This window comes from Stegodyphus dumicola, chromosome 10, assembly GCF_044657685.1.
Source record: "Stegodyphus dumicola isolate Sdum_Otavi_A_Nest chromosome 10, ASM4465768v1".
Lineage (NCBI taxonomy): Eukaryota > Metazoa > Arthropoda > Arachnida > Araneae > Eresidae > Stegodyphus > Stegodyphus dumicola.
Genome location: NC_140777.1, coordinates 117,153,150 through 117,297,328, shown reverse-complemented (window position 1 = coordinate 117,297,328; position 144,179 = coordinate 117,153,150). Strand labels below are relative to the sequence as shown.

At 32.8% G+C, this 144,179-nt stretch overlaps 3 protein-coding genes, 1 non-coding gene and 1 pseudogene across 8 annotated transcripts in view; 3 read left to right on the top strand and 2 right to left on the bottom strand.

Moving 5' to 3' along the window:
• Positions 1–3,278: 3,278 nt before the first annotated feature.
• On the top strand, positions 3,279–3,488 carry LOC146995079 (small nucleolar RNA U3). The gene has a single exon (XR_015043734.1). It is a non-coding gene; the product is annotated as a small nucleolar RNA U3 (small nucleolar RNA).
• Positions 3,489–10,308: 6,820 nt separating this feature from the next.
• On the top strand, positions 10,309–10,426 carry LOC146995078 (U6 spliceosomal RNA; annotated as a pseudogene).
• A 23,822-nt stretch (positions 10,427–34,248) lies between these two features.
• LOC146995077 (peroxynitrite isomerase THAP4-like) lies at positions 34,249–36,328 on the bottom strand. The gene is made up of 2 exons (XM_085825431.1): positions 36,075–36,328; positions 34,249–34,486 (listed from the first exon to the last, which is right to left on the bottom strand). The coding sequence occupies exons 1-2, from the start codon at positions 36,225–36,227 to the stop codon at positions 34,271–34,273; spliced, it is 369 nt and encodes a 122-aa protein (XP_085681557.1). The 5' UTR covers positions 36,228–36,328; the 3' UTR covers positions 34,249–34,270.
• A 130-nt stretch (positions 36,329–36,458) lies between these two features.
• On the top strand, positions 36,459–102,506 carry LOC118191871 (nudC domain-containing protein 1). Of its 3 annotated transcripts, none has more exons than XM_085825428.1 (9): positions 36,459–36,643; positions 45,418–45,572; positions 63,062–63,232; positions 66,119–66,314; positions 72,837–73,013; positions 78,302–78,512; positions 78,649–78,793; positions 89,471–89,587; positions 101,957–102,506. In XM_085825428.1, exons 1-9 carry the CDS (start codon positions 36,535–36,537, stop codon positions 102,425–102,427), a joined length of 1,752 nt encoding a protein of 583 aa, XP_085681554.1. In that variant the 5' UTR covers positions 36,459–36,534; the 3' UTR covers positions 102,428–102,506. The 3 variants fall into 3 exon arrangements, with proteins under 3 accessions (XP_085681554.1, XP_085681556.1, XP_085681555.1); XM_085825429.1 differs by lacking the exon at positions 36,459–36,643 and adding an exon at positions 44,901–45,021; XM_085825430.1 differs by lacking the exon at positions 45,418–45,572 and having other exon boundaries at positions 36,499–36,643.
• A 37,467-nt stretch (positions 102,507–139,973) lies between these two features.
• The window catches only part of PNPase (polyribonucleotide nucleotidyltransferase 1), a 136,641-nt gene continuing 132,435 nt past the window's right edge, over positions 139,974–144,179 (bottom strand). The window contains exons 21-23 of one of the 3 annotated variants that reach the window (XM_085825425.1): positions 142,246–142,301; positions 142,076–142,154; positions 139,974–140,458 (exon numbers count right to left, since the gene is read on the bottom strand). In XM_085825425.1, coding sequence (XP_085681551.1) covers positions 140,273–140,458; positions 142,076–142,154; positions 142,246–142,301 — 321 coding nt within the window. In that variant the 3' untranslated portion in view covers positions 139,974–140,272. Of the gene's footprint in view, positions 140,459–142,075; positions 142,155–142,245; positions 142,326–144,179 lie in introns of those variants that run through there. The other 2 variants (XM_085825426.1, XM_085825427.1) reach the window with 2 other exon arrangements.

Here is a 144,179-nt window from a genome sequence, read left to right as displayed (position 1 = left end):
TACGCTACAAAAATCTAATTCTCTCAGTAATTATCTACATTAATTTCAAGTTAAATCTTAATTTGGAATACAAGTTTAAATGCAAGAATTATTTCAATTCGTATGAATAGCTAACTGAGAAATTATGTAAAACCGCAATGTTGTACTTCGCTAGTGCATTCTCATTAGAATTGATGAATTTAACCCTTGACTGTGCCTTTTCTATATTTTCGCCTTCGGATGAGCGGTGTTATTGCATTCTAATTGACTTAATTACCGCGAATGGCCTTAGGGCCTGGTAAAAATTCTATGTAATTGTTATGCCAGTATTGAAAGAAACAATCAATCTGATAAGAAATGGCTGCAACTTGTTTCGAAGATGAGGCGCAAAAGGTTACCAGCGAGGATATTCCGGTTCGTATCAGTTGTACCATTACTGGCGACTTTATGGCCTGCTCCGGCAAAACTGAAAAGTGCCAAAAAATTCAACAAAAGAAATTTTGTTGCATATAATCCTGTTAAAATTTAATGGACGGAACTTTTAACGGTAGACGTTAAGTATACGGTAATATTATATAATGCGATGCTGCTGAAAAATCAATGCTTTTTTCTTAACAAATACCATTTACTTGGCATTAAGACACTCTATTCCAAAACCATTTTTATCAAAAATGTGAATCATTGAAGACGAAATTTATTAAAAAGGAGTTCTAAAAATTCTGTATATTACCGGCAGCGTATGAAACTCCGGCATTGTATAGAATACCTAGGTATTTTACAATATACCTGGCGTTTTTAGGCAAACTATGAAACATGATAATTATTGCATACTTTACTTAGGCAATGTATAGAACGACTCGGCATTCTGTAGAATGACAAATGCCTTTTAGGCAAAGGATGGAAAAAGTCTTTCGGTGGTCTCTGTGATATTCTACCTGACTGCAAGTTGGCGTTACTCTTCTGCTACACTTTGCGATGTTTACAATGAGCGTACAAATGTATCAAAAACGAATTATGTCTTGTTATATGCAGAGTTTAAAAATGATTAATCCGTAGTAGTCAGAAACTGTTGATTTCATTTTAATAAAAATATTTTTAATTAGAAGGAAAGCATGAAATTTTAAGCTATAGAAACTTTTTTTTTTTGGTCCCCATATATAAATACAAGTTTTTTTATCTCGATTTTAATTCCTGCTTGCATCCACTGCACTATTCTGAATTGTTTGCATAACAGCTATTTATTCTAATTTAAAGGTAATTTAGAGCATATATCTTATTTTTCAATGATTTATATAGTAAGAAGTCAGTAGATATGCTATTTCAGTTCAGAACATGTACTATTTCAGTGTAAAATTTTCAAAATATTTCTCTCGGTTGTCCTGGGCCGAAAAATAATTCCCTATTGTAATCAATAGGGCTACTAAATTCATCTATATATAATCAGCATATTAATACAAAATGATCTAAAATTTGTATATCTGGTTTCCACGACATAGGAATAAAAATATTACTTAAAGAGATTAAATTTTACGTACTGAAGAAGTTTTTTAAAATTATTATCAAATAACTGTTTTAGAACATCCTACACAATAAAAGTTTAAATAATGCAGATTTAGATCTCTGTGCAGTATTTGCAACATTGCAGATATTCAAAGCAAGAATAAAATTGTTAGGCCAAAAAAAAATAGCTATCTTACTTTGGCATAGATTTTGAATGAAACTCAAAGTTGCTTTTTGACTAATTTCAATACTACACAAGTGTGTTTCTCTTTCCAGTTTCATTTGCATTTTAGATTTCATTGATGTTAACATTCAAAAGTTAGAAATTGAATTAAGTGTATTGCAACAATTTACATTTTCAGTCGTAGAGAATATTGAATTTTTCCAATGAAAATAATGAAATTTTTGATAAAGCTATTGATCAAATCAATCTCAGTTTGTTATAAAGAAAAGAGACACAGACATTATAAAATATATTTTAACAGCACAACAAAGCAAGATAATAACTCTCATGATCACAATATATACTTAAAAAAACATTTAGTAATGTATATCATAAAAATTTGAAAACTTTGATAATACAAGGGGCACCCTTCAATCTACTCTAACCGAGAGCTGATATCCGAAAATAATGCGGGCGTGGTTACAAAAGCTAATTCCATTTGGACGACGTTAAAGTCGGCAGAAAATGCTATCAGTGACGTGCAGTTGTTTCTTCTAAAACGATATGACACATCAAACAGAATCAATATTTATTGGGAACATGTTTAGTGCCACTTTACATTATATTGGTGTGGGCGTGGCCATTCTCACCAATAACGCACGCAGTGCGATTTTGATATTTCACATTATTTACTAATCTGTGGATACAATGTCTATTTACAAATGCACATATTTACATATTATCCGCTGCATATTACTTCATCGTGTGTTGACATCTGTTCTCTGTCGGACCACGGTGATATGTTCTTTGTAAATGTCCCTTGAAAATCTGATGAAAATTAATCTCCACGTGACTGCGGCATATTTCCTTGAGCATAGGCGGCGGCTGATGCGGTCATTCATGGGATCGCCCCAACGATGACGGCTTCCACTCGTACATCACTGAAACGAGTCTTTAACTTGTGAGGTAGTTCCCCAAGAAAACGCAAAGCTAATATATTTCAGCGTAGTTAAAGCCCTATTTCTTTGATAATGCAGTTTTCCAAGCCTTCAGTGGCGTCAGAAATGGAGGCCGATATGGGCATGTAAAAATGATGCACCTCCATTTACATGGAATTTGGAATTATTTGAAAGTAGTAAAATTTGAAATGGCTGGTTTGTTGGTGTGAGTTATCTCTATCTTTTCTAACCTTCTTAATGTTTTCATTAATCATCGGTAGCCGATATTTCGAATAGTAGGAATATGTGTTCTTGTTAGATTCTGTAAATCTTAAATAATAATAAAATTTTGAATATTTACAGCTGGTTACAATAATTCTCCTATAAGTAAAACTTCATTTGGTTCGCTTGAATGCAACTATCGACTTAACGGCAGGCTTTAGATAGAATCATAAATTCTCCTCAATTATAAAAATCTCCACCGAAATCATATTTTACACTAACATCAATAAGTTTTAATATTTACAATTTTCCGTCTATGTTTAACTTACTCATATACTGTTGTATAAAAGTCTTTCATATAGTGTCCTTTAATAATATGAATTCCTACACATGAAAAATTGTTAATAATGATATTTAGTCACCACTTTTGTGATGAAATAAATGTGAACATGAATTTTAAGACGGCTTTTTAGAGCAAGATCATACTTCATAGGATCATTTCTGTAGTATGATTAGCGAGTTCACTCCCCGAACTTCGCAAAAATACCAGTCTCGATGATGTAAGAAGGGGTTTTTCCCTGAGCGTGAAGCGGATTGGATTTAGAGCTTCGGCTCTTATCGAGTCATTGATGATCGCACCTCTCGCCATTGCGGCGACGGGAAGGAAGGAACTCGTTCTGAGTGGTTTTTTTTACTAAGGCTAGATTAAGGTCTAGTGAGTTTTTAATCTTTTATTGTACGAAGTTCAATTTATAGTCAAAGAATGTCTAGCAGGACGAAGGTGCATTGGCAGTCAAGGATGTTAGAATACATGGAGATGGTTTCTCTACTATTACAGTACGAAGAAAGTGAACCACGTGAGGGCAAGAAAACGATTACCTTACCGAGCGAAGTGAGTTAGTTTCAAGTTCTCAGTGTGTTTTCTGATTTTGTATGCGTAGATTTGAAAGGCACTGAATTGTTACAGCGAAATAATGTCTACATTTCCGACTTCATATTTGAAGCTTGCTTTGAACGAAAGTTGTTTCCAATTCAGTTAATATCAGAATTCGATGAGATATTTATGTTTTGAGCTTGTTCTTTTCAGTTCATTGTTACGATTTTTTCTGAAGAATTTGATCAAGAATAATCAGAATTCGATTTTTGAAAAAGTTTATTTGACTGATTAATTACCTTCGGGTAGAAAATGTCCTTTTATAGGACACCACTCGATAGTTCTGATGAAGAGGACTACCGAAGCGAGCGTTCGTCCAAATCCAACAAGACCTATCCATTGAAGAAAGAGGATTTCATACTTATGGCCAAAGAAAAGAAAAGTAAAGCAAAAAAGGCGAAAACTATGTCAGATACGGAAAGCGAACAACCAAGTACGAAGAAAGATGTTAAACCTGGTAAGGAAAAAAGAGACATTCAAACACCGAATGGAGAAGCTACTGATGAACAGACACCAGAAGATTTATCAATGGGAAATGATGAGGACATCCCAAAATTCAAGTTATGTTCTGAAGAAGAAATCCGGGACCAGATTGCTAAATTTGGATTTGACGTAATTTACAATTACTTTCATAAAAGAACTAAGGGTGAGATGGATGTAGAGACATTCACGAAAAAATTTTATCCAGGGCAGATAACTGAAAGAGGAACAGACAGCAGGGAACAAGAATGGATTTCTCCTAAGAAAACCGCGAAAGTTTCAGAAAACGAAGCTCCAATGGAAGTTACGATGGAAAATCGATTTGAGCAGCTAAGTGAAGTAGAAGGTATGGAAGAAGAAGGAGGAGCCGAAAAAGAGGAAACTCCACCCCCAATAGTTTTCCAACAAAGCGAAGTGGATTGGCCTAAAATTCATGAAATCCTTATCAATACCTGCAGTGAACAATTCAAAGCCGATATGAAAATGAAACTACTACGAGTATATGTTAATTTAAAGTCAGTAGTCGATTACAGAAAAGCAACTCTGGTTTTGCAGAAAAGAAATATACCATTTCATACTTTCCAGTTACTCAGCGAAAAACCTATTAAGGTTGTTTGTTCTTAAGGGCCTCCCATCAACGATGAAGGAAGAAATAATCCAGGCAGATCTGGAGAGAAGGAAATTCCCGATAAGTAAAGTCAAGCAGTTTTCCAGACGAAGAGGAGACGCTATCGAGAAACTTCCGATTTTCCTGTTGGAACTGAAGAAAACGAAGGAAGGACGTGCAATTCATGAACTCAACAATATGTTAAGTGTTAATGTCAAGATCGAGAAGTTTGCCCCGAAAAAACGCGTAATTCAATGCTATAGATGTCAAGAATATGGACATTCGCAACATCTTTGCTCAAATCCTGAGCGATGCTGCAAGTGTGGACAGCACCATAGAAGTAAAGAATGCCCTCTAAAGCCAGAAGAAAAACCTAAGTGCATCTTCTGCTCACTACCGCATGTAAGTTCATACAGGGGTTGCCCCGTGTACAAGAAGCGATATGAAGCAAAGAAGCAGCAGGCGAAGCCAGCAGCTAACATCCCTACGCCGGCAGATTTTCCGAAATTCATCGAAACAGAGGAAGACAGCAGTAAAACCCAGATGAAACCTCTCTACAGTGATAGAGTAAAGAAAAAATTGGAAAACCCACCCACAGAGTACAAGGATATCATAAACTGGATCCAAGATCCTAAAATCAAAAAATTTCTGAACAGTATGGTTGAGCACGTTGAGAAGATCCGCGTTGCAAAAACCACGGCTGAGAAGTTTACTGCCGGGTTCAAAGCAGCCATGACACTGATGAGATTTGCTGAAAGTGAAGAGTAATCACCAGCTTAGAAGCATTTGAGGGAATTTCACTATGTTTACGATTTCTTTCACTTTTTCAACGATGTTGCAGTTAATATTAAATCCGCTAAATCCAGTACAGAAAAACTTTCTATCGCTTGCTTAGCAGTGAAGATTGCTCTTGATTTCGCAGAAGAGGAAAACTAAGTTCAAAATTTTATTTCTTGTTACTTCCTGATGTTCCAATAGATGGCGACACCCATGCGACGATGTTTTCACCAGAAACTTTCCACTTTAAATAAAGTGGATTTACTTCTCACTAAGACGTACCCCGCAGGGTTAATAATTTCTGAGTAAAAGTCCCCAGGACTATATACTCATAGATACCTCAATTCATACCAATTCACTTTTTCAACACACAGGTTCCACTGTTTACAGCAGCAGAGCTCGGGGTCAGTACTTGGGTGGGTGACCACCCACGTGACTGGCCTCGAAGTATCATCTTTCTTCAACTAGTGAAGATACATCACAGCTTGTACGGCGGCCAGATGCTCCTTCTCCAAAGTCTACTTGACCAACTCACGTGCATTAGCACATGTCCCTGCTTCACCTTTGTCGGTGCGGTGTAAATCACCTTAATTTTTAATTCTTCCCAACGCCTTAGGGCATATCTCCAACAGAGACGGTTAAAGTAGCAGAGGCTACTAAATGCCGCCTAACCATTCACTCGATTTCGATTTCCGACTTCATGTCCATGTAAAAGAATGTTTTAAAACGTTTGTTTAAATGACCTTCAAGCAAGAGTTTGATTATTTTCTTTGTGTACAGTACACGAAGAAACATATATAGTTCTCAGATTTACCTTTTCATAATAACAATAAGAGTGATATTCGTAATTAACTTATATGTGATGGCAAAACGATAAGTAAACAAGGGGAGTGGCAAGCTCTCTATGGAAAAGAAAACAGTTTACTTTAATGTCTGATCATAATTACATTACAGTTGCGTTACCTTTTATATGTTTAAGTACATTTTATTTTGTGCTATAAATATATAATAACTGGATTTGATGTTTAGTCACATTTGTTGTGTGAGTTTTAAAATAACAACGTAAAATTTACATATTTCTATCATTGTTTATTCAAATTAAGTGTTTTCGAAACATAAGTAATATTTATCACGTGAAAAATTTGAGAATTATATATATATTTAGAATAAATAAAGTATAATTAAATTATAGTTTGAGTACATAGTTACTGTTTTGTGTTCACAATACTTTTAACACAATACATTCATTAATTACAGGATGCAATTATATAATGTAGAAATTATTGCAATTACATAATGTAGAAATAAAATTAAATGGCGAGAAAAGTAAAGGAAAAGGGGCGTGAAGAATCTGCGATCCTTTACGACTACCAGGAACAAAATTGGGTGTGGTTAGAGCACGTCAATCTTTCTAAGCCACGACTACTAAGGGCATGCTTCGCTTCTTTTTTGGCTTCCCTTTGACTGCGTGGAGGGCATCTCCATGAGTTCTAACCTCCTTGTTGGCAATGCTTTTCGTGAATTTCATCACTGGGTGGCGATCGCAAACCGCAATGCTTAAGCTATACATTCAACATTTGTAAAATAGCTCCTTAATAACAAGATGTGTATTTCATTTAAAAATTATCGCTCTTTACTAATAGCAATACCGGATGGTATATTGTAGCATGCCATACTGTAAAGTTTTCTTCCTTTTAACAAATTTTTTATGGTTTCATTTAAATAATTTGTCGCAACATATAACTGATGTTACATGTAATACAGATTTAATATAAATATATAATACAGAATTTCTTTAACAAAACCCATCATCACGCAAGGTTTTAAACCTTTAAAATTGTTGAAATGTTCTTTTGTATATAAACAAGCTTCTTAATATGTGTATGTATGTGTGTTCGGCTCAATACTTCTCGTCTTACCGTTATTTGAATGTGCTGTAAAAAATCTCTTTGTCAACTCCAAATTTGTTTGATAGCCAATTCATATTTAGAATTATTTTTTAATTTAGTTCATTTCATGCAAGTTACTGCTCCCTATTTCTTGTGTACCCTCACAATCCTCATGGAATAAATGAATCTGTCAGTAACACCTTCTAAATCTCTGTAAACCTAGCTCGTGTAAATTAAATGTAATTTTTTTTCTCAAAGAATAGAAATATTTGTGTAAATTTTTATTCTGATCCGCACTGTAAACTTCTGTGATGTGTATTTAGTTTACATTCAGATACTGCGTGTTAAGTGTACATTCAGTGTGTTGAAATCTCAGAAAATGTGCATGCCTATAGTATATGAGCACTGATTATTGATTATATTGCACTATTTATTATATTCTTACATTACATATTTCTTCATCTTCATGTCATAAAAATGTTCTATCATACTGGACATAATCTCTGTTTTGTACATAAATGATATTTTAACCTACTATATATATATATATATACTGTTTGAGGCATATTTATTTATTTATTTATTTATTTTTTCCAATTGCTTTGCAATCCACTCTGAGAAGTGAATTCAATGCAATTAAAATTTAAGGATGCATATAATTTATAAGAAATGTTAATTGCATTACCTTTTTTATGGAATTTATTACTTTTTAGCTCTACTATCTTTTAACTTTGAGTCAGGTCATTTGAATACTCTCTGTCCTATCTTCAAAATTCTCTAGTGCGTAGCTCATTTTAATCAGTGTCATGTATGAGTGTGTTGAACATGAATTTGGGGTTACCTTGTTGAGTGTTTTGCGATTGTACTTGATGTAATGGAAATTCATGAGGTAATGTATGTAAATTAATAGAGAGAATATATTTTTATTTTCTCAAATAAGGCTTTATATTTTATTATATGCTGTCAATGATATTGAAGTACTTAGTATTCAAATATTATATTTTATTTACTGCGGTTAATGCCATGTATGTCATTATTATATGCTGGTGATATTGAAGTACTTGGTATTCAGCACTAGTAGAAGTAAAATTTATATTCCTTCTGTCCCAAACTAGTTGCTACATTTAAGTCGAAAATTTTGTCCTAAAATAAAATAGTTGTTACATTTCAAGTAGGTGGAGTTATAAATAACTTTCGATGCAATTTAGTAGATAAATCGTCATCAGTAAAATTATACAATGTACTACAACGAATGTAACTCTGTATACTAAATTTCCATCCTTTTAGTTTTTACTTTCCACAAATGTAGCATTTATTTGGGGACAATTTTACTGAGGCAAATTTAGAGGGTTCGCACGGTTTTAAGCCACGCCTCATTTTGTAAGTAAGTACACTTCGGCCAGCAAATCGGAACGATCACGTTTATGTGATTAAAGCAAATCTTCGACGGATGTCTGCCTGAGAAATGCCTTCATGGAGGACTTTCTAAGTGGAACTGGCTCGTATAGACGGGACACATCAATGAATTCACAATTCCTCAGCTTGAAGACAGTTTTTTGCGAATACTGAAGAGGAGTCTTTACAAAATGGGGCGTGTCTTAAAGATGTGGCAACTCTAGATTCTTTAAACCAATATGGTACTGATATGAGGAGATTAATAATCAGTGCAAAAGTATTCAAATATAGCAACTAATTTGGGTCAGACGCACTATATGATTCATTGTGGTTAATGTCATTATTATATGCTGCCGCTGATATTGGAATACTTGGTATTCAGGGTTACTTTGTGATATTGGAATACTTGGTACTATTTTGAATATCTGTAATGTTGCATTACTCTTCAGAGCTCTAAATCTGCATTATTTAAACATTTATCATTTAATCCAATCCCCCAAAAATTATTTAATAATAATTAGGAAGGGAAAAATTCTTCAGCACTTAAAATCAAATCGCTTTTAGTAATATTTTTCTCTTATGTATTAGAAAAAGATATACAATTTTAAATCATAATTTATTAATTATATATTTAATATAGGGTAGTAAATTATTTTGTTGCCCAGGACAATTGATAGGAATATGATGAAACTTTCGCGGTGAAATAGTTTATGTTCTGAAGCTTGCTAACTTCGTTCTGTATAAATAACTCAAAAATAAAACAAATGCTCTAAATTTACCTTTAAATTAGAATAAGTAGCTCTAATAAGTACAATTCAAAATAGCATATATCTAGATGCAAGCAGGAATTAAAATCAAGTGGAATAACTTGAAATTTCATGCTTTCTTTCTAAATAAAAATATTTTCATTTAGAAGAAATGTATAATTTCTGACTACTAGAGATTAATCGTTATTAAATTTTGCATATAACAAGAGCATACTTGTTTGTGGTATACTTCTGCTCATTGTAAACGTCGCAAACTGTAGCAGAAGAGTAGCGCCATCTCGCTGTCAGTAGAAATTTCACGGAGGCCAGCGAAAACACAAAAGAATATTTTCACACTAGCACAGTCCTTGAGTATAATTTGGCCTTGACAAAACAAAATGCGCATGAATTTTCTACCGAAAGAAACGTATGAAAAAAATTGGTAATCTGCGTTTCTAATTTTATAAAGCTGAGGAGAAAATGTAAAATATTAACTTCTATTGAAAATATAATCTCCGCGTAAGAAGTGTCAAAAACTGTTCGCGTATGAATAACTACATTATGATAAAACTACAAATTATAACGTTTTGCTGTGTTGTTTTACACAAAGTAACCACCAGTTTAGTTATTCCATCATTAAATGTTCCCATATATATGTGTGAGATGCATGTGCAGTTCGTACTCGCTTCGGCAGTCCATATACTAAAATTGGAACAATACAGAGAAGATTGGCCAGTTCGACTGCGGAGCCCGATCCACTGGGCAAGATTGACACGCAAAGTCGTTCCACGTTTTTTTTCTCTCGCTGATAATCGGTTCGATCCTTCGAATCTCCGTTGTTTATATACATTTAAGGTGCGTTCAGACGTGGGCGTAAAGCACATAGAGGCATAGTCATAAGGGCATAAAATACGGGAGACCCGTTCACACCTGCGAAAACGAGGTGTAAGCCACGGCCAATGAGAGAAGCTAAATTTGCGTGTGCGTGGAATGTCTACAACTTTCCCGCGCTGTTCTCACGCTCGATTGATTTCCCGCGTTCGCTCTGCTTGTCTTTTTCGTTGTGTCATGGCTTTTTCAGCTCGCCACACAGTTTTACCGGCTCAACAGAATGATCTTTTATCTGCCCTTCTCATTAGCCAAGAGGCAACGGAAGAAGGTAAAAAAAAGAAAAATAACAAAATGGTCTAGAGATATTTTTTTTGAAAGACCAATACTTGGTTGGAACATATCTTTCTGTACAAAGCAGTATGGAATATTTCTGCATTGTACTGTAGTACTCTCTGTACTATAAACATGCACATGCCTATTTATATACTACATAAAACCTTCTTCAATTTTTATATATAATTTCTCTTAGGAGAAGTACGATATTCTAAATATGCCTAATTTAAAAAAAAATCTTGAGGATAACTAACAGATAGCCTGTATATAATATTTTTCTATTTTGCAGGTGTGAAAGCAGTTAAGCTAAAAACAGTACTTACCATACATTATTATTATTATTATTATTATTATTATTATTTTCAATCAAAAGGAACATGTTTCTGTGACAGTGAAACATATGTGCTTAGCACTCCTCATTCACTGTCCCTGTCAATCACTATAGTAGTTTGCTGCACTACCAGTATCAATTATCACTAGTACTAGTATCCCACAACTGGTCACAATGACCAGCAAACACAACTAGTACAATACTAGGAAACGTTCACCCAACAATTGTTTATATACATTTACGGTTTGTTGAGAAATTCAGCCGGGGCCCCACTAAAGTCTCAAATAATATGAACTCCCATATTTTATTTTTTGACGATCTGTCATTAACTTAATTTACGACTTCAACGTGATGACGCTCACAGTTATCATAAAATCTTAAAAGTAAGCTCAAAATGTTATTATTGATGGAAGTAATTTTTAAATCATTGTGCATAACCTGAGGAGCAAAACATCATTAGTGAAAACTCTGAGAGCCATAGTCTGAAGAATTTGCTTCTGATTTGTGTGACATCATTAAATAATGAAGAATCTACGTGTATATGTATGCTTGAATGTTCCTCGCTGAGTTTTATTTATTTTATATTTTGTGCGAATTTAAGGAACTTTTCATTATCTTTCAGATTTAATCAGAAAACTCAGTGAAATAAAAGAAGTGTGTTGCCAATCAGCGAAACGCAATATTTCCAGTTTAATCGTATTGCAGAACAACTTTTGGAACCAAATTTTAAACACGCTATACTCCTCTACCCAAAGGTGTGCAATTCAAAACCCGAATTTTAAATTTCGGTTTTGATTTATTTCATATTTGTGGGAATTTAAGGAATTTGTGGTATAAAATTCAGAGATTTAAAAGCCGTTCATAAGCCGTTCATAAGCGTAATCATATTCAGAGATTTAAAAGCCGTTTAAAATCATGAGATATTTATCATTCAAATTTAATCAGAAAACTTGGCGATATAAAAAGAGTGTATTGCCACTCGGCCAAACCAAAAGATAATTTGTCTCTCAAATTAAAGAAAAAAAAACATAGCATTTTAAAGCAAATGGGTTGCCACTGCCCAGATTAAAATATTTTAATTTTTAAGCGCTGCGTGGCGAAATGTAAGGTATTTAATTTTTCTTTCAAATTTATTCTGTTATCAATTAACAATCTAAGAGATTTAAAAGCAAAAAAACGCAGATTCATTTAAAGTATGTTACTCTTTTGTTATCAGGACCGGGTATCCATAAATGCATGTATAGATATATGTGTTCATGTGTGCATGTACTTATTTAGCTGTGTGTGTACACACATATATGCGCACATACATACACTCGTGCATACATATATATGCTTCTGAATCCGGCCCTGATGATAGAAGAGTACCCAAATTATTATTCATTACTAAATAGACGCGCGAAATTACATTTGTTGAATTCATTAAAATTTTTATATCAGGCTTTTAAAGAATGTTTCTCGCCACCGCAAATATCGTCTACGCAAACAGTTCGCGTTGGAGTGTTTAATAATATTTTGTAGAAGGACTTTTGGCATTTGAAACTAAGAAACTAACACGCTACCAGATTAGAACCATCATTTACTTCCAGTTCAATTGCGAAAAGTTAGCCACAGAATGTCACCAAATTATATGCACAGTTTTAGGTACTAACTAGCAGCTACGCGACTAGCCTTCGTCTGGCTTTTAAATGTAACGAAAAAATGCTTAAAGGGAACATCAAACGTTAAATTTAAAAACTGCGCGGAATTTTACTCTGCAGAACAACTTCTTTAAACAAACACCCACATTTTTTCTTTAAAAAATGTGTTACATGTAACAAAATTACAATGAAATAAGCAATATCCTTTAATACAAATTTAACTATCCTAATAAATGAATTAACAACCAACTTCCCGATGTAAAATCTTCAGAATTCAAATGGTATAAATGAAGTTATGAACTTTGTTTCCAAAAGAAATAATGCAAAACGTAATTGAATATATAACATAATTGAAATTATATGTAATTAAAACGTAATATAAAAAAATTGCAATAAAAAACAATAAATAAAATATGTAAACCTTCTTACCATTAGCTAATAAAGAGAGGGAGAAAAAAGAAAATTCTTTCTGTTGTGCCTAGCGAGACACATGCACGTCAGAATAAGAAGATTGCGATGTGCATGTTGGGTGTTGAAAAAACAAAAGAAAAAAAAAGCAGCATTTTATCTGATATTTTCAACAGCCAGCAGTCTGAAGGAAAAACGATTGCCAAAACCACGTTTCTAAAAGAGTTAATCTATTCAAAATGATACGATAAAATCGAAAATATAAAATTAAAAAAAATCTAATTCGAATTCTGAAAAAATCTCTTCGAGGTGCCCTGGCTCTTGTCTAGATGCACCTATATACCAAATTTCGTAGTTCTGGGTCTATTAGGTTACACGCAGCACGAACTAAAGACACACAGACTTCTTCTTTTATTATATGTAGAGATATTGTATCATGTGATACTGAAGGAAGAATATGAACCATTCATATGCCATATTTATAAGTTAATGTGTGCAAAAATTGTACTTCAAAAGGAATTTAAAGGTATAACGTTTTGGCGAAATTACATAACTTTGTTTATTCCATCGAAATTTAATATTTATTAGAACTCCTATTACGGTAAAGTAACAGAGTATTGCATGAAGTTACAATACGCAACTGTAAAGTTTTTATTTATTTAAAGTATTGTAGAAAATTGTAACTGTAAAAAAAAGGGCAGACAATCAATAAGAATAATAAATAATACACTTCCTAACGAAACGCCAGCTACCCTCACAAAGCAGGAGCCCGTTCATAGTAGGCGCTCATTCCCGGAACGACTGAAATTCCCTATACTCAAAATCCCTTTTCCTTTCTCCTCTTAGCTCCTCCCTTCTTTCATGTACCATACCTACAAATCTTGGACTCTTCCAGCAAACAATGGAATTCGTTCCGGGATTGAGCGCCTACTTCCAAGTTACTCTGTACACCAAGGATGTCAAACTCGCGGCCCACAACAAATATTTTTGCGGTCCGGCCAATATATCGGCAAATAATAATATATAATAATAAAATAACATATCGACGAAGAAAAAAATGAAATGTTTACTGCTAAGTAATTAACGATAATTTATTCAGTGTTGTTAGATTACTCACAGCGAGCTGACACACACACTACTTAATGATAAATGCGTGTGAGTAGCTTGCGTTCAGCTACCTTCGGCTTTTGGGGAACACGTGTACTCAGAACTTGTACGCATCCCCCGATAGCCGAATGTTGCCGAACTCATGGTCTCAGTTTTCCAATCATAGTTTTGTACGATAGATTGGTGCATGCATGTGCATGCACTTTGCTTTATTATTAATTATTACTTAATTCATATTGTTAGGGATTTCATAGTTATTTATTTATTTAGTTTTTTTATTTAGAATTGTAATTAGATTTGCTTCATGTTGCCTTAGCAACGCAGACGATTTTTGAAAACACAGCTGCGTTGGAAGGTTAAAAATAGAACAGCGCGTGCATTTAATACCTAATACATAAATATCTCGTAATTGCTGTTGCCATCCACAAAAATCCAGATATTTATAGATGTTTCCAGTATATTCGAGAAATTAATTATAAAGCTTATAAAAGCCGAGAACAAACAACTCATCTCAGTAGTAGCTGTAGTTCTAGCGAACTGTTTGTTTACTTAATGCTGTGATTGGTTTGTAGCGATTTCGCTGTGAGATAGAATTAGTTTCTCTGTTTTGAATTGATTTTTGCTAAACGTTTGACATTTTGTGATATTGTTAGAATATTTTTAAAGAAATATTTCAGCATTTTGATTTATCTCTTGTGGAAAGAATAAATTTTTGCTAACTTTTTAACGTTAACCGTGTTTATTCCAGCCCTTTGTATTCAGTATGTCTATATCATTGACCACCTGGGAACACCGCGTGCTGTTGACATTTTTAGGGAGGGCGCTGTGATCACGTACGATGGAGGCAGGATCTTGGGAGAGCTCCTGAATTTTCAAAGGTGTTTTCCGGAAAATCTTCATTTATTTCAGAAAATTTTCGCGAATATCCTTTGCGTTGTCTCTTTCTCAAAGCTGGGAGTTCTCCTGTACCTGGGGGGTCTTGTCTTCCTTGCAATCTTTTGCAGCACTAAGACGGAGCGTTCAGATAAGTAGAAATTCTTTTCTCTAAGCTAAATCAAATATCTGTCACTAAAGTACCTTTAAATTCATTCATTTATTATGATCATTATTATTATTATGCTCATTTTATTATGTTTTGGCATTAAATACTTAGTAATTGCTTTAAATCATGTGGTTTTTTTTTGGTTACCATCTCGTAGGGACGCTATCCTTATCAGTAGCCCTTATCAGTAGTGTTAGCCCTACCCATTGGGGCCCCTTTGAGGAATGTCTCGAGAGCTAAAAACACGATCTCGGGCCTCAATGAATGTACAGAGTTGTAGTTTTTGCTCCTTTAATCTATATTTCCTATCTATTTAAATTAAAAGCATATATTAATACAGTGTGCCTGAAATTGATAAAATAGTACACATATAATAAATTATGACCATTAACTTAATAAATAAATAAAATGTTTATTTTTTTAAAAAAATTAATTAATAATAATAATAAAAAAACTCCGTAATTTATTTACTTATTTATTTTTGCTGATATGTTCTCGCCTTGTTTTGGATTTGTGATTTTATCTGATGGTGTTTTCTGAATATATAAATATGTTGGAAACCGCAATAGATGATGTTACTTAGTTTAATGTATAACTTTGCATGATATTATATGTATCTTGATCTTATGTGTCTTCTGTTACTGTGTCTCAAGGTAGAGGCTAATATTGGTTTCCATGTAAAAAAATAAAAGTTTAAATTTAAAAAATTTTAAATTTTAGTTTCCTTGTTATAGCAAAAGTTAGCTTCTAAACTTGACTTATACTGTTATGTGACTGGACTCCCAAAATTTATTATTTTATTATTAATTTTCCCCATCTTTACCTCTATTCAGCTTTACAAAACACACTCATTACACACACCTGGAAGACTGTATTTAATGTAAATGATAACAACTTTGACTACACTCATGAACACAATCGTTTTTTTTTTAACAAAATTCTCTTACTTCCTTTCCTTTTCTTTCTATAGGCCCTTTTTTTTTAATTATAAATAATTTTTTTTTTCCTCTCCATTACTTTTGGGCCATTTATTTTTTACTTTATTTTGTCCCATCTTTTCTTCCTGGCCTTTCGAACTCGTATAAAATATACGAAGTTCCTTTTTACTCTCCTCTGAAATACGAAATTGCCCCCCTTTCTATATACCTTTCCTTCGCACCTATGCTTGATTTTTCGCCCATCGGTGCAGAAAGACTTAGCGGGTGCAACAAAAGACATCTGTCTACTTTGTCTGTCTGTCTGTCTGCAAGTGGTAGTAAAATTAAACGAAAAGTCGCTGACGAACATAGAATATTCCAAGTAAAATGGGAATTAGAATATTTTTGCTGTGAAATAAAAGATAAAATAATCTGCTTGATATGTAATAATACTATTAATGTATCAAAGTTATATAATATTAAACGTCATTACGAACAACACAAATCGAAATATAACAATTACAAAGGATTAATGAGAGACGAAAAGTTGAAAGAGCTCAAGTTAGGAGTGAAAAAGCAACAGTCCATGTTTAGTAAAGTATTGCACGAAAGTGAAGCGGCGGTACATGCAAGCTGCGTCTTGTCCGAGTTGATAGCTAAACATTCGAAGCCTTTTACTGACGGTGATTTCATCAAGGAATGCCTAATGAAAGCTGGAGAAATTGTTTGTCCTGGAAATGTGAAGGCTTTTCAATCAATTTCATTGTCTCGAAATACAGTTGCGGAAAGAGTTACTGATTTAGCCGCGAATTTAAGTGATCAGATCAAAGCAAAATCATCTAGTTTCGAAAGTTTCTCCATTGCCTGTGACGAGAGCACGGACATTAGTGGCAAAGCTCAATTAGCAGTGTTTCTTCGTTCTTGTGACAAGAAAACAATTTTGAGGAATTACTGGAATTAATACCGATGCCTGGTACTACTACAGGAGAAGATATATTTACTTGTGTTTTTGGACTTCTGCAGAAATACAATCTACCTTTGGCAAAATTAAATTCTGTAGCTACAGATGGCGCTCCATCAATGACCGGGAAAAACAAGGGCTTCGTAGCATTACTAAGAAAAAACTTAGTGAAATTCACGGTTCAAACATTCATCATATGCATTGTATTATACATCAAGAAGTTCTATGCACGAAAGCAATAAATGGAGAATGTTTTCTCATAGATAAAAAAAGTTATAAATTTTATAAGATCTCGAGGTTTAAATCAGCGTCAATTCACTGCTTTCTTAAGTGAGTTAGGTAGTGAATATTCGGGTTTGTCCTACTATACCGAGGTACGTTGGTTATCTTGCTCCAAGATTCTCAAACAATTCTGGGATTTGTAAGAAGAAATATGTCAGTTTTTAAAAACGAAAAATCAAGACTTAAGTTTGTTTTACGATCCAATATGGATACAAGACTTATCTTTCTTGGTTGATATAACCAAACACTTAACCGATTTAAATTTATCGTTACAAGGAAAAGATCATATCATTACGAACATGTTGGACATAATTAAAGCATTCAAATGTCAACTAGTTCTTTGGGAAAAACAACTTAAAAATGAAGATTTAACGCACTTCCCGACGTGCAGCATGAAAAAATCAAGTTTAGATGATACTTGTTCGTATCAAAAATACGCAGAAAAAATTTCAAATTTAACAGCTGAATTTGAAACGAGCTTTAATGATTTTAGTTCCCTCGAAGACAATTTTTTTTTGTTTTCTTCGATTTTCTCAGTAAGTATTGACTCAGTACCCAGCCATATGCAAATGGAGGTGATCGAGATTCGATGCAACTCAAATTTGAAAGCATGTGGTGATGGCGATAAGGAGCGCGCCTTGCGCCCTCCGATAAGTGTGGCAACCCTAGAGGAGAAGCTTCTTACGAGTAGCGAGCAGAGCGAAACAGGCAGGCTGTCGGGGAGTATGCGCGATGTTCCTAAATAAAGTTTAATTTTTATTGTGCACTATGTCTTGTTAATATTTATATTAATGCAGTAAGAACATAATCTGTGATATGGAATTTGAGGATTTGTGGTAAAAACATAACCGGAAATCACCATAATGGTAACCCGGACTGTGTTAAATCGTATGAACAGTTCTCAAGCACTTTCGGTTTTGACTACAAGCCATCACTCAAGATCTCCAAACCAGAAGTAATGGATTACATCGATTTTCGTCCTCCAGATCACAGATGAGTAGTAATTATAGATCATTTTATAATTCTGTTTTCTACTTATCATTTAATTTCATTTTCTTTAGTTAAAGTTTTCCTTTTATTTTGGCTTAAAAACCTTGCACAATGTCTGATGTTTATGCCGTCCAAATTCCGGTTTATAACCGATCAGACCCATCTTTATGGTTTATTATGTGTGAAAGTACTTTTGCTCTTGCCACCCCCAAACCTATCACAGAATCCATTACTAAATATAATTATGTAGTTTCTCATCTTCCTCCAGATATCGCATCACTAGTACGGGATTTACTTATGAAACTAGACCCTATTGATCCATATGCAAAGCTTAAAACTGAGTTAATAAATCGTTCAGGAGAATCTTCTCAGCAAGAAATTCGCCAATTATTATCTGGAGAAGAATTAGGTTCTCGAAAACCTTCCGATTTGCTTAGAAATATGAAACGTCGAGCAGAATCTTTAAATGTTCCTGATAACTTAATGTTAGAATTATTCCTTCAACGTTTGCCTTCGACTGTTCAGTCTATTTTGGCAGCGGTGTCCAATTTAACTGTAGATAAAGCTGCAGAAATTGCCGACAGAATTTTAGAAGTAAATCCAACCCCAGGGACTTGTGCCGTTTCTCGCACAGTCGATCAGTCTCTTGAGGATAAATTATTTAAACAAATAGAAAAATTAAACAAACGTATTGATCGCATTTCTCTTTCTCGTGGTCGCTCGCCAAATCGCGGAGATCGCAATAAGGAAAGAAGCAATTCCAAAAGGAGAGATTATTCTGTTTGCTGGTATCATAGACGTTTTGGGAAAAAGTGTAGAGATGACAAATGTACAAAACCTTGTTCATGGCAGGGAAACGAAACCAGCAAAGAATAGAGGCGACTTATTCTTTGCCTCAAGTTTCACGTCGCCTGTTCGTTCGTGACCGTAGAACAAACCTTTCATTCTTGGTCGATACCGGCTCTGACGTGTCATTACTTCCAGCAAATAATTCTCAAAAACGGAATTCGTCCCAACAAACACTTTTCGCTGCTAATTCTTCTACTATTCATGTTTATGGTCAAAAAACACTTTCTTTGGATTTCAAATTAAGATGACAGTTTACATGGACTTTTCTTATAGCAAATGTTAGTACACCCATTCTTGGAGCAGATTTTCTCCATTTCTTTGAATTGGTGCCTGATCTCAGAAACAAATGTCTCAAAGATTTAAAAACGCATTTTAAAACCGTCGGTTGCGTGAAAAATGCAAGCATTTATTCAGTAAAAACTGTATTTAGTGATACACCATATCACAAAATTTTAAAAGAATTTCCTTCAGTTACTAGATTACCAGATCCTAACCAACCTGTTAAACACAACACCGTTCATTATATCATAACTAAAGGTCCACCTGTGGTTGCAAAACCTCGTCGGTTAGCTCCAGATCGCTTAAAAATAGCAAAACAAGAATTTCAAACTATGATGCAATTGGGACATTTGAGACCTTCGAGCAGCAATTATGCATCCCCACTTCACATGGTTCCAAAAAAGGGAAGTCTGGAATGGAGACCTGTAGGAGATTATCGAGCATTGAACGCTCAAACAATAAAAGACAAATACCCTATTCCATGTTTAGCCGATTTTATTGCTGCATTGCACGGTACTAAAATTTTTAGTCATGTCGACCTGATTAAGGCATACCATCAAATACCAATTAACCCAGCCGACATCCACAAAACCGCCATATGCACACCATTCGGTTTATTCGAAAGTACCCGTATGCAATTCGGCTTATGCAATGCATCTGCGACTTTTCAACGTTTTATAGATGAAGTCACGCGGGATTTAGAAGGCGTTTACGCTTTTGTCGATGACTTGCTCATAGCCTCTAAAGATTCTGAGGAACATTGCAGGCATTTGAAAGCTTTATTTTCCAAACTTCAGGAATATGGACTTTGCATAAATGTTTCAAAATGCACCTTTGGTCAAACATCTATTGATTTCTTAGGTTTTCACCTTAGTGAAAACGGAATTGAACCTCTTCCTGACAAAGTCAAATGTATTTTAGATTTTCCTCAACCTACCACTCTCACTCAGCTTCGCCGATTTTTAGGCATGTTTAACTTTTATAGATGTTTCATACCTAAAGCAGCACATATTCTTTCTCCTTTAATAAAATTGTTAGAAGGCTATATTAATAAAAAGAAATCTCGTTCTCGTGTTCAGGATTCATCCCCACAATTAAATTGGAACGAGAATGCTGAACAAGCCTTTATTGCTGCCAAAAATGCCATTGCTCAGGCTACCCTTTTGAGACACCCTATTCCCGGAGCCCAGCTAAGCATCTGGGTAGATGCCTCAGGCGTCGCAATCGGCGGCACACTTATGCAGTTGTCTCAACAAACATGGGAACCTATAGCATTTTTCTCTATGAAACTCAGTAAAAGTCAACAGAAATGGTCCGCGTACGATAGGGAATTATTTTCTATTTATTCTGCAATTAAGAAATTCCGACACATGTTAGAGGGCAGAAATTTTATAATTTATACGGATCAAAAACCGTTAATATACGCTTTTAAATAGAACCCTCATAAATGTTCACCTCGACAATTGCGACATTTAGATTTTATTTCTCAGTACTCTACTGATATTAGGCATGTGCAAGGTTCAAAAAACGTCGTTGCTGACGCTCTTTCAAGAATCGAAATTGATTCCATAACAAAATCTCCATTTTTGGATTTTAAAAAATTTTCGGAAGCTCAACGGCATGATCCGGAGGTACAACACCTTCTCAAAAACAACACATCATCTTTGAAACTGGAATTTAAACCGTGCCAATATTCTGATGGTAATATTCTTTGTGACATATCAACAGACATTCCTCGTCCATTTGTTCCGAATTCCTTTCGCAGACTCATCTTTAATCATCTGCATAATCTGTCACATCCAGGAATTGCAGCTACTACGAAGCTTATTTGTTCTCGTTATGTATGGCCCGATATGAAACGTCATATCAAAAATTGGGTGAAATCCTGTGAATCTTGCCAAAAATCGAAAATTACTAGGCATACTAAAGCACCACTGGGCACATTCTCTCTTCCTGATGCACGTTTTTCAGAAATCCATATGGATATCGTCGGACCGTTACCTCCATCAGAAGGCAACGTGTACCTTTTGACTCTAATAGATAGATTCTCCAGATGGCCTGAAGCCATTCCCATCCCGGATATGAAAACGGAAACCATTTGCAGAGCCATCTTCAACTGTTGGATATCTCGTTTTGGCTGCCCATCGATCATAACAACAGACCAAGGTTCTCAAATGAGATCCGCACTTTTTGCAGAATTCACGCGCATTTTGGGTACGAACAGAATCACAACAACAGCCTATCATCCAATGTCCAACGGCATTGTTGAACGATTTCATCGACATTTAAAATCTTCTCTCAAGGCTCACGAGACCAATAACTGGACTGAAACACTACCAGTTGTTATGCTTGGTATTCGGACAGCCGTAAAGGAAGATCTACAGTCATCTTGTGCTGAACTGGTGTACGGCACAACTCTCAAGCTGCCTAGTGATATGATAACGTCATCTAAGATATCTCCGTATGACACAAATTTATCACGAATCTTAGGCATAGAATGCAACAATTGAATCCAATAGCAACATCTGCACATTGCCAAGAAAAATGTTACGTAAGTGCTACCTTAAAGTCGTGTACGCATGTATACTTACGTGTCGATCGAGTAAAGCCACCTCTGTGCCAACCATACACAGGTCCGCATAAAGTCCTTTCTAGAACGGACAAAACTTTCACAATTGATGTTAACGGTCTGAAATCTACTGTGTCTATAGACCGTGTGAAACCAGCCTATTTGCTTTCGGACTCTAATTTGCCTGAACTGAAAACAAATAAAGACTTAAAGACAGTTCAGCAGAATAAATCTGCAAACGAACTCTCTAAGACACAAACTGTCACCAGATCGGGAAGACATGTTCACTTCCCTAAGAAACTTGCTTCTTACATAACAATTTAAAACATTTTTTTAAATTCATATCTTAACATATTTCTTGTTATTTCATGTTTATTATATGTGTCAATACCTTGTTATATATTGAATTTCATTTTGATCTTTTCTAATTTTATATTCTAATTTTGTAATCATGTAAAAATACCCGACAGTACGGATACTCTTGAGATAATTTCATAACCTATGTCGTTCCTTTGAATAGCCATTAAAGGAACTGGGGGGAAACTCTGTGGTGATGGCGATAAGGAGCGCGCCTTGCGCCCTCCGATAAGTGTGGCAACCCTAGAGGAGAAGCTTCTTACGAGTAGCGAGCAGAGCGAAACAGGCAGGCTGTCGGGGAGTATGCGCGATGTTCCTAAATAAAGTTTAATTTTTATTGTGCACTATGTCTTGTTAATATTTATATTAATGCAGTAAGAACATAATCTGTGATATGGAATTTGAGGATTGGTGGTAAAAACATAACCGGAAATCACTATAAGCAAAATTCATTGAAGTGAGCGTGCCTGAATTTTACAAATATTTACCAGCCAGGTTTGAAAATACTCGAAAATTCGCATATGAAATTATTTCCATGTTTGGTAGCACTTATCGGTGCGAGCAGTTATTTTCAGTCATGAAAGGTAATAAGTCTCCTATTAGAAACCGTATTAATGATGCTCCCGTTGGGTCAGCGTTGAAAGTTATCACTGCAAACAAAATTTCTCCCGAAATAGGAAAGATAATAGCAGAGAAGAGATGTCAAGTATCAGGACGTAAACATTAAATTTTTCCTCTTTTCTATATAATATATATATGTTTATTATTGTATTATTCGAAATAAATCTACGTTTCTATGAGTATTGATTTTTTTTTTTTTTTTTTTTTTTTTTTTTTCCCGGCCCGCCTAAAGTTAAACCTTGTTTGTTTGGCCCAAGTGTACCTATGAGTTTGACATCCCTGCTATAGCAAGGCCAACTAGATATCTACAGGCCTGCTCCACCGATTTGTGACGTCACAATCGAAGGCGATCGTTCCCACGGTAGACGCAGCCGACTGTTTCATTTATGTAGTGCGCAGCGTTTTATTTCCAACACAAAAGTCAAGTCAAATTAATTTTTACAACTAATATTTCGAATTTTAGGAATAATAACGTACTATGTTACATCGTAATGATATTTAAATACTAAATACCGATTTATTAAACAGAAAATAAAAATAAGATTTGAGTGATATTGTAAATTTAGCAGAGCTGATTTAAATTAAACTGAAACATATCTGAACTTTTATACGGAAATAAAATGGACACAAAAATTATTTATAAAAATTATACGGTATGATAATAGCAATGAAAATATAACATATGTAATGAACTAAACATGAGATGTTTTCATTTTGTAATAAAAAGAAAAAATATGTTAAAGCTCTCAGATGATTTTATATTGCTTAAATTATGAAGACTGATTTATACTGCTTGAATACTAAACAAACACATATAGTATTTCATAATAAAATTAATATCAATTCATTAATTCTAATATAATATTGCTTTATAATTGTTTTTGGTGCAATGATATTGAAGCAAAATGAACTCTTTCTTTTCTTTATTCCCATAAAGACTTTTCAAGATTCAATCAGAGATCCTAAGAAGCTTTTTAATAATAAATACACATGTGGACATTAAGTGAAATACATAAATCTTATTAATACATTAATATATTAAAAGTATATCTGAAGTTTAGTCTACATATTGAAAAAAGATTCATTCTAAAGATGTTTTATAGCAAAAACATTACACAGAATATTCAAAAATATATTTCAAGTTCTCTTAAAAAAAGCAAGATCATAACTATGCAATCAATCCCAATGAGCATCATATTATGCTCCAAAAAATTCTTATGAAAGAAAATCTTATTAAAAATACACTCTTAATACATCTCATTAAAAATACACAATATTAAGCAACGAAAAATCCTGCGAGTCATTACGATAGTATAAGATACTCATTAGCCAGTTGAAATTATCATTTCACGTCTGCAATAAGTTGTCATTTGAATTTTTTAAATATTAATAATGGAACATTATTATTGCAGACTCTGATGCGAGGTCCACAAAAATAAACTTCATAAACTTGAATAAGTTTCTACGACTCACTGATATTACAATATATCATCTATATCATTCTATATACCAAAATGGATATAGTTTACAGATGCTTAGTATTCAATTAATTTAGACATTCTTTTTTTTTTTTTCTTTTAAAAAATATTTAAACTCTTTATACACCACATACTACTACATTAATTTGTATTGCTTAAATTAATTAGATTGATTTACACTGCTTAAATATTAAAAAGATATGTGATATTTCATAACAAAATTCATAAACATATTAATTTAAATAAAATTTTGATTTACATTTATGATTTTACATGCAATTGTATTGAAGCAAAAGCCATTTTTTTTTTTTTTTTTTTGTTTCTCATAAAAACATTTCAACATTTAATCCAATATCTTAAGGTACTTTTTAATTATAAACATACAAGTGAACAAGATGTTCTAAAGCATGAACATTATACGAGAAATCTTGTAGCATATCCAAAAATATATTATAAAATTCCTGAAAACAAAGTGAGATCATAACTATGCAATCTACCCCAATGAGCACCATATCATGCTATAAAAAATTCTTATGAAAGAACATCTGATTAAATATACACTGTAAATTTATTTAATAATAGACAAATAGTAAAAGATGCATGCAGTATTAAGCAATGAAAAATCCAGCATATCATTACAATGTTATAAGATATTAATTATTAAGTTAAACATCATTAATTCACATCAACAAAAAGTTTGCCATTCAAATTTTTGAAATATGAATGCCAAAACAGGCTTATCATTGTAGCCCTTGATTTAAGGTCTCTACAAAAATAAACATGATTTAGCTAGTTGATTTGGCTTACGGCAAAGGATTTCGATTAATGTGCCTTGAACTACTACTTTGTTTTGTTTTCTTTTATCCAATCTATTAATGCTTGACAGTCTGAATCTGATTTAAATCCAGGTGGTTGTTCCATATAAATTGGTTTATTCAAGTATCCATTTAAATATGCAGTTTTTACATCAAAAATCTTATTTTGTAGTTTTCGTAAACATCGTAATTTTCTTATTGATAGATCTTTCAACTAATTTCCAGACTTCATGAGCCTCCATAGAACTTAGTTCTTCTATCATTTCATACATCATACTACATAATCTTTTTTTATTGTTCTCGCTCGTCTTTTCTTCTGCTTTAGTTTTGGTAAAAATTGCTTTTAAATCATGATCTACAATTTTGTTTATCTTAAAACTTGTATAATTGAAGCTATATCTTTCTCTTATTACTTTTGATAATTTTAACAACAATCAACTTTAATGTCCCTTCTAGTATGAGGTAAATTAATTTTTTATCTCTTATTTCATCCCAACTTGAATGCTTTTACTTTTCAGAATTACAGCTGTATTCATGTAAGCATCTACAGATTCGTTTTGACTCATTTTCAGTTGAGCTAATTCTTTCTACATTTGATATGAATATCTTCTGTTTTTGCCGCCATTTCATTTTTATTTTCTCCATCATTTCTTTGTATTCTGTTCATTCACATATTTAAACGCTTATGGAGCTGTCACAGTCTAATTCATTAGATTTCTTGCTATCGCATTATCATCCCATACTTCCCAGTTTTTATTTCACTTTTAAAATTAACATCTTCCTTTTTGTTGGTTCATCAGCTTCTATCACACTTGTCAATATTTTTCAAACTTAATTAACTTTTGATTCTATTTGATCATATAAGGTAATTATCAATTCTATTTGCCCGTATAAGGTAATTATCAGCCAGCCCATTCGCCGAGATTGGAACTCCAGACCAAACTATCAGTTTTCAGCTATTTTACCCACTCAGCCACTAGTAGGCCAGCAGCAAGTTTCTATGGCTCAGTTATGCACAGTTTGCAAATACTAATTATTTAACTTTAAAATTACATAAAAAATTCACCTAAATTCCAGAATTATTTAATTTACCCATTTTTTCTTTTTTTGGTCATTGGTTTCCTTTAAATTGTTATTTTTAACCTTACAGTAAATATTCTGCAATATATTGGAAATGCATGTGACACAACTTTTCAACAAATCATGCAGTGATTTGCCACATTCACAAATACTATCATTCCAAATAATCCTGTTTTCAACTTTCTCTGTGATTAGACTTATTAATATAGAATGTTGATTTTTTGATGAATATATAAACTTCTCATACATTTCAGATATTAGGATTGAAAATATTTTAAAATTTGTTATTTAATGAAAAGCACGAATTCTGTTGGCCAAAATAAACCACCCTCGATCAATAGCAGCTAAGTACGCAAAATCTTCCCAATATTCAACTATCATTTCTTTGTCAAGAATTAATTTTTCCCTGGAGAGATTACAATTTATATGCTTCAATACAGATCTACAAACATATCCAGAAATGTAAATTAGACACATTGTATCTTTTTTCTGTAACATTAACATCGTTGGATTGATGCAAAACATCACCAATTCCTTATCAATAAGTTGATCATCATTAAAATCTTCAATATCATTACAAGAAAAAATGTTTGTAAAATAAATCAACCTTTCTCAGAAATTGCATTTTAAGCAAACTAATTAATTTTAGTTTTCTTTCCGACTCTATAATCTGCTGTAAGGATACATTATAATTACAGCCACTCATTAGTTGAAATTGACCAAAACGTCCCTCAAGGTTATCTGTCTGAAATTTTCCTGAAGGAATAAAAGGTAATTTAAATTCTTTAACAAATACTTTGAAAGTTCATTCAATGTTGCTGTTGTATGGAGAAGAGCAACTTGGGCTTCTTTTGACAGTTTTCCCAATTTGTGACTTACAATTTTTTGTTGTTGGGCAAAAATCGTTCCATGATATCAGCCACGTACAAAACTGTGATAAACATTCTAAGCTTTTATCTTCTGTTGTCCTTATAGGCTGCATAAATACATATCGAAACTGTAAGGCCTTTTTAGAGTGTTTTTAACTTTTACAATTTTTCTACCACTTTAAAATTACATCAATAAAATTGTTTAGTTCTTAAGACATCTTTTCCATACCGAGTTCTATTATTCTGCGATTCAATTTGCAGAGCAGCTAAAGTCTTTTCATCAAAAAGTTTAAATAGGCAGTACTTACATTCTGTTCCTCTATAGAAGACGGAAATAAAACTTTCCTTGATAAAGTTGGAGCCATTTTAATATTATCGTTTTTTTCTATTTTATACAATTTTTTTAAATGTAGAACACTGGAATTGTAAACAATATTTGACGAATGTTTGGTTTGAATCGTTCTGATTGAAGCAGTTGTTTCGTATAGATTTCAATAAATGAACTGGCTTTAGTGTAGAATTGGGTGCCCCTTCGATTGGCGACATTTTTAAAAAAATTTTGGCGATAAAACCTCACTTCTGGTTACCACAATAGTTTTAAATTTGTTTTAGCTTCCCGATTTTATTTAAATGAAAACAGAGTGATGTGTACATGGACATATTTAAGGCGCAATGCCTAGTTTGTGCAATTCTAGGATGTTTTTTTAAGTAAAAACAGATCGATGTGTACATGGACACAGATCTTATGCAATTCTTCGACTTCTTATTTTGGTTTTGTATAGCGGCCATCTTGAAATTGTGACTTCCTGGCGCCGATCTTGGCGTCAAGAAAGAATCGCCAATAAACGAGGGGCACCCAATTGTAAACTTTTACCAATGAACTGTATCAAATAATGTAAATATAGGAAGATTATGCATGGTAGGGTTTATAAATGAGGATTTTAATGCACCACCACAAAGCATTTTGAACATATTTCTGTTAATTCTATTATTGTCTTATATTAGAGTTATGATTCGATAGCCACAAGACTGTACATGGTTAATTACTTGTTTTGTAAATATTAATAATTGATGTGATGATAAGTTTTTTACGGGAAACATTGCTACAATATCTCTGTTTTTTGCTAATATAGCTTATCATAAATGTTTGCAGATAATTCGGATAATTCTGTTTTTCGGATAATTCACCTAAAACACGACCACTTTTATACGAAACTTGTGGTTTTATATATATCACATCAAATAATAAATCGACAATTTTTTCAGAATCATTTAAAATTTCACATTTTTTTTTTTCAAATACATCCAGTGACTTGTTTGTAATCCAGAATCTGCTCGGCCAATTTTCAGAGATAACTTCCTTAAGTATGACGGATGAGGCAATATAAAATACTTACTGTTACGTATAATATTGTAGCTGTTTGGATTACAATAAAATATATAACAAGACCAGGCAAAGAACTCTGCACTATACGAATGCTGTTTCATTTGCATTAATTGAATCTGTTCATCTCATAATGTGGATTATTTTCTGTTTCTGCACATTTCAACAGTAGTTCTGATATTTTATCTAAATTTAAATTGCAGTCATCATGAATATCAGAAGCAGAAAAACCATCCAAATGGCTAATCACTGTCTCAAGTTTAAACCATTTATCACATAGTTTTTCTTCTCCAAATATCCATTTGAACTTTTCAATGGGAATTTTATTTTCATTGAAAAAAACTCTTACATTTAAATCGTCCAATATTTTTAAAGATACAAGCACAAGCACAAGCACTTTTGAACAGTTTAAAAATTCTAATTTCGATAGCCAAAAGATCTTACCTTTGGTTATGAATATCCATGAAGAGGGAAGATCTGTTTTTCTTGCAAAACCATTACTAATGCCGTTCCATCATCACGAACAGCTTTATCTTCTCGAACGACAAATTTTTTCATCAAAATGCTTAATGCATACACTACTGTGTTTGCCAGCTACAAAATCTTTGCGATTAATATTTTTTATCCATTTCTGAGAGAGTACAGGATACGAAGGAAATTTGAAAGTCGAAACATGTTCATTACTGCTATCGTAATTTGATCGGCATTTACGTACACTACACTTTCTTGGCATTCTAAAACACACTTTTTCTTATAAATTCGAATTCACAATATAATATTTTACTTTCCGGTAAAATACAAAATTTTTCAGAAGAAAAAACACATGTAAACAATTATCTCACTAGCACTAGTCCTACGGCGAAGCAATGCCAACTTACAAAATTGTAGGACTAAGATTATGACGTCAGATCATGTGATCATCAGATTGGAGCAGGCCTGTAGATATCTAGTCAGGGGGGGGCCCAAGAGCGATGCGCAGTGCAAGGAGAAAGTTATGCCACATGCGCATGACGTCATGTGGGTGACAGCGTTAGTTCTTGGCGTTTGTTTACTTTCGTTGCATCAACAGTTTGATTTGATTTGTGTTGTTAATTTGCTATTATACCTAGGCGGAAGTGGCAAATTGTGCTATAGCGTTGTGTCAGAATTATACACGTTAATACGTTTTTTGGCGGAAAACACTCTTTACAACCAGATAAAATAACTATTTTTTTAATGAATTTATGTAATTTTCATACATAAATGTGATGTAATTTTACATTTATTTTTCATTTTACTGCTATTTTACATTTAAATTGAAAAATTTCTCATTTTAAATCATTTTTTATCATAATCTTCATTTTGTGTATGAGACTTACATCGTAGTGAGATATTTAAACTCAGTGTCATGTTTACCAATACTGAGTACCTGAATGATTAGTTAATAAATTCGCGTATCCAACTTCATTCACATGTTTTGGTTACTTTCTTTACATCCCAAACGTAATTCTATGTATTGAAGCAGCGTCTGGGTTAAGCATTGCGAACTAAGTAAACTGATACATGCCTCACCGGTGAGGAAAGAACAATTTCTCGACCACACTATGATGCAAACATCGAATGAGTGAGTGACATATTTCCTTCAGTGTTATTTAACTGATGCATACAGGTATGTGTGATGTAATTTAATTGATATAACTTACACATACTTGAACCTGAAGGAAAACAAATCTGTGTATAATGCTAGAATAAAAATAGCGAAAGAGTAAGTAAGATATTCTGTTCAGTGTTATTTAACTGCTGCATATGTTTTAATTTTGATTCCATATAACTTGTTTTTAATTATAAGAGACAGAAAAATAATTCAATATTGAACACATATTTCGAGTATAACAAAAGTATTTTAAGAAATAACCTGATAAAAATACATTAGTAATTAAAAATATTTAATTTGTGTACAGGCTGAATTGAAATTAAGATGTGGTGGTGTGTTTAATTATGGCAAAGGACACTTGGGCTATCTGCATAATAGGTGTGATGCCTTCGTGGAGGACTTTCTCAGGGAAACTGGCTCGTATACACGTTACGCATGAGGAAAACCACGAAAACACCCATGCAGCCAGCCCGTTCGCGGGATTCGGACCGAACTACCAGTGTTCAGCGACTTTACCGCTCGGCCGCTGGTGGGCCGAAACTAAGATGTAGGGCAAGTTTATTATTATTATAATTGTGTGTATATGTGTAAGAAAATGTATTTTAATTGTTCCATTTTTAATGTATGGAAGGAAGAATAGGATGCCAATATCGAAGATTATTTACTATAGCAAATAATCACGTCAGGATAAATGTTATATAGAAATCTTGTTGAGTGTAAGGGATTATAAGAGTACTTTTAGATTATACTGAAAATATACGCACTTCTGCTAAAATCTGAAGTGAATCAGTATGAAGTGACTTTTCACTTTAAAAAGAATGAGATAAGTATACTATTTAAAAGTATAATGACGGATATTAAGAAATTTGTAGAATTTTATAGTATTTAAATATGAATTTGTTAAGTCAAATCTTTTTATATATATTTTTGCTTGAGATATGAAATTTAAACTGAAAATCACGATCATATATTTCTCATGGAATGTCAAAGTTCATTTTTATTAAAAAAAGTGCATGAGCAATGAAAGTAAATAGAATAATACTTTTTGATTATGTTTTTACCATGGTCTTAGCAGTTATGCCATCATGCGTTCTGTTCAACAAGATTTATTTAGTGCAAAAAATACTACGAAAAAATATTCAAAAATACCTTGTTTTACAATATTTATTTCCCTTAATTAACTTAAATATTGTTTTTCATTCTCTAATGCTTTCCTTTACGAAAAGAATTTAATGTTTACAATTATTTTCAGCATTCGTACGAATTCTATGCATAAAATAAACATTTTCTTTAACAAAATACTTAATCGGAAAGTATATACCCGGTATTTCCGGTGTATCTACCACATATAAAATGATCATTTTGCTTTAGTTTACATTTTTTCCATTACCAAAATCATGTGGCAGACGCGTCGGCCGATGCGTCTTGTCTCCCGGGTGACGTCACTACCAGCAACCAATGGCACGCTTTTTCCGTTCCTGGCCTAACCTTAGTATATTAAAGAACCTTGACCTCTAGTCTAACCTTGACCTTAGTTAAGGCTCCTCTAAACCAGGCTGAATCACCAACTTTTCTCTCTTGGCGAGGGAGGGAACGCGCTACCAATTTTGGCGCGTTTATCGCACACACTGGCTGAATGTCTGCTGTTTTTTTAAAGATTTATTTTATAGACGCGCGGCATTCAGCGCACATAAACTTTTCGGATAATTTATTAATTCTCGAATAGTATATAGACGTTTTCACTTAAATAAAAATTTCGCGTATATTTTGTAAACATATTCAAAATAACTTATTCTTTAGATGTTTTAGTTTTGTTAGCAGACTAAAATAAATAAGATATGAATAAAAACTTTCAATAGTGTCAAATGGGGAAATAGTTAAAGCGTAGAGTGTGCAAATAAATTTATCTTAATGACATTTTAACAAAAATTTCCATAAAAAAACTGTAAATTCATACTAAAAAAATAACTTAAGAATATGTTGTCATTTTAGTCTGAGGTATATGGAAATAATTGTGCAAGACTCTGAAGAAACACTTTCTTTTAAATGTGTGAAATATTTCATAACATATATGGAAGAAGAAAGTACAGCATTCTGTGTTTTGGATGATTTTCACCAAATGTAATATAAATACGAACTAGAAACCGTAATAAAAAGTCCTTCCTCTCCAATCAGATCACCTTTGTGTTGCATTGTATTTGTAATACTTCTAAAAATGCAATTTTTACCTAAATTAAAAAACAGTTATTCCATAAAAGATAATAAATTTGAACATATATAGAATGAATTTTGTAATTTGAGTTATGTTACAAAATAAGTCATAGTTTATATATTTTATACTAATAATTTAGATAAAACCTGTCCAATTTAAGAATGTGTGTTAACCACATTCTTAAATTGTAAAAGGACGACTTAACCCCACGTAATTCATTTCAAAGCATAAAAGAAAGCTTATTTTCTATTTTACACAGCAACAGCATTTTCATGCAGTCAAGGTTTTTTAATTGCTAGTTATTATACATAATATTTAATTTTTAATTTAATAATTATTAGAAAGCATAACTAAGAAACTTCTTTTTAAAGCACCACAGTGATTGCAAAGAATGTCGTTAAATTTACAAAAGTATTGAAGATATATTTAACAGCATTATAACAAGAAACTACTGTACAAAATATGTAAATTTAGCATAATTTCTTTTTTAGTATTTGCATAGTTTCCTCCAAATGAACCTTAATGGGAAGTTATCTTGCGAAAATTTAAAAGTATTAAAATGGCCTCTATTTAAGATGTAACTGCATTTATAATTATTTTGTAATTGTGAATAGATTATATTATTGCAATTAGATTATGCACTTACATAATTGCATAAAGTAATGAAATTAAGAGTTCCCAGATACAATGTAATATAATTACAATGCAATTATCTAAATTGTAATTATAATCACTTATTTAATACCACAATATTATTACAATCACAATGTAATTTAAATTGGGTACTATATTTGTACACCCTCCACTCAAAAGGAGGTACTGATAAGCCTGGAAGTTATTATCAACTAAAAGCCTGTTCAGGACAGTTTGATGACAATTTCCACCGGGCGAAAAGTACATTCTTAAGCCCAGGCAAATCATGACAATAAAAATCATTTAGTCTCATGATTCACTATATTTCAAACCCTAAATTTGAATTCTGCACCAAATTATTTACCTATATTTTAACATACTTTATGAATTATTAGAAGCAAATATCTTCTAAAAATAACTGTAAAATATTTGTATCCATTAATTGATTCAGATACACACTTTTATTATTTAAGTATATCAAAGTAACAGTTTCATGTTCCTGAAATACAAAAATTATGAAAAAAGTTAAAAGTAATATTCTTAGAAGCATGATATTAGTCACCAGCTGCAAAATAGTTAATTTTTTGCCCTAAATACAAGTTTATTACACAGTAGTCAAACATGTAACTTAAAAACATGTTATATAAAAAATTAATGATAATAAGTTTATCAGAAATGAATTAATTCTGCAAATAAACTTTCTGCATTTGAAAATTTTCTACACCTGAGGGGAGAAAGAGATCTAGTAAAATTAGATTTATTATAACTTCAGTTGGACCAAATACCTTCTCTCTCTATATATGCATCACTAAAGAAATAAATAAAATTATCATGCTTAAAAAACAGATGTAGCATACCAGTTTTTTTCCCCTTGTTACCCTTTACATTGAGAAATAACAAACAGTACAACGCTGAAAAATACTATCCTTGAAATTTTGTTTAAATGAAGAAACACACGCACTATCTTTTTATTTAAGCATTACACTTCAAAAACATATACACATACCAATTTATTTTCACTAGCCTTTATACTGATAACATGCCATATAAAAATGAAAAGAATTATCCTTGAAATTTAGATAAAATGAAGTAACACAATGGGAAAATTTATGCACACGGACATCAGTTACAGATGGTGGTGGATTTGGAATGCTAAAGAGTGTTGGTACTGCAGTTTTTCTTAGTTTTTTTCTGTCTTTGCATAGTGACTCAAATTGAGATTCCTCAAAATGATCCTGTAAATACATAAAGTAATAAAAAAAAAGTATACAAAATAAATAAAAGTACAAAAAACAAACCACACAGTGAGGTTGTGCCAAAGGCAGCAAGCATGAACTGTAAGTAAGTATAGGCAATAAATAAATATGCAGGTAATTAAATTAGGCCCAGTATTATAAAAAACTGAAACAATAAACAAACCATGTCTAACATATCAGCAGCAGCATCTTGTAAGCTTGGACAGAATTTAATTATCCAATATTTATTTTTTGCCTATAATTTAAAGTGTTCTTTAGAACATTATCCAAAAATTAAATGAAATAGTGTTTTGCTATAACATTAAAAACAACTAAAATAAAACTTTATATTTCTTGCTATAGTGCTCTTACAATAGATAAGAAAATAAGAGTTCACTTCACCCAACTTTTAAGATACTAGGCCGATAAATACATTTATAATTACAGCAGACTATGATTCTTGTTATAATTGTAGTAATGTTTATTGCTCTAATTGAAATATTTAATTTTTAATTCTCTAATCATTCAAAACATAGCCCTAATTTCGGAGCACAGTGCCAACATGCATTTTAAAAAGCATCAAGGCCAGTTTAAACAACAATTTTTTAAATTACACCGGCACAGACATATCCAATTAAAGTTATTAAAAACTCTAGAACGTAGTTCAGTAGCTTTCTGAATTTGTAGGCAATTTTTTATTTAGAGATGACAACACAAAATAACGCTTCAGAAAATATTATTTATCATGTATAAAAATCTGTTTTGTAACACAGATCAGTAATAACTGTTTATCAATGTCATGAGGATTTAATTTGACGAGATCACATTCTTTAGAAGTATCAAATTCATGAAAGGATTTTGGCTTGGCCTTTGAAATTCATCATTACAGGCAGATTTATTTGATTGTTATGCATGCATTAAACACTACACATGCATTAAAAACACTACACATGCATTAAAAACACTACAATTATTTTTGAAAAATACACATGCAGTTTCACAAGTTTTCTGTGCTTATTTGAAAGTTCTGCATTCATTTCTAAATCTTTACTCCATTGCCAAATTGTATAATACTGGATTATAACTATATGGTACTTGCAATTATTGATTAGATTATATATATTTTGTCTCATACTATTCAATTTATTCTACTGACATCAGATGTCAATGTCAAAATTCTGGAAGTTATTTTAACCAAGAAACAGTAGTGGGCACCGTGCATAAACAACTCATCTAACTTTTTAACAACAGTGATTATAAAATAAAGAAAAAAATTATATATCATTCCAACGATATTGCAACTATAGTATAATGTTACATACATTAGTATAAATTCCACAATTAGCACAGGAAAACAAAATCTGCGCTTTATATTAGAAGAGAAATTTCTTTTCCACATTCAAAACATCCACATTGGCGATGTTTGGCGACGGGTACATTAACCCTAGACTAATTTAATTATAGCTATTATTACAGAAATTAGCAGATACTCAGGTTATTGTACACAAGAATTTCACTTTACTTGCACATTATAAACATCAGAGAAGATATAAACTCTAAATGAAGGCGTAATTAACATTATACTTACTAAGCAAAGTTCAGCGCCTGGACCAGGTTTCCAATTGTCTCTTCGGCAATTATTTACCCATATTTTTCTCCTTTCTTCATTTTTAGGAAATTTTACCAATGTATGACCTTTCCGTGAATGATTTGAACAATTAATAGCTGCACATCCGCCCATTTTACACAAAAAAACACAAAAAATTGTTGCACCGTAACTACACAGCCGCCATTAAATCTCCCACTTGGGATCGCGAATGCCTGATGATTCAGCCTGGTATATAGGAGCCTTAACCTTAGTATATTAAAGAACCTTGATATCTAGTTGGCCTTGGCTGTAGTCGACGTTGCTGACCAACAGTAGAGTCGGTGTTGGCTGTACACCTTTCCTCAACAGGCAAAAAGACTTGATATGATAAGAAAGAGCTTATTTTTGTAACCGATTCGTGAGCATATGTATTAAAACTTTAAAATTTTTATGAGAGAGTATGGCAGTTGTTGATTTGAAAGTTAATAGAACTATGCTAGATGTTAAATTTGAAGGCTATAAGTTGTCACTGGATCCAATACCGGTCTTAAAACAGCAAGTATTTGATGGTAATGATATAATGTGTTAGATCATGAATCAGATTCTTAGTTTAGTTTTGTATTTTCAATAAACAACTGCAGTATTATCCGTATTTCTGAAATGTATCTTGAACACCATAATTATGCTAAAAAATTAAATACTAGACAAGAAATTCGAAATTCTTAATTTTACATACAAATTTCTAACTGTATATTAATAAAAATCCATCTCCTACATGAATAAAAAGCAAGCATGTTGTGTTGCACAGTAAATAAATTTATGTAAATTAAAGTAACTGTGAAATACAATAATAGGATAGCCATAAAAGAAATAAATAAATTTAAAGTAATATTTGTAGTTATTAGGTAGTAATAATTAAAGTTAATTCCTTCCTATACACTAGTAAAATATTTGATTTAATTAAGTAGCTTGCCGGTAAAATCCTAGTATACGGTGCAGCCTTGGCGCGATTTTGAAAATTATCGCCAACATCCAAAAATTACCAAAAGAACATCTATGTATATATAGTGATAGTATACTATACACTATGTACTATCACTATATACATAGTATATACTACGTATAACTATATATATTCTTTGAATACCCGTTTGCTACTCATCATATATGTCCCGTTTTTACTGCTCATCATAAAAGTCGCCAAAAGTAGCCAAATCCCGTGTGCACCGAATACTAGGATTAAACCTAGCTGGCCTTTTATTCTAATTATATATGTTCTGTCATCAACTATTCACACATATTTTTACTTTTTTGTATTTAAATGGGGTTTTTATAGTCAGGTTTTTCTTATTTAATAAATTTGGTAACTACTGTTTCAAGAAATTTTGCTGTTGTAGTAAATATTAGAAAAGTAAAGGCCTTGGTTTATTTAATGTATAAAATATTAGTTTAATATTGAAATTATTGATTTTAATCATTGGTTTTATTCATGTTTATTGGTTTGTGTTAGAAAACAGATATCCTAGATAATATCAGCACATATTTCTGTACTGGGAAATGCTGGTAACTTTCAGAGGCGGCCACCATGAAAAGGTTCATTACATTTATATTGAACTTAATTTTATGTTATTTAGAAATTCGAGAAATTTAGTTTATGCACTTATACATGTGATGAAAAAGATAGAAAAAAGACGTAGCAATGTTGATTGCATAGTGCGTAGAGAGGATAGATCCATATTGAAGAGGAAGAATTCTGATTGCATAGAATGCTAAAATGTTGAATGTGTAATAACTAAGAGACTTGGCAGTCGAGGCAGATTAAATTCTATTTTATTTAAATATGCACTTGGGGCCACAATTCACTTGACATTCTAATTGTGTGTATTTCGAGAACACTTACATTTTTTAATACTGTGACGATAAGAAGAGAGCACAGCAAAAAGGCTTCATTACAGCTAGAAAGGTAGAAGCTAAAGTGTGTATTGATTCAGTATAGAGGCTCACCAAGAGAAGGTTTTGATTTAGATTAGAGAGGTTTCAGTTCTCGAAATTTAACAGGTTCTGAGTTAGCTATATCATCAGCGAGATGCCATGTAAGCAGAGCCAGATTTAGACTTGATAAGGCCCTAAGCTATTTGAGATATGGGGCCCCTTATAAGTTTGTTATAATATATTTTAATACATTTTATACTGTATTTTAATTTTTTAGGGGGCCCTAAGCTATAGCTTTTGTAGCTTATACGTAAATCTGGCCCTGCATGCAAGATGTATTGATCTGGAAGTAACACAATCCAGAAAAGTTATTACAATTTTTAGAATAGAGAGAGGAATTACCCAAATTAAAAATGAGGGTTAATCTTTGGATTATGGTAACTTGGCGATTTTTTGGCGAAAATTTCACGACCAACCTTGCTACAGCAACCTGCTAGTTTTTGTTTGGACACCATTTTGTTTTCACAAAGTTAAAGGCATGTTTTTTTTTTTTTTTTTTTTTTTTTCAACATTTTTTTCCAAAAATCTGCTAGCCAAATTACGCATATGCTAGAACTTTTATGGAACAAAAGTGCTTAATCATGACGAAGATTAGGTGCGAAATTGGGAGAAAGTGCAGAATTGCAAACTGCTTGCCGCGTTCCTAAGAATTGCACATACACGGTATCCATGTACACGTCGACCTATTTTCACTTAAAAAAACATCCCAGAATTGCACAAAAATGGCATTGCGCACACTTTTGACTTTATCCATATACACTACTAAAGTCCTAGCTAGTAACCTTTATCTCCTTATCAAAATGTCGCCAAACTACCTGTTACCATATTCCAAAAATTAGCCAAAATGAGGAATTAAGAGGCTATTATTAAATTGAATTATAAAGCTGATTTACATATTTTTTAAATTTTGGTTTTATATTGAAAACAACAGTTTTTAAGAAAGACTTTCAAAGGATTGTAAAATATCATGATTATGGTAATACATTGGGGGTTTAGATCAGACCATTTTGATTATGGTATTCAAGCAAAGATTTTACAGAACTGTGAACTTTTACAGTTATTTCTTGAAAAATTAGGGCTTTCTATACAGTGTTTTTGCCAAGGCTGGGGAGTCTGAATCGGAGTTAGGCAGATTTTTAAGTTAAAGGAATTGGAGCTAAAGTCGCTAGAAACACGTTGACTTCAAACTGTCCAACAAAAATTGCACTCTGACTCCAGTTTTTGTTGGACAGTTTGAATTTGAAATGAAATTAAAGTGAATTAAAAAAAATAATGACAGACTGAGTTATTAGTTTTATTTATGGACTTTATACATTAATAAATAGTTACTTTCTATTTTAATGACATACTAGCAGCTTCGCTGCCAGCCTTCGTCTGGCTTTTAAATGTACCAGAAAAATGGCTGAAGGGAACACCAAACGTTAAATTTAAAAACTGCATAGAATTTTACTCTGCAGAACATCTTCATAATAAAAAGTTATTACGTAAGACAAAATTACAATGAAATAAACAGTATCCCTTAATACAAATATTAATTATCCTAATAAATAAATTAACCAACTTCCCTTTGCGAAATCTGAAGAACTCGAATGGTATAAAGGAGGTTAAAAACTTTGTTTCCTAAAAAAAATCACTCAAAACTTTTCAATTTCTTAAAAACAGTGAAATGAGCAATAAATAACATAAAAGAATAATAATAATAATAATAATTAAAAAAAAATTCTGAAAAGCAAAGTATAATTAATGATATTTTATCTTATATTTTCAAGAGAAAAAAATTAGGCGCTACTTTGGTAGACGGTTGCACGGATTTTTGGCAATTTACATTGGTGCAATTGTTGGCGCGGTTCTTATAGTCATCAGCCATCTTGAAAAATGCTGTTTTTAGATATTTTACGCATATAGTAAAGTATTAGAAACTTTAAAAAAATAAATATCGTTAAAAATAATGGATTAATTTTTTGTTGAAAACGTCGTTTTTTAAGATGGCTGGCAAATGTAAATAAATACATGGTTGATCTTTAAATTATGGTAACTTGGCGATTTTTTGGCGAAAATTTGGCGACCAACTCTGCTACAGCAACCCTCTATTTTTTTTTTCTGCCGCCATTTTGTCTTCACGAAGTAAAGACATGTTTATTTTCTTTTTATTTACTTAACACTTTTTCCAACAATCTACTAGCCGAATTACACTTATGCTAGAAATTTTATCTAACAAAACTGCTTAATCATGACAAATATTCACTGCAAAATTGGGAAAAAGTGCACAATAGCAAACTCCTTGCGCGTTTTTCAGAATAACACATACACATAAACCATGTACACGTCGACTTATTTTTACGTTAAAAAACATCCCAGAATTGCACATAAATGGCATTGCGCACACTCTTCACTATATCCATGTACATTGCTTTTTTCACATAAATTAGAAAAATTTCACGAAAATACATGACAATTTTCTGAATCTTTAAACCCGGTAAAAAAAACATATATGAAATTACCTGATCGCGAAAAAGTACATACCCTTTCCAAATATGAACATTTCCACGTATAAAATAAATAAAATATCCAAAAACGTTTACCTCTAAATTATCTATTATATTATAAACGTCATCAACGAATTCATACCGCAAACACTACAAATACTTAGTGTCAGATATTTAAATTATTTCCATGCTTAAAGAAATGAATGCTTAAAGAAAAAGAGAAAAATTTTTTCGAAAAATTAAGTATTTGTATTTTTTTTAATTTAAAACTTTTCAATGTTATGATATTTGATTGCAAAAATGCGATTACAAAAATAAAATATTTGACTAAAATATGAATAACATTTTAAGAAACCAAATGTAGGATAAAATTGTGTAAAGCAATGGGCACAATGATAAAACTGTTTAAAGCAGTGTATGCAAGTCATCCTAAGTTAAAATGTCGGTTATACATCTTTCTTATTTATATATATCTTTTCTGAACGGACATTGAAAGGCATGTAAAACTGTGCTTTACTGTATTTTCTCTTTTAATACAGTATGCAGTTTTCAAACTCATCGTAGTCTGGGTTACAAAGTATTCTTCCGAAAGAAATGCAGTTCAAATAAATAAAATCAAATTCTGGAAAATTGATATTAATAAATATATTTAAAGTGCTCAGTTCGAAGGAATAAATAGAAAATTTTAAAACAATTATCTGAAGAGACAATGCAACACAAACAATTAAAATAAAAGTATAAAAATTTAAAAATTACCTATGATGAAAAATATATATAAAGAAAACTATTTGAAAAAAAAAATAAACGCTGCACCTTTATTTACGCAGTTCGAATAGGTAAATAGAAATTTTTAAAACAGTTATTCGAAAAAAAAAAAAAAAAGCGTGTAACTTAAACAATTAAAATGAAATTCGAAAAAGAAAAAATTACTTAAAATAAAAAGTTATAATTAAAAATATAATATAAAGAATATTATGTGGAAAAAAGGAACGATGATGACTTTTTTTCCTCTCACGGGAAAGGAAACTAGGTTGCCATATATTAAGAAGTTCGCCAAGTAAAGTATTCTTGGCGCAAACTGACAAAAAAGTGCCAACATAAATTTGTGAATTTCTCCGTAAATTTCGCTCCAAATTTTACAAAATTTCATATTTAGGCGTAATTTGAGTCGTAGAATCGAAATATATAAAAAAAATTGGTATGTTATTTCAGAAAAAGTCCGATTTTGTGTCAAAATACCTATGTTAGAATAGTGCTATATATAAATCTAATATATATCCTAAGTCGCACTTTCGAGACATGAAGAACGCAATTTGAATTTTGTCAATCGGCCCAGTAGATCGGGAGATATAGGACTGTCCCATTTTTTTTTTTTTGAGCAGTGTACATCCAAAACATTGAATTTTGTTAAATGACGAACAAACTAAAAAGGCAAAGAAAGCCATCTACGAACTTTTACTAAGAATGAAATCACAGTCAAAAGTCTTTAATCCGGACGTCCATAATCCGGACCTCAAAGCTACAAACTACAAAATATGTTTACGCATGCTCGTTTAATGTATAACGGACAGTATAAGCTAAGCTAAAATTATCTAACTATCTATTTCAGTTAATGTTGCAGATTGCGTTGTTCCTTAATCTTCTAATTGGATCTGGCTTATTATTTTTTGCAGACTGTTAGAGCAATTTTATAAAAGTAAGCTTGAACTTATTATATCAAAAAGAATTTTCGATTCTGAAGCTGCCAAAGGATCTACAAAGCGAAAGCATATTTCGATGTCCATTAAACAAAAAGTGGAATTGCTGCAAAAAATGGATAAAGGCACATCCTTTGTTTCTCTAACCTTCCATAATCTGTTTATCAATTTCATGCTGCTCTGTCGGGGGGGGGGGACATCGTGGTGTTGAACTGGAAGTTGATCTGTCAGCACTATCCTTATCTTCAGGGCAGATGTTTTTATTTTATTCAGCTTACAATTCCTTACTAAATGTAGTATTTCATCTTGATGTACTCCGCCTTTGATATGATTTAAATCAAATTTCTCGTCATTATAAATATCACGAATACACATCAAATAGTTTTCTGGTTGCAACGAATTCGTATGCTTTACGAATGTACACGTTGAAAGAAATGTTTAATCAAGTAAACAAAATAAATATTAAGCTTTATTTTTTGTAAATTTTGATACCCTTTAGATCATAAGTACTCTTTATTTCATAAATTATGGTTTCATTTTATAATTTCTGCATGCCATCTTACCAGATTTAAACTGATGATCTATAATCCGGAATAACCGATAATCCGGAATCGCTGAAGTCCCGATGAGTCCGGATTAAAGATTTTTGACTCTATGCTCAGAACAATTGGAGTATTCAAATCAGGACAGTCAGACTTCAGACATTGCAACTGAGTCTCTATCATCCTCTTTCGTTAATGAAGTAGATTTTGAGAATTCGTTAATGAAGTAGATTTTGAGAAATATTTGGATAATATTGAAAAGGCTAAGGCAAAGCGAATGAAAATAAAGAACCAAGAGGCTTTAAATATAAAAATAAAAAAATACAAGCAAGATTTTTACACAGCCCTTGAAGAAAGACAGAAATGTGATCGCTCTTGCAAGACACCTCTTTTAGAACTTATAAAAAATATACCCTGAAAATTTAAAAGAAGTAGCCCTAACAGTAGCGGATCTTCCTCCTACTCAAGTTACAGTAGAAAGACTATTATTAAATCCGATCCGTTAGAAGTTTATTAAATCCGATCTAAGGTCCTTTATCAAAGAAGTTATTGCCGAAACTGTACTGTTTCTTAGAAATTACTAATGCCAGTTTTTCCATTTTGTAATAAATGCTAATTGGTATAAATAATTTGCTATGTATGAGTGTTTTTTCCCTGTAGCTTCTATTACTTCTTTTATACAGTCAAAAGTCGTTAATCCGGACACCCATAATCCGGACCTCAAAGCTACAAACTTTATGCGCATGCGTCAACGCATAATGCGTTCACGCATGCGCTTAATACCTTATGCATGTGCGCATGCGCATAATACATTTACGCATGCGCATTTAATGTATAACGGACGGTATAAGCTAAGCTAAAATTATCTAATTTTCTATTTCAGTTAATATTGTAGCTTGCGTTGTTCCTTAATCTTCGAACTGGATCCGGCTTATTATTTTTTGCAGACTGTTAGAGCAATTTTATAAAAGTAAGCTTGAACTTTCGATTATGTCAAATAGAATTTCTGATTCTGAGCTGCCAAAGAATCTATCTACAAAGTGAAAGCATGTTTCGATGTCCATCAAACAAAAAGGGGAATTGCTGCAAAAAATGGATGAAGGCATATCCTTTGTTTTTCTAACCATTCCGAAAACTGTTTATCAATTTCACGCTGCTTTGCTGGGGGGGGGGAAACGTCGCGGCGCGCAGTGAACTGGAAATTGATCTGTCAGCACTATCCTTATCTTCAGGGCAGATGTTTTTATTTTATTTGGCTTCTAATTCCTTACTAAATGTAGTATTTTATCTCAATGCTCTCCGTCTTTGTTATGATTTAAATCAAATTCCTCATTATAAATATCACGAATACACGTCAAATAGTTTTCTGGTTGCAATATTCTAATTTCGACTATGCGTAATGTATGCTTTAAGCATGCGCACGTTGAAAGAAATGTTTAATAAAGCAAACAAATAATTCAGCTTTTTTCGTAAATTTTGATACCCTTTATATCATAATTGCTCTATTTCATAAATTACGGTTTCATATTTTTAATTTTATAATTTCTGCATGCCTTCTTACCAGATTTAAACTGATGATCTATAATCTGGAATCGCCAAAGTCCCGATGAGTCTGGATTAAAGACTTTTGACTGTATTAAAAAAATATGCTGTACATGTCTACATATAGACAGATGGAGATATGATGGAGTCAGAATCTTTAAAATTCCAGGAGTCCCTACTGACTCCACAGCCCTGGTTTTTACAAAAAAAATGAACTTGCAGACTTTCAAACTTTCAATAGAAGTTTCACTTTGCATTTATTGTTTATTGCATCTAAAATCTTTTGTTATTTTAAAAATTTATTTAGATTAATATTTTTATAGATTTTGTTTTCCAAAATTGTATTTTCCTTGCTTCGTTAATGCTTCTTCTAAAAAGGCTTTTCCGTTGCCAAGCCTTTTTCTCTTTGAAGGGGTAATATGCAAGATTAAAAAATATGTAAATCAGCTTTATAATTTAATTTAATAATAGCCTCTTAACTCCACATTTTTAATTTGAGTATTTCCTTTTTGTATTTTAAAAATCGTAATAACTTTTCTGAACTGTGCCATTTCTAGATTAATCTATTCCACATGGCTTGCATAATGCTGATGACGTAGCTAACTTGGAAACTAAACTCAAAATTTTGAGAACTGAAACCCCAGTTTTCTGTGGAAAGATAGAAGTATATGGCTATGTGATACTTCCAGTAAGATAAACTTTTATGATGAGTTCATTTACACTTTTATGATCATTTCATTTCAACTGTGATAAAAAGTTTTTCTAAATATAAGAAATATTTCTCTTAAATTAGCTATTTCAGTAAACAAAGAATGAAATAGAATGATGCATTTATAAGAGAATTTTATTGATGATATTTACTTGAAAATTATTTCTATTGTAAGACATAAGAACTTAATTAGTTTAATAGTGATGAGTGGATAATGGTGGTACATGCATCTTTCTGTAAGAAATAGTTTGGCGTGTGTTTCCTTGTAATGGAAAAGATCCATAATTCTTTTTAAATTTTTATGTACTACTGACAAATTTATTTTCGTAAACAACTTAATTATCTGTTTAATGAAATTATACATTATTTTAACAGGCGTAAAATATGTTGACCTTGGTAGTGAAGATTACGGTTATCTCCATTCTCGCATGGTTTATATGTCGAACCATTTATTCCAAGATCCATGGAGTCCAAATAGTGTATTTTATGTGAATGAAAAACATTATTTAATGTGGAATTCAATGGGGCAGGTAACTATTTGAGTAATGTTTAAAGATGAAACCTTTTGATTACTTTGCAATTTGTTTTCTTTTTACCATAAATTTATGTATTGTAACGTATTTGCATTGCTACGCTACCAACATAATTCCACTAAGAATGTAAAGAAACCACACACAAAGAATATCCGTGCAGACAATACACACGCTTAAAAAGTTTTTCAGTTATTCTGTAAGTTTTGACTTATAAAGTTGGTTGTTCATTCAAAAAGTGGTAAGATTTCTTTAAAACTTCATTACAAACATATAAAAGAATAACTATCTGGTGGTAGTTGCTGGGATAGAAGGTGAAACCAGTGTTTGTTTAAAAACAAAAGAGAATACAATACTTGTGAGTATAAGTTTTAATGAATACTGTGCCATTTTGTATGAAAAATACTTATTATTGAATACTTACTATTGAAACTTATTATTGAATACTGAACTTATTATTGAATTCAACTAATAGAACAATATTCTAAGTTTTAAGCTTTTGGATTAAAGTATCAAAATATTTAATGTTCTTTTAAAATTTGAGCTCTTGTATTAGAGTGGCAAATTTATTATGTTAATATTAGAATATTTTTATTATAAAATTTGTGCTCTTGTGTTAGAGTGGCAAATTTATTACTTTAATATTAGAATATTTTTATTATAAAATTTGAGCTCTTGTGTTAGAGTGGCAAATTTATTACCTAAATATTAGAATATTTCTATTATAAAATTTGAGCTTTTGTATTAAAGTGGCAAATTTACTACGTTAACATTGGAATATTTCTATTATGAAATTCGACCTCTTGTATTAGTTAGAGTGGCAAATTTACTACGTTAATATTAGAATATTTCTATTATGAAATTTGAGCTCTTGTATTAGAGTCACAAATCAAGAATTTTGTTGTGTGAACCAACTTAGAGGCTTGAATTCTTTTTATTTACTTTAGTATAATTTATTAAAAGCAAGCTTCGCAGATTTTTGTTTATTGGAAAGCACATACGTTTTATTGCATTAAGTGTTTTAGGAAAAAAAAATATGTTGTGTCATATTTGAATTTCTAATAAAAAAAAAAGGATAGATTGAGCAAGTTGATTTGAATTTTTGAATATTGATTAAAAGTCTTTTAAAATTAATTTTGAAACACTGTCGAAGAGTTTTTCTATTTCTAAACATGCCATTTCTTGCCAAGAGTAGAAAACAAGATTTAATAGGAGTAACCGAAGAATTAGGTAAGGAAGTGCTGCTAACTAGTAAGGTCCCAGAAATTAAAGAAAATAATCACCGAAAGTCAGTTTTACCATGAGGAAGAAGTTAAATGATTTCTAAATCGAATAATTGCTGAATGCCTGGCTCAAGAAGCGAGAGAAGAATGCCTTGCTCAGGAAGCAAGAGAAGAACATCTGGTTCGAGAAGCAAGGACATATGAATTGGAAATAAAGCTTCTTGAAATTAAAAATCAAGTAATACAAGCTAGAGAATCAACAGTGAATATAGTAGAATCAAGCAACAAAATCCAGTTGTCACAAATTATTCCAAAGTTTGATGAAAAAAAAAAAAAAAAAGGAAGAAATTGGACTATATTTGATAAATTTTGAGAAAAGAGCTTAATTGGCTCAGATTCCTAAAAAAGATTGGGTGGCTTATCTTTTGGGTGTTTTACCCACAGAAATCTGCAATATGTTAGCCAGAGAACCATCTGAAGATGCGACTAAGTATGAATATGTGAAAAATCTAATCTTAAGAAGATATAAACTTAACAGCGAAAAGCTGAAACAGTGCTTTTATTGACATAAAAAAACTGAAAAATATTGGAGAAATTATGCTCTTGAACTTTTTAGTTATTTTTGGAGTTAATTGTGGATTTAGAAATTAAGGCATTTGAGAATCTGAAAGATTTAATAGTTGCCGACCAAATTAAGTATAGGGTTCCCATGGAAGTAAAGAATCATTTTCTTGACCAATGAATGAAATTAAAAACTCCATATGAGCTAGCAAAAAAATTAGACAAGTATGAGAGTATTGAACAGAGCTTTAAGAGGGAAAATCCTAGAAAACAAGGTTTGAAATTTCCAAGAAAGTCATCAAAACGTGAACAAAATGCAAAATGGTTATCATGATAGACATAATCCTAAAGAAATCTCAAAGGATTTTAATCCTAAACCTATAATTAGGACATAATGTACTAATAAAATTAATGAAAGGTAATTTGAGAAACATAGACAACCTCATTGTGATAAACTCAAGAAGAATTTTGAAACTGTTGCATCCACTGAAACTGTACCCTCAATTGAACTTTCCAAAAATAGTTTTATGGATATTATGGCTCCATATACCACTCTAGGTAAAATAAATGGCTATAAAATGCCATATTTAGAGATACCGGCGCAACTTTGGATTTAATTTGCCAAAAGTATGTACATACGTAGCGTATTCGGAAACTAAGTACCGTTTCATCTAGCGCCATCACAGCGCTGTGGTAGGCATCCCGTGCATGCGCACTAGTCTTTCTTGTTCACTGACTTTCAATTGTCGCCATTTTGGTTGCTCTATGTTGTGTTTTCAGTTTGCTGTGCACATTCAAAATGTTTAAGAAAATTAGTTCTCCTGCTGACTGTGAGATTCATGCCGGGATTAAATTTTTGAACGCGAGGAATGTTAAACCCGCCGAAATTTATTGTCAAGTGACAGAAGTTTAGGGTGAATACGTGATAAGTGAATAAGTGAATTGAATGGTGAGAAAGTTAGTAAGAATATTTAATGCAGGTTGAAAAAATGTTCACGCCGAGGCTCGGAGTGATCGGCCTTCTGTTGTCATCGATGATTTGGTAAGGAAAGTTGATGAAGCAATTCACGAGAACAGACGCTTCACAATGACAACTCTTTCAGAGGCATTTCCACAAATTTCACGTACTGTTTTGTTCGAAATTGTGTCTGACCGCTTGAATTATCGCAAACTGTGTTCCCGATGGGTTCCAAAAATGCTTACTGATGTTCACAAAACAAAGCGACTTGGTAGTGCCTTGACATTTCTCACGTGGTACAGTGATGAAGGAGAAAACTTTTTAAACCAAATTGTGACAGGTGATGAAACTTGGGTGTGTCATTTCACACCAGAATCGAAACAACAATCAATGGATTGGAGACACACTCATTCTCCGAAAACACAAAAGTTCAAAGTGACAATGTCATCACAAAAAATCATGTGCACTGTCTTCTGGGATAGGAAAGGCGTTTTGCTTACTGAATTTCTTCCCAGAGATGAAACCATTAATGCGGCACGATATTGTGAGACTTTAACCAAACTAAGGCGTGCCATTCAAAACAAACAAAGAGGAATGCTCAGTAAAGGAATTGTGTTGCTCCATGACAATGCTCGGCCCCATATTGCTGGTCTCACTCAATCGTTAATTCGAAAGTTTCATTGGGAGCAGTTCGATCACCCGCCGTATAGCCCGGACTTGGCGCCGTCCGACTATCACTTGTTCCTGCACATGAAGTGCGAGCTTGGTGGCAAGCCCTTTGGATCTGACGAGGACATGAAAAATGCTGTGGAGTCGTGGTTATCGAAACTGGCGGAAAGTTTCTTTGACGTTGGTATACAAAAACTGGTCACCCGCTATGACAAGTGTTTGATCATTGGCAGAAACTATGTTGAAAAATAGTTTAAGACATGTATTTTCATGTAAAAATAAAATTGGATTTGAAAAAATTGTTTTACTATTTTTTTTTTTTTTTCAAAACAGTACTTAGTTTCCGAATACGCCTCGTATATGCGGATGATGGGTGAGACCGTGTGGATATGAACACCTCTGGAAGAACATCCAGTGTGCTTAATTTTGGCTGAGGTAGAGCTTGAAGGTGATCTTGGTCATATAATAACAAAGGCTGCAGTCTTAAGAGATTCATTAGATCAAGGAAGGTATCTTCTAGGTAACAAAACTGCTGCATTATTTGAGGAAGCAAAACTAGATGAGGAAGTTCAAATTCAAATGATACAAATGCCATACAAACTCGTGCTCAACAGTGATGACTAAAAGAAACGGAAAATCTGGCCTCAACAGATGAGTTAAATTCTGAAATTGAACTTAACAACAAAGACACACTGACTGAAAATGAAAGTTTGCCACCTGTAAAATATGACCATTCAGAATTAGATCTGATGAAGGCCTCTCCAGAAATATTTATACAAGAACATAAGGAGAGCTTTGAAATGAAGCCATTTTATGAAGAAGCTAACATAAAATCTTCTAAAAGTAGAGGTATATGTTGAAAGACCAAGTGCTCTTTTTCAAAAAAGAAGATCGTGATGGAACACAAAGACTAGTGATTGTTGTTCCTGAAAAATATCGGAAACAGTTGATGACTATTTGTCATGAAGAAACTGCAGTCCATCTTGGTGCAACAAAGACTGAAGATGCATTACTCAAAAATTTTTATTGACCAAATTGTTACAAAGATGTAGAGAATTTTGTTAAAATGTGTGACAAATGTCAAAGATATGGAAAACCGCAGGATAAAAAGAAAACACCTTTGAAAATTGTTCCTGTTATCACAGAAATATTTTCAAAAATAATGTTGATGCTTGTGTTCCTCTGTCCATGACACCTTCAGGAAATAAGTATCTTATAACTGCAATCTGTATGTCTTCAAAATATCCGGATGCAGTTCCTGTTGCAAATCTTTGTTCAACCACTATTGTTGATGTTTTCCTTCAAATTTTTTGTCGAATGAAATTTCCAAAGGAGGTCCAAACCGATCAAGCCACATCTTTTACGAGTGCGCTGACATCGAATTTCTTAGAAAAATTCGGACTTAAAGTTGTACAAAGTTCTGTTTACTACCCACAAAACAATCCTGTAGAGAGGATCCATAGAACTTTAAAAAGAATTCTTCAAGTCCTATGTTTATAATCTGGTTCGGACTGGGATAAAGTTTTACTTCAGGCTTTATTTGCTCTTCGAACCACTATTCACGACAGTACTGGTTTCTCACTCACAGAATTAGTTCATAGCAGAAACTTAAGAACTCAAATTATGCTACTGTATGAAAAATTATCTGGTAAAGAAGAGGAAGAAAATAGAGTAGTGGACTATATTTTTCAACTGATAAAACGAATGAGGAAATGTCAAGAACTCGTTGTCCAGCATATGGAAGAAGCCAAAGAAAGGCAAAAACCCTGGTATGATTGCAAAGCCATAGAACGTAAATTTCAAGAAAGAGACTTAGTTCTAGTTGTAACTCCAACAAAGCCAAACAAACTATCAGTTAAATGGGTAGGTCCTGGAAAAATAGTTCAATAATTATCAGAGACAAATTATGTAGTTAAGTTTCCTTAGAAAAAACTCATGTGTACCACATTGTGTCATGTGCTATGTTTAGAAGTTAGGATAAATGGCTACGAAGATGAAATACCGAATCTAAATTATAGCTCAGATACTGAAATGTCTGAAGATTTGCAAGGCATCCAGTTGAATTCACTAATATCTGAAGACCAATGAAAAGATTTAAAGCAGCTTATAAGGTATTTCTCCCGCCTTCCTAGCGTGCCTTCGTGGTGTAGTGGTTCTGCACGCTGGGCCGGTATTCCAGAGATCCATGGTTCAATTCTCGCCGAAGGTGATTGCTTTTTCACCCTTCTGGCTTCCAAAAAATACCTTGTCTCTACAAGCTGATATGCAAGTATTCCTGTATTATCTCTAATGAACCAGGATGTACTGACCTTACCGAACATGATATAGAATTAGAAGCAGAAAGACCGATATGCACAAAACCTTATCGGATGTCTGCCAGACAAACTGAGATTTTAAAAACTGAAGTAGGAAAGATGATAAAATTCAAAGTAATAGAACCAGGTAAATCGGATTTTACCTCTCTATTTATACTGGTTGAAGTTCCTGGAAAAGAGGCAAGACCATGCATTGATTACCATCGCTTGAACAAGGCAACTAGGACACAGTATCTTCCCTTGCCAAACATTCAACATTTAATGGAAAAAGTGTCATCTGTCAGATATATATCTTACTCAAGGTTACTGGCAGATCACACTAACTAAAAGAGCCCAGCGTTGTGCTGCTTCTGTGACAAGTTTTGGAACATTTAAACCCTTAAATTTACCTTTCGGGCTAAACAAAATGCACCATATGATTTTAGCCATCTGATGGGAGGATTACTAAGAAACTGAAGAATTTGCTGTACCCTATATTGACGATGTTGCAATATTCTCTCAAACCTGGGAAGAACATTTGAAGCACTTAGAAATTATTTTGGAGAAAATGAAAATTGCTAAACTGCATATTAAGTCTTTGAAATGTCAGTTTGCGACTATCAAATATCTAGGTCATGTAGTAGAACAAGGTCAAAGAAGACCAGCAGAAATAAAAATCCAAGCCATAAAGGACTTCCCTAAACCTACCACGAAAACATAGGTCTGGTCATTTTTAGGACTTGTGGGGTATTATCAAAGGTATATTTCTGAATTTTCTCTGATTTCTGTACCACTGACAGATTTGTTAAAAGGAAAATGTTCAAAATCAACCATAAATTGGACTGATGATTGCCAAAATGCTTTTGATGAACTTAAGAAACAGTTAACACAAAATCCAGTTTTATACAGTCCGAACTTTTCTCAGCCATTTATCGTTCAGTGGGACGCTTCAGATATTAGTATTGGCATTGTATTATCACAGATAAATGCTAAAGATAAAGAACATCCAATAATATTTCTTAGCAAAAAGTTTTCACCTACTGAACAGAAGTACAGTACAATCGAAAGGGAGTGTGCTGCCATCGTCTTTGCAGTATAAAAGTTAAAATTCTACCTAGATGGACCTCATAAGTTCATCATTCAGACTGATCATAATCCTATAGTATGATTGGATAAAAACATTGGTACTAATCCTAGACTATTACGATGGGCTTTGATCTTACAACCTTTTAACTATGAAGTTGCATATAGAAAGGGGAAGCACCATCAAAATGCTGACAGTTCAAGCCATTGTATCCAAACATCTCACAACTAAAAATATACATTCTAGGAAGTTTAAAACTTCATTACAGTCAAAAGTCGTTAATCCGGACTCGTCGGAACTTCGGCAATTCCGGATTATCGATTTTTCCGGATTATAGATCATCAGTTTAAATCTCGTAAGATGGCATGCAGAAATTCTAAAATTAAAAATATGAAACCGTAATTTATGAAATAAAGAACAATTATGATCTAAAGGGTAACAAAATTTGCAAAAAGAAAAAGTTTAATATTTATTTGTTTACTTTATTAAACATTTCTTTCAATGTAAGTTGTTTAAGTTTTGCTTCGTTTCATGTGATATTAATATAATATTAACAAGACATAGTGCACAATAAAAATTAAACTTTATTTAGGAACATCGCGCATACTCCCCGACAGCCTGCCTGTTTCGCTCTGCTCGCTACTCGTAAGAAACTTCTCCTCTAGGGTTGCCACACTTATCGGAGGGCGCAAGGCACGCTCCTTATCGCCATCACCACACTATTAAACAGACATAATTTCTTGTTCAGTTACAAAGTTCCGCCGTTCAAGTCCTATAATTGCTATGTCAAGAACACCGACTAATTTGTCAATCGAAATTTTTTCGTTTTCAATAACCTCTGTCACTTTTCTTCGCTATCGGAAGCGAATTATAATTATGAGGAACTTGTTTTAAATCATATCAAAGACGGAGCATATCGAGATGAAATACTACATTTGGTAAGGAATTATAAGCCAAATAAAATAAAAACATCTGCGCTGAAGATAAGGATAGTGCTGATAAATCAACTTCCAATTCATTACGCGCTCGCCGCAGCATTCCCCCCGCCGAGCAGTGTGAAATTGATAAACAGATTTCGGATTTCAAAACATACTTTCGCTTTAGATCCTTTACATGTTAACAAATATATATCGGAAATTCTATTTGATATAATCGAAAGTTTAAGCTTACTTTTATAAAATTGCTCTTACAGTCTGCAAGAAATAATAAGCCGGATGCAATTCGAAAATTAAGGAACGACGCAATCATCAACATTAACTGAAATAGATAATTAGATAATTTTAGCTTATACCGTCCGTTATACATAAAATGCGCACGCGAAAACGTATTCTGCACTTGCGCACACTCATATGCGCAGTCATAAAAGGTCTTACGCGCACGCGTGAACGCCTCTGCGCATGTGTCAACGCGGCGCATGCGCAGAAAGTTTTTAGTTTTGATGTCCGGATTATAGATCATTCCGAATTATGGGTGTCCGAATTAACGACTTTTGACTGTATTTAAATTTTTGTAACATTAGACTATGGCATTTTATATGTTTATTTAAGATGCTTCTTTGAAAGCACTGTACTCATTTGGTCATGCATCTAATTGTATTTGTTACAGATTTGCTGGAACATCTTTCTCTTGTAAAAAAAAAAAAAAAAAAATTATAATAATGTATCTGAACTGAAAATGTTTCTTGAAAGTCCCATCAAATTGAAAGAAAAATAATGTATTTGAACTGAAAATTTTTCTTGAAAGTTCCATCAAGGTGAAAGAAAAATTTTTCTTTGAAAGGTTCCCTGTGAGGGAAGGAATTTAAAACTGTAATGTATTTGCGTTGCTAAGCTACCAACATAATTCTGCTAAGTAATGTAAAGAAACCGCACGCAAAGTGTAGCATCTGATTTCGAGAGTATCAGTACTCTTATACCCGAGAATCTCTGTGAACAAGATTAGAGTTAGAAATAAATGTTTGTGCTGTGAACTAGGCCGTTTTGGTTGCGTCATGCACTTCACTGAACCCACACCGCTAGACACAACAAGTTGGCGACGAGGATGGGATGAGAAGCAAATCGTTCCCCACTCGGCGCACTGGGTTACATGCGTAAAGTAGTAGCAAAACCGAAACTTGGATTTAGGGGATTCCCCGAAAACTGCAAAAGGTAAGAAAGTTATTTGATTTTTATTTTGAAAGGATGGAGAAGTTAATTGAAGAACTGATAAAACAGAATGAAGCTTTAATGGTCGCATTGCAAGAGAAATCGGAACATAAACAAGACAAAATTTCTGTTTCTTTTGATAAGTTCGATGAAACGGTAGAAAATTTTGATTCGTTCATAGAACGATTTGAGGCTTTTTTGGACATTCAAAATGTTCCAGAGGCAAAACGTGGGAAAGTTCTGATCTCAAGCTTGAATGGGAAATTGTATAATTTGTTGAAAAATTTACTCTCTCCGGATAATCCTTCAGGTAAAAATTTTACCAAACTAAAAAAGGTTCTTAAGGATCATTTAAATCCTAAAGCTTTAATAATACCTAGTCGGCACATGTTTATTAATAGAAAACAGCATGAGGGGGAATCAATTAGTAGTTATGTCACTGAATTATGCTCGTTAGCGATTCCTTGTGAATATAAAGAGGATATGCTAAATACAATGTTAAGGGATGTTTTCGTTAGCGGTCTACGAGATCGTAATATCTTAGATCGATTATTTCAGGAAGATGATATCGATTTAGAGAAAACATTAAAGATAGCCTTGGCGATGGAAAAGGCGGTTAAGGGTGCAGATGAGATTATAGGAAATTCCGTAGAACTGAAGGTACTTAAAACCAAGAAAAATGAGTCCAAACCGCGGAAACAAAGCTTTGTTGCTAAGAATAATAAAGGTAAAAATGAAACTTGTTCGCATTGCTTAGGAGCAAATCACAATAAAAACAACTGTAGATTTGCAACAAGTGAATGCCGCTTTTGTAAAAAAATTGGACATATCGAAAAGGCGTGTTATTTGTCTAGGAAAAACCGCCAGGTTAAACAAAAGAAAGTTGAGGCAAATAATGATTATGATTCGAAAAATGAAGTCCCCATCTATGGATTTAACTCCAGAACGCACATGTTAAGAGAGGAAGAGCCAAAAAGACAGCCAATAATGCTTCAAGTTAAAATTGAAAACAAACCAGTTAGCATGGAACTTGATACTGGGGGAACAGTTTCGGTAATGTCTATAAATAAATTTAGAAAAATTTCCAATAAAAAGATTCAGCCTACAAATTTAGTTTTTAAAACTTACAGGGGTGATAAGGTGGTACCTTTAGGATATGTTCCTGTTAAAGTTGAATACCAAGGTCAAAAATTAGTTTTAAATCTATACATTGTGAAGGAAAATTTGGACACAATCTTCGGCCGAGAATGGCTGTACAAAATCAATCTCGATTGGAATGCCATCAAAGCATTGAAAACTTCTAGTGAATTGAATTTAAAACGGTAATTTAGGTGAAATTAACAATCACGAAGTAAAGCTAAATTTGAAACCTAATACTCAACCAATATTTTGTAGGTCACGACCGGTACCTTTCGCATTAAAAAATAGAGTTGAATCAGAAATTGATCGGCTTGAGAAAGAAGGTATCATTGAGAGGGTTGAGACTTCAGAATGGGCAACACCAGTTGTGCCAATTGTTAAATCTGATGGTTCAATCATTAGGCTTTGTGCTGATTATTCTGTGACTCTGAATCCTAATTTGGAAGTGCCACAGCATCCATTACCAAAACTCGAAGAAATATTTTCATGCCTTAATGGAGGTAAAAATTTTTCGAAACTTGATTTCAGTCATGTTTATCTACAAATGAAGGTGCATCCGGAGAGCCAACGGTTATTAACAATAAACACGCATAAGGGGTTGTATATTTGCAAACGCTTAATGTATGGATTAAATGCTGCCCCAGCTATTTGGCAGCACTATGTTGAGGGATTATTTCAGGAGATTGAAGGAATTAAAATTTTTATGGATGATGCTCGAGTAACAGGACTGGATGATCAGTCTCATTTAAAAGCATTGGAAAGATTTTTCAAAAAATGCAAGGAGCATGGCCTAAAATTAAACTTAACTAAAAGTAAATTCTTTCAAAATGAGATTAAATTTTTAGGGCATAAAATTGATGCTGATGGATTGCATAAAACGGATGAAAAGATTTCGGCAATTCCTAATGCCCCTACGTTGAAAGGCGTCCAAGACATCAAAAGCTTTTTGGGATTAGTAAATTTTTATGCCAAATTTTGCCCTAATCTGGCAACTTTGGCACATCCATTAAATAATTTAACAAAAAAAGATGTTAAATGGAGTTGGTCAAAAAACTGTCAAATCGCTTTTGAAAAAATAAAAAAGGAAATTTGTTCAGACAGAGTTTTAATGCATTACGATCCCACATTACCGTTAATGCTAGCTACTGATGCATCTCCGGTAGGTCTTGGGGCAGTGCTCTCACATGTTTTGTCTGACGGAACAGAAAGGCCTATAGCATTCACATCGAGGACACCGACTAACACGGAGCAGAAATACGCCCAAATCGATAAAGAAGCACTGTCAATTGTCTGGGCTGTCAAAAGGTTTTAATCTATATCTAAAGGGGAGACGCTTTTCTCTGGTGACAGATCATAAACCTTTAGTGGCTATTTTCAAATCGAAAAGAGGTCTTCCTATCCTCACAGCCACCCGACTTTTACATTATGCGCTGATATTGCTAGCATATCAATTTGATATTGTGTATCGAAATACCAAGGAATACGGTAATGCTGACTGCCTGTCGCGCCTACCTCTTAAGTCCAAAGATTTAAACATTAAGGATGATGTTGAAATATTTTAAGTCTCCCAAATTGAAACTCTTCCGGTAACAGCCAGGGAGATAGCTCGGGAAACACGAGCTGATGAAGAATTAATAGTCTTTATATGAAATTAAAATCTGGAGAAAGTTTGGAAGGTAGGAAAGCCGAGTACACCTTACAAGATGACTGTATAATGAGTGGTCAGAGGGTAGTTCCGAAAAAACTCCGAGTTAAAATTCTCGAAGAGTTACACCAAGGACATTTAGGAATCATTAAAATGAAGGCAATCGCCAGATCCTATGTCTTTTGGAAGGGAATTGATCATGATATTGAAGAAGTTTCTAGGAACTGTGTCGATTGTATTAAGTTCAAATCAGATCCAGTAAGGGCAAGGGTCCATCACTGGGAATATCCAAGTGCGCCTTGGGAACACATTCACGTAGATTTTGCAGGCCCTATTTTTGAACGAATGTTCTTGATTAGCGTTGACGCACATTCTAAATGGCTAGAAGTGTATACCTTAAAGTCAGCAAATTCCTTTCAGACAATTGAATGCTTGAGAGACTGTTTTGCAAGATACGGTCTGCCTTTAGTAGTGGTGAGTGACAATGGTCCTCAGTTCACATCGGGGGAATTTGAAACTTTTATAAGGAATAATGGAATTAAACACAAAACGAGTGCTCCATTTAAACCAGCAAGTAACGGGCAAGCAGAGCAGTACGTTTACACCGTTAAACAAGCATTACGTGCAATGCAAGGTTATCCAGGAAATATTAAGCAAAAACTTGCCATATTCCTCATGAATTATAGAAAGGCACCGAACATGACAACCTTGTTAAGTCCAACAATGTTATTCTTAACAAGAGAAATTAGAACTCGAATTGATTTAGTTGTTCCGAATCTTAAATGAAGAGTGGAAGAACGCATCCGAAGGAATACTTATCATTTCAAAGACAGAAATTTTGAGATCGGAGAAAAGGTTGCCATTCGGGATTATAGATCGGCAAATTCTCAATGGAAAATTGACAGAGTGACAAATAAGGATGGAGCACTGCATTATACCATTGACGTTCAAGGAACTTTACTGCGCCGGCATGTCGATCAGATGAGATCGGTAGGGAGCGAGGTTCCGTCTGCACCTATAATCTATGAACCTTGTATGGCTGCTATTTCAGATGGAAACGTGAAGCCACAGGCTCCGGACAAGGCCATTGAACAAAGAAGTGAAGTTGTGCAAACTTCAGCCGGACTTGAAACATCGTCAGTTCCAGGGAAAACTGATCCAGTCCTTCCAGTGGATCCTGATAAAGAGTTGCAGCAACCTCAGCCAGGACTTAGATGATCTTCGAGCATCCGCAAAGCTCCTCAGAGATTAAATCTCTAAATAAGTGGGGAGGGATGTAGCATCTGATTTCAAGAGTATCAGTACTCTTATACCCGAGAACTTCTGTGAACGAGATTAGAGTTAGAAATAAATGTTTGTGCCGTGAACTAGTCTGTTTTGGTTGCGTCATGCACTTCACTGAACCCACACCGCTAGACACAACACAAAGAATATCCGTGCAGACAATACACGCGCTTAAAAATATGTTTCAGTTATTCTGTAAGTTTTGACTAATAAAGTTGGTTGTTCGTTCAAAAAATGGCGAGATTTCTTAAAACTTCATTGCAGTATAAAGTGAATTTATAGCCTAATTTTTATAATCTAAAGTTTATTTTATTTCATATTTTATGCTAAAATGCTAAAGAATAACAGATAATTTTTAGAAATGCAGTATGGGCGAATAGAAAGTTTTTGGGCTTGAAAAAGCAAGGCCATCAAAAATTCAGCTTCATTAACTGATTAATTAGTCCAGTTGATTTTCCTGAAACTTGGAAATTAGGATTTAGCTTTCTTGAAGCTAATTCCTTTGTATATGGGTGACTTAAATCAAAATCAAGTGACTTAATTTCTTACATTAACTGACATTTCTCTGTCATTTGGCAATTCTTATGGTCTGTTTTGACCTTATTTGGTGATTTAACCTTTTATTTGATGAATTATTTGAGTTTAAAAAATTTATGCTTTAATATTTCGATTACTTTAACTGACTTGTTAATTACAGTAAGTGGTTTTCAGTGTTTCTGGATACAAATGAATGGGACATTAGCGTTTCAATAACATTATCCAGTTGATAGCTGTAATTGATCACAGTAAAGCAATGTCTACTGTACTACTGTGTGTAATACGTTTTGTTAGACGCATTAATGGAATAGCTCTGAAAAGTCTTTACTTATTAACAGTCTGTTTGTGATTTTTGTGATAAAGTTGTAATTCGTAATGCATTTACAAATATGAATAATGCCTTAAAATTTCAGTGCATATTCAGTTGTTGATAATATTGAAATAACATCTAAAATATCATTCAGATTACATCGGAATAACATCTAAAATAAGTTTATCAGTGAAGAAATTCAAGTATTGGAAGTATTTCAAAATAGGGCTAAAGAGCTGAAGGCCAAAAAAATGAAAAAATTATGTTTTATATCTTTTCTGTTTTCATAATTCTATAAAACCTGTAATTGCTACTTGTGCTTCTTCTTGCATAATGGTAAAACATAGTTTGCCCTCTCATATCCATAAAACCCACATTATTATCCAATAGTTTGCTGCTTCAAATATATCTGTATCAGCAAATTATTTGCAGATAGAAATGTTTTTATCAGTGATTGAAAACATCAGTATTTTCATTATAAACTAATTGGCATCCTCTGAACTTCTACTCTCAATTTTTGGATCCATAAGAATTTCTACTTTCAGTATATGAATCCATTTCATTAGTAAAGAAATCACATCTTTCGAAACAAATTGGATTGTGTCACATAATTGTTCTAAACACTAAAAGCTGTCTGCTTTCTTTCAAAGCTTAACGCTTATTCATTCCATTTTCATTTGTTTATTTGACTGCCTTTCCATAAAAATAACAGTTGCTGTTTTCTGTAGTAATGTTTTAAGCATTAAATGATTTTGTTTTTCACTTATTGTAGACTAGTGATTGTGTTAGCAAGAAAAAATTCTAATTCAGTAGGTTTAAGATTTAAAAGACCAAGAGTGTGACATAATAATATTAAAAAAGTTTTTTTTTGTAAGTTAACACATTTGTCATAAGAAGCACTTAGTCAGCATTCCAGGTGATGGTAAAATCATCTGCATTTTTTCATTTGATTCAAGCTACACTGTAAAGACTTTATTCTTGAAGTAGTAAGGGTTTTTTTTTTTTTTTTTGCTTAAAAACATTAATTTCATTACTCCAGAAGAATTTTTCATGCTGCACTTAAGTCTCGGATAGTCAAACTTGCTGTCTTTATAATATGATTTGAATATGATTAACCTGTAAAAACATCATGATCTTGTACGATGAATATATATGAACTATTTTATTTTATTGTTATCAAAAATATTTCTCGTATTTTAGTTTTTAAGCTATTTGGATGAACTTTCTTTTATTTTCATACTCATTTTCAAATACTTTTTTTTTTTACTGAGGGTCATTGTCCCTATAGAGAAGGGAATGGAATGGAATATGGAAGCAGCGGCTGCACAAAAAGTTTGAATTGCATTCTCCCGGATGAGTTTTAGAACATTTTTAAAGTGTGTAGATTGTGTTTGATATTATATAATAACCAGCGAAGTTCCTTAGGTGATTCTTGTTGAAGTCTCTCTTGGTTCAAAATATTTTGAATATGTCTATCCATTATCGCTCTTTTGTTTTCATAACGTAGTTCTAAAGCTTGAAACAATGACTGGTATGTATCTTTACAATTCTCAATATTTTTTGCTTCCCCTTTAAGAGCAGCCTTTAAATAATAAAGTTTTTGTGTTTCAGTTAGTTTCTTATTTTCAGCAATTAAGGATATAAATTTTCAATTAAGATCATTAAATTCTTCATATTTTCCAGAGAATTGAGGTAACGGTATTTCAGGCAATTTAACATTGATATTTTGAACAGAATTATTAAGTACTGGTAATGCATTAACTTTTGATTTTAATTTTGAAAGGTATTTGAGACTTACCTCCATTTTCTCCAGATCGTCCTCTAGTTCTTCAATAATTTCACAGGATTCCTCTATGGAGACCTCTGCTGGTAGATAGAAGTACCGCAATTTTAATTCATCCTGATTTATTCCTGATAGCGATTGCCTTGCAGCGATTTATTCCTGGTAGCTGCATATTCCTGATAGCGATTTGAATCACTTCTAAAAATGATTCACTTTCTTCATTTTTGACGAAGTCACACAAAGAACGTTCCAGTTTTGTGATTTTTGCTCTTAGACAACCGCATTGCCTATTCAAAAATACTATATTTATTATAGTTGTTGTTCTTCAGGTTGGTTAGGACCAAAATGTTGATAGCAGTTGGTAGTTGTGGCTGTATATTAATTCATAAAAGTCAAGTTGAAAAACTTAACAATTATTTTCTTTCAAGCACAATAATGCGGCTTAAACGGGCAAAGAGTAAGGAAGAATTAACAATTGACTGCCGCTTTGATCGGGCAGTGGAACGGAGACTCGGTGTGGACTGAGTGCAAGCCTATCGCTTACTGATTAGTACTGGGCTCTCGCCACTGACATTATGTGGTGCTGCAAACGTTAAGCCAGTACGAATAGACAGAAATATTCTAACCGAGACAGAACAGTCAGTGTTATTTATTTGTTTTAAACTTACTGTGCTAGCTTTAGGAATTGGATAATTTGGATCTGTTCTTAATGCATCAGAAAATCTTTCAACAATTTTAAGCCTGAAAATTATCAGTTTATGAACTGCAGTTAACTTTCACATGTAAAATTAAGGTCTCTTTGAGTGACATTACACTATGCTAACTTGAGCTTCCATTTCATTATCTAGTTTTTGGATCTTATAAATGTTTCAGAGTGTTAACTTTATGTTAACAAACTTTTTCTTGATATATTGAGCTTGAGATCGAACTATGCCTACATTCATTAGCAATGATTTATATATGTAAAACATGATTATGAGAGCAGTCTACTGCTCATCATTAAATCAGGGTTAACTTGACATTGGTTTATATTTTGGGTTAGGCTGCTAGAGTTTCTTAAAAAAGTTCTTAAAAAAATTATTTTATATTCAGTATTGTTCTTAATCTAAAATGGTGAGAATCTCTTATTTTCCACAGTTTTCCATATAGCCATAATGGAAACATTAGGAGTGTGTATAATTCAAATAAGAACAATAAGAGAAATGTCGTACATGTGCTGCACTTTTATAATGTATTTGGACTTACACTTTCCTTATCTCACAGTAGCTTAGATATTTTTGTAGATTATTTACATACATTGTATATTATTGCATTAGTGAAAATTAACTATTCTCAATATTCTTGGGTCCCACCAGTGGTCGAGCAATAAAGTTGCTGAACACTGGCAGCTCAGTCCGGGATTTGAATCCCAGCAAATGGGCTGGCTGCATGGCTGTTTTTATGGTTTTTCTCATATGTAATGTGTATATGATCCAGTTGCCCTTACGAAGTCCTTCACAAAGGCATCCTTTTTCTTAGGCAGAAGCCCTCACATGCCTTGCCATAATTAAATAAACCAAATCTTGACATTCTTTGGATGTCAAAAATTGTATGTGATATTCTTTGGAACATATTTAGGAAGATTTTATATTTATAAATTAATATTCTATATTCTTTAAATTTCAAGTAGCATTTTCTTGGTGATGCTGTGTCAATGTAATAGTTGCTAAAGAAATAATTATTTTAATTTTTATTACAGTGTTATTATTTTAGTGATCATAATTTTAATGCATTTTTGCAACATTTTTAAAATTTAGTTTTCTTTCTGCATTTAATTTATGCCTTTTTATTATGTATTAATTTGAAACTGAATCTTAGGATGGTCGCTTGGCTGGTCCAAAAAGTGTATGGGAAATTCCAGTAGACCCATACATGCTAGGAAATGTAACTATCTGCTTTCCTGGGGCTGAATGGGCTGTTCTTTGTGATGGAAAGGAACATCTACATGTATTATACACACCTAGTCGTGTTGCAGGTGAACCTTGGCTGGTAAGAACTTTAAGGCTTCATCGTGATTACATTTTTCAACCTATTTCTTACAGAAATCTTTTGAATGTTAATACCTTAAATGACGAGATGTGAAAATTGCATATTCATTCTCTGTTAGCTGGTATTCAAGAGAAAATGTTCATTCGTTTGTAATATTGCTTCCAGAAGTTTGTTTGTATTAGCATTAAGCTATAGGACAAGCTATGTGACTGACCTACTTCAATTACTGATGAGTAGCTGTAAAGATTGTCTGACAAATAGTAGCTTTGCAAAGAGTATCTGAAAAATTTGATATGGGAATGAAGAAGAATACTACTGTACTGAACATTGACTAAAATTTTGGTCATCCCCTCCCTTTCTTCTTTGAAGCATTATGTACCTAGCTGATAAATAAGATACTATCTCAGTTAGCATTGCTAATAAATCTTCCAGAACATATATCCTAACTTTATTTAAAATTGTATTTATTTTCTTTAGAATTAAGATAGCAAGAGAATATAATTGTGATCATAGAGTTTAGTATGTAGACAACGTTTTTCAGGTGTTCGATTTGCTAAGTGCTTTATTTTCTTGGTCATGTAAAATTTAGTCATATGATTTTGAGCATTGCAAAGTTAGCAAAACTGTTGCTGTTATTTGTATCTTTTGATGGAGTGTATTTTCTTATTATTTTTTAATTTGTGATAGTATCTTTGATTTGCTAGGTTTTGACTCTTGAGCTAGTTTCAGTTTTTTGCAATATTGTTTATTTTTTGAATGCATAAATTTTTGAATGCATTACTCTTTTGGCGGTAACAAGGTTTAAAGTGCTTTTTATTTTTATAATGTATTTTTCCCATTTTCTTGGTAGAACAAACCAGAGGATGATTTACAGGATTGTGCGACTGGCAATCATAAGGAGCCTCCAATAATTAAGAAATAATAATAAACTCACCCTGTGTGTTATAACATGCAAAAGCTCCAAACGTTCAGGTGAAATGGGCTTTCACATGAATTCACCCCACAGACAAATTTTCATATATTATATTTTTTGTTTTGTTATTGAGTGATTTATTATGTTAAGTTTGTTTTGTTGTTAGTGGATTTTATTATTGTAATGCTGTTTTTAACATTAAGATAGTATGTAAAAATTAATTAAAAAATAATTTGCTTTTTCTTTCTTAATTATCTGCATTTTGATTTGTATCTTTAGACCTCTGCCACTTAAAAGTTAAGAAGCTTAGAACTGAAATATAACTGTTATTAAAGCAGAAATATTTTTAACCAATGAAAAGCAATGCATAATAAATGTAGCTATTATTATTAATGTGCTTTAATTAAAAATTCTCAGTATCATCTAATCAGCCTGTTTCAGGGAAGCTAGGTGTATAGGCTATTAAGGTCATAAAAAAAAAAAAAAAAAAAAAAGAGAGAGAAAAATCATTCTGATGCAGTAAATATCTCCACAATTTCATATTTGTAATTGAGATTTTATGGAAATTAGAAAACAACCCACTTCTGAATAAAGTGCAAATCGATGGTGCTTGAAGACTATTTTATGTTAATTACCATGCTTTTTGAAAAAAAAGAATAAGCTTTGCTTATAAAATTATTGTTGAGAACAGTGGTATAGCAGCTGTCTTATGAAAATAACCTCATTTGAAAGAGCTGTGGAGAAAGTCTTTGTTAAAGAACAGATTATGAAAGATAATGTAGAAATTCAAAGAGACATCGGATTAAGTGGGAAAGAAGATTGTGGATAAAATTGATGAAATATTTCGGCTAATACATTGTGAAATTTCTGGTATTGTAAAATCATTGCTTGAGCAGTATTAATGTGAATTATTTAAACCTTAGTGATTTGAAAGGTGTTCTGTTTCATTTTACTGTGGTATCCCGTATTTAATTCAAGTGTTGTAGCAAGAAGGTCAACATCAGCACGCTAATTTCATTTTGTAATTTTGGGAAAGGATTGCTGTTAATGATGTGTAGCCTTCAAATATTCTGTAGACAGCTATAATATATTTTAACCAAGAAGGAGCGGTCATTCTGATTGTATCATTATATGGTGTAGATTTATTACTGAATATATTTTAAAGAACCTTTTCCTTGAAGAACTGATATCATAGTTCCTGCATTAAAGACCATTGTCTTTATACAAGATGTAACCTAACTTCAAGTGGTCAATAAATAAAGGAATTACTTTGTACTAGTTTTAATGTTGATTATGTCATATTTAGAAATTTTCCTAATTCTTGACCTTTTTGTTCTCATGATTTAATCCATCTAGGTGTAAGAAATTTGAAAAGATCATATTTGTCAAACAGATGCCAACTTTATGGACTATTTCTAAACTGAAAGCCGGCATAACATGGCAAATTACGAACACATTTCAGAAATTGTTTATGTAACTATTGATTATGGTATTTTACACTTCCTACAAGTCATTTGTGAAGAAGGGGGGATTCTATCAACGGCTAAGTGGTGAAATTGCTGAATACTGGTAGTTCGACCTAGGCTCAAATTCTGGTGAACAGGCTATCTTCATGGGAGCTTTTGTGGTCTTCCCTATGAGGAACATATATGCAAGGAAGTTTGTCTTCAAAAAATCATCCATGAAGTTATCCCTTCTGTTAGCTAAGTAATCCTCATATGTTTTTACTGTAATTTAAATATCCCAATCCATTCTGAAAGCTGTGATTATTGATTACTGCTTAACTAATCCAAGTTTTACAAAGTTCATTATAGGCATAATAAAAAAGCAAATAATAAAAATTATTTATCTTGTATTTAAGGAATTATGCAAGAAAAAAGATAGTAAAGGTTTAAAAATTTACAAATTATTAAATTTAGAATCTTTTTTTTTATAAAATGATATTTTTAAAGTTAATTTTTCTTTCACATTAGTGTTACCATTCATTGAATCTGGGAAAAAACAATTCATGCTACATTCTACATGCAATTCATCGTAGTATGCCAGGAAGTCAGCAGATTGATTGTATTGTATCAAGTGTGGACGATAAATCTTATTTACCTGAAGATTTTACCTTTCCTCAAAAAAGTACTTTTATAGCTGTCTTAGAATGGATTTCACTAAGCTGTGGTAAGTAGGTATTTTAAAGGTTTTAGGTATTGATGTTTTAAGTATTTTAAAAAGATGGGTGATATTATTTTTTGTAAATCATCTATGATATGGGGAAGTATAAAGTTTTTATTAGTTGATCCCTTTATTATTTAGTATTTGTGGAATGTATAAAGATTTTTTTTTAAGTATACATTAGTTGTAGTAAAGATGTTAGTAAACAAATGTTTTGATAAACTAACAAATATTTTGTAGCTGATTACCGAATAGGTATAACTAGATAAACATCTTAGTATTATTACATCATATTAGTTATATTAGTATTACAAATAGTTATTAAAATTATCAGTTAAATACATTATAAATTATCATAAATAGATAAGTTATTCAAAAATTAAATGAAAACTATTAAGAAGTGTACTTTTTTGAAAAATCTGTTTATAAATCTAAAGCAGTAGAGAAAAATAAAGATTCCTGTCTGCAAAATTGGCAACATTTTTTACAACTAGGAGTTTCTTATTAGATACAAGTAAAGATATCTGTCAAAAATGAGCACAACTGTCATCACTGGCAAACTATTTTAAGCTGTAATACAATTACAATTTTAGTTATTATTTATTTTCTAGTTTAAGAGTTTAATTATTAGTGCTGTGACAGCATGACATGATACAAAAAGGGCTGTACCATAGATATTTTTAATGTCGGTGTAAATATTTGAAGATTATATATCATTATTTGTGTCTTAACATTGTTAGAAGATTTTTGTTTGAAAGAAAGAGGCAATAACACAGTTTTTAGTAAAAGGCTACAATCTGTTATTCTGAAGATATGTTTGAAAGTTAGCACCCAGTGTTCATAAATTGTTTGTGACTTATGGTATAAGTAAAAGTGGAATTGCATCTAAACGGAGCTTGTTTCATGTGGTTTCTCTTTTGTGTTTCGTCAATCATGAGGTATCACAAAGAAGATTTCTGAGTGATTTTATCTCTGGCAGAATTGCACGTAAATTGGAAGAACAGTGGTTAATGTGATATTTAATAAATGAGATCAGAATTTCCTAAACAGTAGTCTTTCAGAGAGGGTTCCCCCCCCCCCCATTCTATGTTTGTTTCTTTGGTAATTTTAGTTTTCATTAGAAGTAAAAATATATTCTTTTTAATTTTATGTACAAAATTTATATGTACTAAACATTAAAGAACTCGGTGGTAGTCTTTTATAAAAAATATTTCATGTGAAAACATATTTCATCATCTATTAACGGATACTCGGTTTTAAATTCGTGTACATATAGAACTTGTTAAAATGATAGGTAAGAAGCTGTCTTTCTAAAAAAAAAATCACTGCAGCAGAGGTATCCATTATTTTAACTCTAGTTGTTTGTAGTTTTCTGAGTAGCTTGACTGCTTTTATTTACTCAAAAGATTTATTTCCACTTAATATATATCATATATTCCCTCCTAGCTTTTTTACTTCAGGTTCTGAAAATTTTTAAAATATTTATGTAATTTTCCCCTTTTTCGTTGCATTCGGAGAACAAGCTCCCTTAAATTTTAAAATGCAGTTGTTCACATTGTGAATGTTTTTTAATCTTAATAACAAAGACAAACCCTTGCAAACTGCCTGTGAAGGCCACACTGAACCATTTTCTTCTCTCTGTTGAATTTATAACCAGCTTAATACAAAAGTCAGTCTATCACAGTAAAACATAAACTGACATTGTCTATGATTTTACCAAGGCAGCACACATTCTGTTTCTTTAATTATTTATGATTAGAGGAATAAGAAGTAGCAGCAATAACAATAAGAATGAGCAGAAAGTAGAAATGATGATATCTTATTATATACTGTAATGTTAATACTACTATATATTCTTATTACAATGTAGGTTTCTTTGAAGGAAATCATATTGTGATAGCCATCTGTATTTATCCATGACTACTTTTTATTTGTTATGCTCTTACTGTAACCATGATCATTGGAAATTAAATTATTTGTCTAATTTTCCTTCTTGATTTTGAGACAATAAAATTAGTAAAAAAATGGAGAAAATAAGCAAGGAAATATGGCATAGCATCAGTACTTTTATGTTAATGGAGTGTCTGTGACTAAATATGCACCAGATATGGTAGCCTGTTAATATTGCATAATGAATAAATGTGCAATGATGCCATTGCAAATCAGCAGGAAGAATAAATATCAATCTAGGAATTTTCTCTTCTAGATTTTCAGTTGCTTTTAAGTGGATAAATTGGCAGCTTCCAGATATGAACACAAATATATATCCAAGCTGACCACAAATACAATATTATTAATCCCAGTGTGGGATGCCACCTGCAGAGTAGCCAAATAAGCATTAGCATGGCACAGGCTGCCTCCATCCTAGATTCCTACTCTTCGCATTCATGTGGTGGCAGTTGCAAGAAAATGTGCCAATGCTTTCTGCGATATTAAATCAACAGTTTTATCCTCATGTGTAAAATAAAATTAACATGGTAAAATCTGTTTTGTCTTTTATTATTATTATTATTACTTTTTTCGAATTCAATAAAATAGCCTTTTTATTGCTTTTTAAAGCTGTGTTTCTTTGTTTATTGCTTTCTAAAGCTGTGGTTATCATTAAGATTATTTCTGTGTAGTTAGATTTTGTTTTCCAATATTTATGTTTCATGCTAATCAATGCCAAATTAAAAAAAAAAAAAAAAAAGTACAGTCAGAAGTCGTTAATTCGGACATCCGGACCTCAAAGCTAAAAACTTTCTGCGCATGCACTGCGTTGACACATGCACGTGCGCGTAAGACCTTCACGACTGCACATATGCGTGTGCTCAAGTGCAGAATACATTTTCACATGCGCGTTTTATGTATAACGGACGGTATAAGCTAAAATTATCTAATTATCTATTTCAGTTAATGTTGATGATTGCGTAGTTCCTTAATCTTCGAATTGGATCCGGCTTATTACTTTTTGCAGACTGTAAGAGCAATTTTATAAAAGTAAACTTGAACTTTCGATTATGTCAAATAGAATTTTCGATGCTGGAGCTCACAAAGGATCTACAAAATGAAAGTATGTTTCGATGTCCATCAAACAAAAAGTGGAATTGCTGCAAAAAATGGATAAAGACATGAAGAAGGTGACAGAAAGGTTAGTGAAAACGAAAAAATTTTGATTGACAAGTTAGTCGGTATTTTCGGCACAGCAATTACGGGACTTGAACAGTGGAACTTTGTAACTGAACAAGAAATTATGTTTGTTTATAGAATAAAAGAGAAGGTATTATCACATAAAACGAAGCAACTTAAAAACAACTTACATTGAAAGAAATGTTTAATAAACTAAACAAATAAATATTAAGCTTTTTTTTTTTTTTTTTTTTTTTTTTTTTAATTTTGATACCCTTTAGATCATAATTGTTCTTTATTTCATAAATTACGGTTTCATATTTTTAATTTTAGAATTTCTGCATGCCATCTTACGAGATTTAAACTGATGATCTATAATCCGGAAAAATCGATAATCCGGAATTGCCGAAGTCCCGACGAGTCCGGATTAACGACTTTTGACTGTATCATGTAGCTTATCTTTTAAAATACTTTTTTTTCTATTTTTTTCAATGGTGTATATACACTCATGTCCATAAATTAAGGATAACGCAAAATCAGGCAAAGGAAGAGTTAGAAGCAAAACAAATTTGACTTATTTGTAAAGCTAATTTATTATACAAAAGGTAAAGAGCAAAAAAAAAGATGCTATATGTTTGATATTATTAAAAAAATTAGCGATTTTTTCTCCCTGGAGCAAATTACAAAAAAACCTATTTACAAAAAACCATGTTGGTAACCATGTTGTACAATGTATTAACAATCATACCAACCTTACATGATTGGTATGATTGTTAATACATTGTATGTCTCCCAGACGATGCAATACAGTCCGTACAACACCTAGGCATGCTGAGTATCAAATTATCGATCTGATCGTGGGGGATATTACACCACTCAAAAAGCAATGCTCTCCGAAGTTCCAGTAGACATGTAGGAGGAGGTTGACGGGCTGCAACTCGTCAGCCAAGCATGTCCCACACGTGTTCTACTGGATTCAAGTCCAGTGAGAATGCTAGCCAGTCCATACGGGTGATATCCTCCGATTGAGGGCATTCGCTTACAATATTTGCACAGTGAGGACAGGCGTTGTCATCCATAAACACAAATTGTGGGCCCATGGCGCCCTGAAACAAACGTACATGTTGTTCCAGAATGACGTCCCGATAGATTTGGTTTGTCATGGTTCCAATTTGAACATGCAGGTCAGTTCTGGAACCCAGAATAATTCCACCCCAAATGAGCACTCCTGCACCACCGTAACGGTGTCATTCAATGATGTTTTCTTGGTGGTAACGGGTACCTGGAGCTCTCCATATGAAAGTCCGGGGAGAATCAGACTGCAAGCTAAACCTGGACTCGTCGGAAAACATCACACAAGCCCACTGTTGCGGTGTCCACAATGAATGCTCTCTACTCCAGGCTAACCGCAGGCGACAGTGAGTTGCAGTAAGTGGAACGCATCCGACAGGTCTATGAGCATATAGACCAATCTGCCCTAAGCGTCTGTACACAGTCTGCCTTGAAATTGTCATACCAATGGCTGAAGAGAGCTGACGAGACAGGTCTAAGGCTGTGCTCGGCCTGTTTCTTTTGGCAGTAACTGCCAAATACCGGTCCTTCGGCGTTGTAACTATGGGGCGACACCTGTGCTGTAACGTCTACTCACATTACCATCATCTTGGAATCGTTGCCAAAGCCTGGCGATGACACTCTGGGCAATTCCAAGTTCTTCTGATATTTCCAGTTGGGTATGCCCACATTCCAGACGGCTGATAATTCTACCAAGTAAAAAATCATCCAAATGCGTCCTTTGTGTCATAACTATTCGGTTATTGCACTGAAATGCTTATAAAGTGCCTGCGAACAATTTTACTTCTTTGCCTGTATTCCTTATATATCACTCTCTTACACTCTCGTCATTGTGACGTACCATCGGTGTCATCTGGTTACTTCCTGAAATTTGCATATGATTCTTGAAGATGTGAGTAGTGATTTTACAGGTGATATATTTATTTTAGAGTTCGATTTCCGCGTGACTCCGAATTATCCTTAATTTATGGACATGAGTGTAATAAATACTTAAATAAATAATTATATGAAAAGAAGTATGAATGCTGTGTATAAATAAAGCATTGCACACTTGAATCTAAAATCCTGTAATGTTCAGAGGGGATTAAGTTTCAGGGTTTCTTAATTTAACAAATATTAACAAAATTAATAAATTAACAAATAAATCAACTTCCAAGTAATGTGGAGATTATTTTTCTTAGTTCTCGTAGTCAATATCGTTATTTTACATTAAAACAAATAACCCACATTAATTTAAATTGTACAGAGCATTTAAAATTTTTCTTCTTCCTTTTAGTACAACCAGAAACTAACACTGTAGAAATTGTTTATAAGCTTGTGACTATTATGTTAATTTCTTAATATTGAATTTACACATCTTTGTTGTTTCTGTCATCTGATCCAGAAATTTCTTGAAATTTCAGTTCTGCAAGGATACATTTAAGAAATTCCTTTAAGTTGGTTTTCTGTTCTAACAAATTGCTGCTTGCTTTGAACATTTACCCTATATTATATGCTGTTTAAGAATGGATAGCCATTTAGTAATTCAATGTTGAAATTAGAATCTCTTGAATCAAAATATTTTATTTTCAAGTCTGTGCTTGACTAAAGGTTTGAAATGGTAAATTGTTAGTGATTTTAGACCAGCTGTTGAAATTTGTTTGCAAGCTAACAGTTCTTAAATTTTTGTCTTATAAATTATTAATTAAAATAATTTAAATTTTAATTAATAATTAAATTATTTTAATTAATAATTTATTAAATAAAAATTTATTTATTTATTATTTTAGTTTTTTAGTCTTGTGATGGAAGATGCAACTCCACGCTTCGGTAACTTAGGCAGCCGCATAAGCCCACGAATGTTATTCCTAGAAATGACAACTAAATATAGGTATATTTCTCTATTAAATGTTTAATTTGTATGGGACATTAACTGTACTGGTCACTTAGGAAACCAAATCTTCTGCAGCCAGACCAAGTGCTTCAAATTATTTTACCTCCCTCACACATACATAATCTAAGACAGTCCATTAGGTTGAAGTCATGCTGACAAGAATCTGAATTTATAGTTATATTAGAATGTCAAGTAGATTAGTATCTGAAAACTAGAAATAATGAATAATAATCTAGAGTTGCTGAGGAAAAGATACATTAATAATTTTTATTTTCAAAAAAAATATTAATCTTATTAACTTTGGTTTTTCACCCTACATGCTTCTAATTTCGAAGTAGAAATCCTAAAATCTTTTACATGAATGAATAAATTCTATATTTAATATTATAAATATCTGAAATTTCTTTGTTTTGCCCAGATATAGTCTTCTGTAGTTATATATTTTTTGTTTCAGAAATATCATTTTTGTTTTTCAGCTCAGAATATTCAAGTTTGGACTAAGAAACGCACAAGGAAATTAGCTTCACCTTCTTTTCCTGAGTATGCTGCCATTGATAATGTTGGAGATGCTATTTGTGTTATTTCTCAAGGTCACTTTGTGATGTTCTATGACTCTAATGGATTATCAAAACCTGAAAAAGTTCAAGAACAAGGTATAAAATCTTTATTATTTTATTTCTTGTATTAATGATAAAAATCTTGTAAGAGGCAATCGATTTTGATAAGATTGAGTTAAAATGACTTTTTCAGTTTTTTTTTTTTTTTTCCTTTTGTTCGAACTGAATGCAAAAAATACAAACAACACTATTACCAACAAATACTGGTATAATACTGAGGTACAAGTTGAGAGCAGTTTTGCAGGTAATATTGTTTTGTGCTCTTTAACAGCTGCTGAGTGATGAATAAAGACCAGTGAAAAAAAGATAGGAACTGTAAAGAAGGTTCTAGAAATCACTGTTATAATCAACATCTATAATAAAATGGAAGGTAAACATTTATTACCATTTCTTTAAAGAAAAGGAGAGCAAAAATAAATTATTGATTTTTCTTCACCTGGATTCACAAGAATATTTAATCGAGAGAAGATTAAAAATATGTTGTCCGGCATTGCTTATTAGTGAATGATTTATGAATTTCTTTTAATTATGAATATAATTTCCATATTTCTTAAAATAAATTCTTAAATTCATCATGTAAGTTTAACTACATTGTCAAAGGATACAATAAATTCTGCTGGAATTCATATCAGGAGTTCTGTTTTTGAAGACTGATCTGCCATTACCATGGTTTACCATTCTCAATGATATGACCAAGGAATTCAATTTTACGGCTTAAAAATTTAGATTTCTTAAGATTAATTCTGAGTCCATAATTAGAAGCAATTGAGAAAATGGGTTTCAAATGCTTAATACCTTCATCTTTAGTAGAAATTATGATATAATTTAAATACAGTAAAACATGACCTTTCAAGATTAGATTTTTGTAAACTGAATTCGCAAATCTTTGAAATACTGAAGGTGAGGTAGAGACTGAAAGTTACTGTTAGAAACTGATGCTGTCCATTATACATATCAAATGTAATATCGGTTATTTTTGTTAACACTAACATGGAAGAAAGCATTTTTTAGATTGATAGTAGTGAACATATGAGTATCTTGTAGCTTACCTACTAAATTTTTTGTTATTAATAATAAGGGATTTTGTCATTACCCAAACCAGTCAATGTGGTATGAAATGCACTTAAAAAAGGATTTCATTTTTGTTTATAAATATCGTTACAGATAACTGTAGCTTCACTTCCACTACCAACCAGAAGTGTAAGTGATATATCATTAATTTTGATAATTTTATGGAGTAAATTTGGTGTGTTAAATTTCATTGATGTGACAGTATTAATTTTTTCAAATGTTGGAATATCGTTTTTTTCAATGTTTTGCATTGGAGTTTTTTTAACACAAGTGAGGGATTTATGACTGATTTTTACAAGAACAAAATTTAGACAAATGACCAAATCCATTGCAATTATAACTTTAGAATTTGTTGAGAAACCTTTTCTGTCATCTAAAACTAAAAATGTTGATTCTCAATAAATTCTCAATAAAAATTTTGCATTTTAAAAAAGAAAAAAAGACCAGAAATTGTAACATGACATATGAATTTGTGTTTTATGTAACATCTAAAACAAAATTGTCTATAAATAAATTGAGAACAATTGAAATCAGAAGTGGGCTATAAGATTTTAAGTTCTCTTGCACTTAATCTAAATTGTGTTTCACAGTATCAAGCTCATCATATAACTTTCTCAAAATTGAAACATGAGAAGAAATTTTAATGCTTTTTGAGTTTAAAATTTTACTCGTAAAAGAATCAATGATGATATCTTTATGACCAAAACCAGGGTTTCTTAAACTGTGGGTCGCGACCTCCAAGAGGGTCCCCAAAAATTTTAGAGTGATATTTGATATTTCTTAAATTTATTATAATAATTTTAGAATTACCAAATATTTTTACACAATGTGTCTGAAACTAGATAAAAATAAGACAAGACAGACAAAGAAAAAAATGAAAACATTTCGACTCATTCTTTTTACAATATAAACGTTCATTTTTCTTGCTTTGCACGTGATGCTGTGATTTAGTCTGTTACTTATTTAAAATTTTCACATTGTTCTATGTCTTAAAATTAATGATCTAAAACTTCAATAGTATATTACAATACAAGTGAAAAAATTTACAGTTTTACTCATGCGTGCAATACTTATGGGGTCCCACAAAATTTTTGTAAATATTATGGTGTCCTGGGGGTCGCGAAAAAATCTCAGTGATAAAAGATGGTTGCGACTGAAAAAAAGTTTAAGAAACTCTGACCAAAATGATCTTAAGTAACTTTACACAGTTGTCGTAATTTTTATCAATTAATTGAAATCAAAATGCTATGTTTAATGCTCTTTCAGTCAGATATGCTTTTAAACAGGCAATTTTTTTATTTTCGAATGTGAATCATTTTGATTGATAGTACTTTCAAATGAATTCCGAAATTTGTTCCAATACTTCAGGTCTTCTGAATGCGATTTGAATATTATGTTTGGAAGTTTAATCAAAGAGGGTAAATTTAAGTTAGCATAGTGCTTAACATTTTTTCAAATGCCAAGGAGTTAGTCAAATTTTCTTCCTATTTTAATAAGCGTTTGTTACTATATCTGATACATTTTTATTAATACTCAGTACTAGTGCTTACTTTTTCTTCAGTTAGTGCTTACTTCTTTCTCATTTATGTTTACATCAATTAAATGTTCAATTTGAGTATGTAAGGATTTTGATTTAATCACTTTTTTCAACTAAAACTTCTAGATTCTTTTTCAGCTAAAACCTCTAAGATATCATATGTAACATTTTCATCTGTCAAGGCAGCATCGAGTCTGGAAACTAGATTAGTAGTATTGCTTTTTTCAACTGCGGGTTTTTGAATTAATTTTTCAAAATTTTCATGAGAAGCCATGTTTTAAACTTTAAAGAATATTGCAAAAGTTATAAAAGTAAAGCAGTCACCTGTAATATTAAAAAAAATTGTTGAACATTGTTGTCCAGTTCCGATGGTAATAAGAATCCAATCTAGATCCGTTGATAATAAGAATAGTACATAAATCCATGAAATCAAAAGGAACTTTGTAATAGAGCAGGAACTTGAACATTTCTGGCACCAAAATTTATATGGGAGAAACATCACTAATAAACATCATTAAAATTCTTCGAGTTATTACTAAACTATGATTTCTTTATATTGTGGATGGCCAAACCATGGCACACGGGTAATACACATGAAGTAACATATGAAGACTTACTGGAAAATTTAAAAATTTGAAAAAATAATAATGTTATCTTTAGGCGTTTTATCAAAATCCATAAATCCCTACTCATACACTATTGAAAACAGCAATGGTGGAAAGTAGCACTGCTTGACACCAGTACAACGATGCGGTAAGACAGTGTAGTCATGGGTTGATCCCAATGGTTTGAGTTGTCTTGCTTTGGTTCCACTGTGTTTTGCTATGGTTATCTCTTCTTGAGTGAATGCGACATTCTGGCTGTCTGGTTCAGTTGACTTTAAACTGTTGAGCAATATATTAAGCTTTTTTAATACAGTTTTAGATTTTGGCATCGATCATTGTTGTTTTAAAAATTTTATTTTTGCTATGTCCATGAGTAAACCTTCGACATTAAAATGAAAAAAGAGGTTATTGGGATTTTAAAACTGTCTGGGGGAAAAAAAATTGTTTATGCATCAAAATATGTTCAAGCCTGTTTGTTTGATATGTGCAATATGTGTTGCAGTGCCAAAAAAATTTAACCTGAACTGACATTGCAGGCAGCTACATAGTTATTTCAACAACAAATATCCTTTCAGGTCAGACTTGCCAATGAAATTTATCAAATAAATAAAAAAAATGAAAAAATCTTCAGCCTGCTAACAATTCTTGTTTCAGAAGAGAAATGACAAAATGGAAACTGTGGTGAAGGCTTCTAATGAACTTTCTCTGTTTTAGACCACAGGAAAAAACCCTATTCTGACAGAGGGAGATAATAAAAAGTAATCTTTTAATATTTGCACAAAATGTCAGTGATATAAATGTCAAAAGTATGGTTGACAAAACAGCTTTGTCTAAAAATACCATCGTGCATCATACAGATGACATGGCCAGGATGTTGACACACAAATTTTTTCTGGCCTACAGTGCTGCAGATACTTTTCATGACCTTTAGACGAAAGCTGTGACATCAAAGACAATACACTATCAAGCATATTTGTGCTGAAAACATGAAAGATAATTTTGATATTATGGAAAATCTTGATTTGTGGCAACTAGTTTTAACTACTGGTGATTACACATTTAGAGAACTTAAAATTGTAATTGACATTAACAAAGTAGAGTGAACAAAACAGGATAGTGTTTGTACAGATGGAGCACCTTGCATAGTTGGTAGGATAAAAGCTTTCATTACTTGATTTTACATTGCTTGAAAATTATTGGGAAGAAAAGTTTTTAAGTATCATTGTATTATCCATCAAGAAGCTTTTTGTGCCAAGGACTTAAACCTGTCTTCTGTTGTTGTACCTGTAGCTCGCTGTATCAACAAAATATGAGCTTGAGCTCTGAATCAACAACAATGATTCAGTGAGCTTTTCCTGGAAGAAACAGAAGAGAATGGTGAGTTATTCCTTCATTGTAAAGTGCACTGGCTTTTTAAAGGAAGTGCACCTATGAGCTGAGAGAGATGAAATGAGATTTTGAAATTTGATGGAGTGTGTTTTAAAATATGAACTCTCCAAAGAGTGCCTGCTACTTAAAAGTGAAGATTGGCTATGGGATTTAGCTTTTTTCACTTTAAACTTTGTTTTAATGCCGCCCAGACAGTATAGTGGTTAGGGAAGCCTGACTACCGAAGGGCCTGGGTTTGAATCCTGGAAAAGGCATGGTTGTAATGGTCCGTCCTATAATAGCATCTGGCCTTGTATAGATTAATAGACTGTATTACACTGTAACTGTTCACAATCTGCCATTGGAGGGGGGGGGACTTTGTTTTAATATCTTTTATTATTAATTTTTAAAACTATGAACTTTATTTGTAATAACCCTCTATTGTTTTTTAGATAGTTTATATTTGATTTGATATAGTGTTTATTTAGATTACTGCTGAGCATTCACAAATTTAGAATTGGAATTTTAAGCAGATTTGTATTTGGTTTTATAAATTTTGAAGCATATGCATTTGGTATTCTGTGACAACTAACAAAATTTTACGTATTATTAAATTAATTTAATACATTTTTTTAAAGTTCCTTTAACCTAGTTCTTTTTAAAAAAATTCACCCAAAAAAGAATATTTAATATGAAAAAGATATATTCGTATTCCTTACTGCCTATTGCTTTTATCATTGCAGATCCTAAACCCCCTTTGTATACTTACATTCAAACTCCTAAAGATATTACTGTGTATTTTCGTCTTCCACAACATATAAAAAAGGCAGATATTCAAATCAAGTTTTTACCACTTCAAATAGAAGTTTCACTTCAAGGAAAATGTGTTCTTTCTGGTCGGCTTGGAAACTACATTAACACTGGAGAAAGTTCATGGATTATGGATGGAGAAAAGTAAAAAATAAATTCTTTTCCTTTCATTTCTCTTTCAGCAAAAGTGCTTAAAAATTTAAAAAACTGATTCTAATCCCTCTGTTAAATAACATAATTTATCTATATATATATATACACATATATTTTTCTGTAACAGGTTGGAAGTAATTTTATCAAAATCTGAAACTGGGTTAATGTGGCAGGAACTTGTTAAAGGTAATATTCAGGGGGAAGAGCTCATGGATCCTGCCCTTATAAATGAAATTCATTCTCGTCTTGCCCACCTAACATCTGAAACAGAGGTAATATTTTATACATATACATCTGGAAATGTGAAATGCCATAAGATTGTGAAAATTTATAGTATGTTTTATAATACAGTAAAAGCTTAACTATCTAAAAAGCTTAAGAAATGCAAGCAAGATATTTGAAAATTCCAAATAGTTGCATGTTTAAAAAGTGTAGTTCACAGTAAAAAAGGCCAAATGAATTGAAGAAATTTCCAGTTTTATAAACAGTCACCTTATTTGTTACAAACTTGAATATCAAAAGCCTATATTTAACACTGTGTAAGATTTAAAAAACAATAGTCCTCATATAAAAATCAATGTATTTTCATGGGCCTCAATATGTGAAAGTAAAATATCTTACCTGAGTATGAAATCCTATCAACCATTGAAATGTGGAGGAGGTTCTGCCTAACTTGCACCACTCATTCCAGTAAAAGCTTATTTAGTTAGATAATTGAAAGTTATGGGTATAGTACACAAAAATCGTAAATTATTTGTCATAATGTTTCATGTTGCATTGCCGTGGTTTATCCATTTTTCAAATAAAGTTGCACACTGTGCTCCATAATGCATACTTTTCTTGATGCCTGGATATCAGAATGTTTAAAATATTCCACTGCATGCTCCTATATGGAAGGCAGATACCAAATTTTAATGATTTTTACAAAATGCAAGAAAAGAGTAGATAAACAGAGTTAACTGATATCCTTCTTTTAAAAATAAACCACCTTATTGAGAATTAATGAAGTTTACATAAAAACAAAGATGAAGATGTTATGATGTATTGTGACATCTCTTGGTTTGGCAACGATTTTTGTGTCAAAAATGGCTGACAACATACTGGCCTAGAGTAGCAGTTTTCAACCTTTTGACTAATGCGTACCATCTAAACAAAAATTGAAAAAATATTAGTACTACCACTATATTTTATAATGATTATTTTTCAATTTCTCTATTGAACTATTACTTAATATAAATATATATATATATATATACACTCCTATATATATGTATAGAAATTATATATATATAAGTATATATACTCCAAGGAATTATTAGCAAATTCTTTCTTTCCTTTACTAAAAAAAAAGGAGCCATTTTCAATTTCTGTAAGATGCATTAGAGGTCGACTGTGTGAAGAATTTTGACTTTTTAACCACTTTTACCTTTTCTGAAACTTTTCAGCCAGGTTTTTATAATTTTTACAGGCTTTGCCATCTTGGATGACTCTCTTTAGCACATAGTAGCAAAAAATATGCCATGATGGTCATCCAGTAGCCTTCTTTTCACTCATTCAGCCCCCTTGCCCCTCTTTACCATTTCATCACCAATGGAAACACTCCCATAAAGCATGGGAACTCATGTTGTTTCTTTACATTGAATTCTGACCTTCAAGTCTCTTTTCCCTTTTTCATCCTTTTTGGTAAGCCCATTGCCAAGTTTGGTCTAATTTCCAACAACCCTATTCGGCAGATATTTTTACTTCTATTACGATCTCAATGCTCCGAAGACAATAGGTATGTTTGCATATTTTCTTTTTTCCTTTTCCTGATCGATTTTTAATTTTACGAGGGCTATCCAGAAAGTAGATTACGTTTTGGAATAAAAAAATAAACAAAGTATAGGAAACAAATTTTATTATATACAGATGAAAGCCACACTCAAATACTACTTTTCTACATAGTCATCATACAAATTAAGGCATTTATCGTAGCGATGTACGAGCTTGGAAATTCCTTCGTCGAAAAATTCGGCCGCCTGCGCCTTCAACCACTTCGTTACCTCTTCTTGCCTTCCATCTTGCACAAAACTTGTGGTAACCAAGCTTTTCGCTGATGATTTCGTGCAACAAACTTCGCGAAATTTGTGGAAAACTCAAAGAAAGTTCCGTTATTGTGAAATTTCGATTTTCATGGACTTTAGCATCGACTTTTTCGAGAAGTTCGGCGGTCACTATGCTGGGTCTCCCACTTCGATCTTCGTCGTGAACATTGGTTCGGCCATTTTGAAATCTTATGACCCACTGACGCACTCCACCTTCAGTGATAATGTTGTCCCCATACACTTCACGAAGCTGCCGATAGATTTCTATCGGTTTACAGTTTTTTGCAGTCAGAAACCTTATTACTGAGCGCACCTCGCAGCTGGCGGGATTTTCAATTAACGCAGACATTTCAAACCGTCACAGTATCTGAACGGAGCACAGCACGAACCTCTCACTAGCACGGCTAGATGCAGACTGACAACGCTCTGACCCCAAGATGGCCGCGCTAGCCCCGCCCCTAGCGGACACAGACGGAAACGTAATCTACTTCCTGGATGGCCCTCGTATTTAACCTTTTGTTGTAATTTAAGTTGATCTAGGCAGTTTGAATTTGAGTTTTTTTTTCTATTAAAAATTTTTTTCAGCTTTATATGAAACTTCATTTTTTAAACGTTTTAAAGGAACTGCATTTGTTCTTGCCGTTATTATTAAGAGAATTTTAGGATGTTCCTTAGAATAATTTTTAATTAAATTCTTCGTTAATTCTAAGCAACTTTCTCAGTGTAATTTTGTTAATTCTGGGGAGAATTATGTTTTAAATATTTTATAAAATCATCGTAGCTCTCAGTAGCTTCTTTTGTGTCTTTTTAAGCCTTTTTGTAAAACTTCAAGCATTCTTTGCAGTTTTTTTATTAAGAGTTTTTCTGGTTATTTCAATTCGGATAAAAGCTAATTTAATATGCTTTCAAGCTGCCCTTATTTTAGGTTTTAAATACTGACCATATTAATTTGGGTCTTGTTTTGCTCAGGGTTTCTCCTAGTTGTATATGAATGTAATTAGCTCATTTGGCCATTTTTTTAGGCTTTTTCCGAATTTTAGTTTTTTAGGTTCTTGCCTGGTAATTTTTTTTTTTCTGCTTTTTTATTTGAATCTTAATTTGTATTTATTTTGTGTATCTACTTATGTTTCTACTTATATATTTCAATTTTGTAGTACAAGGGCTTGCGAATGCATGTAGGAAAAAGGTCTGAACATTTGAGAGCCACCGAAAGTTGATTTCCATTGAAAATTTTTCGAAAATAACGGTTTTAGAGGAATGAAACATGTATTTGGAACTCATTAATAAACTTAGTTTAAGGCTTCAAAACACTTTTCCCTTGATAAATTTTGTTTGAAGCCTTGAACTGAGGAAATAGAGCTATGTAATTGTATTTACATTTGAAATGTTATAAGTGGAGTTCTGAATCATAGTTCTATATCTGATTTATGATGGTTTTACAAGTTCCTCATGGCCTTAATTTTTCATTAAAGCAAAGGGAAGGCCAAAGAGTTTCTAAAATTTTTGAATATTTCAATTACTTGAGCTTTCCAGATAGTTGAATGAGGTATAGTTTTTTTTTTTTTTTTTCCCCATTTCATCCAGACTCATTGGAAATACTATGATGGCAGAAGATGAATACATTATATGAGAAATACTTTCTAAAAATGCAAGCTATGAAAAAATTTATAATGTGGGATTATTTTAGAACTGACGTAATCAATTCATATATACAGAATTTTCTCACAATTTTAAGCACATTTTATTATATATATATATGTAAGAAAAATAAAGAATATGTAAAAGATTAAATTAGCAACGTAAATTTCGCTTCTCAATTCTAAAAATAGTGACCCCTCTCTGCACTGCCTCATTTCGAGACTATTCTATGTCATATGATTCTTACGTAATTATGATGATGTAAATGGAACTAAAACTCAACCAGCCAATAGTAATTTTACAGTAATATTAACTGTCCAATCAAAATGCTTTGAAAACCAAAACTACTCAGTCTGACTTGAGATTTCATCCTGAACATTACGCACTTGCTTTTCATGCTTTGGCCTAGCTAGACTGCTGTCTGTCTGCTGCTGCTTTCTTGCTACAAAGTTATAAAAAATGTAAGCCTTTTGGAACAGTCACATTTAATATTCCAACTTGTGTGTAGCCGCAACATGTTGCTGAAAATAAAACTGAAGATTTTATCTGCCTTCGCCTCCAATTTCCTGGTCATTGCTAATGTAAATGCAACGTATTAATTTTATTTAAAATGTATTTTCCCTATTGGCAACAACAGTTTTTTTAGAACGGTAATGATTTGAACTGTAATGTTTCTGAGTAGTAATGTTGATGGTAATGTTTCTGAATAATAATATTGATGGTAATGTTTCTGAATAAAGCAAGTATCTAACAATTAATGTTTGAATGGTAATGTTTGAAGGAATGTGTTTTTAATAAAGGAACTAATTAATTGCTAACATTTTAGAAGTGGGATTAACTAGAATTATTATCTAGGATTTAACAACGTATTGCCGCAATGTACGTTAAGCCTAAACTGAATGCGGAAGCTCGCCAAAACTGAAAGTAGAAAGGTATGTGAATTTATAAACTGTTTATGTTATGTCTAAGTATTAAACGGAAAGAACTTAAGTATAATTACTGTATTATTATTTGAAAATTGAAGTCTAAAATGTCTTATTTGGCAAGAGGCAAGAAATGTGACTTAAAAGAACTTGCTTTGGAACTTGATGTAGATGCCCCTTCTGATATTAAAATTGTAGGCTTAAGAGATATGATTTTGAATAGTAAGAATATATTATATTATTATATTAATTTGAATTATAACGAAGACTTTACTAAACAAATGCTAGATAGAATTATAAATGATCTTTTAGACAGGGAAAAGTTAGAAATTTTAGAAAAAGAAAAAGATAAGCAAAGAACATTTGAACATGAAAAATTGAAAATAGAAGTGGAAATCAGAAGTAGTAATGTAAATGATTCTGTTCCTTCTAATGTTAGTAGAAGTAATATTTGTGATATGAGTAAATTAATGCATAAGTATGATTTGAATGAAGGTGATATAACTTTTTATTTAGTTTTATTTGAGAGACAGGCACGATGTATTGGGTTAGAAGAACAAAACTGGGTTTCTCAGCTGTTGGGTCTATTGCCTTATGAGATAACTCAATTAATTGCCCGTGAATCAGAAGGAAAAGCTAACGACTATAAGCACGTTAAACAACTGCTACTGAGAAAATATAAGTTAAGCCCCGAGCAGTTTCAGCAAAAGTTCGTTGATCATATTAAAACGTTGCGTAATACGTGGAAGGACTTCATGTTTGAATTAAAAAATTATTTTGAAGAGTGGCTTACTGGATTAAATGTAACAGATTTTGACTCTTCAAAACAATTTATTATTATGGATCAATTAAAGAAAAGGGTACCCGCTGCTATCCGAGACCATTTCATTGATGATTGGTCTAAGTTCATTAATCCTGAAGAGTTGGCTGAAAAACTAGATCAATATGAAAATATTCGGGCAAGTATAAAAGTACTTCAAGTAGAAAATAAAACTTTTAGGCAAAATTCTAAGCCCAAATTTGGTTCTAAATTTTATGAAGGATCCTATAATCAGTATTCAAGACACAGAAATGTTAACGATTCCATGTAGACAGATAGTAATTTCAAAGTTGGTTTTAAAAACAGTTTTGATAATAAATACAATCTGCAAGATAAATTTTATAAAACAGACAAAAGGAAAAGGGAATAAATATAATTCTGGCATCCACAATGAAAAGGGTGAGCCGAAATGCTTCAAATGTAATGATTATGGACATATAGCGACGGATTGTCCTCAACCTAAAAAAGAAATCACAATCAAAAGTCGTTAATTTGGATACCCATAATCCGGAATGATCTATAATCCAGACCTCAAAGCTAAAATCTTTCTGCGCATGCGCCGGGTTGACGCATGCGCATAGGCGTTTACGCGTGCACGCAAGACCTTTACGACTGTGCATATGCGTCTGCGCAAGCGCAGAATACGTTTTCGCGTGCGCGTTTAATGTATAATGAACGGTATAAGCTAAAATTATCTAATTATCTATTTCAGTTAATGTTGATGATTGCGTTGTTCCTTAATCTTCAAATTGGATCCGGCTTATTATTTTTTGCAGACTGTAAGAGCAATTTTATAAAAGTAAGCTTGAACTTTCGATTATGTCAAGTAGAATTTCTGATGCTGGAGCTCACAAAGGATCTATAAAACGAAAGTATGTTTCGATGTCCATCAAACAAAAAACGAATTGCTACAAAAAATTAATAAAGGCATATCCTTTGTTTATCTAACCGTTCCGAAATCTGGTTATCAATTTCACGCTGCTCTGCGTGGAGGGGGGGGACGTCGCGGCGCACAATGAACTGAAAGTTGATCTGTCAGCACTATCGTTATCTTCAGGGCAGATGTTTTTATTTTATTCGGCTTATAATTCCTTACTAAATGTCGTACTTAATCTCGATGTACTCCATCTTTGATATGATTTAAATCAAATTCCTCGTCATTATAAATATCACAAATACAAATCAAATAGTTTTCTGGTTGCAATTTTCTAATTTCGGCTATGCGTAAGGTATGCTTTACGCATGCGCGCTTTGAAAGAAATGTTTAATAAAGTAAACAAATAAATATTAAGCTTCTTTTTTTGTAAATTTTGATACCCTTTAGATCATAATTGCTCATTATTTTATAAATTACGGTTTCATATTTTTAATTTTATAATTTCTGCATGCCATCTTACCAGATTTAAACTGATGATCTATAATCCGGAAAAATCGATAATCCGGAATCTGATGAGTCCGGATTAAAGACTTTTGACTGTATTTGCAGAAAATGTAATGAAAAGGGTCATACTTTTAAAAAGTGTACGTTTAAGAATCCAGACTTAACAAATGTTAAAAATAATTTATCCGTGGACCAGAATTCAGGTGTTTCACCAGCTGTATATTTAAAGTATGCTCGCATCAATAATGGAGTAGAAATTGCTGCAATCATAGATACGGGTTCTAGTTAGTGTTTATTGAAACAGTCTGCGGCTTAGAGACTGAATCTTATTATAAAACGTGATGTGGAGGAATAGTTTGGCTTTGGGAACCAGAGTAAACCAGCTGCTCTAGAACATTGGGAAAAGTAACTGTTAACTTAGAGATTGATAATGGGGAGGGAAAGGACATTACAGTTCTAATTGTAGAAGATGAAACGCTACCATGCGATTTATTAGTTGGTCGAACATGTATTGATTTACCACATATTGCATACGCCAAGATAGGTAATACCTTGCACATACGCTATGCTAATGACTGCCCATTTTCACAGTTGCAAAATGATAGCAACACTCCGCGAATTAAACTAAAGGCTTCCCAAGAAACTCAAATCGAAAGTAATACGATTAATTTCGTGAAAGTTAAAACTGATGAAATAAATAACGGTTATGTTTTAATAAGTGGATCGGAAGTTGAGTTGGGCTCGTTATTGGAAGTAATACAGGGAGAAACAGTGATACCAGTCACTAACTACAGCGATCGAAAACTTATTTTGAAAGAGAATCAGTGTATCGGTAGAACGGAAGTAGCAGAATTAGTTGAACCAAGTTCAGATCAGAAAACTGAAAATTCAAGTCAAAAGGAAATACTGATAATAAATGAAATTAAGAAGTTTGAGACCGATTACTATAGAAGACATTAAAGTTAATAACAATATTATGCCAGAGAAAAAGCAGGAAGTTTTACATTTGATAAATGAGTATCGAGATTGTTTTGCATTAAATATGAAGGAATTAGGGTGTACAAACTTAACAAAAATGGATATTAAAGAAATTGAAGGGAGTAAGCCTATTTGCATGAAGTCGTATTAACCAATGCCGAAGAGCATGCTTCTATAAAGAAGATAATAAATGAATGGAAGAAATATGGAATTGTTACTGAAACAAGATCTCTGTATGCTAGTCCAGTTTTACTCGTAGGGAAAAAAACGGGTGAATTACGATTAGTGATAGATTATAGAAAGTTGAATTCACAAACTGTTAAAGATAAATTTCCACTCCTCCTAGGATCGATGATTTTCTTGAATATCTTAATGAGTGTAAAGTTTTTACTACATTGGACTTAGCTCATGGATAGACTCACATAGATGCACTTAGCCGCAGACTGTTTCAATAAACACGAACTAGAACCCATATCTATGATTGCAGTAATTTCTACTCCATTATTGATGCGAGCATACTTTAAATATACAGCTGGTGAAACACCTGAATTCTGGTCCACGGATAAATTATTTTTAACATTTGTTAAGTCTGGATTCTTAGATGTACACTTTTTAAAAGTATGACCCTTTTCATTACATTTCCTGCAAATAATTTCTTTTTTAGGTTGAGGACAATCCGTCGCTATATGTCCATAATCATTACAATTGAAGCATTTCGGCTCACCCTTTTCATGATCAACTGGAGCCGATCGCCAGTTGATCAGCCAGAAAAAAATTTAGACTCTATAATTGATGAACAAATTCTTATGATTCAGCATTCAGATCCAGAATTATGCAAATTAATAGACATTTTAAAGAAAAAGATAAATGATAGAACGAATGCAGAGAAATATGTAACTGAAAATTTTGTCTTGAAGAATAATCGTTTCGTAAAGTAAAAGATCAGGAAAAGAAGAAATTTTATGTGTCATACCTAAATCGATGAGAAAAGGTATTGTAGTAAAATTTCACGATCTTTTGAGACATTTTTGAGCAGACAGAACTGTTGCCAAAATCAAGAAATCATACTGGTTTAAAGGAATGAAACAATATGTTATGCGTTACATTTCGATGTGTTTCGAATGCCTAATAAATAAAGTGCCTAGTGGTAAGAAACAAAGGAGTCCTGCATCTAATTAGACCTGGTAGAAGACCTTTTGCAATTATACATATAGATCATTTAGGACCATTTGTAAAAAATTCAAGATAAAATACAGAATTATTTGTAATAATTGATAATTTTACAAGATTTACACACTTATATTCTATGAAAAGTACTGCAACCAAGTATGTGTTAGTTGCATTGAAGAGTTTTGTAGATGATTTTGGGGTTGCCAGAAAAAATTATCATCGAGGAACATGTTTCACAGCGAAGGAATTTCGAGAGCGCTGTCAAAATAATGGAATCAGTCATACACTCATTTCAACTCAACATCCAAGTGCTAATGGAATGGTGGAAAGAGCAAATTGAACAATTTTGGCTACGATTAAAACAAGTATGGAAAATCCGAATCAGAGAGACTGGGACAAAAAAATAGGAATGCGAAAGAAATCTAAACAATATGATAAATAAGATTACAAAGAAAACTCCTTTCGAAATGCTTCACAGCTATTCACCAAAATTTAACGATGGATTGATGAGGATGATTATAGATGAAGACGCAAATGAATGGGAGAATCCAGTAATCTTACAGAATGAAGCTAGAAAGAGAATTGAAGATATGCAGATGAAAATGAAAGCAAATTATGACAAGAAGAAAAGCAATTCTTTAACATTCGAACAAGGAGAAATAGTAGTTATGAGAAGAGTACCCAAATCAACTGGAGAATCAACCAAAACACAACAAAAGTATCGAGAACCTTTGGTAGTTACAGAAGTTTTACCAAGTGATACCTATAGAGTGACTCAATTAGAAGAGAAGGTGAAAGGACATATTGAGATAACGATAACAACACGCCGCATATTACTAAAACTAGGACACAGAAAAAGAATAGAAAACAACGGTGAATCTATATAACAGCTAAAGACTTTAATATTACAGATTTAATTTTTTTAAATATATGTTCTTAATGTTCCGAGGTCGTAACTAAGTCAGGATGCCCGAATGTAAATGCAACGTATTAATTTTATTTAAAATGTATTTTCCTGATTGGCAACAACAGTTTTTTTAGAACGGTAATGATTTGCACTGTAATGTTTTTGAGCAGTAATGTTGACGGTAATGTTTCTGAATAAAGCAAGTATCTAACAATTAATGTTTGAACGGTAATGTTTGACGGATTGTGTTTTTAATAAAGGAACTAATTAATTGCTAACACTTCTGAGTTTGAATTTATTACATATATATTTCTAATTACAATGTGCAGAATAATGACTAGTAGTATCTATGAAGATGCAAAAATTTGTGTAGAAGTCTGTGATTTAGTATACCTATCAAATTGAAATTGTACAAATTATAACATTAATCAAGATAATTATAAAAGAAAACTGAAAATTAAATACAACAAAAAAAAAAAAAAAAAAAAAAAAAAAAAAAATTGTTTATATTTTAGGAAGTTTTAGGACATTGAGTAATTACTTTAATATCAACATTAATTTTTTTTAGCAAGCACATTCATAAAATAAGATCTCTCTCCCCTCTCATTTTTTCCCCTGCTACTAGTTTTTTGAATTTTATATCTATTGTGTCAAATACATGTTTTCTGGTTAATAGAAATAAGAATAGCATTTTTAGAAAGTTGTGTGGTATTTATAAAACTTGTTATTGAAAATGTGTAAAATCTGTAGCGAGACCCCCCCCCCTAAAAAAAGATCTGAAACATTTCACTGACAAACTTTCTTTGTAATCATTATTAAAGAATTGACATCATCAGTAGTTATCTGATAGTGATAATAAATATGTGATTAAAAAGCTTAATGTAGGTAAGTCGTCTTTTTGCAGATTCCTTTTGATATCAGTGTTATATCTAATTACTCTTATGAAAATAAATGTTATTAATGAAAAGTGTTTAATGTAATGCATTTTTAACAGTGTATGGGTAAAATAAATTATAAAATATATTAATATGCTTTTATACAATTTTAGGCTGCTCCCAGTGATAAAGTACCTTTTAATCTAGCACAGCTTGAAGAGTGTGATTTGTCAAATGAAACTCTCACTTTTCAAAGAATTGATGGCAACCAGCATTGTGAAACTCATAGGGTATAAAATTTCATAATTAATTTTTTTCTTTGTTTTGCAGTATGAAATGTTTTTGTTTAAATTTTCTTCTATTGAAATTCAGGAATTATATTTGTAGCTGTAAAAATATTCTTGGGGTTACAAAATGGATTTTCATTTTCAGTACATCAAAAATAAATAATTATACTTGTAATGAAAATATTGTAACTGTAGTATTTACATCACAGAACTGGTAATTTACTTAAATTCTGAAAACTGTAAAATATCAACTTCCTTGTTTAAGTAAATCAGTGTTTCTAAATTAAAAAGATTCTTGATACTTTATATATAAATTTGTATAAAACTTTATTAATATAAAAGTTTTATACAAATTGTGTATTGGTATTAACAATGTTTCACAACTAAACTTCACTAATTCTATAAATTTTACTATAAAAAAAAAAAAAAAACAAGTTACATAAGATTTAATATGATAAAAAGTAAGTTGAATACCCTTAGCATTACTTCCCCTTAGATCAATATTTTAACTAAAATCTGAGAACTGTGCAAAAAAGTCGAGAGCGAATCTTTAACAAAAAGTTTCCTATGAACATAAAGCAGCAAATGCATAATGTAAGAGCTATAAGGCTTTAAACGTCAACGGGAATCAGATAAGAAGGCTAATGTTATAGAGAGTGACCCAAAATTAAATCATGAACATGAATAAGTAGATCCAAAGGTCAGGTGTCTGTATTGTGGATACTGTTACAAATTTTTATATAATATTTTGTAAATAATTTAGTGAAATTAAATGCAAATCATAGTATCTCTAGTATAATGTAACATGAAAGGCCTAAGGATATGAAATACATTGCATTACTGTAAAATAGGGTTAAGTCCATTTAACGTTGAGGTAAATGGCTATATTGTGACACTGGCAAGATAGCATGAAGCTGGCGATGGTTTCAGCAACTATTTTTTGTCACCAAAATTGGTGAAAAATCTCCAAAAGTCATCAAACTTTGCAACTATATGAGAAAATTTGGGTATGATCTCTGTGTAACTAACTGGTCCAATTCTTATGTAATTAAAACTGTATCTAGCCCTATATAACTTGAATTGTATATGTCTTCCAACAATTTTGAGAAATACAGGTACTGGAATTTTCTCAGCGGATAGAGGAAGATTATCTATGACAGGAGAGAGCATCAGTTTTCAGTGTAGCGCAGAGTATTGAGAGATCACCATGCAAGCTTACATATTTGAGACTTTTTGCATTCCTTTTATCCAATATTCTTAGTAGTTTGAAGTGGTAATAACTGATTGTGCTCTGACATACTCAGAAGATCTGTACAAATGCTTTTGTGTAAAAAGTTCCAGAATTGTAAAATTTCAAACTTTCATTGGTTTAATGCGAGTTCAATCCATTATGAATCTGTATGCACGCAACAATTTTGAGGTGTCAGAAATGGTACTAGTGGCAACTAAGGCATATTTGATGCCATGTTGCTGATGCATTACATAATCCAGAGAGCATCACCTTGAACTGCCAATACCTACTAAATGGTTTTTAATGCTTGCTAATTAAAGCAAGCATTAAAAACCATTTACTTCCAAAAAGAGTGTCTTCATTGTCATCAATTCTAGGAAGTGGATAGCTCTCTTTCTTCATGACACTGTTCAACCAACAATAGAAATGCAAAATTTAGTTGAGTCAATCTTTCTTTCCGACCAGGATGATGGGAGAAGCCAAAGGACTTGCTGAAGTCTTGATAACATCGTTTTCTTGCATGTCCTTTAGAAGATTTCTTACATATTGCTTGGGTGGTGGATATTCCCTGTATCAATTTCATGCTTTGCCAAACTGGCTCAACCTATGTCAGAAGACGTGCAGGTGAAAATGCCTTGAATGACCTCTTCTGCAGAAATCCTATCTTCATTGCTTAGTTGTGCATTTTGCAGCAACTTCAATGTTAGGCTCTCCAAAGACACAGTGAGTAGAGAACTGCTGATTCATTTAACACAGGTAACTGGTGTACATACTGCAACCACTTTCCCTTTTCCTAATGACTTTCACCTTTCACTTTTCACTTACATTTTCAGCTCTCACTAGTATGTTGATCCTCGATAGGTTGACAAGTCTTGAGGCTACTAGTTATATCTCTCGGGCTGTTACGGTTCTTATGATATTTCATTATGTACCGAAAATCTATGGTTTCAGCTATGGATTCAGGTAGTAAAAATTCTGTTTTTTTTGGTAAAAATTCCTCTCTAAAACTATCCACAAATCCAGGTAGTAAAAATTCCTCTCTAAAACTATCTGCAGAATTTGTAGATAGTTTTGGATAGTTTTAGAGAGGTTTGAGAAAAACATAGTAGGGATTTAAAGCAATTAGAATTGTTTCGAGCTGTCACAGTGGATTTCTTCAAAGTATCAACTTCTTTGGTGACAGCAGAAACTCTGTCATTGATTTGTTGTTTGACAACAAAACTCTTTCTTCAGTTTCTCCAACTTTTTTCTCAACTATGCCTATTCAGCCTTCCATAGCCTCGAATTTGCTAGCTGTGGCAATAATTTCTCTTTTCATTTCCTCTTGACCTGCTCCAATCTTTTTTATAATTGAATTGATGGCCTCTTCCATCTTCTCTTGGGCCACTTCCTTCTATTCTTGACCTGCTTTCATCTATTTCTCCTTAAACTGATTTGATGGCCTCTTCCATCTCTTCTTTAATGGACTTTACAGACTGTTCCATCTTCTCTTGAAACTTAGCAGAAGCTGTCTTAGTTGCTTTTCTATTGCTTTTATCACCAGCATTCAATTCCACTTCTGACACCCAAAATTGTTACATGCATATGGGTTCATAATGGACTGAATGTGTAAAAATCTCATGAAAGCCTGATGAAATTTATTTTTCAAAGAAAACACTTTACATTTCTGGAACTTTTCACACAAAAGTACTCATACAGCTCTTCTCAGTATGGCAGAGCACAGTCAACAGTTTAACTTCAGACTACTAAGAGTATTGAACTCGAGGCAGTACAAATAGCATCAAATGTGTAAGCTCGCCGCACAGTGATCATTCAATAGTCTGAGCTAAACAAAAAAAACTGTCCTATGTAGATTTTCCCCCATCTGCCAAAAAATTTCCAATATGTCTCAAAATTGTTGGATACAATTACATAAAAATCGAAAAAGTTACAGTTACACAGGAATCAAACCAAAATGTTGTCAAGTGTTGGCCAAGCTTGGCAACTTTCAGTGAGATAACCATTTACTTCAATGTTAAATGGACTTACCCTGTAATCTTATTTCTTCCGGCAATGCTTCGCATCCTAAGGCCTTTCATGTTATACAGTCAAAAGTCGTTAATTCGGACACCCATAATCCGGAATGATCTATAATCCGGACCTCAAAGCTACAAACTTTCTGCGCATGCGTCGCTTTGACGCACGCGAATAGGCGTTTACGCGGGCGCGTAAGACCTTTACGGCTGCAACTATGTGTGTGCACATGTGCGTTTAATATATAACGGACGGTATAAGCTAAGCTAAAATTATCTAATTCAGTTAATGTTGCAGATTGCGTTGTTCCTTAATCTTCGAATTGGATCCGGCTTATTATTTTTTGTAGACTGTTAGAGCAACTTTATAAAAGTAAGCTTGAAATTTGGATTATGTCAAATAGAATTTCCGATATATATTTACTAATATGTAAAGGATTTACAAAGCGAAAGTATAATTCGAAATCCGAAATCTGTTTATCAATTTCACGCTGCTCTGTGGCCGGGGGGGGGGGGACGCTGTGGCGCGTAATGAATTGGAAGTTGATCTGTCAGCACTATCCTTATCTTCATGGCAGATGTTTTTATTTTATTTGGCTTATAATTCCTTACTAAATGTAGTATTTCATGTCATGTTCTCCGTCTTTGATATGATTTAAAGCAATTATAGGACTTGAACAGTGGAACTTTGTAACTAAACAAGAAATTATGTCTGTTTAATAGAATTAAAGAGAAAGTATTATCACATGAAACGAAGCAACTTAAACAACTTACATTAAAAGAAATGTTTAATAAAGTAAACAAATAAATATTAAGCTTTTTTTTATAAATTTTGATACCCTTTAGATCATAATTGTTCTTTATTTCATAAATTATGGTTTCATATTTTAAATTTTGTAATTTCTGCATGTCATCTTACCAGATGATCTATAATCCGGAATCGCCGAAGTCCCGACGAGTCCGGATTAACGACTTTTGACTGTATTATACAAGAGATACTACAATTTATGTATGATTTCAATAGGGTTTGAATGATCCTTAAAAGTACTTAAGTTCTTAGGCTTTTTGGAAATAATTTTTGGTCCTTAAATGTACCAAATTCCGGCCAAACTTGGCAGAATTTCCAACTCATTGGTGATATCTTTAAGTTTTTTTTTTACAAGCCTCGTTTTGAGCGTGTGAAATTAACAGAAATATTTTTGGCAATATTGACAAATATGTATTTGATGGATTAATGTTTGAATTCTTTCCTACTCCTAATATAAACAGTAGATACTCGAGTTTTAGGCCCTGCCTTATTTGAAACATAAATATTTCAAAATAATTTCTTTTTTGTGAATAAAAGTTTGTGAAATATTACATTAAAAACAATTTTCTTTTTTGCGGATATTAGTTCTTTTATTATGTGAATCTAAATTTGGCTACTTATGAACATTTTGGAAATTTCAAGATCAGTTTGTATACAAAATTATTTATGTGGAGATTTGCAAATCTTTTGATGATTTTTTTTATAAACATAATATTGGCGAGTATCATAGAAATAATAATTTATTTAAATTATGTTTAAAAAATAGCTAAGATAAAATATTTTGATTTTCTTCTGCCATATTTTAAAATGACTTCCCATTTTGGTGACTTAGGAATATTTTGATTCTGAAAAATAAACAAAATAATAAATGCTATAAGGCACAGTTTCCAAAACACTTCTTAGAAAAAGCAAAAATGCTTCTGTAATCATTTAAAAATTGATTTCATTTGTCTTCTATATTTTTTCATGATAAGAGTTTTTTTCGTATAATTGTTTCAGAATATTTAAATGTATGTATGTATATCAATACATTTCATACAATATGTTTCAGAATATTTAAATTAATATATCAATTTTCTTTTAAAAATTCATTTTATACTTTTCTTGCACCCCCCCCAAATCTTCTGGCTTTTTGCTCTTACAGAGTTAAGAATTTTTTTTGGGGGGGGGGGCATTTAAACCTTTCATCTCAGAAGGATTTGATGGTAAGTTTTATAGACCTACAATTTTGAAAAAAATGTGATGAAATGAAAAATGGCATCAAGGTATTAACACGTAACAGATATGCATAGACTCCAACTACTACGGATTCTCCGTAGTTTCTACGGAAATTCATGAAAAACTACGAGCTACGAAAAGTATGGAAAAAACTACGGATTTTACAGAAACAAGAGCAGGAGAACCAGTACGCAAAACGGAACCAACTAATTCATCCGATGATTGGCTGAATACTCGTGTTATCATATATCACGTGTTGAGTGCGTTCCTAGTTTTGAAGAATTAGCCAATCGTAGATCAGTAACTCCAACCGTTAACGACTTATCAATAGTTCCACCCAATTGTCTGTCTCCCAGGTTCCTCGCTGATATGTGTTTAGGCTGCATTCGGCTGCATTGTGTAGTTTACGGCGAGAGCTTAGCGTGTGTCTTGTGAACTGTGAATCAGGTGAAAGGTTTTTAATCATAATGCTGCCTCGAACGAAGAAGCCAAAATTATCAAAGCAGAAGTTTAAAGATTCATATTCTTCAGAATTTCCATGCATTAAAGCGTCCGAAATTTCTGTGAATCACGCACACTGCAGTGTATGCAACAAAGACTTCTCAGTTGCTCATGGCGGAAAAGATGACTGTAAACGGCTTGTGTTTTCTCAAAAGCATATAGAACTTGGCACCATAAAATCTAAAGAAATAACAAATTTTTTAATAAAAGATGATGAAACAGATCCTATAAAAGCCGAATGCTATTTTGTTCGTTTTTTAATTGAACATAATCTACTGCTTTCTGTTTCGGATCATTCCAAAGAGCTTTTCAAAGCAATGTTTCCAGATTCTGCCATAGCAAAAAAATTTAGCTGCGGTCATACCAAAACTGCTGCTATTGTGAAAACGCTTGCAGAAAATACTGTTGCTGATATTATAAAATCAGTGTGCAGTACATCATTTTCTCTAAGTACTGATGAAAGTTATGATAACAATGATAACAAACTGTACCCATTGGTTATAACATACTACAGTAAAGAAAAGGGAGTGATAATTACTTCATTGATTTCTATTTTAGAATGCACGTATAATACAGGAGAAGGTATTTTTAATTGTATAAATGAAAACTTTAAAAACGAAGGTTTAGAATGGAAAAATTGCTTATCATTTTCTTCAGATAATGCTAGTAATATGATTGGAAAGTTTAAAGGTGTAGCATCATTTATCAAAATGCATCAACCAAGTATAATCACCCGAGGTTGTCCGTGCCACCTCTTGCATATAGCTGCAAAAAAAGCTACTGAAAAATTAATTGGCTTAGAAATTGAAATGTTGATAATAGATATATATTTTTACTTGGAGAAAAGTTCGAAACGGAAGCATAGCTTCAAAGTTGCTCAACAAATTTTGGGACAGAATGCAAAATCTCATAAAATTTTGAAATATTGCAGTACGAGATGGTTGTCTCTTTTAGAATCTATGACAAGGATTTTGGAACAGTGGGATGCTGTGATAAATTTTTTTGGAGATAAACCAGATAACAGTGAGAATGAAGGAAAGAGATTGCAAAACATTAAAAAATTTTACAGTCACCGACCACCAAATTGTACTTGTTATTTTTGAAAAATACTTTTCAACATTTCAATTTCTGAGCCAATTATAACAGTAAATATTAATTTGCAACAACAAGCTCCTTATATACATAAATTGAGAAGAGAACATTTTGAACTTTTAATGAATTTATTTGTTAGATTCTTAAAACCATCAGTAATTTCTAAAGAAAATGAAGATGTTACTCTAACGTCTATTCCATTTCAGAAGTATAGTAAACAAAAAGAAAATGAAAATTTAGTGATTGGTGCGGAAACAAGACTATATTTAAAAAATGCCAAGTTGAATGAAAGTGAAGTGAAATCATTTTTCAATTCTGTGCGAGCTTTTTTTGTAACTGCATGTTCATATATAATTGATAAATTTCCACTGAGTGATCCATTTCTAAAACATGCTGAAGTTGCTGACATCAACTTGAGAACTGAAGTCTCATTTTCATCTGTTCTTTACTTGATGAATACTTTTCCATCTATTATTGATGAAAAATGTCTTAATCAAGTAGAAATTGAATTTTCCATGTATCAAGTAGATGATTTGAAAGAAATTGTAGATTTGCGTATTGATATAGCATGGGGAGAAATTGCCAAATTAAAAAATATGAATGGGTGTATTAAATACAAAGTATTGCCTTCTGTAATGCTTGCTGTTTTAATAATACCTCATTCAAATGCAGCTTGCGAAAGAATTTTTTCTAGTGTTAAAAAAAATCAGACGGAATTTCGACTAAATTTAGGTCTTAAAACTCTTGAAGCAGTTTTGATTGAAAAAATAAATATGCAGGCAAATGAAGAACTGTGTTATAAAAAAACATTCTCAAAATCAGAACTTAAGCTTGCTAAGCATGCTACATATAAATCTTTGCATTCATAAATTATGCGTATTTTGTTTAATACTTATATGTATCATTCTTGGTTATTTAAATTTTTTTTCCCTGTAGAAATCATATCCAGAATAAAGATATGATTTATAGCTTCTGATTTTTTCTATGATTAGTAGTAATTTGAAGTACTTTTTATTAGTGAATGCTTGAGGAGTTAAAAGAAAATTTCTAATTAAATGTGCATATAATTTACAAGGTATATTTTTAATTATTCAGTTTTATATGTATATGGATTTTAAATGTAATAAAATTGATTACAATTAATTATTAATTTAAAATTAATGAATGGTTAATTACAACATACGCTACGCGCACATTTTCAAAGTTGTAAAAGTGTCGTTCGCGCGTTGACTACTGACAAGGTTTGCTGAAGGTTGGAGTCTATGGATATGTTTTGTAGAAAATTTGTGACGAATTTCTTATCTTTTGGAGAATTTTTAGAACAGTGCCCAGAAGTCTTTCTCCCTTTATTTTCTCATCTTTTCCTAAAATACAAGCATTGAAGCAATCAAAGAAAGCAAAGAAATTGAAACTGACAATTTGTTAATAGATTCCTCACATACGTCTCAATGTACCATACCATACTTCATTGCCTTCCGTAAATTCTAAAATTTTGCCATCCCTAAATTTTGTTGATCGCTGCTTCATTAAATTCTAGGCCTAACAGTGGCCGAGTGGTAAAAACCGCTGATTACTGGTAGTTTGGTTTGGGTTCAAATCCCGACGGACAGGCTGTCTTCATGATGGACGTTTTCCTGACTTTCCCCATGTGTAACCCCATGTGTTTCCTTTAGAAAGTCATCCAAGAAGGCATCTCGTAGACAAATACACAAGTGCTTTATCATAATTAAATAAATAAAACCAATAAATTCTAAAAATTCTGCCACACTGGCTTTGGCATCAGCCCTGACCTTATATCACTTCATATTTATTCATATATATTCATTATCATTTCATATTTATTCATATATATATTCGTTATCATTTCATATTTATTCATATTAGTACAAGCAGTTCTTAGAATAATAAATCTTTGATTAAATCTGAAAATTCTAAAAGGAAGAGGAAACTCACTAAAGAAGAAATTGATTTTAAAAAAAGAGAGAAAATTATTCTTCAAAGGTACATTTCAACAAATTAGTTAAAGCAGAGATTAGAGGGAATATTAATTTGTTTATTTGGAAGTATGCTAAAGAGAAGAAAAAAATTGGTGTAAATTAGCTAAAATATCTGGAAAATTTTCAAGTTAAAAAGATGCCTAAACATTTTGTGGTTGTTACAAAACAATTATGTTTTATAACTTTTAATGTATAATTATGCTAACAACCCCCCCCCCCCAAAAAAAACCAGGTTTTAGAGTCGCCATAAATTACAACTGCTATGAAAAGTTTTTAGATCTTTTTTAATGGATATTTTTTAGAAATTAAAAAAAAAAGTTATTGTGACCGTTATTATGACCAAAACCGTTATTATGACCTATGTAATTTAATTATTTGTAACCAACTTCTCACTTTTAGTTAACTTAAGTTCTCACTTAAGTTACTGCTGCATGTTAAGGTGAGTTATCACCTTAGTTCTTTTTGTGGATGCAAGATGCAACACAAAAATGTAAAAGTTAACCTTTACATTTTTGTTTATTTTTAACAGCTAATGAGACTTAAAATAATACAAAACAACCAGTCATCTCTGGTGCTCCAGCAATTTATTGGAACTTTATATTAAATACCGTATGTTAACTGGTTTACAGTTCCTGCAAATCTATATGAAGCTGTGACACTAACTGTGTCTAGCTAACATCCAACTCTTACCTACCATACAAATGTCATGTCTATTCTGATCAGCAGCTCTCTGTCTCTAAGCAAGCTGTTGCAGTGGCAACGACCAAGCTTTTGTTAAGTCGTGCTGATTATTTACTTTACAATTTAACTTATGCTACTAGACATAAAATTTGCATAAATCTCTGGACTGAACGAATACATGATGAAATGAGGCATAAAAGAAAAAATCAATATAAAGCTAACTGTTGTGAAATTTAAATAAAAAGCCAACACTTACCTACCATACAGTGTTAAACATTCATGTCACTTCTGACCAGCAGCTCTCCATCTCTAAGCAAGCAGCTGCAGTGGCAACAGTAAAGCTTTTGTTACGTCATGCTGATTATTATTTTACTTTACAATTTAACTTGACATAAAATTTGCATAAGCTTCTGGACTGAATGCATATGTGATGAAGTGAGGCATAAAAGCATGAAGTTCATAGGTGTGAATCAGTATAAAGCTAACTATTAGTAAAATTTAAATAAAAAGCCACTAATCTTCTTTAAATTTGTAGGACTGTTATAAATATAAAATATAAACATTTCAAGAAATTTTATAATTTAATGCTAATTACTTGAAACAATTTATGAAGTTAATTTTATTCTTGAATTTGTTCTATATATAAGTTAAATATTAGATTATGTTTAATAATAATGCATCCTACTTACGGATTTATTTCATTCTTACAAATTACAAAAGTGAAGTTCAAGTCGATGTAATTGCTTTAGTTTATTCAGTTCCTGTTTGCTTGATAAGTCCATAATTTTTTTTATTGGTGGTCCTTAATTTCTGTGTGCAGTAATGTGTACGAACCCTGTTTACTAAAAGTTTTTATGTGTGTAAAAAATTTTTAACAAACATTAAACAGTGCATTTAATATGCTTCCCATAACTGATAAATTACACATTTTCGACTGTGCTTAAGTGTTGCCAGCAATTTTCTGAGGGTCGTCAAGATTTTCATGATGAAGGGTGCATTGGGTGGCTGGCCATCATCATTGGCAATCTTGTGCGGCAGGTGTGGCAGTGCATGTTAAGGGCCGTTTCCACTGGGGTTTATCTGAGCTAACAAACACAACTGATGTAGCCAGCCCATCTCCGAAACCAGTTTTTTCCCATACAGCAGCAAGTTGAAAAATCTGAACTGCAGGCACAGCAGAACAAGTTGACACATGGAACTGACTCTGTTAGCTCAGATAAACCCCAACGGGAATGGCCCTTTAGGGCGCCATTGCTTCACAGTTACGGAACTCAGCATCCATTTACCACAGATATCTGTTTCTTGGTGCATGAAGTTTTCATGAACTTTTTACTATGTGAACTGTGTTCCGTCAAAGAGCCTGACACCTTAACACAAAAACAAACACATGGGATCAGCATTGACTTTTTTGCAGGACATCAACATGATGCTGACAAATTCCTTGACAGGATCACCTCATTTTACCCTCAGAAACCAAGCAGAAATCACTGCTTGGCATCACAGTGGATCCTTGTGCAGAACAAAATTCAAGCAGACTATACCTATGCAAAAAATTTATAGGTATTGCATTCATGAACAAAAAAAATCATTTTGCTTATTAACTTTCAGGGCAGAGATGAAATGGCCATTAGTGTCAAACAGTGCAGATGTTGTATTGATCCATAATAATGTTCACCCATATACAGCTGAATGCACAACACATCAACAGGTGTTTGATTATCTATTTTGCATAGTTTTGTGGTTACTTCCTGTGATTTCTGTCTTTTTTTTTTTTTTTTTTCTCTTTCTCAAGAAATTTCCATCCAGTCAACATTTTCAGAGTGACAAGTTGAAATGGGTGTAACTCACTAGTTTTGATCCAAGCTGGCAGAATTCTGTAATGGAGGAATACAAAAATTGACATCATGATATGATGTCTTGATTCTCTACTAGTGAATATGTTGAAAAGTAGCTAAAAAATTGCTGCATCTGTTTCAATAAATGTTTTCATATGACATCTTTAGAAAAACCCAATTTTAATACTTAGTGTATGGTGGTGGGGATAGCTTTTGTGAATTTTTTACCTAGATAAATAAAACTCTTAGCTTTTCAAAGTTCAGCACCTGTTAGTAACCAAGTAGATAAAATTATGGAACACAGTTCAAATCTTGACGAGCAGGGCTGTTGTATGAATGTTTTGGGGCCATTTTTCCTGTTAATAGAAATATAAGCTAACTTCCATTAGAAAATAATATTGTATGGAGACTTTCTTCTTCTTAAGCTGAGAGTGCTTTGCTATAATCAAATAATCTAGTCCAATAATTGCCAGTGCAATCTAAGAAATTACATAATGAAATTAACATTAAGAATTAAATCAGTAATGCTTTTGGCAATTTCAAGTCCATTGCCTTCTTTGGCTGTACTAATTGCGAGAATTCACAATTTTAAATTTGGACTTTTGAAGCAGGCCTAGTAAGCTTTTCCAAAACTCTGGCCAAAGACTTTCAGTCAATATATTTCAAAAAAGAAAGTAGGAAAAGTAAATAATATTTCATTTAAAATACAGTCATATTTCATTATTAGAAGTTCTTGTCATAAGAGTTAAAAATATTAATTTTTATAGTTATTTATAATTTTTAATTTAACTTGTCACTTTCATATTAAATTACTGTGTTTTTTTTTTTTTAAGTAAATATACAATCTGCTGAATTTGTACAATTTATACTACATATAATTTACAAGATTTTATACTATAAACCAGTATATAATTTTACCGTATAATTTTTAAAAAATGTCATTGCATTTCTGTTATGTATTGAATTTATTTTATGATAATGTTTCTTTCAAATTTAGGTTCACATGGGTGGCCACCAGTGGCTATTCAGTCAACAGATATGTCCAGAATCTCTGCCTGCTGTATGCCTTCGTCATGATGTTGATGGTATTCTCTGGCAGCCAAAGAACATTAGTAGTGAAGGAGAGATGGAACAATTTAAAATGGAACATATAGCTACGTTTTCTGCATTAGGTTATGTAAGTGCTTCAAAACAAGATAAAAAGTTCATAGCTTGTTCACCAGATTATAAGTTTTCAATAATTTCAGACTACACACGTCATGTATATTTATATTGCCAACCTGAAAACTTACATTCAGCTTTTGAACTTCGTAACCGTAAAACTGGTGAGTCGGTTGCTCACATAGCAAAGCAATATGTTGTGAACCTCGAACAGTGTGATAGGATGTTGGGACTGAGAGTTAGTTCAGAATGTATTTTTATACTTAGCAAACAAACACTATATGTTGCTAAAGTTAAATCTATGTAAATATATATTTCATGTGTATGTGATTTGTATCATTTATAATGAGCATGTACTGGTGCTCAAATAAAACTGGTCATGCCTATTTATTTGTTTCATCAATGGATTACACCAAAAAGTGAATAATGAAGATAATAATTAAATAATAAATTTAGACAGGTAGTCCTCATATGTGTATGAATAAGCAAAAGGAAAACAATAAAAATGTGAAGTGAAACATGTATATGAAATTTGCTTTCTGATAAAAAAATTACGGAAAGCAGAAATAATTTTCTGATTACAGAGAGAATGCAAGAAACAAAATGCTAGTGTTATTTGAACACTGAAAGCATTTATCAACTAATCTATTACTATACATAACAGAAAGCAAACAAGCAAAAATTAAATGAAAAAATTATCAAAGCATTTAAAGTTAAAAACGCCTGTGTTTACTAGAGCAGGAATATATACTTTTCACTATTATGTGAATCACTGTTAGGCATGTTCCTCACTAGAAGCAAATTCTTGAGTTATTAGATCCACAATGCTGAAATATATCGACCTGTATTTTTTTAGTAATACATTGCTGCTAGCATTTGTATAGTTTTCTAAGTCCATCTCATGTTCATTCTTGGAGTTGTTCTTCAGTCAGCACTGCACTTTTCAACTTTTTCATTTTGGAAAACTATCTAGATATAGTTCATATGGCAGCTCAGGAAACAGCAAGAAGTCATATGGTGTAAGATCTGATGGGACAACAAGTGTTCCTTGTTTAGCTTGAATTCAGATTTTTTTTGGGGGGAGGATTGATGTAACAGAAGGCATTACTTAGATCCAACGCTGAGTCAGGGTCCGTAGCAGTCCTTATAAGTGTTTATAAGTCCTAATATTTGAAAATAAAATATAAAGGTCCTTATATGTGCTTACTTTTTCTTTAAAGCCCTTATTTTTTGTTTTATTGGTTATTATTTGCTTTTAGTGCTTTTTTTTTTTTTTTATTTTTTTTATTTTTTTATGAACGCGCATTTTTTTTTCCCGTACCAAAGCCGAAACTAAATAAGCAACTTTTCTTCATTATATGAAATGTCAGATGGTGAATCATAGTCCAGGAAATAGCTTTTCTCCCTTTCCCTGCATTAACATAACCTTTGGTGTGCGCGGAGAGTACAGGCAGAGGTGAACATCGTTCTGTTGGTAAAAAAATTGCGAAAGTGGTAAAAAATTCTGGTATATTCGATATGGTACTATTCCATTTTGAGGACCGTAAAATATTGCAGCGAAAATGTATGCGCAAAAGGGCCAAATCTAGCAAATGCGCCCATTTAACAGCGCGCCAAATCTAGTGTACGCGCTGATTTCAGATTGCGGAAGTTTAATTTTTAAATCCTTTTTTGATATCCTATAGGTTTCACAATTTGGGAATTGCCCATAACGAAAAGTCTGCAATAGAATGTTGGGTAAAGTGCAGAATCACCCACTACTTGACGCGTTTTTAAGAATTGCACATGCTCGGTATCCATGTACACATCAATCTATTTTCACTTAAAAAGTAAAAGAAAATTGACTAAAATGCAATTGTTTTTACCCTTGTAAAAAGCGGCAAACAAATAAATGGGTGATTCTGCACTTTACTGAGAATTTTTTCAAAGAAAAGGCATCATTCATTATAGAAAATTATGTTTGAACAACCAATGAGATAAATCATGCTTTAGCAATAACTCAGTATCGAAATAGCGATGCAGGCATCCATTCAGTTAGTTATGTTTAGCAACTTTTATATAAATTATAATAATGATCTGAAATAGTTGTTAACTCTTATGCTTCCATTCAGTCATTTTTAGCCTTTTTATATAAATTATAATAATAAAAGAGTATTATATGAAATTAACCTTTCATCTAAATTAAAACATCAGTCTTAAATAGTTATTTACTATTATACTTCCTTTCTTGCCTTAGGGTTGCCACAATTATTTTTGGCAGCACTGGCATCAACAATAGTTTGGCGATTTTTTATGGCCCTCAAAACCGAATAATACCAATATTTATAATAATATAGTTGCAGTAACTGCTGAAATATAGATAAACTTCCAAAAATGGGTGTGTTTTAACACAGATTAGCTTTCTAAGGAATAATATTCAGAATGGCTTAAATAAAGGGAAAGTAATCGAATGGTCAAAATAATTTTTTTTTTTTTTTTTTTCTTTTTAATACATTTTACAGTACGGAGGTTGGGAGATTCTTCCCTTTCTCCACAAAATCTCGAATATTGAAACCGTTACAGTTCATTGCAAAACAATCAATGGATATTTTTTTTGGGGGGGGGATCACTTTCCAATCTGGATTGAATAGGACTAAAAGTTCTGCAGTCTACCAATCCAAGCGAAGAATGATTCTATTCCGGAAATTTAGCGCAGTCTGTTCAAAATTAGAATGAAAAACACCCCAGATTGGTAAGTCTCTTTCTTTATTTAGTTCTTTATTCTCCGAATACTGGCAGCTGTTGATTCCGATTGCATAATATCATGTAGGGAAGAATTACGGCGCGTGTATTGTGCAATAATGTTTGCAGTATTTTGCAGAGATAATTAGTTAATTTTGATGTTCAGTTTGAGATTTGTTTATGAACACTTAAAAAAGTTTTACTGTGCTTGCTAAGCAGAATATTTTTCTGTTTCGTTGGTCTCTTTTTATATGATGCACATATTGAAAAGTCAAAAGCATTTATTTAGCCGAAAAATCTAAAGAACGGCTACAATCTACTCCTCCCCCCCCCCCCCGCTCCTCTTTTTCCAGTTACGCTCGACTATCAGAATATTTGGCAATTTCTTATTTCCGAGTATGTGGGATAGTTAAGCTTTTACTATTAAAGAATGACTGCATGAAGCAATTTCCCGTCTCCTCTTTTTTACTTAAATTACTTTGCTTGCAATATCTGTTAAGGAAAAAATATTATGCATTGAAAATTTAGAAAATGTTCAGAATTTTGATACAAGTTAAATTATTTAAATATTAATATGAGTGGAAAAATAAGTTGTATTTATTACTAGGTGCCAAGCGAATACAATAAATATGCCTTATTATTATTTATTTTCTCTATTTTGAACTGAAATTTCATCATTAAATCTTGTAATATAGTTTAGTTCTGCATAGTTTTTTTTTTCTCTCATTGTAAACTAGTTCTGTAAATTGAATTGTTATTTAAAATTTAAAAAAAAAGTAATTGTTTTCCATGGTTGAGGTAATGCTTATTCCCTCTTAATAAATGCTGCATTTCTCATATTTTAAATTACAAGTCTAATTTTTCTTTTAAGGTTATGCAGTTGTGTATAATGTAATTAGACAGGTGCTTATTTTTTTTTCTTAAAATGTGCTTGAAAAGTGCTTATTTTTTTTAACTAAAATGTGGCTACAAACCCTGTGAGTTTGAAGATGAATAATAGTTTTGTTGTCAAAAACATCTTTAGACCTGTAATTTTTACAAAAATTTAAGTTTCACTGGAGAGAATTTGCTGACTATTGTACAGTTGATCATGTTTAGTGAATGAGTTAAATAAAAACACTTTTTTTTTTTTTTTTTTGTATATCCTTGCATTTTGCTACAGAGTGTGTATCATCTGTCAATCTTACCTGTACAACAATACAGTTGTGTTACTTTTAATAACTGTTTTTAGCAGAAGTAACAATTTTTTCTACTAAATTATTCAGAAGTGTGATATGTACAAGATGATTTGTCAAACAACTACATAAATCAACAATAATGAAAAGAACAAGCACTAGTATATGTAAGTAATTTATCCTTTAGTGGTTACATATGCTTAAATTAAAGTGGCCACACGTCCCGATTTTGGCGGAACAGTACCGCATCCCGCCGATTTTTAAAAATGTCCCGCTTTTTAGAAAACATCTGCATTTCTTATTTTAAATGTACTGTGAAAATATATTACCTATTATTTTTTAATTATTATAGTGAATATAAAGAAATAAAAAAAGCACATAAAATGCATGCAGAGTAAACTAAATTAGGCGATGTAACGAGTTACATTTACTCGGTGGTGTTTGATTATTGTCGTTACGTCTCGTCAAGGAATATGCATTGTTAATGGAGAAACAGCTAGCATTAGTTGAAGGGCTATTTGCTTTCCACACCATAAACCAAAATCAAAGTTTCAGATCAATTGATTGTACACCGCAAATTACCAAAACATTGTACGACGAAAAATTTGCACGTGCAAGGACAAAAACCGAAGCAATTATTTGTAATGTTTTTTTTCACCATATTCGTTTTCACAATTGCAGAAAGAATTAGATTAAATGCACATTTATATCCATATATTATGATGCTTCCAACCTCAAAGATTTAAAATTATTTCCCACAATTGTTAAACTTTTTTATCCAGAAACAGAAATTAAAATCTGAATATTAGATTTTGTTTCATTGCCGGGTGAAACTTCATAAATAATTTTTTATTCAATAAGTACTATTTTAAAAATAAAATTATTGCCCATTGTGAGGATAACACTAACAAAAATTATGGTGGAAAAGTTAGAAGAACCTCAATAATGATTTTACGAAACTTAACGAAGGTTTGAAAAAAAAAATTATTCGAGTAGGTTGTGCAGTGCACATTCTGCACAATACTATTCAAACAGCGTCTGACTTACTTCCAGTGGATGTTGAAAATATTATTGAAACTTTTATTCTTATTTTTACTTCTTTGTATGAAGTAAAAAGGAAGTATTGTAATCGCAAAAAGTTTCAGGCAGCATATTTCAACGAAAATTGCTGCCTGTCCGTTTTGACCGCTATCGAATGCAATTTAACGATGTTTATGCATGACATCTGTACGTAAAGACAGAGTAAAAGACTCTTTTCCTCCAAAAATATTATAAAACTGCTCTAAAATGAATTCTGAAGAGAATCTTTCGTGGTGTCTGTACGAATGTATGTACGTACATATCTCTCATAGCTCAAAAATGAGTTGCCTCAGAACGTTGAAATTTTGTATATAGTTTTGTATATAGGACTGCTATAACATGTAGATGTGCACCTCGTATTTTGGTTGCAATCGGCCGCACCAAACATATATAAATATATTTATATAATTGAAAAGCTAGTAAGTACTGTGCTGTAAGAACTATTTGGTCTTAAAAATTTTTTGTGCAATATGCTGCAAAAATTATGAAATAAGAAGAAGAAAAATTGTAGTGAGCTCGTCAAAAAGTTACCAGGAGCTGTGGCTCCAAGAAATAGTTCAACGCAGTATTTTTTAAAAAAACAATGAAGGGTGAAAAATTAGGCTACACGCGAAATAAAATGTAGAATATAAAAAACAGTTAAAATCAAACGTTGGAAACATGTGAATGGCAAAAAATACAGTAAAAACCTATCAATGTGATACGTGAAAAGTTAACACATATAAAAAAACTGATCGACGGAACAAGTTAAAACTGTTAAAATCAATCGTTGGAAACATGTGAATGGCAAAAAATACAGTAAAAAACCTATCGATGTGATAAGTGAAAAGTTAACACGTATAAAAAACTGATCGACGGAACAAGTTAAAACAAAATTAAAACATATGAAAAACATAAAATTACAAAAATTATAAAAATTACAAAGCGGAAAATGGTAAATTAGCTTAATTCGACCTCCAACCTGGCTTTTCAAGGGAAATTTCAGTTGGATGTTGAACCAAGCTAACACCATTACGCGTTTCCCCGAAACAGACAATTAAAGCTCTTGTGTGACGAAAATTTTTTTAAATAATATGAATTTTCCCAAACAATGTTTTGGAGCTTCAATTCTCTGTTCCAATTTCCCGATGCGTCCATCAAAATTAACTCATTAAGGTGTAAAAAATGTAAATGCAACTCCGATGTACAGCTAAAATAAAAATAAAAATAAAATAAATAGCGGTCTGCTATTAGTCAAACTATACAATAACGTACGGGCTGGACCTGCAAGCTTAAAGAATTAAACCTTTATGAATTTTATAGATCTGAAATTAAATTCAAATGAAAACAAACGCCGTGGGTCGTGCTAAGACCAAGAAAATTAAAAAAAAAAGAAAGAAAAAAAAAGAAACATAAAAAAACAGACCTGTGGCTATGCTGTCCTCTTGATCGTGAAGCAAATTTGAAAAGGGGTTGTAATCCCCTCTGTGTCTTTCAAAGCCATCCCTTTCGTCGTGTGACGTAGGCGGGGGAAACAATGTCACTGTGTAACAGCCAATGCAATTAGATTGTCCTGTGGTGGGAACTTGTACCCCCGTGTTAAAGAGGGGCTGAAAGATATGGAAGAATTCAAAATGGCATCAGTCAAGTTGATAGAAGAATAAAACTGTTTCTAAATGTGAAAATGGCTAATTCAACAAAAATTACTCAACATGGCCACAAAAGTAAGAGTAAAATGGAAAAAAAGTCATTTGTTAATAAAAGTCATAATTCTTCAAGCTAGAGGGCGATCAAGCTACAATGAAAAACGAAAAGGCCCGATTTGTTAATAAAAGTAGAATTGGCCATCAAAGTAATTTAAAACTATCAAAACAATAGTATTAAAAGTAGTGTGCCAAAATATTTTGGAGGAAAGAAAATGTAGTGAAAGACATTTTCCAAAACTTTGTTCAGAAGAGACTGATAAGAAAATGAGACCACGATGCTTCGTTTGTTCACATTCCCGGAAAAATCCTCCAAAACGGCAAATGAGTTATTACGAGTGCAAGGAATGTAACGTAGGACTGTGTGTAGATCCCTGTTTTCAAATTTTTCATATGAAAAGAGAATTTTAAATAATATATTTAGTTTTCAGATGTATAATGTTAAAATTCATAAAATGGTGAGTAATTAAAATAAAATGTGTAAAATATGCATTTAAACAAGAAATAAGGTAATTAAAGTATATATATAAAAATATTTATAAAGCATAAGCCGTTTAAATACTCTATAGAGCATTATTAAACAATGCGTTGATACTTCGGAAATTTCATGGATTTAGGCTTAGTAGTAAAGGCCTTTTCGTTTTTCATTGTAGCTTGATCGCCCTCTAGCTTGAAGAATTATGACTTTTATTAACAAATGACTTTTTTTCCATTTTACTCTTACTTTTGTGGCCATGTTGAGTAATTTTTGTTGAATTAGCCATTTTCACATTTAGAAACAGTTTTATTCTTCTATCAACTTGACTGACGCCATTTTGAATTCTTCCATATCTTTCAGCCCCTCTTTAACACGGGGGTACAAGTTCCCACCACAGGACAATCTAATTGCATTGGCTGTTACACAGTGACATTGTTTCCCCCGCCTACGTCACACGACGAGAGGGATGGCTTTGAAAGACACAGAGGGGATTACAACCCCTTTTCAAATTTGCTTCACGATCAAGAGGACAGCATAGCCACAGGTCTGTTTTTTTTTTTTTTTTTTTTTTTTTTTTTTTAATTTTCTTGGTCTTAGCAAGACCCACGGCATTTGTTTTCATTTGAATTTAATTTCAGATCTATAAAATTCATAAAGGTTTAATTCTTTAAGCTTGCAGGTCCAGCCCGTACGTTATTGTATAGTTTGACTAATAGCAGACCGCTATTTATTTTATTTTTATTTTTATTTTAGCTGTACATCGGAGTTGCATTTACATTTTTTACACCTTAATGAGTTAATTTTGATGGACGCATCGGGAAATTGGAACAGAGAATTGAACCTCCAAAAGATTGTTTGGGAAAATTCATATTATTTAAAAAATTTTAAAAATTATCTGTACATTTTTACATTAGATTCTCTAAATCAGCCATCCACTTTATACCGTCCCATTGGGCTTTAAGTATATAATATATTTATATATATATATATCCACTTTGTTACCCCGTTTAGTGATCTCAGTGTCTTTACCCTTATATGTTTGTAAATTGTGCATTTTTTGCTTTAAAAATGATTGAATTATATTGTTCATATCTTCCGGTTAAGATTTTTATGCCTTTAGTAAATCTGCAAGGAATATTTGTAGAATTATCAACAATTTAAAAGCTGTTTAAGTGCGGTTAAGCCTTAAGTTTTAAATAACATGGCAGACATATTTGTTTACATTTGAAACAGCAGAATAGTAGATTTGTTGCCAATCTAGAGAGACTAAGCTTCGCAACAAGAAAGATAATGCCTTCATTTATTATTGCAAATTAAATCATTCTTAATCCTTTCTGGAATTTTTTCGAGGAAATAAGTGTTTAAGATTTACTTCGTAATTTTTAATACAGATATTTTGAGTTTTTATGTATTTTTGCCTTGTTGTGAAGTGAGAACTGAATTAATTGAATGAGAAATACTGAATCTTCTGTGAAAAACTGTTTCTTTTTTGTTTTGTTTGCTTAACCCCTTCGCGCCGACTGTCACGTATACGTGCCACCAACGAACACACTTACCTACCGGCTGACACGCAGGCGTGCCAGAGGATTGTTGCGTTCTCTACAGACTGTCACTTATTTGTGCCAGTACTTTGGAACGTTTTTCAAACTATAATTTCTGCCTCAAGATGGCACTGTAAGTCCATATGGTTTTAGATACATGTAAATTAGACCTTCTACTCGAAATGAGAGAAGCATGACTCACATACACGTGTTTTTGATTATATAACCAAACGGGGAAATAAATGTTTCCGAATGGCGGGATTTATGACGTCTCTTTAAATCGCACTTTATTTGCATGTGGTAGTTATTTACTGTAAGTAGAGAAGTTTTATTTGCTCTAAAGCGTTGGGTATTTCGGTTTGCAGTTCAGTTTTTAGAAAATAATTAGATCTTGTTAGACGTGAATTCTTTGTTTTTACTGTTGCAATGTCGAAGCGTCGAAAATGTTTAACAGAGCATGAAATAGCAGAAATGATGCAAAATATTTCAGATATTGATTCTGTAATTCTGATATTCTGATATTGATTCTGAAAGATTAACTGAAAGACATTTTCCAAAACTTTGTTCAGAAGAGACTGATAAGAAAATGAGACGACGATGCTTCGTTTGTTCACATTCCCGGAAAAATCCTCCAAAACGGCAAATGAGTTATTACGAGTGCAAGGAATGTAACGTAGGACTGTGTGTAGATCCCTGTTTTCAAATTTTTCATATGAAAAGAGAATTTTAAATAATATATTTAGTTTTCAGATGTATAATGTTAAAAGTCATAAAATGGTGAGTAATTAAAATAAAATGTGTAAAATATGCATTTAAACAAGAAATAAGGTAATTAAAGTATATATATAAAAATATTTATAAAGCATAAGCCGTTTAAATACTCTATAGAGCATTATTAAACAATGCGTTGATACTTCGGAAATTTCATGGATTTAGGCTTAGTAGTAAAAAAGCCCCCGGCCCTGGAGAGACGCTCGCGTAAGACACTGCCGGCCTCAGCGATAAGCGCGCGTTTTCGCTACCCGGCTCGAAGGGGTTAATTTCTTTTATATCTCATTCTAGATATATTAGAGTATTTGAATAGAACATGAATAGAATTTAATATTCCGTACAAGGAAGTCATGTGGTGTACACATCAGATTTTTATATATATATATACTGTATGTGTTGAAAGTTTGAAGGATTTTTGTGAAAACGCAGAAATCGAATATAAAAGAATTATTGGTTACAGCAAAACACGATGGCTGGCTCTTTTACCAGCTGTAGAAAATATTTTTAAAATATACGAACCATTAAAATCATATTTTTATCACAAGGTAAATGTCCAAGAATATTGCAGCTCTTTTTTAAAACTGACATATCACAAATTTGGCTTCAGTTCATCCACAACCAAGCTACATTATTTCACAATGCTGTGAAAATTATTGAAGGGGACAAAATTTCAAATACGGAAGTGTCAAATGAAATCAATAATTTTGAGAAAGAATTTATAACAATTATATTTAGTTATGCGAAAGGACATTATTAGGTTGAAAACATAAGGTGCCATTAAATGACCTGATTTTCTGAAAGTCAGAAATTTTTATAACTGCTTGGAATATCTTGAAGAATGGACAGTTCAATTCGAGGATAATTAAAACTTTCATTGGGTGACATTAAAAAAGGAGATTTTAAGGGAATATATGAAAATAATCTTTTTAATATATTTGTAACTATTTTCCGAAAAATAATATTTGCAAAAATGATCTTCTTGATGAGGTGTCATTGGTAAAAAGACACGTTACTGATGAAAAAATTAAATTTTGGTTGTCTGCAAATGTGGAAACAGTATTATTACATATATAAATTGATTATATTATTCATTGTATTATATATACACATAGCATCGAGGTTTGCCGATTTCGCCTCATGCAAAGATTTCTGGTTTCGGATTCTGGTGTTAGAGTCACTGTTGCTGTAAAATTTCAACAGCTTTTCTTTATTTTTTCATATATCACACACAGTCGTATCGCAATTTCATATGATTCTGCTATAAAATGCACCTGTCTCCATCTTTTGCAGAATTTGCACTTTTTGCATTACCGTCAATGCAACATGTTTACGTTGCATTATCTCGTGAAATAACAAAACTCAGAAAATGCAACAATGTGAATCGTGTTGAGTGAATCATCTGCTTTCTTACCTCAATGCAGATTAGAGAGAGAAAAACTTTTATCATGATGTCAATAATGAGATACATTCCGCAAGAGAAGAAGAGGAAAAATGTGGTCACATGTTGAAGAACGACATCCACATGTGCTATGTTTACAATGGAGTCAATAGCAGATAATCCACTGAAATTAATTGATTTTTTGAATTTAGAAATTTATGGCTATTGCGAGAAATTAAAAAATATGCTTGGAAATGATTTCTCTTTTCTTGATGTCAACAAGTAGGGTCTTTTGTTATTCAACGAAAAACATGTGAACAATATTTGTTTCAAAGTAATGCTGGATATCACGGTACTTATAACAAGCTGTGTTAAAGCCGAAATGAAGAAATCAATTAATTATGAAACATCTGTGCAAATTTCTGCAGAAAACGAGGTAAGATTTATAAATTTTTCTTATGCATGATGCTTATCAGTATTAATAAAGTTTTTTTTTTAGAATATTATGTGTATATCAGTTAATTGAAAACTATTCCCAAGACCTTGAATAGCGTTTTCCAGTCTTTTAAATGTAAGTGTAATAATAGTATATTTATAGTTCATGAATAGTTGTTCTAAATTACTGATATAGCTGAATTCGGGAAAGATCTGTTTATCTGCAAGAGCATAAATACAAAGCCAGTTTTCTCTCATTAATATTAATTAGTGTCATAGAACATTTTATGCTGCTAAAATTTTATTAATTTCATCAGGCTATGGGTACAACTCTGATATACGCCCTAATTTCACCAAATGTGGCGATATACGTTCTGCGCTGGTTTTTGGCACGATTGCGTGTTGTATGGCAACCCTGTTGATGTTGAAAAATCTTTTACTGGAGCTCATTGAATCGCTTCATGCTCTGTGTCTGAGAAGATAGGGGGCGGGGAAAGATAAAATGGTGGAAGTTGTTGAATTGAATCTTGTAAAGATTGAATTGTTGTTGAATCTTGTAAGTAAGAATTTTTTATTTTAAAATTATGTAGCTCAAAAAGATTTTTAACTGTATTTATTGAAAAGATCTACCATAGGAAATAGACTAGTGTAATTATAATGCATATACTTAAGGCACATGTTATGGATTGACACAACCAAATATCATCGAGGAAATATCATCGTGGCCATCCTGTTGAGGGGCAGTGGGTATTTGAGGTGTGGAAAGAGGGTCTGGGAGATTATTTTTAGTGGCTGTGCATGATAGAAGTAGGGATTTGTGGTTTTATTTATTTGTGAACCATAGTAGGAATTTTCTGGATAGTGTGTCTGGCTGTCATATAAATACGGTAGTGATTACGTGGCAGCATGTTAAAGGCGGTACGAAATTGGTATTTCTGCTGTTCAAAAAAGCATTCATTCATGGTAAGTGCATTTTATTTTATTCTTGTTCTTATTTTGTAGAATGTTACATTCATTGTTTTTCTTAGTATGAATTTCTGTTGTTATTGTTTTTTTGAATTGTTTGAAATTTATTCTAGTTTATTTTGTTGATTAGTGCGTAGCATCTAGAGTGTGCAATTTGTAGATGTTTTTTTAAAGTTGAAACAGAATGCTGTGTATGTGGTATTCTTTGAAATTTATTGTTGTTATGTTAGTTTATTAAAGCGAGGTGTGTGTAGTTCATAGATTCGTTTGTTGCCTAAATATTGCAATTCGTAGATGTTTTATTAAGTTTAAACAGGATGCTGTGTACATGTTATTCTTTGAAATTTATTGCTGTTATGTTAATTTATTAAAGCGTGGTGTGCGTATTTCGTAGATTCGTTCGTTACCTAGATTGTGCCATTCGTAGATGTTTTTTTAAAACATCGCTGCGCACATGGGTTCTTGTCAAACATTTTTGGTTAGAAACTTACGTTTTTGCTATCTAAATTTTTTGTTTTTGTTTCAGATTTTTAGCTTAAATTGTGTGTTCAAAACGTGGTTTTTGCATGTGCGAAAACCGCATTTTTGGAGACATTTTAGGCTTAAAGTTTGAAATGTAGACAAAAAATTTAGATAGTAATATGGCAGCCTGGAGTTTCTCGCCAAAATGTTTGGCGACTGGAGGGCGCATATCAGAGTAGTTCTAGGCTATGTTTTAATATTTTAGCTGTTGTAATCAATTTTTAATAAATACACATAAATATTGGAATGTTAATTTTTTTAATACCTTCCATTGTATTTAAGGATACCAACAGCTGTAATATTAGAAACATCAGTAATACTGAATTTAATATAAAATAATGCTTTTTTAAGAATTTATACTTAATTCTAAATTTTCATGGAAGATTGCTGAGTTTTTTAGTTTAAATATTAAATTAGCATGTATATTTAGTTCTTGAAAATCAGTGGTTGTGTCAGTCCATAACATGTGCCTTAAGTATATGCATTATAATTACACTAGTCTATTTCCTATGGTAGATCTTTTCAATAAATACAGTTAAAAATCTTTTTGAGCTACATGATTTTAAAATAAAAAATTCTTACTTACAAGATTAAAAATAACTTTAAATTTAAACAACTTCAATTCTTGCTTACAAGATTAAAATTAACTTCAAATTTATTTTTTCTAAATTTACAAGATTAAAAATAACTTCAAACTTATTTTTTGAATATTTAAAAAGTATAAAGATAGTACTTTTTTATTATTTATTATGATGAAATGAAGAAAAATGTATTATAAAAAATTATTAGCTTCACAGCTAGTACTGCAGTGAACTCAGTTGCACAAATCTCAGGATAACTCCTTATGGAAAGCAGTGAAGAGGTACAAAAAATGCTATAACGCCATTCTGCCCCTTCACGGCCCTCAATGGATCCATTACACCGGAACTGAGAAAGCAGAACTTTTAGCTCAGCATCTGGAATCTCAGTTCTGCATTAACAACATTTCAGACTCAGACACTGAACAGCTTATTGCTGACTTCCACTCCAAATTTACAACACAGCCATACACAGACAACATTATCTCAGCCATGCCATCGGAGGTCTGTCTCTATATCATGCGAATTGCGAAAAGGAAGAGCCCTGGAGTAGACGGGGTCACAAATGAGATGATCAAGCACTTCCCTGTCAAGATAATACTCTACTTCACCAAGTTAGTGAATATCATACTACGATGGCAGTACTTCCCAACTTCTTGGAAAACTGCCAAGATTGTCCCTCTGCTTAAGCCCAACAAGCCTGCGACTGCTCCTGAGAGTTACCGACCAATCAGTTTGCTAAGCTCAATTAGCAAAATCGTGGAAGCAGTTATCCTACATAGACTAAACATCTTCCTGGATGAGCAGAAGATCCTCATACCCTATCAGTTTGGGTTCAGGCGTAAGCACTCGACAACGCATCAACTCTACAGAGTTGTTGAGTTAATAAGCAGTGGGATGCAACAACATCGTGTCACTGGTGGACTTTTCTTAGATGTTGCCAAAGCCTTCGATAGAGTATGGCTGGATGCCCTCATATACAAATTACACAACCTGGGACTCCCAGGCTACATCACAAACATAATTAAATCCTACCTAACCGGTAGACACTTTGTCGTTCATGTTTCTGGTTCATTATCCACAAACCGGCCTATACGGGCTGGTGTTCCACAGGGATCCCTTCTGGGCCCTACCCTATTCAATATTTATGTGAACGACATCCCCACTACACACAACACAACACTAGCCATGTATGCAGACGACACAGCGATCCTAACGCAAAGTGCATTTGTTAGTTCAGCAATACAACAGCTACAACACCACATCCATTCGCTAGAGACTTGGCTGACCAAATGGAAAGTCAAAGTGAATGTCGACAAGACACATGCCATACTGTTTACTACTAAGAAGAATTTCCCGACTCACCTGCAAATGTATGGTGTGGACATTCCCTGGGTCAAGCAGGTCCCTTATCTTGGGGTGATCCTCAGTAAATCTCTTACATGGAACCCACACGTTACACATATTCTCAGGAAGTTTCGAGCTAGTAAAGCTTCACTCTTCCCCTTAATTGCTCGAAACAGTGTTCTATCTATTGATAATAAGTTGCTCATTTACAAAACCATGTTGCGTCCAATTCTTAGTTATGCATGCCCCGTCTGGGCATACTCGTGCAAAAGTTTGAGAAGGCAGTTACAAGCTGCCCAAAACGGGGTATTGCGTATGATATGTGATGCCCCCTGGTACATTCGGAATAGCCAAATTCGTAAAGAGTTAAGAATAGAGGATCTTTTTGATTTTTATTGCTGCCTATCTAGGGCATTTTATGATAAACAGGAACTTCTGGACAATCCTGTGGTTGTTAACTATTGCTATGATACTAGGGACCCCAATTTCAGTAAACGCCCAAGGGCGATCCTAAATGTTAGTAATGTGTAATTTTGTATATGTGTTATGCAAATTGTTGCTCAGATTCTTTATTGTATATTGTTCTTTTTTCTTGCTTTTTGTTTTTACTAGTGGCACTAAGGCGTCGCACTTCGTATTTTGTTTCTCTTGTGTGTACATGTATTCTTCTGTGAAATAGTTGTTAAAAAAATAGTTAATTATGTATGGATTAGTAATTAGGTACTTAAGGAAAAAAATTTGTATTTAACTATTAGCAATTATGAATTTAAAATCTTGCTCATTTAATTATTTAGCACATTCAGTTATATTTCTCATAATTCGAAACTTTTATCATGTTATTCGATGAGGGGTAGGGCTATGGCGCCCAGGCACCCTGGTGGTTAAGCACCGCAGTTCAACATAGTTGCACAAATCTCTATATTTTTCTTTGTGACATTACAGTATACAAAATGTGTTAATGTGAAGTTTATATTATTAATAGGATAATAGTCAGTTGTTTAAAATTAAATTTTAAGTTGTATAAAATTATATATTAATTTGGAACTGGGCAGAACATTAGCATCGCTATTCTTACATGATTTAAGGGCCTACTGCATTTACAGTGCTTCGGAAATTCGACTATTACTATTTTTAGAAATGACTATTTATATTTACCGTTCTGCTTGTTAAGCTGATAAAATTATGACTAAAAAATATTTATAGTAACTTTCTTTTCAGTGTAGAAGAGCACTCTATGTAAACATGCTTTAATGTATTCATTTTTACATTTTTTATAAATGAATTAATTATCAGATCAAGGAAAGAATTCATAAATAAATATTAACAATCAAAACATGGTAAAGCAGTGAGCAAAAGAGTATCATGAAGATAACAATAACATATGAGTTACTATAATTATACTAACCAAATGAATGAACAGTTAATTAATGGATGGGTAAAAGTTTACTATTGGGTGCCCTTTTTTTTTTTTTTTTTTTTTGCAATTCTTTTTTGACGCTAAGATCGACGCCAGTAAGGCACAATTTCAAGATGGCCGCTATACAAAACCAAAATAAGAAGTCAAAGAATTGCACAAACTTTGTGTCCATGTACACATCGATTTGTTTTCACTTTAAAAAAAAAAAAAATCCTAGAATTGCACAAACTAGGCATTGCGCACTGCCTTAAATTTGTCCATGTACACATCAATCTATTTTTATTTAAATAAAATCAGGAAGGTAAAACAAAGTTAAAACTATCCTGGTAACCAGAAGTGAGGTTTCAATGTCAAAATTTTAAAAAAACTTGTCGCTAATCGAAGGGGCACCCAATTCTACACTAGAGCCGATGAATGAAATAATAATTAAAGATGAAATACAAATTTCATAACTAATTAAAATAAAGTTTCCGAATTTTCAACACATCTACCACAGCATAAGCTTGTTCCGACGTCACCGGAATGTAATTTGGTATTTCCGTTATGACTCATTATTAATCGGTAATTATGACGTCATTATTCGGTAAGTATTTTTTCTTCGATATTTCGTACTCAGTGTTGTGATTTCCGGAACCTATAAACTGAATGTTTATATTCTGAGAGGCAACGCGGATTTTCGGTATTTGACTGTATCTCAAAACGAAGATTTTGACTTAAATAAACGATTTGAAATAAACGATCCAGCTACCTGGCCTGATACAGTTTCTATAAAAATTAGAGATTATTTAATTGAAAATGGCCCTCCCCGCTTGATAACCAAACATTTTCCGAGAGATAATTCTGGCAGAAAGTTTTCAGAATCGTTTTATTATAGAACATTAACGAATAGAGAAAAGGTACTTAGAAATTATTCAAATTCCCGAAACGCAGTTTTTTGCTTCCCATGTAAACTGTTCAGTGAGAAGCATTCACAGCTTATTAAGGATGGATGTAAGGATTGGGCACATTTAACCCACATTTTGAAAAACATGAAAGCAGTGCATTTCATCTTAAACATAGTTCAAAATGTCTTTGCATACATTTTGTACTATTGATGCACTTTTATGTACTATTGCTGCAGCTCAAAAAAGACTTTATGGTACAGAAAAGGTTTACTGGCAATCAGTAGTTGAACGGCTTATTTTGTAATTCAATATTTAGCCCGGCAATGCCTTGCATTTAGAGGTTCTTCGAAAGAGTTGTATCATACTGATAATGAAAATCTTTTTAAGTTGGTTGAAACCACAGCAAAATTCGATCCAATAATCGCTGAACATCTCCACAAAATTCAAACATCTCAAAAGAAAGAATTTGCTTATTACTTTGGGGATCAAATTCAGAATTAAATTATAAGCATTATTTCAGAAGGAATTAAAAAGCATTTATTACATATGATTAAATCGTCAAAATATTACTTACGAATTCTGAATACTACACCTAATGTCACTCATACGGAACAGTTGACTGTTGTAATTCGATTTATTTATAAGAAAAAGGAAACCAATAAAGCCCAAATTAAAGAACATTTTTTAGGATTTCAAGCTGTCGACGACACTACTGGACAGGGTCTGCTTGAATTCATAAATGGACATTTAAAATTGTTAGAACTAAATTTATCAGATTTACGAGGTCAATCTTACAGTAATGGTGCTAATATAAGAGGAAAGTACAAAGGATTGCAACAAAAAATTATTGAAAATAATTCAAAGGCACTCTATATCTCCTGCTCTGCCCATTCTCTAAATTTAGTTGTAAATGACGCAGCTAAAATTTCTTTGGAAACAGTTAATTTCTTCGGAGTAGTGCAAGAGCTTTACAACTACTTTTCTTCATCTGTTAAACGTTGGTCTATTTTGCAACAGTATGTTGAATATCTAAAGCCACTATCCAACACCAGATGGGAAAGTAGGATTCAAGCTTTAAGACCGTTGAAAAACGATTTGAAAGGAATTTTGAGAACGTTAATAAATATTCAAGAAAATCAAACAAGACACATGGAATCAAGAACTCAAGCAAAATATTTGATTCAGAAGGTTTCCTCGTTTAAATTCATTTGTTCCATTAACATCCGGCACGATATTTTAAATTTAGTAAATGAGGTAAATGAAATAATGCAAAATTCTAAATGTGATTTAAAAATCGTGACTGACAATTTACAAAATCTTGTATCAGAACTAAATAATCGTAGATCAGATGAAGCGTATGAACATGCAATTACCAATGCAAGTATTGTTGCTGATGATTTGGGGGTGGATACTGATTTTCCACAAAGTCGAAACAGGTTTAAAAAGAAACTATGTCAAGATGAACAAACTGTCGAACCAATCAACAATTTAAGACAAAAATTTAAGGCTGAATTTTACAATATAATATTAGACACTGCTAGTTCTTCAATTACTGAAAGATTCAGTCAATAAAGAGAACATTACAATTACTTCAAGGTATTGATCGACCGTCTGTAGCGAAGCCTCTGCTGGCATTTCGCCAAAGCACATAGAATCGCCCAAAAGGGTTGTCAGTTAAATGCTGCGAGGTAAGAGGTCACGTGAGAAAGTTCTGTCTTCTTCGGTAAAAGGGACACACTTCGCAGGGAATTTCTCAAAAAGGTAAAGAATTCCATGCAAAGTGTATCCTCTGTGGAGGAGGACATGCATCCTGCTGTAAGGAATGCCCCACAGATATTGAAAAAAATTAATGAAGAAGAAACACCAAAAAAATTCCCAAAATAAGCAAAATCAACAGGCTCCGGCTACTCTCAGCTAATCACATAATTTGGGCACTGCCCCGAACAATCAATCATATGCGGCGATTACCAAGAGCAACCCAAACACGGTTAACGACAGGAAATCCTTCAAGAATAATAAGAAATCTATAAATAACGATAAAGAAGACCAATCCTCCAAAAATAAACGAAAACCAGTAAACACAGACACAAAAGAACAATCCTTTGAAGAATTCACCAGTTACTGAAATTTACCAGCAATACAAGCAGGCATCTAACCCCGACTCCAGGCTCAAGACTGCAATGGCAGCACTAAATATATTCATCCAGAACGAACATGAATAATTACGCCCATACGGCTAATCCAAATACCATGCAACATATTAATTATGCCAAGTTTATGTTTTGTAATAGTAATGGTATTAAAAATCAAAAAATTGAAATTCAAAACTACATCAACCAGCACAGTCTGGATGTAATTTTATTAAGTGAAACCCACCTCAAACCAAATGACAAATTTAAAATTCCCAACTACAACATCTATACATTTGACAGTCTTCATAACCGTGATGTCGGTACAACTATTCTCATGAAAAAATGCCTAAACAGTACCATCTTTCATCTTCCCCTTATGAGCTTTGAAGCAAGTGCATGTATTTTGAACAGTGATAATAAAGAATATCACATCATTGCTGTTTATAAGCCACCCAACAATAGTCTCAACACTCAAGATCTTGACTATATTCTCAACTTAGGTTATCCAACTATTATTACTAGGGATCTAAATTGTAAGCACGCTAACTGGAACTCCAGGCGAAATAATCCAGACGGAATTATTCTTAATAATTACATCATCAACAACCCTGATATCAACATTTATGGTCCAGATGAACCAACGCATCTTCATCAAATCTCAAATACTTCTGATGTATTCGACATCTTCAGTGTTCCTCAAATACCTTTTCTCCAAGTAGATAATGAACTTTCTTCAGATCACCTACCAGTACGCTTCACTTTATATGGCTTAAAGCATGGTCTTCCGCCTATAAAGTGTCGCATTAATTGGAAAAACTATGCTTATCACCTTGAAGAAACATATCTGCTACCACTAAAATGACTAATAACAGAGAAATTCATGATGCCACAGTCTATCTTAGCAGTAAAATCAACGAAGTCATCAACCACGCCAAATTTATTCCAAAACAGACTAATCATACTCTCCCACACAATGTTAGACAGAAAATTACAGAGAAATATAGACTAAGAAAAATTTTTCAACGTTCCCACTCCACCCAAGACAAAATAAGATTTAATGCTGCCAATCGAAACCTCAGAAAACTTATCCAAGAGTACAGAAACAATTGCTAGGATAACTTCATTGAAAGTCTTTCGCACACCGACCACTTTGTGTGGAAAATTGCTAAAGCTCTCCGAAGCACTCCCTCCAATATTGGACCCATTCTAGATGATAATAATACAAAAATTTACGTACGATCATAAAATTGTCAACGTCTTCGGTGATAACTATGAACAACAGTTTACTATAAATAAGTTCCTACATCCGAATGATATCAATATTATCAATCACGTGACCGATTTCCTCTGCAAAGATCCTGAAAATCAAAACAACCCGACTTCTCCCAAAGAAATACAGAAAATTATAAAGAAACTTAATCCAAAGAAAACATCTGGATATGACAATATCACTAATAAGGCCTTGCAATACCTTCCAAGGAAAGACATCGTCCTTATTACAAAAATTTTTAAGGCATGTTTAAGACTTAATACATTCCCAAAAAATTGGAAACACGCCATTCTGTTATTAAAAAGCCTGGCAAAGCTGGAAGTAACAAGTAACTTTAGTCTTCTGCCTGCGATTGCCAAACTTTTCGAAAGGCTTATCGAGTCTCGACTCACCACTTTTATTAATGAAAATAACATCATCAAAGACCATCAATTCGGATTTCGTCAGGGATTCTCAACGACTCAGCAGATCGCCCGAATCGTAGAATTCATAGGTGAAAATTTTAATAAAAAGGAAGTAGTTGCTGATATTTTTATGGACGTAGAGAAAGCCTTCGATAAAGTTTGACATCACGGTCTTATCATCAAGCTGATGAGCTATAGTTTCCCACCTGCCATCCATCTAATCGCTGATTTTTTAAAGAACAGAACTTTTCAAGTTAAGATTCAAGACAACTATTCCACCACAAGAAAAATTCACGCGGGTTTACCACAGGGGTCGGTAATTTCCCCGCTTCTCTATAATTTATATATTAATGATCTTCCTGATATTGAAAATATTCTCACTGAATGCTATGCCGATGACATGGCACTTTTATGTCACTCATTTAATCCATATCATGCAAGAAATAAACTACAGAATGCTATTAATTACATTTCACCCTGGTTTAAAGGATGGAAAATTAAAATTAACCCCGAAAAAATCAAAAGTGGTTTACTTTAAAAAAGGAAATATCCCTCAAGACTTAGAAGAAATTACGATGGACAGACAAATCGTGTCACACGTGACCACCAAGCAAAATATCTATGTGTTTATCTCGACCAGAAGTTAACTTTCAAATTTCATGTTAATTATATCAGAGACAAAGCACAACGTATACCCTTTGATGTGCAAATATTCGAAGTTAAATATCAACGCTAAAAGAACACTCTATCTACAGGCAATCCGACCCATAATTCTATATGCCGCTCCGGCGTGGTCAGCTACTGCACGTTCAAACAGAGCAAGACTTTTAAGTTTTCAGAGTAAAACTCTCAGATTCCTATCGAACTCTCCGTGGTTCGTTAGGAACACTATCATCCATAATTCTCTAAAGATTTTACCATTAGATGCCGAATTACTAAGGATTACATTTCAAATTCTACAAAAAATGTGATTAATCCACTCATGAAGTTATTAAAAGCATAGGGGAGTACGACTGTCTAATCGAACAGCCGCATAAACGGCCCAGAACTATACATCATAATGTTAGATGGTAGTTCTTGTATATATTTTATTATTTTCAACTATTTAATCTAGATTTTGTTTCATCTTTATTTTCATTTTCATCTTACTATGGACTTTGTCCGGTACCAAGGCTGCTGACTTTATCATAATTAAATTCGTATATCACGTGACAGTCTACTTCCCTATCAGTATTAAGATATAGGTACTTTAGCCTCAGACGAAAGCAAAAAAATTTCTGGGACTTGTATATATTATTTTCCATTTTTACTGTACGATGTGTTAAAAGATATGCCATTGCGAAAAGATATGCCAAAATTATTAGTTGCTATTATTGCTTATCCAACGAATACTTCATCTGTGGCCGATATATGGTGTCACCCCTGATCAACTTCTTCACTACTGAAGACTTTGCACTTTTATTACAAGTGCACAGCGAACTTTTACAGGTCCTTAGGGGATTGATAAACATGTAGTGAGTCATCGAGTCGAACCAGTACCTCTATGTATGATGTATGTAGGAGGTACTGGTCGAACACCACTTTACGAATGATGATCTCCGGTAAAAGGGAATTTATATGATCGAGGGAGGGAAAATCCTTATGTCATCGGATGATGATGTTGCATCAATTGTCTTTTGCGCCTTTAGTTTTTATTATTATTATTATTATTTTAGATTTGTAGAAATAAATGCTAAGATTCAAATTGGTTTTCAGCTCAGAAACCTAGAATGTTGAAAATTTTTTCATAATGTATGAATTTTATATGAACATAGTTCATTGCTTACTTTTGAAGATAAGGTCACTAAAATCAAGGAACTATATTCTTTAGCTGAAGTATTCTTTTTTGTCGTAAAGAAAGAAAACCGATCAATAGGTTTCCACCGCATTTACGCGGGATTTATTTAGATCGTGGTTGATTGTTTATTTAACATTTGTCAATATTGCGATCTTTTGTGTAAGCGTTAGGGATAGCTTGTTTTTATTGTTAAAATGAGTTTTGTTGGTAAAAACAAAACTTTTCACAGTGATACTAAGAAATTGCTGCCAGTGGCGTAGCTAGGGTGGGGAAAAGGGGGGTATCTGTGCCCGAGCGCAACATCCTAGGGGCGCCATATTGATGGTACGAAATTTTAGAATGAAGTGTTTTGCTTTCCTGCCACGCAGAAAGAGGCGCAAAATCTTCAGTTGTCCCCAGGAAACCCTAGCTACGCCTCTGATTGCTGCATAATGTCATTACATTTCGTGACATCGAAGCCGAGAATAGTGAACTTAGCATTCCCATCTCACAGCCCACGAAAAGAGCCAGCAGCATTGCAGGAGTATCGCTGACGACAATAAAGAAAATTCGCCCAGAGACAGGGAGGAAGAGCCAGTTTTTAGTTCCCCGAAAAAAAAAAGCCCAAAAAAGAAGAATTAAACAGGATTGGTTTAGATGGTTTTGAATGCGATGGTATTCGAAGAACTGTTCATGAATTTTATATTAAGGGGGAAAAAATTCCATCCCTTTCAAAATTACTTCCTGTGCTGCAAGCAGTGCTTGAATTGCGCCGGAGCTCACCGGAGCCCAGCTTCGGTACTTCTCAATTTTTAAAATAATTTACAATTCTAACCGGAACGCACCGGAGCCCTAAATAAGATGAGCTCCGGTACTTCTTTTTATAAAACTAAACCACGATTTCAAGAGGAAAATTTTAAAATTCCTAACGTTTTAGTTTAACAATAAGCAGACTTTCCAATACTTCCAATTTCCCTAGAAATACGAACTCATGAGAACATGAGACGTTCAAGTAAAGTCCCCTCACTCACACGCGGAAACTTTTCCCTTTAAGAAGGGCAATAAATTTGGGGAGTTTGTTTAGGAACGCGTAAATTTCTCGCCATGCCATCGTATTTAGTGTATTGTTATCGATGGTTAGTTATCCTCGCAGGAAGGAAAATTTGTGTTCTTAAATGTGCGTTAAGTGACAGCGAGTGCAATAAGAGTGAAATGCTGAGATAAACTGCTCAAGCACGTCCCACAGTATCCTCTATATCTATGTATATACATTGTCTGCCCACAGTATCCGCTAATGTAAACAAATACGGGGGGGGGCAAAAAGTATAACCAGCAACTTTACATTCATCCTTAGGAGTCAGATTCAGGACTCATTTTACCTCTGACACACATCCACTTGATGGCTATAATTATATCAGGAGGGCCGCGGTCAAAGAGAACGTTTTCTCTCACCAAGATTCCTCTCATTTTTTGTTTCCACCCACTCATACTTTCACACCCTTATTCTGTTTTGCCCTGTTTTAGCATTATTTTAATTTTCATCAGCTATACTTTAAGTATATTTAATTTTTGTGATGATTTTTTTCCTATGATCAGAGTTTAAATTGGGCCGGAGCTCACTCGATCCCGGCTCCTATGCTTCTTAATTTTGGTAATAAATCATAATTCTAGTCGGAGCGCAACGGAGCCGTAAATAAGAAGGCTGCGGCACTTCATTTATGTAGCTGAATAACAAAATCAGTAGAAATTGTGCCTCGAAAATTTTATTTTTAGCAATAAAATTATATTAAAAATCGCTTATTAAATTTTTATTTATCTCTTTGGATTTAATTTAATTTAAATTATTTAATTACTTTAATCTTTAATTATTTCAATAAATAATAATTAATTATCTAATAATTATCAATTAAATTAGAATTAATTAATTTGATAAAAATCAACTATTTAATTTTAAAATTATTACTGAGTGAGTCATTTGATTTATTTATTTACTCTTGTTCCTCTTTGCTGACGGTCTTTCATAGGGCTCCGGTACTTCTAATTTTAGAAATTAAGCCCTGGCTGCAAGTAAAGATTTATTTTAAATGGAAAAAAGAAACATTAAGAAATGTACTGCATAGTATTTGTTTCGTATGGAGAAAAAGCCAAAATAAAAGAAAAGTTTTAATTGAAAGAAGTGACATTGTGTTAAAAAGAACGCAGTATCTTAGAAAAGTGAGGCAATTTCGTCGTGAAAGAAGACCCCTCATTTACTTGACGAAACCTGGGTGGATAGCAACATAACATTTTCAAAGTTTTGGGAATCGGAAGCAGTTCTTGGCGTCGTGCAGAGCGGCAATGCATCGAAAAGAATTACTGTTTTATGTGCTGGAGGAGATACGGGATTTTTACCTGATAGTCTCTAGTATGCAAAACAAATACCACATCAGGGGATGTGGTATTTGCTTTGAACACTAGAGACGGGCAAATGAATTCTACTGTTTTTGAAAAGTGGACTTCCGAAAAACTCATTCCGAATCTTCCACCAAATGCTGTAGTGATTCTAGACAATGCCATCTACCACACTGTTCAAGTAAATAAATGTCCAACTATGGCAAGCCGAAAAGGAGAAATTATCCATTGGTTACTTAACAAAAACGTACAGTTCTCTCCAGTTTTACGGAAAGTGACGTTAATAGAGCTTGCGAAACAAAATACTCCTAAAGAAAAGTCATATAAATTTGATTCGATTCTCGAAAAACATGGTTTTACGGCTCTACGTCTGCCTCCATACCACTGCGACATTAATGCAATTGAATTCGTATGGAGTGAAATAAAGCAATTTGTTCGGAACTGCAACACAACTGGAGACATGGAAATGAATAAATTATTAAAAATTACAAAAGAAGCTCTTGAAAGCGTAACGATAGAAAAATGGAAGAAGTACACTACTCTCGCGTAGAAAATGACTATTGGGAAAAAGATGGTTTGATTGAAGATTTATGCGAAGCTTTGATTATTTCCTCTGATGAAGAGGAAGACAACTTAAATATGTGTAGTGACTGTGATACAGAATAATAAGTACTGAGGTAAGAAATTTCGTTTTTTAGTTCCCTAATACACATAATACTGCATATAGCTTTCAGCGCAAAAATCGAAGCGATGCAATATTTATTATAATATAGTTATTATAATTACTCAATAAATATAATGATTATTTATCACTGTATAATCATTATAATTAATTAATAGGAAATGTTTTTCAGTGTGTAATAATGCAGATAGATCGTAGCTCGAAGATAAAAAAAATAAACTAATTATCAATTACAACGTAATTATAATAATTATTATAATAATTAAATTATTAGAATTCATTGTAATAATAATATAATAACGAAAATCATAAATAAAATATAATGATTGAATAATTATAATAAAATTTACTTATTATGTTTTTTTTATATAAAATAATGTTATACTGCAAAACTAATTTTAGAAAACACTTGTATTTTTAAGAATATATACAAAAATGCTTAATATTAAACACAATTTATTAAAACAGCTAATAATAAATGATGATCAGCATATCAGCTTAGATTACTTAAAAGTAATTTTGTCTTCTTATGTCTGTGCCCTTTAAACGCTGTGGAAATAAACAGGGAAAAAGTAAAACCGAAAAAATCCCTACAATATGATTCCATCCACCCCATTTTGAGAATAAATCGGTCCAAATGGCGCATGCGTGTTTGCGCTCATGGTCGCCAGAAGACGGTAGAACTATAGTATACTTTATACCTAATTTAAAAAACTGGAGTGACAATGAAATTTTAAAACATTTTAAAGAATTAGAACGGATACTAAAAATGTTAATGAAAAAGACATTGATGGATTAAATTTGTTCGAAGAAATAAAATCTGTGCGATGTTTTACTAAAGAGGATATGTCACCTATTGATGTTTTAAATGATATTTATGAAAACAATCTTACTCATACATTTCCAAATATTGCAATAGCTTTACGGATTTCTTTAATGCTACCAGTTTCGATGGCTACTGGAAAGGAAGTTTTTCAAAACTTAAAATTATAAAAAACTGCATGCGATCTACTGTGGCGCAGGAAAGATGATCGGACTTGTAAATTATATCCACAGAGAGCGAAATTTTGGATAAATTAAATATAAAGGAATTGATACGCGCGTTTGTAGCTGCTAAAGCTAAGAGAATCAATATTTGAATATATTTTCTAATTTTTATATTTTACTTAAAAAATGTTTTATCATTGTTTTGTTTTTTAAATTTATGAAGTAATAAAAAAAAATAAGACAAGCGTGTTTTAATATTATAATTTTAAAGCTTTTCAATTCGAAAGTCAAGTTTTGAATACTATGAAAGAGTATTTCACATATAATTTGCAGCACTTTATAAGAGTGCAACAGAACCCCATAACGGGGCGCCAAATTTCAATTTGAAGAAGGGCGCCTAATACCCACGCGACGGCCTTGTACATATGTCACGGAAAACATTCTTCTGAATCCATTTTACTATCTGTTTTGAGAAAAAGAGTCCTATTTCTTCTATAGAAGGTACTGATGGTGTATTTGAAGTTATTTTCTGAGTTGAACCAACATGACGGAAGCTTAACAGAAGTTTTTATCCTGTATTTCAGACAAGAATTTTATAAAGGCATGGAAGATAGTTTTTATACTCTCTCTTATGCCAAAAAATTCAAGTGATCATAAAGAACTCCAGACTACCATGCCAGCTCAGGAAACAGCAAGAAGTCACATGGTGTTAGGTGGTGTAATAAACAGAATAAAGTGGTTAGTCATCACTCACAAATGTATTTTTCATTAAAAAAAACAGAGATAACATTTATGAGAAAATAAAAAATGATATTGACACCCCAGATCTTTCACTATCGAAGTTATTCATATTTGGATCCAAAGATCCTAATATTTATATAAAAAAATTCTTAACAGGCTAACAAATAAAGAAATGTTGATATTGCATAACAGGAAGCTTTTCAGTCTGAGATTTTGTAACATTCATGTTTTACATAATGCTTTAAAAAAAATTTAACATAAATTAAAAACAGATGCTTCCGATACTGATGCTACTATATAATTTCTTTAATGATAGGCCCCCATAAAGTGAAAGGATTATGAACAAAAATTGCTACTCCAAGCCATCAATTTCTCAAACATTATTCTATCCAGATGGCTTGCAATGAAATATTCTGTCTGAAGAGTGCTTGAGCAGTGCAGTATTGTTAATTAGTATTTTTTTGTTTTTAATACTTTCTCTTAACCTTTCGGCAGTTACCAGATTAAGCAATTTTTTTTTTTTCCAAATATATGCGATATACATAAGCTTGTGCCCATTGTGATGTGTAACTGGAATGCAAGCTAAACTCGTTGATGATCATCAAAAGATAAAAAACCCCAAATTAATACCAGCTGGCACTTATTAAATTACCAGGCAACACTTCTATTTTTTCGATCAACCATACATTAATTTTTCACTTCACTGGTCTGTTTCTGAAAGATGAGCCATTTGTCTATTTGTCGTATTCAGTAGCCAAAGTATTGACCTCACTCTAGGTGGAAAAGTACATATATAGGTATACACTGATGAGCCAAAACATTATGACCACCCCAGCATTTTTCAGTGAACTCGCCTGGAGGGCACGTGATTAAATGGGAATGATATTTAACTGCTACTGGAGACGGTAAGGAATTATTCATTCTCATTTCGATTCGAGGGGTGACTTTCATGCGTGAAGGTTGTCTGTCTCCGATGTTTCTAACTGGTTTTAACCACGTGATTATTTAGATGTACGTCCTTTGCCTCGCGCATTTTCGCTATGCCTAATTAACATCGTTCGGTCCTTGTGGACCAGTCGTATGCTGTCCTAAAAAGTTTTGGGCATGATTTGGATCATCCTGCAAATAAAGAGATGTACGAAGCTCTTAATAATATGGATGCTTTGCAAGAACAATTAAGAAACGGCAAGCCTATGAAGACAGCGGAAAGCTGAGAAGATTTTCCTTGCCCTTATGGAGAAGAAATGCTATGGGATAAGACAATTCTGCGATAAGGATTTCTTTAAGGAGTTTCTTAAAAAACATCCGATTGTCATTGAATATCACCGAAGACAAGCTGAAAGGAAGAGAAAGCAGTTTCTCAAAGTCTACAGATGATGAGTGGTAAATGCCGACCAAGACTGCAAAAATTTTCACTGCTCCTGTTAAGGAACCGTTGAAACCCCCTGTGAAGAAGACTCCCGTTGTTACTAAGGTCTCCGACGTTGTTAACGACGAATAGAAAGCTTTTTATTTTGAAGCTCTCGCTGCAGTTCCTGATCCTGTGGTCATGGACTATGCTGAAAATTTGGATAACGCTGTTAATGATCTTACGCATGCTTCGGCGGCTAAGACTGATCCTAAAAGTAAACGATTTCTTCCGATTTTCTGCCCAAGATCGGATGTGAAATAATGATTTACGAGGACTCTTTACCAAATATGGTGTTAAGGATTATGTAGGTGTTTTGACTAATGATAAAATTACTCGGATATTCAACTCAACTGATCATAGAGGCAGCTGTGCTAATGAAAGATAAAATACAGTTTAGCACTTTTCGCCCAAAGAAGGAAATACCACTTAAGATGGTTATTCGTGGCTTGCCTGACGACTCGCCTGTGGAGGAGATCAAGGCCGAGCTGATCAAAGACGGATTTCCTGTGTTAAACATGACGCAGTTTATAAGAAAATTGATGATAAAGAAGTTAAGTTGCCGGTTTTCTTTGCTTCATTCAAGAGGAATGATGAAAGCAGAACCATTTACAGAAAGAAAACTCTGCTGCACCTTAGGGTAAAGTTTAGAAGATACAGATGCAATCTAAGCAACATGATTTGCTGTAGATGTCAGCGTTACGGCCACGGTCAGATGTTTTGTAACAACTCGCCAAGATGTCTCAAGTGTGGGCAGGGACACCTGACATACACCTGCAAGTTAGCCAAAGAAGCCTACTTGCGTGAACTGCAAAAAGGAGCATATAGCCACTTCTAAGATTTGCGAATTTCGGCCAAAAGTTCTTGATGCCTCTAATAAGAAGAAAAAGAATTCAGCGTGGAAGCCGCAGTCAGAGAATTTGCCTTCGCTGACTGAAAAACCAATCCGGAAAGATAGTAGTATGCCATCAGAATCCCACTCAGATGCTAGCACTCCAGCTAAATTGGATTTCGCGATGGACAAAAACTTGCAGATGATTAAGACACAATAACACGCCGAATAAATACTACTTCACAAGTCAAACAACAAAAATCAGCGTTATATTTACAAAATTTTCACAGGACTAGTTTCGATGGTTTTAGCGAACCACCATCTTTAGCTGCAAAACCGCAAATGAACAAGATAGGAAATAAAGATTAGATACGATAAGAAAGCCTGGACAAGAATAAGCAAGTGGCGCCATCTGTTGGTGAAACCAGAACTAAAACATAATTTCTTTAAATGCCGAAGGCAAATTTGGATTGGAATTAGGATCGTTAACTAGAACAGAAAGATTTTTATGAATGTGAAATGCCTCTAGAAAAGTTGAAAGTGTGATTTTCGGACCAACAATGTTGAGCAACAGAAGACTTCTGTGTTTTCTTTTTTCTAACGTATGTCTCATGTTCCTTGACGCGAAATTTTAAGGCTCTCTTAGTTTGGCCAATGTAAATTAAATCACACTGGCAAGGAATCCTATAAATACCCCAGGAATTCATATCCGGAATGGGGTCCTTGAGTATGGAACTCGGAATTACAGATGATTGCTGTCAAGTTTCATGAATTTGTGGGAAAATATAAAAAAAATAAAATCTCCGCAGGATAAAGTTTTACTTGCCCTGGGAATGGTCGAGCAGATGATAAAAATGGACTTATAAATTCCTCCTATTTTCGCTTGAAACTTGAAATTAACTTTGCTTACTTTGTAGTGTGCTCGGGCCTCAGGAGATGGCACAGCCCTCCGAACTCTGCGTTCCTGCTCTGGTTTGTAGTCACGCCTGCCATGCATTAGGCTCCTTCCTCTGTAGTTCATGATTCTTTCCTCTGAAATTTACTCGTCCGGCATTTCTAACGTCATGCGCCTTTATGGCTTTGCTTGTCATCGAGCCGGACACGTCGCTTTTTGCACGTTATTTCGGTGATATTCGTACGGATATGGATGTAAGGAATTATTTTTGCACTTACTGTTGCGAGTGATGGGAAAGGCTGCTGATATCAGCGAATTTATTAGAGGGCAGATTGTAATAACCCGAAGACTCCGAATGTGCATTTTCCGAAACTGCAAAACTGGTAGCTTATTCACGATCTGCCTTTTTAGTATTTATGCAAAGTGAATAAATGTCGGTGAAACCAGCAGTAGACGCCAAAGTGTTGGATGTCCACGTGTCATCAAAGAAAAAGGACGAGGCACACGAGGGCTATCTGCCTAAAGGGAGGGATGCTTTCTTGGAGGACTTTCTAAGGGAAACTGGCTCGTAAACACGTTACACATGGGGAAAACCACGAAAACGTCCATGCAGACAGCCCATTCGCGGGATTCGAACCTCGGACCGAACTACCAGTGTTCAGCGTCTTTACCGCTCGGCTGCTGATGAGCCAAACAAAGCTAGCTAGAATAAGGATCCAATCACATTATGTTTCAGCTATGCCGGACTTGACGTCGAAAGGGACAATTCTCAGAACTCGCACAATTCCAGGAAACACACTTAGCTAGGTTACCACTCTCACTTACTACAAAGACTTGAACGCCAAACAGTAATCGTTTATGACTCAAATCGGGATCATGTGATTCTTCAGAAGCAGAACTTTCGTCTGATTGGTTCTCTCTACCTGGGACCCGAGAGATTTTCGGTGAGGTTTGAAAAAATTCCGCGTAGCCGCAACACTGCTTCCATAGTTAGGCGGGACTTTTTTTTTCTTAGGAATCCTCCCGTTTAAACCAGTGCTACCAGAATCTCGTTTCTCAGAAAAGTCCCGTCTAGCAGGGACTGTAGCCCTGTGTGATAACCTATTTAGGCCTCATCGTTTTCCCTCTCTCTTGTAAGCCGTGTTCTGCGCCAACTGTCAAGCTTCAAACATTGCGCAGAAAGCAAATTTCGTTCCAATGCGCAGTGTACGCGTACGCGAGATCCACCTACTCAAGACTGTAATTTTTTAGCCTACCCCGTCCACACAAGTTTACTCTCCTGTCTCTAGCCTTGTGTCGATGGTTCAGATACTGTCGTTCATTTTGCTCGCATACATCATAACAACGGATGAGGGGTTACTATTGTTTAATGACCCTCTCCTTTTATATTCGCTATAGTCGCGATGTTTGACTTCAATAAAAACTAAGGGGGTTCGAGAAAAGAAAAATTTGAAAAAGAGCTTCTTCGTAATGTTCCTAAGTTAAACACATATTTCATCTTGTCTACGTCTAGACCTAGTGCATTAGCCAGTGGCAGTTGCATTGATGCTGCTGATGACTGTCAACAGGCAACTCGAATAAACGTGTCTGACTGCAACGAGCTACATGAAAACATTATTTCTGAAAACCCAGTAACAGCTACAAAAAACAATTCTTTGGAAAATCCTGAATCTAATTCTTTTCTTCTTCAAGGTGTCAATACGCAGATAAAACCAGGTATCTATTGCTGTCACTTTTTAGCCGAACATTAAGCAATGGTGAAACGACATCGATCTTGACTCATATTTTCGAAGAGCAAGGGTGCAGTGTTTTGAGACCCTTGTAAGATGTTTGGAAAATTGGGGTCGCTAGCTAATGAAGGGTACAACGACTGGAAAAACACAGTTCAAAGAATGAAGGAACATGAGAATTCGGACGAACAAAGGTCAGCACTTGCAACACTATTATCTACGAAGAATGCTGGCAGTAGAGTTAACAAGAGTCTTGTTCTTCAAACGGAAGAAGTAAAATACTCGCATGAGGTTTTGAGGCGAATTGTGGCTGTTGCGAGGTCACTTTCTGCATGTGGATTGCTGTTTAGAGGTTTTCATGAGAGATTTGGAACTATGTTATAACCCTGGAACCTTTGGCTGAGTTCCATTTTTTTTCTGGACTTACACATAAAACGCCACGGTAACAAAGGAAGTGGCACAACATCATATCTTTCATCCAAAATATGTGATGAAATGATCAATATCATGGCAGAAAAGGTAATAAATACAATCATGACTGAGATAAAACATGCCAAATATTTCTCTATCTGTGTGGACTCTGGACATTTCTCATGTAGTCAACTTTCTTTCATAGTGAGATATGTCTCTGAATACGGATGTTCTGTCGAACAATTTTTGAAATTCATTCCAAATTGTGGCCATAAAGTGGAAGACTTGGCTAAAGTCATCCTAGAGACATTTAAAAATCACGACTTGGATGTCGCCAATTGCCGGGGGCAGTCTTACGACAATGCTAGCAATATGTCGGGTGTATATTCTGGTCCTCAAGTGAGAATAAAACAAGTGAACTCTCTGATGGATTTCGTTCCTTGTTCGACTCACTCACTGAAACTTGTTGGATCCTGTGCGGCCGAGTCTTGTCAAGGTACTGTATCTTTCTTCGGTATTTTGCAGTCATTGTATAATTTTTTTTTCCGGCATGAACACACAGATGGGAAATTTTGCTGTCGAAACTCAAATTCAAGACTCGTGAAGAGTCTTTCTCAGACAAAATGGTCTGCTCGAACTGACGCCTGCCGAAGTCTATGTTGCTCCTGGGATGAGATCATGGCAGCTCTTCAGATAATTGCCAATGATGCAAATGAAAAACCATCTACGCGCTCTTAGGCTTCAGGTCTTCTGAATTCATTAGACTCGATGGAAACTTGCTTTTTATGACTTCTCTGGAATGACATCTTGGAAAGGTTCAACAAAGTAAGCAAATCTCTCCAATCGGTTAACATCGACCTGGTTACGATTGTTAAACTGTATCAGTCTTTGGTAACATACCTAGAACACTTAAGAAAAACTCAGTACTTTTGTTATCACAAGTTATTGAAAAATCCGGTGAAAATAGCTATGCATATGACACGCTCAGGAAACGTAAGGACTTATAAGCACTTGTAAGGACCGCAACAAACCCTGGAAAGGAAGGGTTTAATTATCCTTTATTCTCACAAATTGCAGCCACTCCCACACTTCGGGATACAAAGAACAGCACTTGTGGTCTGAACGTAAAATAAGACTACAAACTAACTAAATTTAAATAAGAGCTAAACTAAAATACTTTTCAAGGCTAGTAACGCTAAGATTTTCCTTTTAGATTTTTACGTATGTAGTACGCAGAATGCGGGGAAAACTACAATATGTCTTCAATATCAAGAGGACTAAACTTCTGGCTTCAAAGGCAGACAGCAACTGACTGAAAGCCCACGTGAAATAAGGTGGCAAGAAGTCTCACTCACTCTCTCTCTAACTCTTCTTGGCAAAAAGCCACAACTTAAATACCTAAGAGTTTGCAAGCAAAATTTGCATAAATAAAACTAACGCATTTATGGCCGGAAGTGGAAAATAAGAGAAGACAGTAAAGTTCTAAAATAAAATAGACATTAGTAAAACTTAAGGTCCTTATACAAATACTTATCGAAAAAAGGCTTTTTGGACATTTATCCAAATATAGGGGCCGAGCACTGAACACTAGTAGTTTGGTCCCTAAACACTAGAGGTTTAAATCCCACGAACGGGCTGGTTGCATGGGCGTTTTTGTGGTTTTCCCCATGTGTAACATGTATACGAGCCAGTTTCCCTTAGAAAATCCTCCACGAAAACATCCCTTCCCTTAGGCAGACAGTCCTCGAGGCTTTGCCATAATTACACAATATAAACCAAACCAAACATAGGAATAGCGCTCCAAATGCTGTTAAGTACAACAGCGTCAAATTGCTTAGCAGAATGATCGTTTTCAGCGCTAAAGAGAATAAAGAATTACTTAAGATGTAACATAAGAGAGAACAGGCTCAATTCACTCTCTGTAATGTACACAGAGCCAGAAATAATGCAGTCAATTGACTATGATGACATCATTCGTTCTTTTGCACAGAAGAAAGTTCGTAAATTTTATAGAATAACGTTAAGTAAAGTAACATAGATTGTATTATTCTGAATTCTGATGTTTATTAAAGTCACTGAAGTTGATTAAAAATTATATGTTCTGTACTAGTGCATTTCCAAAATAGCTTGGGGTTTAGTTCTATACTAGTGGGAAGCCCGGGTCTGTCTGGTGCGCTGACATTTTCCCATACAGCTTCAAAATCATTTCTCTATGACACAAGCACATATTGAAACATTGCAATTTCTTTTTCACAGTAAGCAATATCAAGGGTGTTGTTTTATAAAATCTCAAGTATCTAACACTAGGTCAGTTATTTCATTACAAAATTTAAAATTTTAATCCCACAAATCCCTGTTTTTTTAATCCAATGTCTAGTGGTTAATGATGGGCAAGATCTTTCTCAAAAAGTATGTACGAATGACAAAATATCATTGTAAACACTTCTAATAGATAATGGTTCTTACATTCAGTCCAAAACTTAATGAATCCATGCTATCTATGTATTCCTCCTCTTTACTGAATCTAAAGAGTCATGATGACCTAAAGAGTCATGATGAAGTGACAGCGCTTTTTTTGCCGAAAAAGATGCACAACCTATCAACCATTTCAAAACTTTCCTTTCCTTTTTTTTTTTTTTTTTTTTTACTGCAGCTGTGTTATGAAGATTTGTAGATATTTGCTTCTGTTAATTTAAACTGAGATCTAGTCTTGATTGCTCCGAATGTGGGAAGTTGTAAACTTGCTTTAATATGACAAAGAAATTTCTTACATCTTGAGATGGATATTGATAATACATTCAAATTACAAAATTTATCCTTGCTTCACACACTTGTTTTGTCAACACCAAAATAGCAGAGAAGGGCAGCAGAGTATTCTTTCTTTAGCACTGAACTAGCTAACAAGCTAGTTTTCTTGCACTGAGCAGCTTAGAAATGTCTTACAATTCTTGTTTTTAATCCTACAAATCCCTGTTTTTTTAATCCAATGTCTAGTGGTTAATGATGGGCAAGATCTTTTATTTTTGGTTATTTCTTTTTTTCTCAAAAAAAGGTCAAAGGCTAAATACTTTTTGAATTTGATCTTATATCACACATTTCTTTCCCACCATTATCAAAGTGTTGTTAGAAAAAAATAATGAAATGTTGCTAGAAAAAATAAACTATTACAAATTTAAAATACCATTTTATGGAAATCATATGAGGTGACTCTGATATATTTTTAGATTTCATTTTGAATAACTTGAACCCCATTAAAAGGGTGACCTTTGAAAGTGTCGAGGAGAACAGAAAAAGAAGACCTTGCACAAGATGGATAGACTGTGTAAAAATTCAAAGAAGTGCAGAAATTAAAAAAAAAAAATTAACCAGACTTAAATCAAATTTTTATTATGGTATGATAATAAATTTTTAAGATAAAAAAAAGACCTATGTAGTTAAAACACACCACTAATGAAGAAAATGACAATCACTTTATTCGTCTCTGTAGTTGCGGAGCAACTGTATACGTACAAGTTTCATCTTTAGTGCAAGCACTTGTTCTGTCATCACCAAACAATTGAAAAGACATGAAAAAAATCTTTCTTTAACATAACTAAGAACTAGCTAAATGTTTTGAATTGTGTATGTTGCTTCAAATTAAATGCATTGCATAACACAAACCTCAAAATAGAAAACTTGCCTCTAGTAGACTAAAAAGTAGCAATAAACTGCTTTGAGTTCAAGGGCAAAAAATGGAATAATCTCTCCTTATAGCTACAGCATACTACAATGCGAAATTCATCTAGTCACGCAGGTGAAAAGGAGGAGAAGGGAGGCATTTGCTTTGCCTGTTGTGAAAATTTTGTCAGCTGAATGCTTGGTGCACTTCAGTATGCACAATCTTTTTAGAATTATGGAATGGGTAGAAAGACGTAAGAACTGATACAGCACAACTTGTTTCATTTTAAATATCTGACTCTTAAACAAGTGATTCAATGCGCAGCTACAGATTAAAAGTAGATAATATGAATTTTATTACATGATAATATTAAATTAATGTTGAATTCTTTTTTTTTCCCAGTTTTAAATGTATAGGCATGTGTCACATGCCCTAAGGCAGGGTTTCTAAAACTGTGGGTTGCGAGACCTGCAGCAGGGGGGGGGTTGCAAAAAATTTTAGCAGTTTTGATATTTCTTATAATAATTTTACAATTACCAAATATTTTTACACAATGTATCTGAAAATAGATAAAGATAAGACAATACAGACAAACAAAAAAACGAGAATGTTTCAACGCATTCTTTTTATAATATAAACATTCATTTTCCATGCTTTGCACGCAACATTTTTTGTTTTCACTAAGATTAATCTGAACTCGTATAGAAATATTAATTACCGTATTTGACAGCATATAAAACACACTTTTTTCCCTAAATTTGGTCTCAAAAAAGTTACCTGCGTCTTATACATGAAGGTCATTTCATCTGTTACTTATTTAAAATTTTCATTCTATGTCTTAAAATTGTTCCACGTCTTAAAATTAGAAATTAATGTTAATGACCTAAAACTGGAATAGTATATTACAGTACAAGTTTGACAGTTTCACTCATGCATGTATCGGATTTGTACAATACATATGGGGTCCCACAAAATTTTCGTAAATATTATGGGGTCCTGGGGGTCGCGAAAAAAATCTCGGTGATAAAAAGGGGTTGCAACTGAAAAAAAGTTTAAGAAACCCTGCCCTAAAGCAACACCCCTGCTCTCTATCCACTTGATAAATTCACATCAAGCTGACACTGCAATATTATCTTTACAAAACTCATACAACAAAGTCTGAGGTTCTCTTTATTGCTGGCCGATTCAAACTGTTAAATACATGAGTTATTTTGAAACTCTGTGGCTTTATATTCTCTATTGCCTTATTTTTTGTTGGTGGAAGTTTCAGTGTCATCTTTGATCTTCATCATCTGGTCAAAGTTTACATCTAAAAAAGGAATAGATCTTTTGCAGCAAACCCAATGTATATTGCCTTTCAGACAGTAAAGCACTTTTATGCATACAATCACTATTTTGTATGCTCGTTAAATTACAGGATCATCTGCCTTCCTAGATCAGCATAAAGAAATATATTTCATTTAAAATTAGTTATTGTATTATTAAAGCTATGTTTATTTCCAAAAATATTCAAAACAAAAATAATAAAAAGGTTAACATTTTATTGTACACAAGAAATATAAATACATTAGTGCAAGCAAAAATATTTCTACTTAAGTAGAATGATACCATATTTAAAATCTTAATTAGGAATATAAATATAATGTACATATAGTATGTCTTGCATATATATCTTGCACGAATTTATGAATATTAAAGGAAGTATTTATTTTTTATGGATTTACTTAATGGTATTTTGAACAAAATATTTAGCTAATTGATTTAAATACAAGTAACTTTTCATCTTAATTTAAGCATTTAAATTAAAATTATTTTATTTCCTAAGAATCCGGCTTTTTTGTTTCGGACAGGTTTTTTGACCCATGAAAATTATGAACTATTTGTGAAGGAATGGTTTGAAGAACTCTTCGAGATAACCTCATACTTCCACTTGCTGGATCTCTACCAAAGAATTTCACTTGAATTTCTTGACCTTCTTCAAGACCTAGTGCAGATGGATGATGTATCTAAAAATAAATATCCAACTTTGAATGCAAATGTATTATTAACATTAAATAGTCATATTGTAAATTTAAAATTTTCACTAAGATTAATCTGAACTCGTATAGAAATATTAATTACCGTATTTGACAGCATATAAAACACACTTTTTTCCCTAAATTTGGTCTAAAAAAAGTTACCTGCGTCTTATACATGAAGGTAATTGCATTCAATAATTGTTTATTTGGCTTTTACGAAATGTGAAAACTAAAAAAAACCACGCTATTGAAACTTTTTTCCCTTGTGTGTGGCCGTCTAAATAAGGGTGTGTCTTATATGCCGTCAAATATGGTATAAGTTTATATTTTGGAGAGATTTTAGAATAACATTAAAAGCAATTATGCCTTTTAAAATAAAAGTAGCCCTAAGTTGCATATCTTCATGTCACTGTTACATGGAGCTAGTACTGCGTTTTTTATATTAATTGCAAATGATGATGATTGATGCTGCAAATAACATTCTCCAGTAAAGAAAAATGTTACACTTTCCTTTTTTGCCTTGTGTTCACTTGCAGCATTTAATATCTGATTAAAATGAATACTTTTGGAGCAGTAATGTTGTTGGAATTTAAATATTTCTAATCTACATAGCACTAGAAATACCTGAAAGATAAAAATGGATTAGAGTACACATTTTTTTAATGTTAAGAATTATGCACAAATAATTTCTTGTATTTTTCATTTAGATATATCCATATCAGCTTTTATTCTTTTCTTTATATTTTTCTAACTGATACCTGTAGCTCAAACATATGCTGACTGAAGTGAATTATTTAAGAATCCTGCAGAATTTCTTTAATACTACACATACTAATACTACTACGAGGAGGTAGGATTCAAAAGTTCCCGGACTGCGTCTATAACGTAAAAAATATTATGAATTAAATTGCAGAAACGCATCCTCCTTCGAAATAAGACCCTTGTGCAACAATACACTTTTGCCAGTGCCTGTAAAGTTCATCGAAGCATGTCTGGAATCCATTTTTGTCCATGTTCTTTAATTCAGCCTGCGATGCACATTTAATTTCACCTGAAGATTGAAATTGACGACCCTGCAAGCGTCTTGCTAGTTCAGGAAATAGGAAGAAATTGCAGGGTGCGAGATCAGGCGAGTAAGGAGGATGAGGCAAAAGAGTTGCTTTCATTTTCACAAGAAAGTCACGAGTAGGGATCAGTGAGAAGGAGCATTGTCATGCAACAGCACCCATTGACTACTCAGCCCACATTTTTGGTATCTTTTTCCAGGAGCAGGAGATGGATTTTTATTTTCAAATGTCAACTGTAGATGTTGAATGCATTTTTTTATTTAATCTCACTTTAAAATCATAGAAAATGATAGCGTGATAATGTTCTTATATGACTTCTATTCATTCTACACTAAACTACATGCAAATAGCCAATTAAAAAACATCTGCTATGCCAAAATAGTTCATATTTTCAAATCTAATCATTAATATTTCTCTGCCACTTATCGTCTGTATGCATCTAAAAAATTTCACCTCCATACAAATTCATTTATTTTACACTTGTATACTATATCTTTTGACTTTTTAATCTGTTCTAAAGCAGAGCAAAAATACTTACTTTTCGCTGATCTAGCTGGGAATTATGGACAAGTGCAGGTTTCATGTTTGGATACAGAGTTACCATGACACCAAAATCCCTGTGAAATACATGAATAATAATGATGATGATGATGGCAACGTTGATAAATCTGTTGAAATTTCCTTTATTATATGGAAATGAAATATTACCTTATCTCAACGATTTTTGCAGTGTAAATTGCACCAAATTCTAATTGTGGTTCTTTCTGGGGGTAAAAAAATATCTATGGCTATATGAAATGATATATAAATATTAAACCTACATCAAATATATTTAACTTCTAATCATTAATAAAATGCCAACTGGAAATAGGGAAGAAATAAATAATTCAATAACATAACTAAAATCCATATAAGCTATAAGATTTAATTTTATTTATTAAGATGAAATTTGAGAAACATTTTTTTACATGATAAATTTTGCTTAAAAAATCACAGTCTGTATTTGTTTTGTAGACTCTTCTCTCAAAATTTCTCCATCAAATTTGTGAAAAATATTAAATATTTTATTTCATATTTCACTAAAAATAATTTTAAACCTCTATTATTAAAAAGTAGTTCATGAACAAGTGATTTCTTGAATTTAATTGCTCACTTCTTTATCATCAGACTATACCTGGAGGTTCAATATTAAAAAGCACATTATCTGGAAACTGCTATCTGTGAAAGTTCAGCTCTTATTTAACAGTAACTTTTATACATTTCTCTTTGAAAATATGCAGATAATTTTTGATTTCACTTTTTAATAAAAACCTTGCTGTTTAAAAGCAATTACTGATACAGTGGAACCTTGAGATATGAGCACCTCTATATACAAGAAATTTGAGATACGAGGAAAGTATGAGTGAAAAATTTGTCTCTAAATTCGATCATTGACTCGAGTAATGAGTGATGAGCCAGGCTGTTGGTATGCGTGATGCCATTTCCTGATCCGGCTCGACTCAGGAAATCTCCTAGTCAGACCACTCAGTGTTGTTTGATCTATGTGTTTGTGCACTTGTGATTTAATTGTTTATTACATTTAATGTGAAAATAATTATTTTATGATGCCTCCCAAAAAGATTATTGTCTTCAGTAGTGCTGCAAAGCAAAATTAGGAAGCCATGGCCATTGAAATGAAGAAAGAAATCATAGACAAACATAAGCATAGTGTACGAGTGACGGAATTGGTGAAGACTTACGGTCTTTCAAGATCGATGATCTGCATTATTCTGAAGAAAAAGGAAGAAATTAAGAAACTTGATGTAGGCAAAGGAGTTACAGTTACTTCCAAGCATCGTCCAAAACTCCTAGAAGCTGTTGTTGGTGTGGATTAACGAGAAGCAATTAAGATTGGTGTTGGAAGCTATCATAAAGGTAAACTATGGTTCTATTATTTACCAATGTTATTACAAAAATGGATTTTTATGTTGATATTTTTGTGGGTGCAGAACAGACTAACTGGATTTCCATTATTTTCAATGGGGAAGTTTGTTTCTAGATACGAAAAATTCGCTATACAAGCTCAATGCTGGAATGAATTAAACCTGAATCTCGAGGTTCCACTGTAACAATTAGTATTATTTCATTGAGCCATAAATACAAAAATCACCATATCAAGAATACTATATATGTGTTGAAATAGCTTTTACAAATCATTTATTACTTACAAAATTTGATGAGTAAAAATAATTTTCAGATTTTGGAGATTTGATAGATAAGAGAGCTAATCATTAATGAAAATACTTGTTTTTCTTTCCAAGCCTCACACTTTGAAACCTACTCTTAAAATCAATCAGTAAAATTTGCTGCCATCCATTTTTATAACTATTTTATTTGAAAAGACACATTTCCATAGGCAATAATTTTTAAGGAATGCAAGCTAAGTTTTTTACCAATACTTTTTTTCCTGTCACAGGATATTTTTTTCTAAAATGTTGATTCCCCCTTTCTTTCTTTCTTTCTTTTTTTTAAGTGGTAATCCAGACACATGAAGAAATAAAACTGATTTGCATTTTTTGAACATTTTTGTTTTAAAATGAGTCTGTTTTCAGACTTCTATATAAAATTGCAATAATCTTTTGTTAGTATCAGATTACGAAATT

What these genes read in the sequence shown, in the direction of transcription:
- LOC146995077 (XM_085825431.1), bottom strand. Translation starts at nt 36,227, where the DNA reads ATGGGCGGATGTGCAGCTATTAATTGTTCAAATCATTCACGGAAAGGT. An exon ending in CAGGCGCTGAACTTTGCTTA is followed by an intron (nt 34,487 to 36,074) that starts GTAAGTATAATG and finishes ATGTATTTACAG; the next exon opens with GATCATTTTGAGGAATCTCA.
- LOC118191871 (XM_085825428.1), top strand. Translation starts at nt 36,535, where the DNA reads ATGGCAGTTGTTGATTTGAAAGTTAATAGAACTATGCTAGATGTTAAA. An exon ending in ATGGATTTCACTAAGCTGTG is followed by an intron (nt 66,315 to 72,836) that starts GTAAGTAGGTAT and finishes TTTGTTTTTCAG; the next exon opens with CTCAGAATATTCAAGTTTGG. An exon ending in AGCATTGTGAAACTCATAGG is followed by an intron (nt 89,588 to 101,956) that starts GTATAAAATTTC and finishes TTTCAAATTTAG; the next exon opens with GTTCACATGGGTGGCCACCA.